We start from the raw sequence: 121,896 nt of genomic DNA, 5'->3' as shown, positions 1-121,896 counted from the left end.
TCTGTGTGTGAATTCTCTTCTAATCATATGTATTTTCTACCTGTTGCACCCAAGCTATGCAAACTTCCTTACCCTACAAACGATCAAATATGCCGATTGTTGTTACCATCCTAAATATCCATACTTTGCAATAGATTTGCATGGCAGGGGTGAAAAATAGGACAGATCTATACAGCTGTGGGCCCCCTCAGACACAAAAGTGCAGAAATTATACAAGATACTTACGTTATACATGTCCAAGACTTCTTTGCCCCTCCCTTCAGAAATTCTAATTCTCTACCGAGAACCCTGTGATCTTTTCACATCTCTCACCCCCCCACCCACCCCTTTATTGGTCACAAGTGCAACTGACAGAACCAGTGCTTTTATGAGGTAGAGTTTTGGTTACTAGGATACCTAGAGCTACAGTTAAACAAAAGGCCCAGGCCTGAGTTAGTGCAAGGGCCCATCTTGGGTGTGAGCAGTGCGAAGACCCCGATACAGCCTGGTGTGACAGTCCCAAAACAACAGCTGGGCAATCTTCAAAAAGAGGCTGAGTCTCCTCAGCCTCCGGTAATTGAGGGGGTAAATGGGGGCAGAATTCTCGAACCACTGCACTAATCCCCGGCAGCAAAGAGGCTGTTGGATTTGAGATCATTGTCGAGGATTATGGATAAATTGGCATTAAGGGAGACGAAGTGAGATGATAACAATTATTAATCTGTGGGTTGAGCTAATAGAGTACTGTGGGAGTGGGGTGGGCCAGTAATCAGAAACCTATGTTCATGGGGGTTGAGTGAATGGTGCTTACTAAACGTGCTTCCACTTCATGCAAATCCCCTGTTCGCACTAAAATCTTGTAATTTCTTTGAGTTCCTTTTTATTTCCAGATATTTCAGGCAGAGTGGGATGATGGCTATTACAAGCATTTCTCCATGCCCGTTTTTCTAGTCAGCTGATGCCAGGGTTTTTGGATTTATTATTATTAATTTTTTATCAACAGTAAATCGGTAGGTAAAAGTTGCAAAATAATGTGCCTTACAGAAATCCTGGTATTTGCATATTGCACTTAAGGAGGAGGACAAGTGTTTTCTTTAAACCCACCTACAAGCACTTTTCCTTATTCTCAGTCCCTGGGTGGAAGTGAGGCCATGACCTTTTCGTCCAGCAGCTAGAAAACCCTAGACTAATTTGAGGTGAGCCTAGTTTTCCATCCTTAAGGAAACCTGGGTTACAACTGAAATACTGAATCTGTCTTGTGACACAAAAAATGAGGTGTTTCACATCACAGCTAGTAATTATAATAGAAACTAAGCAATCATCATATTGGATGCAGCAGTTTTTTGTAATCCCCCCCCCCCCTGTAAATCTAGAAGTATCTCTTACAGAGTAAATCTAAAAGTATCCCATACATCATTTAAGACCAGTGAATCTCAAAGATTCTTCTACCCAATTCCTCTCATTGTTGTCTCACCTTAGAAACTTGTGGCCTTTTGGGCAGTATTAGCTGTCTGGATGAACACTATATTAATCTTTATTTAATATAATTTAAATGGGTAAAGGGTAGTAAGAGGGGGGTCTTTTGAGGGGCATTTGAAAAGTAGAATAAGGATTCAAGTATAAATTATGGTGATGTTAATTACCTTGATGCTAAATCTGCATATTAAAGTAAAATCTCACATAAACATGTATTGAAAGAAAACGAAAAACCTTTGCTTTCATCATATGCTAGAAGATGACTGGAGCCTATTATGGTTACCCATCAGTGTTAAGCGACCATAAAAGTAAGTCCAAAACATTTTGTGCTGGTGCAGCTTCCCCAGGAGGCAAGCGCTGGGGTTCAGCAGGGCAGGTCACAGGCAAAGTTGCAGACAGAATAATAATAATAATAATAATAATAATAATAATAATAATAATAATAATAATAATAATAATAAAATTTCATTTATACCCCGCCCTCCCCGCCTAGGCAGGCTCAGGGCGGCTAACAGGACATGGTAGAAACCATGATACAAATAAACAATAGATAATACAGTTAATAATTTAAAGAATAAAACAGTAAGACATTAAAATACAGTCGAATGGCATATAAGATGGCTCGGTATTATTGATCTTATCAAGAGTTCTGTCTTAAAAAGGGAAGAGGGCAGTTTTGCAGGCCCTACGGAACTGGTTAAGAAAAGGTCATGGCTGGTCGAAAAGGTTATGGCCTCACTTCCACCCAGGGACTGAGAATAAGGAAAAGTGCTTGTAGGTGGGTTTAAAGAAAACACTTGTCCTCCTCCTTAAGTGCAAAAGCAAACCTGTAAAGTAGCCAAACTGTGGCTCGGGAGCCGCATGTAGCTCTTTCACTCATATTGTGTGGCTCTTGAAGCCCCCACTGCCTAGTCAGCTGGCTTGGAGAAGACATTAGTGTCTTTCAATGCATTCTCCAAGCCAAGCCAGCTGGTGGCTTGGAGAATGCATTTACAATTAAAGTTGTTTTCTTTTCACCTCTCCATCCCTCCCCCATCTATTTGTCTTCCTTCCTTCCTTCCTTCCTTCCTTCCTTCCTTCCTTCCTTCCTTCCTTCCTTCCTTGTGGCTCTCAAATATCTGACGTTTATTCCATGTGGCTCTTATGTTAAGCAAGTTTGGCCACTTAGCACAGACTGACTTATGACAAGTGGGGATTCAAATTTACATTAATTCTAGAAGGAGAGCCATTGCATTAGGGACTGTTTAGTAAAGTGGTTCAAGCTATGTTATATGCAAATGTGTTCAGTATAGATAAATGTCCTTTGAAAAACTGCAGCGGGTGTGATTTGGAACAGGAAAGCAAACCTGTATGGAAAAGTCTAGCATATACATACATTTACCCAAACATACTCACTTAGCTTCTCGAGATTTAAAAAAGTTGCTGTGTTAGAGTAACATGCATCTGTGCAAAATGGGGTTGCCAAGTCCGACTCAGGAAAGACCTGGGGACTTTGGGGGTGGAGCCAGGAGCAAGGTTGTGACAAGCACGATTGAACTCTGAAGGGAGATCTAGCCATCACATTTAAAGGGGACATGCTCCTTTTAAATGCCTTCTCCTCTTCATTGGAAATAATGGAAGATGGGGGCACCTTTCTTTGGGGTTCATAGAATTGGACCCCTAAGTTCAATCATTTTGAAATGTGGGGGGGGGGAGGTGAGGAGAGCCACCAATTGCTATGCTGAAAATTTGATGCCTCTACCTCAAAAAAAAAAGGGGGGGGCCTTTTCAGAGCCCCAGATATCCACAGATCAATTCTCCATTATACCTTGGGGATCAGTCTCTATAGGGTATAATGGAATGCCCAGGAGACATCCCCTCTGCTTTCTGATAACCCTGAAATGGGGGCAAGGCCTCCAAACCAACTGCTCTCAACTGGGGATTGGAGAAAACAACGGTATACAGTGGTGGTTGTTTTCTGCTACAGACTGTGTTGCCACTTTTGTATGGTGTGGCCCAACTGGAGATTGGCAACCCTGACTAAGGGCTGATCTTTACTACTTCTGCATTCAGCCACATGTACTTTTAGTCATTCATTCAGGGTTTGATTTTACAACAGCAATAAAAGTGAAAGGAAATCAATGAGTAAACAAGTATTTTGAATCCTTCATATACAGGACAAACTCTTTTTATCAGTGTATACCTTTTAAGAGTTATGTTCTACTACATGAACAAATCACACATGATTAAACATATCCTTCTAAACCTACTGATTTCAAATGACTTAGAAAGGTAACTGCTTAGGATTATTCTGTAAGCCTTTGAAAGTCAAGCAGTTGTCCGGTGGAAAATCCCCCCCCCCGGTCCCTTAATATCTATGATTGCCAAGATACAAGGGTTACATAAAAATCTTTTCCAAAATATTGCTTGAAAAAAGCATTCAGTTCTTTCATTTGGTTATTTCTGGCACAGAAATAGACCCATTGATTGGAAAATAAAGAGGCTACCAATTGCAGCTGTAGACTGAACTTGTATCATGTAACTAAAAAATTACAATGATGCACAGCGTCTTAAAACCTTTTCATGGTGAGCTTTCCCAGTCAATGGAATAGAACTCACATTTTCAGATCAGAATCCTAGGGACCCTGAGAAATTGCTCCCAGCTCATTATCCCCCTCACCCAGGGCTGCCTGGCACCCTAGACAAGGCAAACTTCCGGCTCCCCCTCCCTGCACTGGTAACATCACTGAGTTACATGGGTCCTTCAATTTGATACCCCCAAAAGGCTGGTGCCCTAGGCAATAGTCTGGTTGGCCTAGTGGCAGAGTGGGCCCTACCCTCACCAGAAAATGGCAGACAAGCTGCTGGAAGATATTGTTATTCTCTCTTTGCAGTGTGTAGCTGCAGTTAAACACTGAATGTATTTTAGGACAGTGATCCTCCACCAGAGGTACACATACCACCAGTGGGATGCAGAAGTAGTCTAGGCGGAACACAGAATTTTCATATCAGTAACTCAAAATTTGCTCTCCCTGGAGCAAGAGTGATCGAACATCTCCTGCCAACTCTAACCGCTATGGGATATTTATCTGTGACCTTTTGTCATGCTTGTAGTAATAACAAGACACCTGTAAATATATAAATGTCCTTCTCAGAAAAAAGATGGGGGCACAAAAGCCATGAGTGCAGTGAACTTTGGGAACAAATGTCCATTATGAAACCTTGTTAGAATGGTAAAGGTCACATCTGGGAAACTTGCTTTCCCCTAAAAATGACAAGCTGAGTTTTCACTTCCCAGCACAAAGCATGTGCAAACGCCCTATGCTAATAATAAAAGAAATGGGAGTGGGGTGAAGGAGAGAATGGTACAAAATTATAAAATATAAATGAAGTTTTAATGTTAATTCTTCATTACCACTACCACCAAACTTGAATAAAGGGCCACACTTCGAATACAATAATGAAGCATGGACAACTGTCCCCAACAGTCACTGGATAATAAAATCTGCCCATCTTTTTCTCCCAAAAGTCAGTGAAAATCATGAGTATGCATTATTATTATTATTATTATTATTATTATTATTATTATTATTATTATTATTATTATTATTATTATTTTGGACAGGCAGAGTAATTATGCCACAGACAGACAAACAAATATGCATCCCTCCAGAGCTTCCAGATTTGCTGAAGCAATTTACAAAAGCTGCTATTCGGACTCAGCCTCCAGATCTGATACAATGGTCTTCTGAGTAAGTTCAGTATTTCCACAAAAATATTTCTGTTTAAATCCGATATAGTGAAAAGTGCTATCAAGAAGAGGAAGAAGATATTGGATTTATATCCCGCCCTCCACTCCAAAGAGTCTCAGAGCGGCTCACAATCTCCTTTATCTTCCTCCCCCACAACAGACACCCTGTGAGGTAGATGAAGATATTGGATTTATATCCCGCCCTCCACTCCGAAGAGTCTCAGAGCGGCTCACAATCTCCTTTCCCTTCCTCCCCCACAACAGACAACCTGTGAGGTAGATGAAGATATTGGATTTATATCCCGCCCTCCACTCCGAAGAGTCTCAGAGCGGCTCACAATCTCCTTTACCTTCCTCCCCCACAACAGACACCCTGTGAGGTGGGTGGGGCTGGAGAGGGCTCTCACAGCAGCTGCCTTTTCAAGGACAACCTCTGCCAGAGCAATGGCTGACCCGAGGCCGTTCCAGCAGCTGCAAGTGGAGGAGTGGGGAATCAAACCTGGTTCTCCCAGATAAGAGTCCGCACACTTCACCACTACACCAAACTGGCTCAAGTCACAGCTGACTTATGGAAACTCATTGCCCGCCTCCACATCATAGCCATGGCACTGCTTGGAAGTCTCCCATCCAAATACTGGCCAGGGCTGACCCTGCTTAGCTTCTGAGATCTGATGAGATCAGACTAGACTAAGCTATCCAGGTCAGGGCTAAAGCCAATATACTTAAAGGTTATTCAGGCATAATCTTGCTTATAGAATTCCATGTGTGTAGCCTCTTGCAATGTGATTTTGGTTTCTGCAAGATAGTTTTCAGACCACAATGGGGCCTTCCTTTTTCCTTACTCATTTCATTTATTTAATTTATACCCCACCCAAACACACAAATGGGCTTACAATATAAAAACCCATCAGCAATAAAACAAAGATGGCACAACAAAATAGAACAAAGATCTTTGCCTCATATCAGGCAGAAAACAGGAGTCCCAGGAGACTCCATGCCCAAGTAATATGAAGTGGCGTTTCCCATCAGCAGGGTCACGACCCGGCCCCGGGCCACCGACCTCTGGACATTGAGTCGCGGGGAGACAGTTAAGGCAACTCCCAGGCTCCCCTCCCCATTTAAACACCCGATGGGGTGTTTAAATGCGGGGGGAGGCAGATTGCTTGCCTTTGCCACACACCCCCGCCAGGCGGGGTGTTTATATGGGGAGGAGGCAGATCGCTTCCCTTTGCCATTTCCCCACCAGGTGGGAAGATGGCAAAGGCAGCTCCCAGGCTTCCCTCCTCGTTTAAACATCCCTGGCAAGGTGTTTAAATGGGGGGGGGGGAGCAGATCACCTGCCTTTGCAGTATCCCCGCCAGGTGAGGAGACATCATTTCCTGTCTCCCGGCTCCACCCCCAAAGTCTCCTGGCGCCACCCCCAAATTTTAGTTGTCCAAGAAGGAGCGGTGTGTAAAATAGCTGGGCAATGGGGGAGGGGGTTGTTTGGGAAACCCTGCAGGATAGCAGAGCACCAGAAGGGCCAAGAACACGGGAGGCCAGAATGGTTGAATGTCCGCTGCCTCAGCCAAATGCCTGGCAGAACAGCTCTGTTTTACAGGCCCCGCAGATTTGGAAGTAAATCCTGATCCCTAGTGGGAGACCTGATCTCTAGTGGGGGCATGTTCCACCAGCTTGATGCAACAGCTGAGAAAGCCCTTGCCCTGATTGTGGCTAAGCAGACATCCCTCAGGCCAGGAACTATCAGGAGGTAGTTTGCACAGCACCAGTTGAATACCTGCCTGCGGAGGCATCACCATTAGCTGGCATGTTGCTGCATTCTGCACTAGCTGCAACTTCTGGATCAGGCTCAAGGATAGCCCCACATACGGCGGGTTACGGTAACCCATGCTGGAAGTGACCATTGCATGGATCTCTGTAGCTAAGTTCCAAGGGATGAGATAGGGAACCAGTTGCCTGATTAGCCAGATAAAAGGCCAATCTGGCAACCAAAGTAACCTGGGCCTCCATAAAGAGCAAGGAACCCAGCGTCACCCTGAGACTCCTTACCCTCAGCGCTGGCACCAATGGTGCCCCACTGAAGACCAGAAGCCCAATTCCTGACCTCAGTCCCGCATGACTCAGGTACAGGAGCTGCATCCTTGTTGGATTCAGCTTCAGCCAGCTCTGCTGCAACCACCCACCCATGGCTTCCAATGCCCTGTCCAAAATATCTGGGGCGCAGTCTGTCTCTCCATCAACAGACAGAGCTGGGTTTCATCCACATATTGATGACAACTCTCATATATACTCATCAATATACCATATTCATACAGCTTTCATGACGTAGTCTAATCCAGTGCAGTGAACTTTTGGAACGAATATCCACTATGAAACCTTGTTAGAATGGTAAAGGTCACATCTGGGAAACTTGCTTTCCCCTAAAAATGACAAGCTGAGTTTTCACTTCCCAGCACAAAGCATGTACAAATGCCATATGCTAATAATAAAAGAAATGGGAGTGGGGTGAAGGAGAATATGGCACAAAATTATAAAATATAAACAGAGTTTTAATGTTAATTCTTCATTACCACTACCACCAAACCTGAATAAAGGGCCACACTTCGAATGCAATAATGAAGCATGGACAACTGTCCCCAACAGTCAATGGATAATAAAATCTGCCCAGCTTCTTTTTCTCCCAAAAGTCAGTGAAAATCATGAGTATGAATTATCTCAAGGTTCAGAGTTAGTCATCTGATAGAGCCTTTTTTGCTTTCTATGGTGCAGGAGACCTTTTGGATCTATACCCAGTGAATGGATCAAGTTTGCATTTTTGCTACATTTTCCACCACACTGCAGCACTTTATACCTCAGGACAGCTGCTCCTGAAGACTGGGGGAAGGATGAATCAGGAATGTGGGAGGGTTGCAATAAAAAGAGGAATTATCTGTTCTTGTGTAAGCTCTTCCTCAGAGTAAGAGTTCTTGGAAGTGGGGAAATTGCAGCCAATTCCCCTTTCTGCTGCATTGTGCCCCACAGTATTCTTAATGATCACCTGAACATTTCTGTTAACACCCTCTTAACTTCCAAAAATTCTTCGTTGGCTAGGATTCAAAGTGTTGAGCCCCGTGTTCCACTTGTACAAGGGGATGTCCAGCTGTCTCTTCCTATGGCAGCTCCCTATATTCCAATGGCATCCCAGATTCCACAATTCATGGAGCCTTCCAAAGCAGCACCATGAAGCGCAACAGGCTGCCATTGGACAAATACTGCTAATGGGTTCATAGAAGCAATTATCACTTGTGTATAGGGAAAGGAAACAGTCAGTCAGCCCAACCTTCATTTTTAAATTTTACTATATTCATATTTAAAGAACACACATAGAGCCAATGTAGCTTTGTGACCATCATAACCGCTGGGATACATTTAGCAGAAATTGTTTGGAAAATAAACACAAATTGACCCTTATCTCGAGTGTAAATGATGTCCCAAGGTTACGATAACATTTGTGACTGCTGACACTAAGATAGCCAGGTCCCCCCCGGGCTGCTGAGGAGGGGGGGGGGGAGCGTAGGGCTGCCGAATCCAGGCTGGGAAACTCCTGGATATTAGGGGATGGAGCAGGGTACAAGGCCAGATTCCACCCTCCAAAGCATCCATTTTTTCCAGGTGAACTGATATTTATTGTCTAGAGATGAGTTGTAATTCCAGAGATCCTCAGGTCCCCACCTGGAGGCTCATACTTTTTTTGGCGGGGGGGGGGGGGGGGCTGTCAAGTCACAGCTGACTTACGACAACCCCATGGAGTTTTCAAGGCCAGAGACGTTCATTACCTGCCATTGCACAGCAACCCTGGACTTTCTTAGTGGTCTCTTTTCCAAATTCTAACCAGGGCTGATCATGCTTAGCTTCAGAGCTACCAAGATCCGGCTAGCTTTGGTCATATGGGTCAGGACACAGCTGACTTATACAAGTACATAAATCACTACCTTCCTCCGCCTCCCATGAAACGTTCCTTTAAAGAAGACCTTTTTGGTTTTTTAAAACACCTGTTATTCTTATCTTTATCTCTTGTTATTTTATCTTTTACAGTTTGTTTTTTTCCAGGATGTGGTTTTAATTAGCATATTCCTATCATTCATATTTCTTTAAGGAGCTCAAGATTTCATGCATACAATTACCCCACTATGTTGTGCATTCTTATGAGTTTTATCATGGTCCACTTAAGAAGTCTGATTTGTGGTGACACATTTTGTAAGTAAAATAAACTCTACTCAAACCTTCCTGAGCCTTCCATGGGTGACCTCAAAGTAGCTGTTTTACTGCAAAGGAACTTCAAGGACAGGATGGAGAGAGAAATTGCTGAATTACAAATTATCGTGAAACTTGGAACAAACACCTCCCCAGGACTGAACAGGGATATTGGTTTTTTATCTCATTACATCAGCTAAACCAGCTCTCACTGAGTATCGCTGTGCATCCACAGTGTTCCAATGTATTTCTCTTTTAGAACAGTGTATCAGAATAATGTTTTTTTGTGTTGACATGCTCAAATGAGGGATGTGGGCTGTTTGTCTCATTACATATACTAAACTACCTTCCACTATACTTTAATGCACCCTGTTTTTCTAAGGGCTAACATATTATTTCTCTTTTAGAACAGTGTATTAGAATATTTGGGGTTTTTGTATTGACATACTCAAATGGGGGATATTGGCTGTTTGTCTTATTGCATATACCAACCCATCCTATGGCAAACTATATGGATGTTATAATCTCTTGAGAAACCATGCCCTCTATTTAAACTAACAAAGTCAGAATGTTACCGAGATTTATGGCACCCCTACGACAGCAGTCTGCTTTTTATCACCCTCGTGTTTTTTCAACCTGGTTTTGTTCTACACTAACAAACACAGATCCCTATCTGTGATTCTTTTAATCTGCTAAAAACATTCCCATGATTCCACACTGCCCACTTATATTAAGAATTGCTGCTTGCCATTCCCATTTTGTCTGATGAAGTCTGCTTAAGAGCGTATGAAAGCTTACATTCTAAATAAAACTTAGTTGGTCTTAAAGGTGCGCTTGTCTACTGCTTTGTTCTATTCAAATTGTTAAGCAATTGTGTCATCTTTACAGTTAAGAATCGTTGGTGCAAACACAAGAACATGTTTTGTCTTTCTGTCCAGTTATTTTGGTGCCATGGCCCGTGGAGAACTTCCTCCAGTAAGAGAGCGAACAGAAAGGGTCCCTTTATCAAACTGGGCAGAACTTACTCCAGAGCTCTTGAAGGTCTTACACCAGAGAGTAAGAAACATCTCCTTTCCATTTTGGGGCAAGTACATAAGGATGAGTGTTTTTATGCATAGCTAGCAATTATTTTATACCACGAATGAAGCTACAATAGCTACATTTTTGGACACGATTCATGCTTTTAGTTTCTTTATTCAGTGCTGTGATGAATACAGAGAGGATTCAATGATGTGAAGACACAGGGGGGGGGATGAGAAAAAAATCAGGATGGGGGGGGAGCAGTTTTTCCCATTTTTTCCTGATAATTCAGCAGAAAAATTGGAAAAATTTCAGGGAGCACTGGGTGGGTCTTATAATAAATATTCATTTTTGAAATGAGTAAAATGATTTTTAAAACAAGGTTTTACTCTCATAAAATATATAACATCCACTTTTTTCCAATGGAATAACTGGGGCATTTGGGGGAGCACTAACACACAACTTTCTGCCCCTCTTAGAATGACAGAAATGTGCTAAAGTAGCAGGGGGTGAAGCTTGCAACTCTGTTCTTTAGTATTAGGTATTTGTAATTTTGCTTGTCAAAAATGAAGGTGTTATACTTTTAAATATGCTAAGTTATTTTATTTGTTAGAATAGCAAAATAAATTTGGGCTTAATGTGAAACGTATACCCACCCCAATCTCTACATGCATTTCTGCAAGTTGGTTACTAGAAAAATGTCACAAGACTACTGACAAAGTATAACATAGTAAAAGCAAATGAAGCAAACTGAATGAATTGACTAGTCTAAAACATTTCCTTGGTTCATCAGTAGCTCTTTAGAATTGGAATATGCACAAAGAATTGCTTACCAACTTTAGAAAAGTGCAGCGGGGCTCAAAGGAAATACAGTCAAAGTCAAGTCAACCACTTCCTAAGGAACTTGTCACAGGGCACATGTAACCATATATGAGTTACCTCTCCCAGTCTCTCCCAGAAGAATATTATCCTGCCACCATCACTACCAATAAGAAATGTGGGGAAACAGAAATACAGACATTCTCCTAACTGTGTGGATAGATCCATCACCCTGCCCAAGTCTTCTAGGAATACTAATTTAGGAATACCAAGCAAGATGCGAAAACGTTTCAAATTGTACAGATAGCCAGAATGGACTCATAAACTTCATTTTAAAATAGCTGTCCTGAAGGTTTTATCACAAGAAGCTGTGATATACACCAAGTAATAATAATAATAATAATTTTTATTTATATCCCGCCCTCCCCGCCGAGGCAGGCTCAGGGCGGCTTATTTATTTTATTTTATTTTATTGTAGCGGGCACAGCTTTACAGCCTTTTAGATTCAAATTAGACATGACATTTTTTTAACAGGTCGGGCTAGGATCCAAAACTCATTTCCAAAATAGACATCAGCTGCAGGGAACTCATTTCCAAAGCATCACAGGGGCACGATTCAGAATGGGACCTCACTACAGAGGGAGAAGGGGCTTCCGACTTCTCTCCCACAACCATTTTCTCGATCTAAAATAGTCCCCAGGGGGTACCGCCCCCCAACAGGGCAAATAAGATCCTCTGGGGCCATTTCAGATTAAGAAAATGACACAGAGGAAAGTTGAACCCTCTAGTCTGCTTACATTATGATCACAATATGAACCGGGCCCTATGGCTCTTGGTAAATTAATCCCCCACAGCTGCCAGCTGATTGTGGGGAATGAGAATTGTAAGTCCAGCTGTTCCATTTTTAAAGTCCCATTTAGCTCAAGTGAAAGTGCTTAACAGTATCTTCAAAAAAACCCCCCACAGATTTTGTGTGAAACAACCAGGCAATCATATCCATACCAATATGTGCAAGTGTTGTTTACCGCACACGTGGGTGACACATGCTGAATTCACATTTAATCATTCAAATAAATTAATAATAGTTTTTTTTTTAAATACTAGCTGTACATTCTCCAGAATCAGAATTTGGATTAGAATCAGAGTACAACTTTGAAGTGCTAGAACATATTTTATTTATGACAACATTTACAATGCCTCCACTTCCCACCCCAAAAGCTGGTCTGGGTAAAGCATTTTCTTGTTCAGTAGGACAATGAAGAGGTCCCCCAAATATTTAGTTCAGGCCCCAAACAGAAAGATCCTGCTGTATCCATATGGAAGACACAATAAGAAGCAACGAAAAAACAAAGCCCTGGATCAGCTGCAGAGAGTACATGTGCCCTCAGTAAGGTTGCCAGATCTGACTCAAGAAATATCTGGGGACTTTGGGGATGGAACCAGGAGACATTGGGAGTGGAGTCAGGAGCAAGTGTGTGACAAGCACAATTGAACTCTGAAGGGCAATCACATTTAAATGGACTCTGGCAATCACATTTAAATGGACTGCACACCTTTTAAACGCCTTCCCTCCATTTGGAAATAATGAAAGATAGGGGCAACTTCTTTGGGGGCTCAAAGAATTGGATCCTTTATTCGAATCTTTTTCAAACTTGGGTGATATTTTGAGGAGAAGCACCGAATGCTATGCTGAAAAGTGAAGCAGGAACAAAGCCCAAAGACATCCACAAAAAACCAGCCTTGAATTCTGAAAAACTTTATACAAAGTACTTCCTACAAAAACAACAACACTTCTAATAAATACAATTACAAAATACCCCGGAACCAAAGTCCTTCCGTTCAATACCAAAGTTCATTTTTTGTGTAGTGGAAGTCCGGGGAAATCCTTGACAAGCTCCTGTTTAACTGTAAGTACTTCTTGAGGATTGTGGCTTCTGCTGCCATTTCTTCCTCAGATCTCCACTTGCCAGGGGAATCCTCTTTGTCATGATGCTGAAGAACAGCGGAGTTGGGGCAGAAGAAGGTGAAGTTTGTTTGGGAGATCACGTATATGAATCATGTTGAAGCCTCAATCCTCAAGAAGTACTTCCAATGAAACAGGAGCTTGTTAAAGTCTCAGGTGAAACAGGGCTATATGCGCTTCCCTGTTGCGAAATTGCGCTGTGCTGCCTGTGCGAAATTGCGCTGTGCTGCCTTTCATCTACACACCTACCTTGTTGAAAGGACTGTCGAAGCGTTGGACTCCTACTTCACGGCTTATCAAGGATAGCCCTAGACTTCCACTACACACAAAAAACGAACTTTGGCATTGAACGGAAGGACTTTGGTTCCGGAGTATTTTGTAATTGTATTTATTAGAAGTATTACTGTTTTTGTAGGAAGTACTTTGTATAAAGTTTTTCAGAATTCAAGGCTGGTTTTTCGGGGATGCCTTCGGGCTTTGTTCCTGCTGCCCAACTGGAGATTGGCAACCCTAGCCCTCAGCATCGTTAGTCTAGTGGAAGTCAAGTCAGTACAGCGGAGATCGTAGATGCCAACCTGGGGCTATGCATTTCAGAAGGTCTGAGTTAGGTTAGTGCTGTTTGGCCGCCTATCATCCAGGCTCCAGCCTCAGCATCAGACATTTACATCTGCCTGTGTTATGATGAGTTACCATATGCAATGATCTTCTATCCGTCCCTCCATTAAGAAAGCTCTAATTTTGACTGTCTTTTTTTTTAGACGTACTGAAAGAGAGGACATCATAGTTCAAAGATAATACGATCCGTAATGCTAACTCTGTACAACAGACCTTAAGACTATTAGAAAGTATATAATCTATACCTCATCTTTGCTTTGATTAAATGATAAACAGAGACCTAGAAATGAGCATGTTCCTTGCAAGAATATGTCTAGGATTGTAGCGGTATGCAAATCTGCTCAATGTATCAGTTATACGAGTGCTTTTCTGTTCTACAGAATTAATAAAATGTTTGCTGGCTCCCAACTCTTAAGATAGAAATTGAAGCTCATAAAAATAACCAGACCTGTAAAAAGACATAAAAATATACAATTACATCTTCTCATATAATGGATACTGTTATTCATTTTTTTTTTTAGGTGGGTGGAAGGTTGATAGTTCATGTAGATGAGCTAGCCCAGATGTGGAAAGTCCTCAATCTCCCTTCAGATTTGTTTGAGAGCGTTATGAATGTTGGGCGTTTTACTGAAGAAATTGAATGGCTCAAGTTTTTAGCTCTGGCCTGTAGTTCTCTTGGAGTTGTAAGTTTGCCATTTTTTTCAGTTTCAAGTACCCTTACATTCCTTAAATAAAATAACCTTAAATGTATGTGTCATTTTAACTCTGAAGAAGGACAACTTTGTATCTCGGACTGATTTGAAACATATCCTATAAACCAGGGGTCCCCAACCACCGGGCCGCGGACTGGTACCGGTCCATGGCCTGCTAGCAACTGGGCCATGGAACAAGGCAGAGGCACCGCACCACGCCACCCACCTTGGACCCGGACAGATGAAAGAGGCAGCACAGCTTAAATGGGAAGCGGAGGCAGACTGGCCTTCTGCTGCCTGGCCACCCACAAACAGCCCCAGTCCCCCCCCCCCCATTTAAATACTCCCCATGGTGGGGACAGGGACAGGGCATGGGCAGGGAGGCAGCCTGGGGCAGCAATAACCCCAGCGCCACCCCCCACCAGTCAGTGGAAAAATTGTCTTCCACGAAACCAGACCCTGGTGCCAAAAAGGTTGGGAGCCACTGCGTGTAAACCATACATTCTGGTATGTCATATTGTTAAATCACCTGTCCCCATCTTCAAACTGAAGGTTTCCTGAGCTCCTATAGAAAGGTACACCTAAGAGAAGAAAATACTTAATTTACTACCTGTGCTTTCTCTGGCTATACTTCACAATCTATAAACCCAACCCAGCACCGACATCTGCTGCTAATAGGATAAATACAATAATTCTTCAGATTTAATGTCAATGGCCAGCTTGTTACCACCAGCATTCATAAGCAAACCTTCCAAACTCACCTTTCCTCTACTTACTTTTTCTGCCTTTAAACCCTCCCTAATCCACATTATGTACAAACGGCATAGTTTCCCCAAGACAGCAGTCTCTCTTTGCAGATGGATTCACTGCTCTGCCTAGCAGTTGAGTGGCTACACTCTCTACTTCTTTGACTTGAGCAGTAGCACCGAACTGGTTTCTTCTTCCCTGGAGGCCACATTTCTCCCCTTTGGATTCCCTACATCTTGGAAGATTGCTATATTTGGCAGGTGGCCGGCAGTGAGTCATATTGTCCTCATACTTGGATTTAAGAGCCAAATGAATGCTTATGCACATTTTCATGTACTTTACCTGTACAGAGATCAATCAACTACAGGGGATGATGCTTCTTTACGCTTATAAAATGGACAGTTTATATCCTTTTTACAGTAATTGGAACATTTCAGAATGATACTAAAACTGTATCAGTAATTTAATATTTAGTAAAATGTTTTCAAAGCAAAACTTATGGGAACATATCCTATTATTTTAACATTTATGGCACAGACCTAACCCTATTTATTCTATAACCAATGCTACTAAATTATATTAAAAAGAAATCAGCATTAATAGTCAAGGGGCAGGGCTCTAAAGCTCCGGAGATCCCGCTGATTGACTTAACGGAATTGTCAACTCCACAAGAGGCCAGTGCTTGAACCACAAAGGGTGAGGAAAAAAATCAAAATTGCACCCTGATATTTTCAGAAAATGATCTGGATGCTATTAATGGAATTTAAAAAAAAATTCTTTTGAGGCTCTCTCTCTTGAAGAGCAGACTGATATTATCAAGAGGTTTGCACAATTACAAGACTAGGGTCCAACAAAGGAACACAACTAAACCTGCTAACAAATAAGAGTGCAGAACTCATTACATTGCAATTGCATAAACACCATCCCAGAGAGATAAGCAAACCACCAATGAGGAAATCAGAAGGCACACCCCACCCTTTGGAGAGCCATGGGAGAGATTATTCCCTTCCTTGTAAAGAAACATTCTTGCAATGTTCCATAATCTGACATTTCAGTCCCAATGCCTCTTGAACCCAAAATTCAGATATGCTCTGTAAATCTTATTGTTGCCTTCTCAGACAGCCCAACTGAAAATGCCACTCCCAACAGCCGGTGACAATGCCTTTATAGTAACATGAAAATAGTAAGATCCCAGGAGGCAGCTGTGTTGGTCTGAAGCAAAGCAGTAGACAAGTGTACCTTTAAGACCAACTAGGTTTTATTTAGAATGTAAGCTTTTGTATGCTCTTAAGCAGACTTCATCAGACAAATGGGAATGGCGAGCAGCAATTCTTAATATAAGTGGGCAGCGTGGAATCATGGGAATGTTTTTAGCAGATTAAAAGAATCACAAACAGGATCTGTGTTTGTTAGCGTAAGACAAAACTGGGCTGAAAAAACACTAGGTGATAAAAAACAGACTGTCGTAGGGGTGCCATAAATCTAGGTAACATTCTGGCTTTGTTAGTTTAAATATAGAGAATGGTTACTTAAAAGATTATAACATCCATATAGTTTGCCATAGGATGGTTTGGTATATGCAATAAGACAAACAGCCAATATCCCCTATTTGAGTATGTCAATAAAAAAAACCCCAAATATTCTGATACACTGTTCTAAAAGAGAAATAATATGTTAGCCCTTAGAAAAACGGTGCATTAAAGTATAGCGGCAGGTGGGTTAGTATATGTAATATATTAACATTTTTTGTTTTTTTGTACTGACATACTCAAATGGGGGGTATTGCATATACCAAACCATCTTATGGCAAACTATATGGACGTTATAATCTCTTGATTAAACATGCCCTCTATTTAAACTAACAAAGCCAGAATGTTACCTAGATTTATGGCACCCCTACGATAGCAGCCTGCTTTTTATCACCTAGGGCGTTTTCGCACTCACCTTCAGCCGGCGCGACTCCCCTCTTCACCGCGCAGGATCTGCGCGGATTTCGCACTAAATGCCACGGAGCAGCCGGAAGAGCCGGAAGCTCCCGGCGCAAAAGCCGCTCAAATGTAAACCGCCAAAAAGCAGTTTCCGTTTGCGCGGCTTTTGCCACGGAAGCTTCTGGCTCTTCCGGCTGCTCCGCGGCATTTAATGCGAAATCCGCACAGATCCTGCGCTGTGAAGAGGGGGGTCGCGCCGGCTGAAGGTGAGTGCGAAAACGCCCCTAGTGTTTTTTCAGCCCTGTTTTGTCCTACACTAACAAACACAGATCCTATTTGTGATTCTTTTAATCTGCTAAAAACATTCCCATGATTCCACACTGCACACTTATATTAAGAATTGCTGCATCCATTCCCATTTGTCTGGTGAAGTCTGCTTAAGAGGATACAAAAGCTTACATTCTAAATAAAACTTAGTTGGTCTTAAAGATGCACTTGTCTACTGCTTTGTCCTATGAAAATAGTAAGTTATCTGATCTTTATTGCAGGTGACCTCAATGCTAGAAGGCGATGAGTGGTTAAATCTTTCTCTATTTATAAAACAGATTTTCAAATGATAGGACAAGATTCTGCCGGCCTCAAACTGTTTGATTTTCCCATGTAAAGAGGGTTGGCCATCTTAAATGAATGAAAAGGAAATATAATTCCCCTGGCCATTGCTAATTTTTTTTTCTTATGTAATCAAATTCAATAGATAGTTAGACTTGGATAATCTAATATTTTAACTGTTATACGTGTATTTATTATCACTATTATCATTAGTGTTGTTGTTGCTACTATTTACTGTCATTAACATTGTTATTCCTTACTGCTGCTCTGCTGCTGAACTGTTATTGCTCAAGATTGTGGCCATAAGAGCAGAGAATAAGCATCTGAGTAGGTCTGCTGGTACCTGTCTGAATCAAAAAGGAATGATGGAAAATATTGGGGGGGGGGGGGGGGTTTGTCCTAAGGGGGTAGCAGATTATTTCAGTTTAGTTGAGAAAGTTAGCATGGAATAATATATGGGGGGGACTATCTTCTAGTTTCTCTTAGCTTCTGCGCCCCTGTGGATAGTCACTTGTACTCTAAGCACTTGAGCCATCCAATTCTTAAGTTAGCTGCATTCAATGGCCTTCTGCTACTGAGGAGGCATCAAATAAGATACCTGATTCCCACACATTTCTGGAAAGGTAGAAAAAACTCCTTTCGAGTAATGGGCAGCCCAATCTTTAGAACCGCCGTGTAGCTGTGCTCCAGCAGGCAGGCGGCTGCAGTCAGCTCCCAAAGGGGAGACGTTACACCAGGCAGGGAGGGGGAGAATGGGTGGACAAGTGAGAGAGAAGCCGTTGCCATGGTGATTCCACCCACGCCACGCCATTGGCCCACTGCTGAGGCAGGGGTTGGGGAGGGACAGGGTCATGCGGAGCCACGGGATTGGCCAGCCTGTTACATGTGACCGGGAGAGGGGGTGGAAAGCCTACGTCTGAGAGACCGTCAAGCCCCTCACACCTACTCACTGTCAGAGTCTCTGCCAATGGCAGGCAGACAGGCAGAGGCATGCACAGACATACAGGAAGCACAAAGTGCAGGATTTCGCTGCCATAGACAGTGGCTGGGATGTGTGTCTGGAAGTGAGCAGGCCACCAAGTCCAACAGACACCCCCCCCCCCACCCAGAGACCCCATGTGTTGCCCTGATGCCCCCTGCCATGTGTACGGAACACCTCCCCTGGGGACCGCAGAACTCAGAGCATGAATGCTGGGCATGCATCCACTTCATCAGCCCCCCCTTGTGTCCTGTGCACAACAACCCTGTAGGGTCGGGTACACCATCAGCTCCGCCAGGCTGAGGGGTAGCAACCCCCCCTATCCAGCCACATGGGGGCAGCATGGTGGCTCATAGCCCTCTCCCCACCCACCCCCAAGAACCAAGTGTGCCCACCCTCCCAGGCATTCCCTTGGAGAGATCACTGACAGAGTGGAGGGGGAGGTGCCCAGGGAACATGCAGCAGATGCCAAGCACAAGAGACAACAGAGGGCACAGCTCAGACTTAATTTTTCTGGAACAGAGTGCAACCGTTTCCCCGGAGCACGTTGGGCAGTCTCGCCAGGGGCAGGGCTCCATTCAGAGCAGCGAGCAGGAACAGCTGAGGGAGTGGAGGGGGGTGGGGTGCCACACACGGAAGCCTCTGTCTTGGATTCCCACCTGCAAAACAGAGACAGACACCAAGAGCACCTGCAGGGGCGGCAGCTGGAGGAGTGGGCTGAGTTTCACCCGGGCGTTCTCTTAAAGAGACAGTCTCCGACTCACCTCCCCATATCGGGGCAGCTGCCAGACACCCCCTCTCCCCCAATGCCCTCCCAGGGGTGGGAACGCGGCAGAGGACAGACCAAGGAAAGGGAGCAGACAGCAGCACAGGGGAGCGGGGCCAGCAAATGCCCCCTGCCCGAGTCCGCCACCTGGTTCAAGTGCCGGAGACACTTGCACACCACCTGGTCTTGAGTGAGGGAAGGGGGAGGACAGTGGGGGTGCACAGTTGCACTTACCCAGCCATGGGCAACAGTCTTCACATGCTGAGCCTCCATGAGCCGGGAACCTGTGGAGACCTGGAAACAAGAGCGGTTAGCCCCAGGAGACAGACTTCACTCTCCCTCTCACAAGTCAAAGATACTGTAAAAGCAATCGCACAGTGAAGAGCCCATCACCAACATGCCTGTCCCTCATTCTAAGTCCACATGGCACAGAGCTTACCGGTAGAGCCCCTCGCCGTGCACACCTGTCCCTAACAACTGAGTTGTGCAAGGCCAGAGTGGAAGTATTTCTAGGAGGGGGGGAACGGCAATTGGCTGCTGGGGAGGGGGCTCATCAGCCTGGGGCGTAAGGGGATTACACCGCTTCCTAAGGGGTTTGCAAGCTCCCACAGTGGCGGGGGCATCCTTTGTTTTCGGTTTCAATGAGTGCCTATAGGATACGCCGCTGTTTTTGCAGACGTAACTTCATGCCTCTTAGGGAGCCACCTAAGTCTGGCCACGCCCCTGACTCCTCCCCCTCTTGTGCTGGAGTGCCTTGCTCTGCCGCACTTCCACCAACGCTCAGGCACCGCTGCTCTCGGGCGGGGCGGTGCCCCAGCGGCCCCATGCCAACGTAAGCCCCCTACTTGCGCCAACATGGTGGATCGTCTGCTCCCAAAACACTTTCCACCACCCCCTTAGGATTGTGCTCTTAAATAACAATTTTGTTTATATTCCTTATTTAATATTTTTGAACCTCTATCTGTTAAGCCACACTTGGGCATTCAAGAAGTCAAAAGACCTAATAGTTGCTTTGACAGCAAGTATAGGTTCCTAAAGAAGGCAATGCATTGCAAACATTGCAAATTTAAAAGAAACAACACATTGGAAATTCTAAGGAAACTGTTGAACCTTTAAAGGCCATTATAGGAAAACACTAAATAACAGAGAAAGAGAGAGAGAACGTATAGGGTATGGGATCTTCTGATTTCTGCAATTAATAACAAAGACTCCAGTCTCTTTTGGTCATTGACCTCAGGGAATTTGTGTAGAACAGCAGAAATAACTGGTATGATTCTGACTGTAAGGCACTTAAAAGATCAATCAGGGGCCTTCATGGATAGTTTAAAAATCTGAGCAGAATAGAGGTATTGCCAGTATTCTGACAACTGGAAAAAGAATCCCCAAAATTATTGTAATTTAACCTCCCCCTTCCAAGTAAAAGAAGGTGCACCAGTAGCTTTAAGAAATGAATGCCATCTTAATGCTGTTGCTCGATAACCACAATAGTATTGCTAGCCTTCAAGCCTTGATTTCTATCAGTAAATGGTACGGGGAGGAGACAGGGCCCTTGAGTACCCAGCTTGCTGGGGGTAAAGTGTAGATGACTGGGGAAGGCAATGGCAAGCCATCCCGTAAAAAGTCTGCCAAGAAAACGTCATGATATGACATCACTCCCTGTGTGAGTAACAACTTGGTGCTTGCACAGGGAACTACCTTTATATTTTATAGCAGTTAGGGTTTCAGACTAGGGTCTGAGAGGCCTGGATGTGAATATCCACTCTGCCGTGATGCTCACTGGGTGGCCTTGGGGCCCATTACAAACATTCAGCTTAGCCTACCTCACAGAGTTGTTGTAAGGATACAGTGGTGGACAGGAGAATGATGTAAATTGCTTCGGGTTCCCATTGTGAAATAAGGCAGGGTATAAATGAAGTAAATAATTAATACAATATAGCCAAACATGGCGAGGGGCACCTAAAAGTTGTTTGGTTGGTGGGTGAGAAGATGAAAAGCAAGGATGTGAGGGCTGCCAAGAGGAAGAAAAAAGAAACTAGTATGGGGAGCAGGATTCAAGGGAAGGTTGGGTATCCCTCGCAAGTCCTTGAGATTCCCCACCATGTGGCTGGGGCCAACCTCCAGCACCACACAATTTGGCCAGTGTTTTCCTGGGGAGAGGGTTCCAAGGGAAGGAAGGAGGAAAACTTTAAGATGGATAAACAGATAAAAGTAGGTTGGCTGGAGGGTGGGAAGGAGAGAAGGAAACAGGAAAAAGAGAGAGATTTGTGGGGTTTCAGGGAAAGGAAAGAGGAAATATTGGTAGGAAAAATAAGATGCCCCCAAAAGTCAATGTGGGCTCCCTTCTTGTTTTAAATAAACCACATGTATCAGGACCTGAGCCCGCCTCGGTGGGGAAGGCCGGGATATAAATAGAATAAAAGGAAGGAAGGAAGGAAGGAAGGAAGGAAGGAAGGAAGGAAGGAAGGAAGGAAGGAAGGAAGGAAGGAAGGAAGGAAGGAAGGAAGGAAGGAAGGAAGGAAGGACAAAGTCGGAGCCCGGTAGCACCTTTAAGACCAACAAAGTTTTATTCAGAATGGAAGCTTTCGTGTGCATGATGCGCACTTCATCATGTACATGAAAGCTTAAATTCTGAATAAAACTTTGTTGGTCTTAAAGGTGCTACCGGGCTCCGACTTTGTTCTGTTGCTTCAGACCAACACGGCTGCCCCCCTGGATCTACCCACATGTATCAGAACCAGCTGTTTCTGTTATTAGCAACCTTTTTCATTAAGTGGAACCACTACATTTACTGTATGCTTGGTCCAGCATGGGTGTGGGGCGGGGGGTTTGCTATCAAGTCACAGCTAACTTGTGGTGACCCCGTAGGGTTTTCAGGGCAAGAGGTATTCAGAGGTAGTTTACCATTGCCTAAATCTGTGTATCGACCCTGGTGGGTTTTGGTGATCTCCCATCCAAATACTAAGTGCGGCAGACACGCCTTAGCTTCTGAGATCTGACAAGATTGGGTTATCCAGATTAGGGCGGTGTTATGTTAAACAGCATGAAAGAGGCCCCAAGGCTACTATACTTGGTTTGTGCTTAGAACATATGAACATATATATGGACATCTGAAGCTGCCTTATACTGAATCAGACCTTTGGTCCATCAAAGTCAGTATTGTCTTCTCAGACTGGCAGCGGCTCTCCAGGGTCTCAAGCTGAGGTTTTTCACACCTATTTGCCTGGACCCTTTTTTGGAGATGCCAGGGATTGAACCTGGGACCTTCTGCTTCCCAAGCAGATGCTCTACCACTGAGCCACCATCCCTCCCCAGTCACAGCTGTGACTTACAGAAGTACTTACAGAAGTGGGGAGGGATGGTGGCTCAGTGGTAGAGCATCTGCTTGGGAAGCAGAAGGTCCCAGGTTCAATCCCTGGCATCTCCAAAAAAGGGTCCAGGCAAATAGGCGTGAAAAACCTCAGCTTGAGACCCTGGAGAGCCGCTGCCAGTCTGAGTAGACAATACTGACTTTGATGGACCAAGGGCCTGATTCAGTAGAAGGCAGCTTCAGATGTTCATATGTTCAAGTACCAGTCCTACACGACCTTGACAACACTGTAATTTCTTTTCAAATGACCATTATATTAGAATTAATGTAGACAGGATTAGGTAAAGCATCTGAGTCCACTTGCGGAGAGGGCGGGATAGAAATCTAAAGGAATAAATAAATACACACATACATAAATCTGTCAAGTTACCTTGATCTGTTGTATTATCTGCACTCTACCACACTCCTCAGACTATTTTACTAAGGACAGCTTTTGTGAACCTGGCATGCTTGTGTTTGTGAATCCACCTGTTCCTGCAGTTTATTCCTCATCTGAAGTCATAATCTTGTATTTGTAACATTACAGTTAGCTGCTGTGGAGATAATTCTGATTTCACAGAAGATTTTGACTTCAGGTGAGCAAAAATAAATTTGAAAAGCAGATGGAGCTAATAGATTTTGATTTGTGGGGAAGGGAGGATTCCCTTTCATATACATATATACACAATAATATGTAACTTCCAAACTGGATGTCAGAATTTGCCCAATAAGCTTTGTAGTTTCTTGAGCCTTACATATTTACTGAAGCAACCAATTCTATATGCTTTCTCCTTCTTAACTTTTGTCTCCCTCCCACTGACCTCACCCCCTCCCATTCTACCACAGTATCTGAATTCTTGAGAGTAGAGAAACTATCCCCATCACAATACTTTTTTCAGGGGACATTTTGTAGAAAAATAGGTGGTGGAGCTCATCCAGGGATTGTTATGCAGCTGCAATACTATTCAATGGACAAGGAGGTGGAACTCTCAGAAAGGTTCAGGAGCTGTGCTCCTGTGAGCTCCCACTGAATCTGAGGCCTGTTTTTTTAAAACGTTTACAGTGCTTGTCTATTGTATTCTTAATATAGTATTTTTGTTTGCCAGTCAAAATCTTACAGAATTTTAAAAATGTTTTATATTCCTTGCACAGGCTAAGAACAAATCACAACTTCTATTGAGCAAAAAGAAAGAGGGAGGGAGTAGTAATTTCCTGGAATGAATCAACCCAGACCTAACTAATGCCACACTTGTCCAAGGTATGTCCACGGGTCAGATGACCAGATGTGGTCTGGGAGTTTCATGCTTCTGAAGAACACATAGGCTAGATTTGTATTGGAACTCAAGTGCTAAAGGAAAGGGGACTTAGACCTTCCCCTGTGATGTTTTCCCAATCTGAACTGGCCCTGGGGAGTCCAATTGGGAAAACTTAACTTGTAACTCATCAGTACATATTAATTTTCCCAAGAGGGCAAATAGTGGTTCCCCACTGCCATTCATGTCAGAAAAAATGACATTGGGAGGCTAAGTCCTATCTCCTCATGAATCAGGGTCCTGATCCAAATCAGTTCTATGTGCACCCAAGAAGCACAAAACTCCTGTCCCATGTCTGTTGATCCTGTGTGGAGACATACATATTCTTTATAAAACTGGATTTTATTTTATTGCCACAATGCAGCATACACTTAGGTATGCTCAAGCCCGTTTAAATCAATGGATTAAAACTCAATTTTAAAACTCCAGGTTTCATTCTCATCACATTATTAAAGGTAATTATAATTAAGCTACGTATCTGCCTTGCCATTTCAACTTAATACTCGTCATGGATTATGTAGGAACCAAATTTTTAGGAAGATTTAGGTTCAATCCCTAGTCCAGTCACAAAACAATGATCTCAGGACTCTTTGCAAGTAGCATGACCGGAACTTTATTATTATTATTATTATTTAACCATGACTTTGGCTGTTCATGTTTCTAGAAATATGGGGTTGGATCCAAAGATCCTTTTCAGCAAGCAGAAAGGTTTTTCTGCTCTTGCATGAGGAGTAGGGCAAGAGTTTTGCCAATTTTCCCTTTACAGTGCAGAACCCATACTGTACCTCACAATGTTCTTGAGAGTCCCACAGCCCCAAGGAATAACGTTTTGGGAGAGCATAGTGAACTTCAAAGAAGAAATGGCAGAAAAGGTCCATTCTACAAATCTGCTCTTGCAGTCCTTTGGATCCAACCCATACTAACTAGTTGCTCTTTTTAAAAGGCCAAACTTGATACTCTTTTTTTTAATAGACTATTGCAAAAACTCTGAAGATAATTTGCGAGGTTTTGTCCAATGAAAATGACAGTGGACCTGCACGCATTCCTTTCAGTACTTTCCAGTTTCTCTACACTTACATTGCTGAAGTTGATGGGGAGATTTCAGCATCTCATGTCAGCCGAATGTTGAATTACATTGAACAGGAGATGTAAGTAACTCTAATGTATCTTTTTAATATAGTTAAATCCACAGGGTGTATTTACCCCATAACAGCAAGTAGTAAAAGTACTCAGTGACTAGAGATAGTAAAGATATAGCCAAATCCCATCAGCAACACATTTATGAGAGTGTTCATGCAAAATTCACAAGACTGTCATGGCAAACCCCCAGTGTTTAATTTAACATGCATCTAAACATTTGATGCTGTCTTTTAGATTTTGGATTCAGTTGCTTAGAACAGAAATGTAAAATATTTTTCCACACTCATTACAATGTTTTTATTTTTCTCCTCAGAACACATAAATCCCATGGGTACAATGCAGTCAAAATTATGCAATTTTATGTCCCATTTAGTTAAATGGGAAAGAACTGAGGTACATGCTTACATAGCTAAGGTACAAAAATACCTTTTTTAGTTAGAAAGATGTTATCTCAGCGAGCTCTCTGCAACGTCCTCATGTCACAATATGGAGTCACTTGTGGGAACTTCCAGCAGCAAGAATTGTTTAGCTGTGTGTTTTTTTCAAAATCTCAATTATTCTGTCCCCTTTGGATCAGAGTAGGTAAAGTATCATGTGCGAAGATGGCCTCTATTCAGGATTTCTGTAACTGCTGCCACCTTGTGGCACTGACTATAGTACTAACTCATTACGAGATGTTATAAAAGCCAACAAAAAACTTCAAATATTACTCAGAGGCCCATCCTCCTTTTAAAAGGCCTATACAGCTTGATTTCCAATGTGGTTGGAACCATGAATGATATTTGGAAAGGTATAAGTTATTATAGTTGCGTACGACAGATGTTTAAAATGTTTAGATCAAGTTTTGATGACTGAGCAAACACATATTTTTATGTTCTCTACACAGCATTGGACCAGACGGCTTGATCAAAGTGAATGATTTTACCCAGAATCCTCGGGTCAGGCTGGAATAAGATCTCAGGACATCACAGACTAACTTGTTAGCAGAAGAAGCTGAAACAGAGGACAGAATAACAGTTACAAATAGGCCAGCCTCTCAGTCTCTTTTTTCCCTTACATCTGTTAATAAACAGTTTGGCAAAGCAACCAATAAGAAAGATGAAAACATAGATTGAGAGGGTGCTGGTACAGTATTGTACTGTCCGCTGTTAACTATCTGGTGTGATGATTTATAGAGGTTCACCCAAATAAATATCAGACTAGCAAGTAGTATACAATACTATTAAATTAAATATATTTGAGGTCCACCCTTCTCCCCTCTTTTTGCATTTCCAACTATCTGGTGTTACATAAATTCATGGGAACTTCATCTGTAGTAGCTAATTTGATACTCAGCACAGAATTAGGAAGAAAGATGTCAGTCCAGCTAACAACTACTTGTTGACGCCCTCAGGCCTTTCCTCCCCTTGGTGGGGACACACCTTCCCCATCTGTGCCACCAAAGCTGCATTTCCCTTTTCAGTGCTCTTCACTTAGCATCAACCCCGCAGAGAGAAGAAAGGCTTAGAAGTCTCCATGCTCTGGTACTTTCCTTTAGCTCCTCCTGGAAATTCTGAGAATGGTGGAACTATGAGGCAAGGCAGCTTAAATCCAGGACTGAATAAAAGTCCGATCTAGACCATTTGTAAAAGATCCTCAATGTATTTGTATAATTTTTACATTGAAACAAAATAAAAAAAAACACCACCATATTGTAGATCACAGTTTACAGGCAGCACCACAAAAATCATGCATTATGGAGCTTCATGATTTTTTTTATTGTTGTGACACCCCAGACTCAGCATAAAATGATGTATCATGTCCATAGCCACAGATTACCCCAGAAAATTCACAGATCCACCGCCTCATGTCATTGCTATGGCACAAAAACATGGTTCCAAAGCATGGATCCTCAAGATTTTTACAAGTCACACCAAACTCACCATTAAATCAGATATCATGCCCAAACCCACAGAATACACTACTAAAATCATGGACTTGCTGCTTTGTGGCACCAGAATAGCACAAAAATGTGGTCCTGAAGCACAGATCCTCAAGGATCCCCAGAAGTTGTACTTTTGGCCACCCAAGATTGATTATCCAATCACAAATCACGGCCATGGCCATAGCCTCCACCACAAGAATCATGGATCCACCATTTTGTGGCATTGGCATGACACAAAATGTGTTTCTGAAGCAGAGATCTTCAGGGATACTCAGGATTTAAGTACAGAGTCACCCTGAACTCACCATCAAATCATGTAATGTCCACAGCCACAGATTAAATAAGAAAAATCACAGATTCACTGCTTGAGAGCCAGTTTGGTGTAGTGGTTAAGTGTGCGGACTCTTATCTGGGAGAACCGGGTTTGATTCCCCACTCCTCCACTTGCACCTGCTGGAATGGCCTTGGGTCAGCCATAGCCCTGGCAGAGGTTGTCCTTGAAAGGGCAGCTGCTGTGAGAGCCCTCTCCAGCCCCACCCACCTCACAGGGTGTCTGTTGTGGGGGAGGAAGGTAGAGGAGATTGTGAGCCGCTCTGAGACTCTTCGGAGTGGAGGGCGGGATATAAATCCAATATCTTCTATCTTCTTCAATGCACCACCACAGTGCAAAAATGTGGTTCCTAGCCACATATCCTCATATGCCCTCAGGATTTCTGCATTAAGTCACCCCAAATGCAACATCACATCACATAACCTGTCCATAGCCACAGCTTGCACAGCAAATATAACATACCCACGTATTTGTGGAGCCCCCACACTGCAAAAATTGAGTTTCAAAGTATAGCTCCTCATGGATCCTCAGGATTTGTGCATTGGGTCATCCCAACTGACTATCCAAACACATATCATGTCCCTGGACACAAAGTACACGAGAAAAATTACAAATCCATTGCTTTGTGGCACCACCACAGTATGAAAACATGGTTCTGAAGCATGAATCTTCATGAATTCTCACAATTTTTACATTTGGTTACCCCAGATTTATCATCCAATCATATATCATGTCCACAGGCAATGCAAACATCACAAATCCATTGCTTAGTGGTAGCACCATGGTGCAAAAACATAGTTTCAAAGCATGGATCCTCATGGATCGTCAATATTTTTACATTAAGTCCAGGACTGGATCTACATGTATTTGGGGGGGCAAAATTAAAAAATGGCGCCCCCTTATGGGCCATTTTATCTTATGGTCCCATAGAATACAGTGGACTCCATACCAAATTTGGCGCCCCCCCCCCCGTCAGTGCCCGGGGCAAGCACTCCTCTCTGCCCCCCCTAGATCCGGCCCTGATTAAGTCTCCCCAAACCGCCCACCAAATCAACTTATCATATTTATGGCCACAGATTGCACTGGGGGGGGGAATCAATCTACCGCTTTGTGGCACAATCATGATGCAAAAATATTAATTCAAAGTATGGATCCTCATTCATCTTTTTTAAATGGGATTGCCCCAAACTCACCATCCAATCACTTATCACACCCATGGCTACAGACTGCACCACCAAATATATGGATCCATTACTTCATGGCACTGCCATGGCACAAAAACACGGATCCAAAGCATGGATCCTCATGAGTTTTATTTGGGATCACCAGAAAACCACATATCACATTCATGGCAATCTACTGCACCACCAAGGACGTGGGTCTATCTTTACATAGCACCACCATGGTTCAAAATCAGACCCAAAGCACTGGATCCTCAGGAATTCTATGAGTACTAACCCAAAACTCATTAAGATATCACCTTTCACATTCATGCCCACAGAATAAATCACAAAGAACACAAATCCTGGTCTTTGTGGCATTCCAATGGTGCAGACACTGCATCAAATATTTGGATCCTTATGATTGTGAAATGGACTTCTCATTTCATACCGCATTTTGGAATGTTCTACAGAGAAATTGTGAGGACCAGCAGCTTCTCTACAAATTTCTGTGTTATGATACCATAATGTTCTGGTTTTTTAAAATTTAATCTAATCTGTGGAAATGAGTATGATCTGTGATTTGATAGCGATTTTTTACGAACATTATGTAAAACCAGGCCTCATTTCCAGCCAGAGCGCCCTGGAGTGGCAGTCCAGAAGCTCTGGCATCCCCCCTGCATTGTCTCACACACACACTCATGTCCTCCCCACCTACCTCTGCCAGCCACCTCCCCCTCCACTCTGAAAGACTGGTGAGGGAGGGAGGGCAACCAGTCAGCAGCAGTTTAGGCCCACCCCCAGCAGCCCTATGTCAGGCCAGGACAAGCTGGGGCGTATCTGTTGCTGCCCTAATGCCCTTCAGCCTTGCAGGGGTGGGTGGGGGTGACCCGGAGAAGACATGGCATGGCCAGGCCTCTCCACCAGTGTGGTTGGTGAGCTTCTGGTGGCACCTGTCTGGCCTGGAGAAGCAGTGGCTTCTAGTTTGTTCCCTCCCTCCTCCTACTCCCTAGCACTCAGAGGCACTCAGTTCTGGGGAACTCTGAACCCTCACCTCACCTCTTGGCGCCTCTGAGGTGAGAGATGACACCAACCCTGCACCTGACCAACGTCTCCAAGCAGTGCCCAGACCCCTCCCTCATGGTGGGTAAGCACCTGACTTCTTGGCTGGGTGCTAAACCGGGGTGCTTTCAGCCCCAATTCCCCTGTACGTGAACTTCTCTCTGGGGGGCTTGGACCTGGGTGCCTTGCTTGGTCCAATACCGCCTTGCTGCTTTTTTGACACCCTTCCCTCTTCCTGCCTCCCCACTCGCCTGGATAGGCAACTTCCCCTCTTTTCAAGTCCGCCTCTTGTTTTTCATAATTATAAAATTTTATTTTTCCTCTTTATAGCCCACTCAGCACATTCTGGGGAGAGGGGTGGCTGGGCAACAGCTCAACTGCCTCCAAGTGACCAACCTCTCCCCGTTTTGGGTGGGTTGCCTGACAACACACAGCCTGATGGCACCAGAGCTAGAGCTGAGCAAGGCCTGGGAGCAGGACTAGAGGGCTGGGCGAGAGACTCCATCCAAATGCAGGTAACCAGGCTGAGAGAGGGAAGGAAGGCGGTGGGGTGGGGAGAGAGAAGGAAAGCAGGGTTGTGAGAGAAAAGTCACTGGGAGGGAGGGAGAAATGCTCTGCATGCATTCAGAGGCACATACTGGAGAGATGGAATGAGAGGACTGAGTGACCCTTCTCTGTGCTTTTTTTTTCGGGAACGGGGAAGAAAGAGCTGCTATGAGGGCCACAGCTGGTGCCTGGTTAAAGTTTGAGGAATGGTTTCCAAACCTAGATTATGAGTTTCCAAACCCAGATTGTCAATGAATTAAATTTGCCAGCCTCCAAGGTGCCTGGACATGTCCTGGCATTATAACTGATCACCTGGAGAAAGTGGCTGCTTTGGAGAGTGGACTGTACAGCATTATACCCTGCTGACAAATCCTTCCCCTCCCCAAGGCTCAACTATCCCCGAATTCCACCTCTAAATCTCCAGGAATTTCCCCGACTGGAGTTGGCAAACGCACCACGAATGGAGGCTGAGCTACTCCAGGGCCAGCCTCAAGTATGAATAGGCCTCATGTGTGAATAGGCTCATGTGTGAATAGGCTGCTTCACCCGGAACTGATGGCAACGCAACAGGTTGCAAACGAATAATGTGTCATAAAAAACGATGGTGTGTGCTTCTAACACAACAGGTCTGATGAAGTGTGCTTCTTGCACATGAAAGCTTCCATCCTGAATAAAACTTTGTTGATCTTAAAGGTGAACTTGACTCCTGCTTTGTATCATTAAAAGAAACGCTGTTGCTTTGAATGGCATCAATGATCTCACACTGGGAAGGGTTGCAATATACATAAAATTGAAGTTTGTGCTTCTCATAAATAACTTCCACATTATGAATTTGCACTTGGATACTACCGTGATCTGGGTATAGAGTGGAGTGCTCCCATGACATTTCTGACATATGCACATTTAATCTGGTATGAAGCAAAAAATAAGCAATAGCTATTGATAATATACTATCTCAAAGTAATCGTACACAGTTCAGCATTTACAGAAAATACATAGTCCTTCATAGACCCAAGAAGAATGGACAATTGCAGTCCCTTGTTTTAATTACTGATATAAATAACTGTGGCCTTAAATGTATTTTATTAAGGTATTTCACAATAGGGAGTGGTAAGCAAACCAGGCACTTTGGGCTGTCAATTTCTGGTGCTTTGGGATTAGAACTCTTCTAGTGCTCAAGTAGATGGATCACTGAGTGACCCAGCAGGGCTGCCTTATGTTGTTATACTTGGTGTGAAAGAGAATACTTGTGTGACCTGCAGATGTTTGGGGTGGAGCCTGAGTGGAGGGCATTGCCTTCTGACACATGTCCAATGATGTCAGGGGTGTTTGACACATGCAAATAAGTTATGCTAATGAGCTCCAGGACCTCTTTTTCTATAAAATGACCCCTGTGTAAAACTGACAGGCATCCATGTTTCATGGCCTCGGCTGGCACCATGGCAGCACTGGGGTGTGTGTGTGATGCACTCCATTAATGTTGATTTCATCTGTGATTCTATGGTCTACAGTGGAATGTTCTATGACGAAATCATGAAAGTGTGAGAGGATTTGCCTCTTGGATCCCTGTTTTTGCACCACTGCTATGCCACAGGACAGAGAATCCAAGTGTTTGTGGTTCAGTACGTGGTCATTGACATCACATGTGAATTTGCAGTTGATTTTTGTGGTGTCCATGTAAACATTGTGAGACTCAATGACAAGTTTTCAAAAGATTGCTTTGGCAATCACATAATGAACCATGTATCTGTTTTCTCTAGATCCCAGGAGGCAGCCGTGTTGGTCTGAAGCAACGGAACAAAGCAGTAAACAAGGGAACCTTTAAGACCAACTAAGTTTTATTCAGAATGTAAGCTTACATTCGGAATAAAGCTTACATTCTGAATAAAACTTAGTTGGTCTTAAAAGGTGCAGTTGTCTACTGCTTTGTTGTTTTCTCTAGTCACTTCCATGGACATTAATGTAATGTATGACAGCAGTGAATTTTAATGGGACTCCATGTAAAATTCATGCGGATCAATGAATTGCAATGCAGTTTTCACACTACTGGGGAACCATGAAAAGCTAGAACTGTTGTATTTGTGCATCATTCCATGAACAATGAGATATGTGATCTTACAATGTGTTTTGCCCATCAAGCAATGGATTTGTGATTTTTTGTGGTACATCCTGCAGCCATGGACATATATGACTGGATAATGTATCTGGTGTGACCAAACATAAAAATCCTGAGGATCCATGATTTGGACCCATATTTTTGCCCCTCAGCCGTGCCATGAAGCAATGGATGTGTGATTTTTGTCATGCAGATTGTAGTCATGAACACAATGTGTGAGTTTGGGGTTACCCAATGTAAAGATCCTAAGGATCCATGAGTTCTGTGCTATGGCATCACCATTTTGTGCTGTAGTGGCATGATGCAGCAGTGGATCCATGATTTTTCTTGTGTAATATTTGGCTATGGACATGCCATGTGATTTGATTATGCGTTTGGGGTGACTCAAAGAAAAAATTGTGAGGATCCATGATTCGGAACTACATTTTTGTGCCACCATGGCACCACAAAACTGAGGATGCATGATATTTGTGGTGTTGACTGTAGACTAAGTGATTTAATTTTGATTCAATGCAAAAAAATCATATGCGTTCCTGAGGATACATGCCTTGGATCCATGTTTTTGTGCCATTTCTGTGCTGCAAAGTACTGGATCCATGTTTTTCATTCTATAGGCCTGGATTTGTCATGTGATTTGATACTGGATTTGGGAGATTTCAGTTTTAAAACCCCCCTAGAGGATCCAGCGTTTACCCTTTCCCTTGAAACCCTATTGATGGATCAACTCTTTGCCACCTCGTGTTTCTGAAACTTCTGAGGCAGTATCCTGCAGCCCCCATTATTATTAATACTAACAACAAATCCCTCTTATTGCTCAGCAGTTTCATTTCTCCGAAGCATCTCAGTAAATACCACGCTCACCTTCACCTTGATGGTAATTATTTGAATGCCAAGCTGAAAGGAAAAGAAGCCAGGTCCAGTCTTTTTCTGCACCCAGCATCCTGTGATTTGAGGGTGCTTAGAGCAAACAGGACAACGGTGTCCGTAAAGCCACCATACTGGAGAAAAAGAAATGTTACTCTTGTTTTTGTAGCAGACCACTGAGCTATAGTAAAGAGCTTTACATTTATATGCTGGAAATATTATTATTATTATTATGCACAAAACACCTTAGTAATGCAGCTTTGAACCAAGTTGCAGTTGAGGAAGGCTCAGGAGAACCTGAAGAAAGTTCCTCCCCCCCCCCCCCCAAAGAGCATACTGTTATTATATTGCACCTCCCTTTTCTGCTGCTAGAAGCTATAGTTTCAAATTCTAGGTAAGTCCTAGAGTCCTCCAGGCATTAAAATGAAATTTGAGTCCAATGGCAGCTTTAAGACCAGCAAAGTTTACCTTTTGGGTCTAAGCTTCTGTGTGCATTTGTTTTGTTGCTTCAGACCAACATGGTTACCCATCTAAATGCAAGATCAGTTCCCCTGGAGACAAGTGCAGTTTTGGCAAGTGAGCTCTACGGCATTTATATCCTGCTGAGGGCCCTCCCCTCCCCAGGCTTCACCCTCAAATCTCCAGGAATGTTCTGACTTTTTCCTTATTTCTTGCTTTGGATGGACACTCCGTATGTCTGTTGAAGTGAATTGACTCACAAAAGCTTGCAGCGAAATGCATTTTAATAGTGTTTAAGGTGCTGCTGGACCCATTTAATTTTAAGGCATCAAAGGGGCTGACACCTAAAAAAGGGGGACCCAATAATGCATTTAAGTCTCACGTGCATAGTCCAGACTAGCTCAGTCTCTTCAAAGCTGGTCAGCATGGAAGGCTAGGAAGGACTCCCGAGCTTTTCTGGCCTTGAAAACTCCACCCGCTCCCCATAAAGCGGTTGTGACTTAGGGTTGCCAAGTCCAATTCAAGAAATATCTGGGAACTTTGGAGGTGGAGCCAGGAGACATTAGGGGTGGAGCCAAGATCAAGGCTGTGACAAGCATAATTGAACTCCAAGGGGAGATCTGGCCATCACATTTAAAGGGACGGCACACCTTTTCAATGCCTTCCTTCCATAGGAAATAATGAAGGATAGGAGCACCTTCTTTTGGGACTCATAGAATTGGACCCTCTGGTCCAATCTTTTTGAAACTTGGGGGGTATTTTGGGGAGAGGCACTAGATGCTATACTGAAAATTTGGTGCCTCTACCTCAAAAAACAGCCCCCCCAGAGCCCCAGATACCCGCGGATCAATTCTCCATGATTTTCTATGGGAATAAATCTCCATAGGGAGTAACAGAGTTCCCAGCAGACATTTCCCTCCCCCCCCCCCCCCGCTTTCTGACGACCCTGAAGCGGGGGGGGGGGGAGGGCCTCCAAACCGGGGGATCCCCTGCCCCCACCTGGGGATTGGCAACCCTATTGTGACTTGTCAGCAAAATAATACTTCTAAAAGCCGACTCATGCACTGGCACAAGCTCTCATGGTGCAAAACGCACAGCCTTGCTTAAGAAAGCTCATATATTAACAATAAAACTTGTTCGCTTGCAAAACCTGGTGGGGGTTTTTTGGTAACGGTCCGATGCAAAAAAAAACCAAAACGACTCCGGTTTCCGGAACGGCTTTTGCTGACAGCGCGCAATGACGAATTTAAACCAGCCGTCCCGCCCGCGCTGCATCCCACTTTCGCTTTGCAGCAACACAGGAATTCCGCTGCCGCCATCGGTTGACCAATAGGAGCCGTCCTGGGCGTGAGTCGACCCTCTTCCCGCTGCGGTTGGCGCCCGCATCGAGGGCGGGGTTGGCATCGCGCCTTCCAGGAGACGTTGGGCGCTGCGCTCGGGCGGGCGGGCAGAGGCGGCGTCCGCTTTCTGCTGGGCGATGATGGCGAAGAGGGCTTGCACGAGACGCCGGAAGGTCAGAGGCGTGCTGGGATTCCCCAGAAGGACCCCGGGGGTCTGGGAGTGCTGCGTGGTTTTAGCTTGGAAAGGAAAGGAAAGAGAAACAAGGCGGGGAAATAGATGCGCCTTGTAGGCTTGAGAGCCCGAGGTTGGGGGGGAAGGAGGGGGTGCAGAGACCCTGGGAACCAGTCAAACGTGTCATCAGCTTCCTTCTCCCTCTCTCTTGCTTCCTTCTGCACCGCAGCTTGCCTTGCGAGGCTTGCTCCATCACGCAGGAGTTACAGAGCCAGTTTTCTCCACTGGCTGAGGCTCCTCTCTTGGGGAGGAAGGCAAAGCTTGTTTTTCCAGGCTCTCTCAATCGCACAGCTGAGCTGCTGAGCCAAGCCTCTCTTCCTTCTATTGATTGAAGCTCCTCCCTCTCCTGGTCCCCTGGGGAAGGAAGGCAACAGCCAGAGCTTCCTTTGCCCAGTTCCCTGGATCCCGTAGGAGAGATACAAAGAAAGAAGAAGAAGAAGATATTGGATTTATATCCCGCCCTCCACTCCGAAGAGTCTCAGAGCGGCTCACAATCTCCTTTCCCTTCCTCCCCCACAACAGACACCCTGTGAGGTGGGTGGGGCTGGAGAGGGCTCTCACAGCAGCTGCCCTTTCAAGGACAGAGGCTCAGAGTGGCCTACAATCTCCTTTCCCTTCCTCCCCCACAACAGACACCCTGTGAGGTGGGTGGGGCTGGAGAGGGCTCTCACAGCAGCTGCCCTTTCAAGGACAGAGGCTCAGAGTGGCCTACAATCTCCTTTCCCTTCCTCCCCCACAACAGACACCCTGTGAGGTGGGTGGGGCTGGAGAGGGCTCTCACAGCAGCTGCCCTTTCAAGGACAGAGGCTCAGAGTGGCCTACAATCTCCTTTCCCTTCCTCCCCCACAACAGACACCCTGTGAGGTGGGTGGGGCTGGAGAGGGCTCTCACAGCAGCTGCCCTTTCAAGGACAGAGGCTCAGAGTGGCCTACAATCTCCTTTCCCTTCCTCCCCCACAACAGACACCCTGTGAGGCAGATGAAGATATTGGATTTATATCCCACCCTCCACTCTGAAGAGTCTCAGAGCGGCTCACAATCTACTTTCCCTTCCTCCCCCACAACAGACACCCTGTGAGGCAGATGAAGATATTGGATTTATATCCCGCCCTCCACTCCAAAGAGTCTCAGAGCGGCTCACAATCTCCTTTACCTTCCTCCCCCACAACAGACACCCTGTGAGGTGGGTGGGGCTGGAGAGGGCTCTCCCAGCAGCTGCCCTTTCAAGGACAACCTCTGCCAGAGCTATGGCTGACCCAAGGCCATTCCAGAAGGTGCAAGTGGAGGAGTGGGGAATCAAACCCGGTTCTCCCAGATAAGAGTCTGCACACTTAACCACTACACCAAACCTTTAAGACCAATAAGTGCTAATGTTTTAAGCATATTTTAAGGTTTTTTAAAAAAAATATTTAATCGTGTCTGTGTCCTTTATAAAGTTTATATCTCTGCTGCCTAATCTTAAATAAGAATGCACATGGCTCAGCCTAACCCAGCCTGACCTGGCTCGGCCCAACCTGACATGGCCCGGCCCAACAAGGTCTCATTTATGTCAGATCCGGCCCTCATAACAAATGAATTTGACACCCATGAACTAGAGCTTGCTTTTAATTACCTTTTCCAGGTAATTTCAGGTAATCCCTCTGAACTGTGAGAATGTGTGTGTGTGTTTTACTGATTTGTAAACCATAAGGAGGAATAAAACCATAATTAAATCCAGGGGTTTTTTGTAGCCAGAACTCCTTTGCATATTAGGCCGCACACCCTTGATGTAGCCAATCCCCCAGGAGCTTTTAGGGCTCTTAGTACAGGGCCTACTGTAAACGTCAGGAGGACTGGCTACATCAGGGGTGTGTGGCCTAATATGCAAAGGAGTTCCTGCTATAAAAAAAACCCTGATTAAATCTAATAATCCAAATAAAAAACCCTCAAGTCCTGATTTCATCTGATTGTCTGTGGCTGTGCAGTTAAAGTCAAAGTCAAAGCCAAAGTTTTTATTTGTCTCTTCTCATGTGCCAGAAAGGGTACTATAAACTGTTCTGATATGGAACTAACAAATAGCGCAAGTGATACTAAGGAGAGTGATGGTGAAACTGAGGTGCCCAAGTGACCTCTGTGAATGAGAGTTAAATTCCATTGTTATGTTTGAGTGGACAACTACCCACAGTGTATCATGCACAGGTCTTTGGGTATGCTGCAACTAGTTTTCAATGTCTTAATACAGTATAAGGGAAGCATACAATATGTTGCCTTCAGGTTTTTATCAGTCATGTTCCAGTAAAGTGACTTCCCTATAAATGAGTACCCAGCTTGCTGGGGGGGGCGAGGTAAGTGTAGATGACTGGGGAAGGCAATGGCAAACCACCCTGTAAAAAGACTGCCGTGAAAACGTGATGCGGTGTCACCCCAGAGTCAGAAACAACTGGTGCTTGCACAGGGACTACCTTTATCTTTTTAAATATAAAACTGTGAATAGGTTTGAACATTTAAAATACACTTTTTTTCCTAATCACATTTCAGTTCAAGTGAATCTGAATCAGTTCAAGTGTTTGTTGTATTGGGGTGCATAAAATTAACATGTGTTAAATCTGGCTTATATTCAAAAAAGAGAACATGTGTTAAGTCTGACTGTGCTCTGTTTTGGTTGCTGGACATTTTTTTTCCTGGAAGACCCACATTACTGGCATTTGCTGTGTACATGGAAAGGGGGCTGGGAGAACATAGGGACAAAAGACTGTAAAATGCAGGCTGTGATGGGCATTTTTGTAATATGTACGGATATACATTTTCCATCTGATGAGGTGGGTTCTCATCCATTAAAGCTTATACAGTCCTATTTCTCTTAATCTTTAAAATGCAACAAGACTTACTTTGCCCAGTAAGTACAGTTCTTGTTTATGGAAAGAACTGACAACTTGCAGCCTGTTGGTTTATTTGCAAAGAAGTCCCTCAGTGCTCAGACATAGAATTGCAACCTTAGCCGTCAAGGAAGTAACCTTGTTCTTCATCCTTGTATAGTACATATAATAGGGCACCTTTCTTTTTAAGCAAGTAAATAATCCAGTTGCAAACCAGTGGGCTGAATTCTCTGTCTCCAGCAGCTGCCTACGAAGCCTTTTAAAAGTACCACTTCGGTTTTGGAACCCATGAATGAAAAGGCATTTGACATGGGGGGGGGGGGGTTGTATTGAGGAGGAAAAGTAAATAAAATTGGCCTTCCCACCTTTTCTGTCAGGATTACTTCTTAGGGATTGTTGAGGCAGAGAGGAGCAATTTCACCCCCCCCCCCCCCCCGTCCCTTCCTGTGCATCTAGCCATGTTGCATAGCTGTCATCCATTCAGGTCTCCCAACTCTTAGCATTACCAGTTGGGGTGCGGGGAAATTCTGCTTCAACCAGCTTGTTATGCTGGTGCTGCACAGAATTCAACCTAGTATGTTTTAATTGTTACAGCCAGGTTGTTGGTATGCTTTGTTCAGGAAATAAATGGGTTTTACAATGTGAACTAGTTAAGAGTCAACAACTGAAGGCTTTTTTATTTTAAAAAAGAAAGGTTTAAATAACTAATTTTAATCAATTCACCTTGGATTAGGTGTTTCTTAAGCATACTTGTTGGTCAGAAGGCATGTTATATTGTTCCAGAGGATTGTGGTCATGCTTTGTGCTGTTGAAATAGATTGATGTTTTGGGCCAGTGTCACCTAGACATTTTAAAGCAGGGGTGGGGAACCTTTTTTCTGCCAAGGGCCATATGGATATTTATAACATCATTTGCGGGCCATAAAAATTTATCAACTTAAAAAACAGTGCTCTGCCAAGGGAGAACGATTCAGGCCAGCAAAATTAATGCAAATACTGTAATTGTTTTTCTATTTGAAGTCTTGTGGGGAGAGCCTAATCTGGCACACACACACTCGGCCCGCCACCCTAGGCAAATTCATAAGTCCAGGACTTTTTTGTAGGAAAAGCCCAGCAGGAACTCAGTAGCATATTAGACCACATTGCCTAATATTAGCATATTAGGTCGCACCATGTGGGTTAATCAAGTGCAAACTGAACTGTGACAGTAACTTTTCCAGGCCTTACAGCAATTCTGGCTAGCCGGACAGGCCCCAGGGAGGCTGCCGCGCAGTGTCATGGGTGATGGGGACCCCGCAGAAGAAGCTGAGCCTGCAGAAGAAACTGTGCCCCTGCCACCTGCACCAGTGCCCCTGCCTCCTGCTGGAGAAGATCCAAGCCCCCCTGCTTCGCCCTCTCGGGTGGCTCGGGTGCGTGACCGCCTTCTTCAGGACCTCAGGGATCGGAGGAGGGCGGCACGCTCACAAGCAAGACGCTCCCTGAGCCCTGAGTTTTGAAAGGATCCTGGCTCTTCTAGGAGTAAGGATGCTTGAGTCTCAGCAGGATCCTGGCTGCCCTCTGAGTCAGCAATTAGCCCAAATGGGCAACAGACAGCAGAGGGCTATATAGCTGTGGGCTTTGGGAGGAGGCTTTGTGGAAGCAACTAGTCAGTTACCTGATGTTCTAGCAGCCACTTTGGCGTCTGACTCTGGCTTCTGGACCCCCTGACTTTGGCTTTGACTTCTGGACCCCCCTGACTTCGGCCCCTGGACTCCTGACCTGCGATACTGGGACTGTGATTTGGTTTTGGTGCATCGGACCCTCTTTGCTCACCAGTTACAGATCTTGGACTGCCCCTGGACTTCGCCTGACCCGGCCCCAGCCCGTGACACACAGTATATCTGGGCCCTGTTATCCCTGCCGGGCCCTGGGGAGGCTGCTGCACAGTGCGGCTGGGCCCCACAATCCCCGAGGGCCACACTAAGTGACCTTGAGGGCTGCATACGGCCCTCGGGACAGAGGTTCCCCACCCCTGTTTTAAAGTAATGATTGAAACTACATGTCCGCATACCCTACGTTTTTCATGTACAAACAAGACAGTATGTGTTCAAAATCTGATTTATGGTAAGAAGTAGTTGTTTGCTCTTTAACAGTTCAGCTGCAAAATTGACACACATTTGTGCAATCAACAGATGCTGTCTTCTGGGAGGTTGACAGGAACAACTAAAATGACATGCAATGGAAAACAGTAAGAAAAGCTGTGAGCTGCTTATTAACATTGTTCTGATGATACATTGTGCTCTTCGTGGGTTTAACTGCCAGATTCTCCAGATTTCTCTTCAGTAATCATGGGGATGCCTCAGGAGAGTGAACATTTTAAGACAAGCTAATGAACAAGCGTCATAGCAACATCTGTCAGATCAAGTTGTGTTTCAGAAAGCAAAGATATTTGGGGGAATATTTGTTTTTGTATGAAGCATAGTCCAGTGCTTTTTCAGGTGTAATTCTCAGTACCTTCAAAGGGATTATTCTGGTGTAACTGCTTTGGGAATTTCTGCCATTGTGTATTTTATAGGGAATTAAAAAGGAATTATTCGGTGTTTACAGTTATCACGGACTTTCAGAAGTACAATGTATAATATACGGTAACTCAGACTATTAATCCAAGTTGAAAAGTAACTCAGAGACCAGTTAGTCTGTCTCTACAAATCTCTCTAAAATATATCTTGTTTTTGTTCAGACCACATTATAGCCAGATAATAGTCTCATTAACACATATTCAATTATAATCCGGGTCGATTTGAGTATCGATATTCAGTCTAATTCAAATTGTTGCCAGTGCTCAAAGTTGTTCTTTGTCTTTTCGAAGCCACATTCACTGGAAAGTGGGGGGGGGGGGATCCACCGCTTTCCCTTCCTTTGAACTGTCCTGTTTGATGGCAACAAATCTTGAATCAATTTATTTGGAATAATGCTGAGGATAAATTTTCAACGATGTGTAGACATATCAAGAAGGAAGGGGGTTCAAATACCCAATCTAAGATCTACTGTTACGCAGCTAACCTCGCCCAAACAATTAAAATGATTAGGACTAATCCGGTAGAAGCTTGGATCAGTATCGAACAAGAGTATGTTATCCCCTTCTCTTTGAGAGGAACTTTCTGGTTTAAACGCCAGAAGAGATCCTATTCTATACCAGCGAATCCCTTACTGGAAAATTCATTAAGAATATGAGGTAAGCTAAGGAAGTGGATTGTGCCAGGTATTTCCCTAGTTAGGTATCTTTTTCAACCAAGATTGGTTCCCACACTACATAAAGGCTAACTCCAGTCATCCTGTGAGGGATTAGGGGGTTGGATAAAATTGGGGAGTGGATTCAAGGAAATAATAATATTACTAAGGAACAAGCAGAAGAAAAATTAGGAGCTAGTATCAATAGGTACCAGTACTTTCAAGTTTGGAACTTGGTCCACTCTCTTCAGAGGAAAGAAACTATTAGATATGAATTTACACAATTTCAGGTCCTTCTTAAAGAGGAAGGCAAAGGTCAGAAAGGTTTGATTTCTAAAATACATCATTATTTAATTGACTCTCTTCACTCAAATCCGCCCTCTAATATTAAACGTTGGCATTTAATGCTACCTGTTAGCCAAAATGCCCTCAAAACGAGGTTGGGGAATTAGTTAGGTGGGCACCTGGCTCACTAGGAATCTTTTTACCAATATATACCAGGCTCAACCATCCAGAGGGTAATGCTCAATAAAGAGGACTCTAATTTAATAAAAACCAATTGTAATTTATTTAGAATAATATAGTTCGGCTTTCCTTACATACCTCAAAGGCTAGATGAAAGCGATTTGGAAAATAATCTGGAACTCTGCTTCCATCAAGGCTAAAAGCATTGGTATCCAACTCCAATTTTAAAAATGTTTTCATTTTTAACCCTGTCACAATGGGTAAAATCTCTAGGGTCTCAAGTCCAGATTGTTGGAGGAATTGTAAAACTAAAGGCTCCCAATAACTGTTATTATTCATTGAATTATACTGAGGGGGAGGATAGCGAGGCTGTGGCAAAATTTTTGGCTGACATCCTTAAATTTAAATCTGACCATGTATGAATGCATCTGTAAGCTCGGTTTCATTTTGATTTTATCTTCAGTGTTTAAATTTTTTTATTCTGTGTATTTTTTATTTGCAGCTGTTATGCCATTAAAGGTTTGGTATGGCTCCCGATATCATATGTGGTGGGAATGTCACATTTGAACAGTATCACATTTTTGGAACAAAGTGGTAGAGCAAATAAGTCTTATATTCAGCCTAACCATTCCAGTAGACTTTAGACTTCTTTTATTTGATATTTGGATGGATAATTGGTGACTAAAGATTAGAAATCTTTAATCTTGACGATGTTGGCGATAGCTGGCATGACCATTGCTAAAAATTGGGAAAAAACCCACACCGCCATGATTAAAATGTGGTACGATAAATTATGGGACCAGTATGTAATGGGAAAGACAATGAATAACCCTTTCTTTGATAATGATACGTATTTGGCTATACATTATGATTTATTTTGGGCCCCGGTTTTGGAATTCTTTGGGAAATTTTCTTTTCTGCCTAATAGAATGGATTATAGGCTATTTTTCAATTCTCAGTATCTAGCATATTATGTACTGTTTTTGTAAATTGTTCGTTCTATGCTCCCAATGGTCTAAATTAGGTCTTTGCATATTAGATTTATATTTTTATTATTTATTTTCCCTATGCTCCCTTAGTACTGGATTAGCACTTATATTGATTTTGTCTTTTCATTGTGCTCCCGAACCCCTCTTATTTTTTTTCCCTGTATAATCCTTTATGTATTTAATAAACTATTTTCAGAGTTAAAAAATATTAAGGCATACAACTAAGTTTTATTGTGTATGTATAATGAAGAGTTAAAATACCATTTCTGTGTTCAGGGTAGCTGTAAGAAAAACAGCACATTCTGATGTAGAATCTGGGTGTTCTCTCTATTCCAAAGACTCTGAAGATCAGGTAAGAAGATTCAACAAAATCCTAAATTGCTCATGCGTCGCTATTTTATTGAACTGACCTTTAAAGTGCAAATTATAAATAAAAGTATGATTAAATAAATATTATTCATGAAGGCTTTCAGATGTTTGTGTCACTGTGATAACAGCCTGGAGAAGGTGGATAAGTGCTGTTCTACTTTGTTCATTTCTTATGTTTCAGTTTCTTCAGAGATTCTGTATATAACACTTGGTTGGATCCTGCCACTTTGCTCTGCTGGGTATGCACTTTCTTTCTCCCGTGCAAGAAGCCTTTTCCATGGAGGGAGGTTCCATACTTAACTGACCAGAATGGGAGGATCTAACCCAATAAATTTATATTGATAGAATAGTCAGATTAAAATGAGTACACTACAAATGGATGTAAACAATTATTATTGCACTTTCATCTTTTCTTTTAGGTTGCTCAGGGTGACATGGCTCCTAACAGGAGTATATTTATAGGGCATATGTTTGCCTGCATTTTACATTTCCACTTTGTATTTTTAGACATGCACTTAAAACAGTGTCTGAACTTGCCCTCTGCTGACTTTATGAACCAGCCAGTTGAGATCAAATAATTAAAAGCTCAACAATGACTAGACTGTAATGAGGAATTAGACCTTAGCAGATTAGTAGGGGATGGAAAAAGAGGCATCGTTCATCTCCTGTGTAACATGTAATGCCATACCTCTGAATGGTATCAGATGTTAGTTAGATAGGAGGCACAACATGCCAAGAGAAGGGTCTGGAGAGAGATGAACTGCTCCCATTACCACCTTCAGAATCTCCTCACCTGAAATCAGTGAAACTCACAATGATTCTACACCCACCATAAGTCCTGCAGCCATGTCACGATGACCTCAAAGGAATAGATCCCAAATTTGTCCTATCAATCTCTGTGCAAAGATTGTTGCTGCCTCAAAAAACACCACAGCAAGTTACAATGGCATGGCTTCAGTGGTTTCTTTGGGTTGTTTTTGACCATGTCTTGATATCTGAAAGCAATTTCAGAAACTCTCTTTTAGTAGCATACAAACCATGTTGTGTATTTGCTACTCTTCTAGGTGTACACTGTATACATCCCTTAGTATTTGAAATGCTAAAGATCTCTGCTTTGGTTTTGTGTCTAGCGTGAACGGATTTTGTGCTAAATCTAAACACGCAGAGAAGTCTACAACAGAGGTGAACCCAGAGGTGGTTTGGCCAGGACCTGCAATAGTTCTTAGGCTGGAGTTTCTGCTTTGGCCAAACCCACCCACCTCAATCTCCAGCTGTACTACCTAACTATCAAACATTATGTTTGCTAGCACATCTAAAATCTGGCTTGCCTTCAGCTTCATCCTAGCAAAATGACTGAAGTTCTATAAAAGCTTGAATTCTGTTTGTGAAATAACTTCTGCATGTTCTTCATATACAGAATTGCTTCACTGGCATAATAGTTAAAGAAAACTCTTTTTATTCCCACGAGATTACACATAATTTGGACGTGCACAGGATACAACAGTTAAGATCTGTTTTCTGGTAAAGAAAACTGTCCACCTATTTATTCATATCTTTTTCCCAAACAGGTTGAAACTATTCATTATGGCCTTGATCACTGTGCAGCACTGCTCAAGGATATCTTGCAAAATGAGGTTGAACGTAAGCATTCTTTTGATTACTTCAGTTATCCTTTTAGGGATGGCTTATTTTGTCGCTAACTGGCATTTGTTTCAAACGATTTTAGGAATAGAAACCGTTCATCAAAAGACAGGAAAAGCAAGCAGTGTCAAAACAACATCTAGACCCCTACTTAATAAAGTGAAAAGGGGTGCAAAGAAAACTACTCTTTCTACGCATGTACATAAAGAAATTGGTAAGTGGTTGGTTTTTGCTTGTACAATTGTTGTAACAGTCTTTATCAATATTTAGCTTAGAACTCTATAAAATTCCCAACAAAATTCTATGCCAATTCTCTGCCTTTAATTTTTAAAGCTCTGGTAGGTGTGTTGTTTTTTTTAAAACAAAAATGGTACTTAACTGCCAATGCTTAACAGGTGCCACATATATTAGTAGACTGGATTTCTGTTTAGGAGATGTGTGTTCAGCCATTGATTGTGAATGTTATCTGTTGTGAATATTATTTATTTAATAGTCCTGTGCAAATTTTTAAAATCCGCAAATGAAACCACTCAGGGCTAAGGCCTGAAATGTCCCCACCCCACCCCACCCCAACACACACAGTGTAACAGTGTTATCTGTCCATATACAGATGGCACTGGGGGGAGGGCAGGAACGAATCTTTAGGTTAAATTTTGGGTGCTGAAAACAATACATAATGGCTGCCAGAAAGCTGGCAGTACATTTGAGGGGAAGATAAAGAGGTTAATGGAAAACATGGAGGATGAGAGAAAATCTGATGGGGGAGAAAGGATAAGAAAAGAGCAGGTGGGAATTTGTGTGCTAAACTCGGTTCTTTATGATCTTGTACCCTGCGTAGGTATTGTTAGTTCTATCAAACTACTTTGGTATACCGATGTAAGACTCAATAATATTTTCTATAAATTCACAGGATAAAGCTTTTGAGACTGCTTAAGAATATAGCATGCTGACTTTATGTAGTACAGTTGAGTAACATAAACGAAGTTCCAAATATCAAAAGTTTTTCAAGAATAGCATTACAAGAGCAAGATTCCACTAGACGAGCATTGCACCTGCTTTCATTAGCGTTGAAGGAAACCTAAACAAAAATTCCTTTTTTGTTTTTCATAGTGCCTGTATCAAATAGGAAACCAGCCTCTGTTAGTAAAACTGCTGTTGAAGAAGACAGAACCCCTTTAAACACTGAACAGCCCCTTGTTCAGCCAGTTCCAGCATCTTTCACGCAATGTTCTCCTGTAATCCACCAAAAGTTGTGTAAGCATGTGCAGACTCAAGTGTCTCTGCAGAATATCCAACCTCTACAAATATCCACTGGTATTCCAGAAGTTCCACTTTGCCTCATTCCTGAAAATGGTAAGTGAGAGTGTCTTGCTTCAACTGGATAGTTATTAGCTCTTTCGTTGCTTGCTGAAGTTGACCTTAGTATGCTGCTATCACCCAGCTGTATCACCCGCAGAATTTGTCAAGGGGTTTGGAGGCAGTGATGAGGTAGTTAAAAAAGAGGCCCAAATGATGCATATTGCCAGACTGGCCCAGAAGCTTCAGCTGATCCAGAACATGGCAGTGCAAGTCGTTATGGAAACATCAGACAGCACATGTACAACCTGTGCTTCATCAGCTGCACTGGCTTCCAGTGAAGTATCAAACCAAGTTCAAAGTTTTAGTGTTGGCCTTTAAGGGCTTAAGAGGTCAGGGACCAATGTATCTACAGGACTGTCTCTTCCGGTATGTCTCCAGGAGAGCGTTACCCTCACTGGATAGTAATCTGCTAGTGGTCCCTTTGCCCCAGAGACATTGGCTGTCTTCAACCAGGGCCTGGTAAAACTCTGCTGAACACCATCAAGGCCCTGTGGGACCTTGTACAATTCTGCAGGGCCTGTAAGGCAGAGATGTTCCTCCAGGCTTTCGGTTGAGGGCAACAACGGTTTCCAAAGTGGCTGGGGACCGCCCCCCCCTTTACTCTCCAAACTTACTTGTTTCTCTTCCCCCCATCTGTAAGGAGGTTGGCAGTCCAAAATGAGAAAGAACTATAAACTTTAAAAAAAAATGTTTTTATGACTTCAATGTTTTTATTATATGTTGTTTTATCACCCAGAGCCCTGCTGCAGCAGGGACTGGGCAATTCATAAATTTAATAAATACAAATTATTAGTACTAACAGTTTCTCTTTGCCCTGGCAGGATGTCAACCTGTTGCAGCATTCGGTTACCATAGACCTACTTCCACCCCAGCTCTGTCTCCACAGTATACAGCTAATCCGTCAGTTGTTCCGTCTGTAAGTAACCTACACAAGTCTTAAGGAAGCAGTTAAATTAGAACCACCATGTCTTATTCTCAAGTGTTGCTGCTAGTAAAAATTTGACTTGCTTAAATTCTTCCTGAAGACAGCTTTACGTACATGCTGTGGATATCTGTGTTCCAATGCAATTTAAGGGGCACTGGTGTAGGTGCAGATTGGTAGTCAAAGGTGAGCTTTCCATTTTACTTTGGGTTCTATAAGAGAGGGAGCATGGAATTAATTTTAGTTCCTACATGGTTTGGCAACAACTTGAACAAGCCCTACCTCTCTGTACTAATCCAGTTTCTAAAAACATTGTCATACCAGTGGTGATGGTGCAGGAAGGTAAATAATGCAAGCCCTTATTTAAGATCACTAGGTAGTAGAAGGGAAGAAGAGACTGGATATATATTCCACCCTTTACTATCCAAAGGAGTTTCAGAGCAGCTTACAATCACCTTTCCCTTCCCCTCCCCGCAACAGACACCCTGTGAGGTAGGTGGAGCTGAGAGAGCTCTGACAGAAACTGTTGTTGAGAGAACAGCTCTGAGAGAGTAATGACTGGCCAAAGGTCACTACAGCAGTTGCATGTGGAGGAGTGGGGAATCAAACTTGGTTCTCCTAGATAAGAATCCACACTCTTAACCACTACACCAAGCTGGCTCTCAAGTCCAGGAGAGATTAGAGTGAAACTTTTTAGTTCCCCAGTTTGTTCTTCCACCTACCAGCCCAGTCACTTTTACACCCAGTTATCTTTTGTCATCTTCTGCCGGGTCAGTCTTGCGGTGTTTCCAGCATACTCTTGTTGATGAGCACAATTACAAAACAATTTTGCCAGCCTGAAATAATGAGAAAATTCTGGTTTAGGAGAAGTATCAAATTTACAATCAATTTACAATCAATTTTTATGTTTTCTTTTGTGCCATAAGGAAAAGAGTTACTATTATAACCACCATGGCAGGGGCTAAGAGAGTTTTTAGTAAAAAAAAATCCATTATTTTCCAAAGCAGTATACTTTTTATACTATTTAAGGAACGTTCGCTCTGCTCAGTTATGGAATACCATGAAAAAATCATGGATGAGCTCTTGTGTTGGGACAGCTAGCAAAGCAGCATGATCCTGAGACTATAATTAAGCATTTGGGGACAGAATGTATCGACTGCTGTACTAATTTTAAGTGTGTTGAAGTAAAAATTGGGATGGAGCTTAGGAACTACTTGCAGAAGGTGCTTTTAGCTACAGATTGTTTTCTGCTTTCCCTGCAACCTCTTTTGCCTAAAGTATAATGCTCTGGGTTGGATGAGCATCATGGTCACATGGATTGAAGTGGGATGGAGAGTGAAACTACTCCCTTTCCTCCCAGCTGCTCTTTTGCTGGTGGATGAAGCAGTTGACAAAGATTTGCCAGTTTCTCCCTTGTCTCTAAAACCACCACCCCCTGTGATATTTTGACTACAAAGCTCCCCTATCCCCCAGTAATAACTTTTCAGTGAACAAGGTGACTCTAAGGGATACTAAGTACAATGTAAGTACAATGGCAGGGCATTGGATCCGACCCATCGATTGTTTTCACTTTAACTTACTCACGAGTGAATCTGTTTAGGACTGAGTAGAGTAAAAGTAAAGACTTTTTGTATTTACTTGATATAGGGCATTTCCATGGACAGCTGCAGCCAGTGTGCACCGCAGATGGAACCCGGTCTTGCTCCAGCAGGTTTCAGTGCTTCCGCTTCTGTTGCCAAAGTGCAGCCTGTTCCTATATGTTCTGCTCAGCCCCTTCTACTTCAAACCACTCTGAACAATCCTACAAAATCCACAGTCCTCGCAGCACCTGGTAACAGAGAGGCTATATCAGACCAAGGAAGCCAGGACCGAAAGCTAAAAGAGACTGACCTAATAAGGCGTATGCACCTGGCTCTGTTGCATGTACATGAAAAAGAAAACAAACGTGGCAAGGCTAATGGAAAGTGCCAGACTGTTGATCCTATACAAGCTCAGTCCTCAGATTCCCAAGGAGAAACTGCTGAGGAACATAGCGAGGATACCCTGAGTAAACAGGAGGGAGTGGATGGAGGTGACATGGCACCAGTGAGAGATACAGGTTGTCAGACTAGCTTCGACAAGGCAGATTTAAAGCCTCAACGAGGAAGCTTGCAAGAAACAGCAACAAAAATTAAAACAGTGAAGTATTTTTTGAGAGAGCTGAAGGCTCTGCTCATAGACCATGGTAAATTTGGGGTTCTGTGGGACAGTGGAAAAAGTTTTACATGCTTTCATGCAGTTGTAATTTTGTAGAGTTGACTAAAGTGTATACAAGTGTGGCAGCATAGCTTGTCTCCTTTCTGCTAAATTTATATATTTTGGTGTTAGCCTGAAAACTCATACCTGTGAATAATAGTACAGAGGGCATAATACACTGGGACTTTCTACACAATCCTTATGGAAATAAAATATGCCCAGTATTTGCATTCTGAATGTGTTTGCTTTTATATTTTCTTTTTAAAAATACAAAATGAAACAAAAAAATGACAATATGACATTAACTTTCCGTTTTCTGTGTTTCCTAACTGTTGCTGTTCTGTCTTCTGAAATGTCTTGATATTCCATGATTCACAATTCACTGCTTTCCTATTCTACCTCTATAATTGTATCAGCATAAAGGGAGAATAGGAAGGTGGCAAATTGTTTTAGCATGCAGTTTTATTATAAAAAACTGAAAAGACATACATAACATTGAGTAGTTCCATGATTATGTCCCAGATCAAGCCATAATTCTGGAGAACTTTGCAATATGTAATGTGTGTTGAATCTAAGACTTAAAGTTCATTAAAACCTTGATGAGGATGGCAAGGAGGTAATGAACAGCACCAAAGTATATTCTGAGAAAAAGTGCATGTTAATTAAGTTATGTACTTTGCTCCAAGCTAATCAAATAAATGATTGAGAAGAGCAGTCTGAAGGTATTTAAAGTACAATATACATTGATCACATGTTCACATGTTATCACATAATGAAGAGCCCATGGCTGAACACATTTTGTTGTACTAGTACCCTTGTGAAGTTTGCAAGTACTGTCTAGCCTGGGCTAGGTGAAAAGCAAGTACACTTGTGTGTGCGTGTACACATAAGTACTGTCCAGCCTGGCCTACATGAAAAGCAGGTAGGCTTGTGTGTGTGTGCACGCACGTGCACATGAAGTGCGTCAAGTCATTTCCCACTTATGGTGACCTATGAATTAATGTCCTCCGAAATGTCTTATTTGTAACAGTCTTGCTCAGGTATTGCAAATTAAGGGCCATGGCTTCCTTGAGTCAATCCTAGGGCTGGGCATGAATCCACAAATAAATCCCAGTTCAAGAATTTGACTTCACATTCCAGGATGTCTGCTCAAGATCAGCAATTTCACTGTCATGGTTGTAAAGGACATTGAGATCCTTCGTATAATTCTGCATATTTTGCCACCTCTTCCTAATCTCTTCTGCTTCTGTTAGGTTTCTACCGTTTTTGTCCTTTATCATGGCCATCTTTGCACAAAATATTCCCTTGATTTCTCCAATTTTCTTGAAAAGATCTTTGTCCTTCCCATTCTGTTGTTTTTTTCTGTTGCTTTGCATTGTTTCTTCAGGAAGGCTTCCTTATCTCTCCTTGCTGTTCTCTGGAAATCTGCATTGTACTGGTGGTACTGATTGCTTCTTTCTGTACAGTGTCACAAACCATCCATAGTCCGCAGCCTCACTGAACCGTGCAAGCCCTCTCGCCATGTCAAGGCAGCAATCCATGAGAGAGGCTGTAGGCTCAGATCCAATTAAATCCAATTTATTTCAACAATATTTGTTTCTAAATAAATGAGTGGAGGTACTGGTTTTACATTTCAGCATGCTGGGGATCAGATCTATGCAGCTAATGAGATTATCGATAGTCTGTTGCTAGGATTAGCAACAGACCTGGAGAAAAATGTCCTGTCATTCAATAGAGGCTTAATGTGTGTGTGGAAATGGAGAGATGATATTTTTTCATAGCATGGGGGTGAGTGATACCCATTTAAACCTCTATAAAAGCAGCAGAACATTTTTCTTCAGGGCAGTTGGCAACTGTATTTTGCTGCCACCTTCTGTTGTATGAATAGGCCCATTCTTAATCTTCCACAATAACATGGTCTCTGTACCCTTGTCAGTTATCTTTTTTTTCTTGTAGATGATTCAGAAATCTTGAGGCTGCTAAGAGAAGTGGAAGACTGTATATCTTTCTTGCCTGCTGCTGTTGACAGTTCAAATGCAGAAGCCGAAATAGCACTTGCTCTTCAACCTCTCAGAAGTGAAAATGCCCAGTTGCGCAGGTCAGTACTGTGAGTGGAAAAGAGCTGCTCCTTTAAGGATATGAGTTCAGTTCTGAGCAGGTATGAAAGGGTGATCTTCCAATTGAAGCAAAGAAACTTCCATAAGGTAGTTAAGCTTATCATCCTGTGTTTTCCAAGACTAAATATGTAACAACTGTAAATTAAATCATTTATTTCTCCCTTGCCATCCTGCAGAGTGGAAACTCAATGCATTTTGGATCTTTTAAAATGATTTTTTTTAAAACTTCGTTTCATCAAATGTGCTTCTAAAATGAGAGGCACATACAGGAGTTTCAGTAGTAGCAGTAAAAACTCCAGGAAAAAAAAGTCCTGTGAAGATTTATTTAAACATAAACTTAAACCAGATACATAAAATGGATTCTCCGTTAGCACAATACAGATAGGCAGTGCGAAAGAGAGAAACTATGAAACTCAGCACATGCACAGCTGAGAAGTATATAAGATAAATCCAGTTACCATTAACTCGAACCAAAAGAGAATTGAGTGTGCTGAGCATTGTTAGCTCCACTTGCCTAGTTACGAACTTGCTAGTCAGGTGGCATTTTGTATGCCATATAGACCAGTTCTCTGTGTATTAGTTATTAACTACACTGAGGCAATAGACCACTGCTCATAGGTATGACATAACCAAGTAACATCACTGGTGTTCAAATGACATAACTAATTCTTTCTGTTTACTGGGGTCAGATCAATACTGATAACATCCAACTGACTGCAGGTTTCTCACTGCAACTGGCCGAATGTGGCACCGAATGATAAATGCCAGAGTCAAAAGTGAGGGGGAAGAAAGTTTTTTAACTTCTGAATTACAATTAGTTGTAGATTTTCATTTAATTCTTTCTCTTTTTTTCTCCTAACTCACATATAGGCAACTAAGGATTTTGAACCAGCAGCTCAAAGAACAAAAGAGAGCTGCAAAAGATTGCAATCGGGATGGCGATATTGATTGTAAGTGTCAAGCGAGACTCAATATATTTATTTTTTTAAACGCTTTGATCCAGTAGACAGGATGAACCATGGTTCATCTAATGGAGGAGTTCTTTGGAGGTTCAGGGTTCAGGACAACCACAAACCTCCATTTTCCTAGTTAGTGCCCATTCCTAATAGTTTATTTTGACAGCTTGAGAGGGTGGTGCTAGGGGAGAGGGTCTCATCAAAGCACCCATTGGTGTGTGGAGTCCCTCGGGGGGATGATCCTCTCCCCAATTTTGTTTAACATCTATATGCACTGTCTCACCTGGCTAGTCAGGAGTTTTGGGATAGGGTGTCATCAATATGCAGATGACACCCAGCTATATCTGTTAATGGACTGCTAGCCAGATAGTGTCCCAGAAGACCTGGATAGTTGTTTGGAGGCTATTGTGGGATGGTTAAAGCAGAATCTTCTGAAGCTGAACCCACTGAAGACAGAGGTGTGATTTTAGATGCCTCCCTCTTGTTGGAGGCTCAGATCACAAACATGGCCAAGACAACATTTTTCCATCTTCGCCAAGCCCAGCAACTGATCTTTGACTTGTCCCATGCTGACCTTGCCACAGTGATCCATGCAACGGTCACCTCTAGACTAGACTACAATAGCTTGGTCTATGCAAGGCTGCCCTTGAACCTGCTCGAGAAATGTCAGTTGTCCAGAATGCGGTAGCACAGGTCCTTACTTGTACCCCATTGAGAACACATATATAGCTTGTGTTCTGCCAGCTGCGCTGGCTTCAGATTGAGTACCAAAACAGTTTCAAGGTTCTGGTCCATACCTAAATGGTCTGGGACCATTGTATTTATGGGCCCTCATCTCCCTATATATCTCTCAAAGAGCATTATGCTCATCTAGTAACAACCCATTGGTAATCCCTGGCCCCAAAGTGGTCTGGTTGTCCTGGACTAGGACCTTTTTGGCTTTGGTCCCAACCTGGTAGAACTCTGTTTAGTGAGACTCGGGCCCTGTGGTTCGGTTCCGTGGGGTCTGTGAGACAGATGTTCCACTGGGTTGAGAAAGTGATGGTTAGAGAGATCAGGTGGCCTCTGTCCTTCTCCCCTCCCCCCACTTTCTTATTCTCCATTTCCCCCCTTCCATTATTTATATCTTATTTCTCTTTAACCTGTTCCTTCCTCTCTTGATCTTATCCTCCTCCTTCTTCCTTTCTTTTTCTTCTTTGTTCTTTTTCTCTAGGGCTTGTTTTTCCATTTATTGTTGGGCTACAAATCTCTCTGTGCTGGCTACCTCCCTAGTTGCCCACCTGTGATGGATTGTTGGGGTGCCATGAAACATAGTAGACTGTTAGGTTTTTAATTTGTAATATGGGGATCTAAAAATTGTAATATGTTTGTTTTGTTGTACATTTAACTGTTGGAAGAGTGTTTTGTTAGTCAAAATCAACATCTTGGATTGGATCTAGAAGGCTCTATTTCAGAGGTGGGGAACCTTTTTTTTCTGCCAAAAGCCATTTGGATACTTATAACGTCATTTGCAGGCCATACAAAATTATCAATTTAAAAAACAGTGCTCTGCCGAGGGAGAACGATTCAGGCCAGCAAAATTAATGTAAATAATTGTTTTTCTATTTGAAGTCATGTGGGGAGAGCCTAATTTAATACACACACACACGGCCCACTGCCCTGGGCAAATGCCTAGGTCCGGGGGGAGAGGGGGTTGTAGAAAAAGCTAGAAGAGAGAGAAGAAGGGAAACAAAGGGCAAGAAAGGAATGGGGGGAAGAAAGAGAAATGAAATGGAGGGAAGAAAGGGTAATAAAGGAAAATAAAGAAATAGGGAGAAGAAAGGGAAATAAATGGAAATAAAGAAAGGGGGGAAGAAAGGGGCCAGCAATCCCTGAGGGCCAGAACAAGTGATAGAGTAGGGGTGGGGGCCGGATGTTCCCCACCCCTGCTCTATCTAGTGTAGAATAGTTGCTTTATGTTCCTTTAGAAGGCTGGATTGTCATATTATGTGACCTGGCTAAAATGGCCTCTAATGACAACCATTTTGTTGAATGTGTTGCAATAATCAGTACTAGATATTACAAGGATACTGTGCCATTTCTGTCTGGGTAATTATAAATACCATGTTTTGTTTTGGGGTTTTTTGTTCCATAGTTATCTCGCTTCAGTCCTTGAACAGGACACTGCAGAGTCAAATGAATGAATCCATGAAAAGTATTGAGTCACTGCAAAATAAAAATGAAGAACTAATTAAAATCCTAGAAAGCCAAAGGGAAGAAGAAAAAAGACTAACAAGAATAATCCACGAGAGAGAGCAAGAACTGCTAGAAAAGAAACAACAGAACGATGTTGAATTAACAAAGCTCAAAATGGGTGCGTTTCCTGGGGCTGCAGGCTTGGTCTTAAGGTGCCTGTAACATAAATGAGTCACATTTTGCCCATATATATTTTAGAAGCAGATGAGATGCTGGCCAACATGAAGAGTTTCCAGTATAAGGTAGAAGCAGCTGAGAAAGAGAACCGAATCATGAGTATTACATTGCGTCAGCGAGATGCAGAAGTGGGCAGACTGCGCGAATTGACAAGGTAATGTTTCCCCTGCAGTAGAAGCCAGTTTCCGCCCTACTTTAGTATTTGGGGTAGGTGAAAGCAATTTGTTCTTCAAACTTAGTTTCTGTAACTATGCAAAATGTTTTTGAAAAACATATGTAATTCAAATAATCTTGGACCTCGGTTGAAGTAAGTACACTGCACTATCACTTGACACTTGGTTTTGCTTTCAGGTTATATAACATGAGCCAGCATTTTCAGGTTTGCTTTGTTTAGTCGTCTGTAGAAAGCCTTCTAATAATTCCTTTGTAGGTATAGCAGGATGCAGTGCGTCAAAGAAGAATGAAGTTTAATTGATTTGTTCAACTTCTGGCTCAAGTCCATGAACAGGTTTTGTGAGTGCTGTCTAGTCACAATGTACCTCCTCTCCCTATAAAGTTTCTCTTTGTGCAAGGGCCCATCAGAAAGCACTGGCTTTGGATAAATGGAAGTTTTAAGAAGCATGTACCAGAGCAGAGACTATGTAGTGCTCCTGGAACTTGTTCGTCAGGCCTGAATAATTGATTTTGGGAGATCCCTCTTCATTATGTAACACAAGAAGATGACGCTTTAAATATAAGAAGCCGCATAGAAGATGGAAATATGTAGAAGCCAAGCTACTTCCATCTCCATACTCTTGAACCAGATTTCTGATTCAAATCTCCCCCAGTCTCACCTATGAAAAGGACACCGTTACTGAGTCGGCAGAGTTTGTCAGACATATATATATGAACTTTTCTCTTGTGACTGTAGTTCTTAGCCAACAGAGGGTGGTAGTGATTCATGTACTGAATTGAAAATTTGCTTTTTTTGGAAACTAGGCATGAACATTTTCAGTCAAGAAAAAGACGACCGCAGATTTATACCCCACCCTTCTCTCTGAATCAGAAACTCAGAGCGGCTTACAATCTCCTATATCTTCTCCCCCCACAACAGACACCCTGTTCAATTTCATTTTATCCCTAATTAAATTCCCTTTCAGGTCAGCATATTCATGACTAAATATAGCATTGTGTACTTTGGCGGAAAGTGTGGCGGTTCCATGTGGCCAAGTGCAAAGTAATGCACATTGGGGCCAAGAATCCCAGCTACAAATACAAGTTGATGGGGTGTGAACTGGCAGAGACTGACCAAGAGAGAGATCTTGGGGTCGTGGTAGATAACTCACTGAAAATGTCAAGACAGTGTGCGTTTGCAATAAAAAAGGCCAATGCCATGCTGGGAATTATTAGGAAGAGAATTGAAAACAAATCAGCCAGTATCATAATGCCCCTGTATAAATAGATGGTGCGGTCTCATTTGGAGTACTGTGTGCAGTTCTGGTCGCCGCACCTCAAAAAGGATATTATAGCATTGGAGAAAGTGCAGAAAAGGGCAACTAGAATGATTAAAGGGCTGGAACACTTTCCCTATGAAGAAAGGTTGAAACGCTTGGGGCTCTTTAGCTTGGAGAAACGTCGACTGCAGGGTGACAAGATAGAGGTTTACAAGATAATGCATGGAATGGAGAAAGTAGAGAAAGAAGTACTTTTCTCCCTTTCTCACAATACAAGAACTCGTGAGCATTCGATGAAATTGCTGAGCAGACAGGTTAAAACGGATAAAAGGAAGTACTTCTTCACCCAAAGGGTGATTAACATGTAGAATTCACTGCCACAGGAGGTGGTGGCGGCCACAAGTATAGCCACCTTCAAGAGGGGTTTAGATAAAAATATGGAGCACAGGTCCATCAGTGGCTATTAGCCGCAGTGTGTGTGTATATATAAATTTTTTTGCCACTGTGTGACACAGAGTGTTGGACTGGATGGGCCGTTGGCCTGATCCAACATGGCTTCTCTTATGTTCTTATGTGAACAGAGGCCTCAGAAATGTTGTCTATAAGAACTTAAACAGAACAATCCGAGATGTGTGATCTTGGGTTTGCCACACTTTTACTAATAATAATTCACTGTTTAATTTTACTTAACAGGGCTCTACAGGGCAGCATGTCCAAGCTTCTGTCAGACCTCACTATGGACACCAAGCCACCGAAACCAGGAAAGAGCCTATCAAAAGCTCTCCTGGAAATTCATGAAAAACAGCTTCAGGGTGACATGTACCCTCTTAGTGCTTTCGTAATGAGCTACCTCCAAAATGTAGAGATTGATCAGGTAAATACAGAGCCCCTCTCAAAGGGGGAAACGAAAGAAGCAGATCAAACGGATGACAGGGCAGCTGAACACTCCCCTCAAAAGTCTCCTCTTGTTCCACAAGCAGTGCCGGCTCCAGCAAACCCATTCGCCTTTCTAAAGCCTGATGTGGAGGCAGCCAGTGATTTGAGCACTCTAGTGGGGGGAGACAAGCTGGATGAGACGATTTATATTCCTTTGACTAGCAGTCCATCAAAGAGATTGGCGGTGGCAGCTGAAAGATGTGGCATGTCTCTCCAAGATCCGAAAAACCATGACTTTGGATTGGCTGATTCAAAACAGTTAAGCAGGTTTGGGGTGTTGGATGAGGCAAAAGTCTTTGATAAATTCAGTGGTAGCTGCACTCTAAAGAAGACTGTGGAAAATAAACCTGAAAATATGTGGAGGACAGCAACGCTGGAAAGCACGAGGCCTCAAACACAGCCAAAAGAAATAACAAACAGAGCTGCTAAAGAGATTTTGGATAATCCAGGCAGACTTCAGCCTGATAAATTCTTTTATACTCCCATTTCACATTGCAAAGGAAATGTGCAGAAAAAGGGCATTGGAATTTCTGCTCCCGACTCAAGTTTTTCAACCTTTGATTGCTTGTCAAAAAAATCAGAATGGACTATATCTTCCTTTTCAACATTCACTTCTCAGGATGAAGAGGACTTTAAAAATGGTCTTGCAGCCTTGGACGCTAACATAGCAAGACTGCAAAAGACATTGCAGAACAATTTGACAAAATGAGTTCTCATGGATGAAATGGAGGAAGAGGCATGCTTTTCTTAATCTCAAAGTGATTTTTTAAAAAAACCTTCGCACTGTTATTTTAATAGCCAGTTGTTTTCTGGATTGATACAAAATTCAGTGTCCTTGTCCTACTTCATTTACAGGAAAAAAATGATAAAATCAAGTAAATCTGATTCTAAATTTTGTAACTTAACCATCGTAAATAGACTGTTAATTATGAATATTTGTTTATCACATTAAAGCTTTTTAAGATAAGATACTATTTTGAGGTTTGTTTAAAGGAGAAGACATCTGATTTTTAAATCCGCATACCTTCATACTGCCTGGAACCTTTTTCCCAACAACGAGAGCGTGTGTGTGTGTGTGTGTGTGTGTGTGTGTATCTTCTTTGTTTTTCTTCCAGATTCTGAGAACCCTATCTCAGGACATTGCTGCCTGCGGCAGGAAAGATGTGCATCTGGAAAGTCCCTTCCATTTGAAGCTCAGTGATGGATCTGTCTGCTTAGTATACATGAGGTCCTGGGGATGCAACCCTTGATATCTAGCTAAAAGGACCAAGCCATAGGCAATGTGAATGACTGAGACCCAGGAGAGCTTCTCCTAGTCTTCAATAGACAGTGGTGACATCGATGGACCAATGGTCTGATTCAATATAAGGCAGCTTCATGTGTGTCTATTCACACTCCTGCTGGGGGAGATGGGGAGGATTCTTGTGGAAGGAAACACAGATTTCCAGTGAAACGTAAATGTATGTTGTTGGTGGAAAAGACACATGGGGCAGTCTCCTTTTGTAGACTCAACTGACCTGGCTGTGTCATGTTTTTGTAAACGTGTTGGATTATTGGGGTGCCCTAGAGGACAATTCAAACTATTGCTTCAAAATATGGCAGTCTAATGAACTGTTACTGTACCTATTTTAAAACAGGTTACAGGGGCTGCTAGTTTGTTTCCAAATTCAGTGCAAGTTGCTGGCCATCAGCCTTCACGGTCTAAGTTGCAATGATGGTGGTGGAAAGCGCCATTAAGCCACAGACCACTCGCAGTGCCACTATACAGTTTTCAAGGCAAGAGACTACAGAGATGGTTTGCCATTGCCTGCCTCCGTGTAACAACAACACAAGATTTCCTTGGTGGTCTCCCGTCCAAGTACTAACCATGGCTGACCCTGCTTAGCTTCCAGGATTGGGCTAGCCAAGGTCAAAGTAACCAGGTCAAGACAAGTTGCATTGAGCTCTGGGGAAAGGTGGGGCAGAAACAGTTTGATATAGGATACTGAACAGAAGAGTCCAACGTTCTGTGTCATGCAGTGGCCAAAATCTAGGTGCCATCAGGAGGTCCATCAACAGGGCCAGAAAACCTGCAGTTGCCCCCAACAAGTACCAAGAGTACAGAGCGTCACTGTCCCTGACATACTATTCCCTCTATATTTTGTAGTTAATAGTCACAGATCAACCTCTGCTCCATATGTTTATCCAATCCCCTCTTGAAGCGTTCTATGCTTGTAGCCACCACCACTTTCTGCAGCAGTGAATTCCACGCGTTAATGACTCTGGGTGAAGAAATACCTTCTAAACCTATTGCTCATTAATTTCATTAAGTGCCCATGAGTTCTTCTATTGTGAGAAAGGGAGAAAAGTATTTCTTTCTCTACCTTTTCTATCCCATGCATAGTAAACCTCTTATCATGGCACCCCTCAATTATCTTTCTCCAAGCTGAAGAGCCCTAATGTCTTTAACCTTTCTTCATAGGGAATGTGTTCCACTCCCATAATCAACTCTTTTTTGCACCTTTTCCAATGCTATAGCAGTCTTTGAGGTGCAGCATCCAGAACTGTGCACGATATTCCAAACGAAGCCACACCATAGATTTATACAGGGGTATTGCAATACTAGCTGATTTGTTTTCTCCTGCTTTCTTAATAATTCCCAGCATAGCTATTTGCCTTTTTCATTGCAGTCTCACACTAGTTGATGTTTTCAGGGAGGTATCTACTATAACTTCCAAGATCTCTTTCCTGGTCAGTTACTGCCAGTTCAGACCTCATCAATAGATATAGTATTTAAAGGTAGAATTTTTGGCTTGAATATGCCACATTGACGCCTGCTCACCCAGGCTCTATTCCTCTGGAATGCCTCACAGTTCTCCCTGGTTCTCACCGCCCTGAATAATTTAGTGTCATCCACAAACTTAGCTAGTTCACTTATTATTCCCAATTCCAAATCATTACTGAACAAGTTAAAAAGCACCAGACCTAGTAGTACTTTATTCACGGTCATCCGACCAGCTTAATACAAACAAAAACAAAATCATAAAAACAAACCCATCACCTCTTACACAAAATTCCTGACGCCAACTATTGCACATATTGTTAAAACTCATAACCAAGATTTACACTCTCAATTTCCCTCCTTTCCAACTGAGCAACATAACAGAAACGGGCAATCTTAGATGAAACATCAGAATGAGCGTCAGACAGGAGGAAGGCAATCTGTTCATCCTCCGGCCTGCCCGCCAGGACCCGAGAATTGGAGAGATTAATCTTGCCCTCAAGTCATTGTAATTAGGGCACCGCAAAACGATGTGGAGAGTTGTTTCGACCTCATTGCAATTACAGGGGCACAATCTTTCCAGATATGGGTACCCAGCATAACGTCCCAAAAGCACTGAAGAGAAAAGTGCGTTGAGTCGTGCTTTTGAGAAAGCTATCCGATATTTTGGGATAGTGACGTTGAAAAGATACCTGGCTGGGGACAGTACTTCAGCTTGCTTCCCGCCAGACCTAGTACTAAGCCCTGCAGTACCCCACTGCTTTCCACCTTCCACTGTGAAAACTGCCCATTTATACTTAGTTTCCTGCTAATCACGCCAGGCACTCAGCACTTCCCCCTCCTCAGCGCTTTCCCGAGTTTGGAGGGGACTGAGGATGGGAAGCGGCATTCTTTCTGGTCTCTGAGGGGCCAAGGGAGCTTCTCCAACCCCTCAGCACCCAGAAAGAATGTGTGGTGCTTCCCTTCCCCAATGCTTTCCAAGTTCGGAGGGCGCCGAGGATGGGAAGTGCTGATCTTTCCGGGCACTGATGAGCCGGGGAAGCTTCTCTGACCCCTCAGTACCCAGAAACAACACGTGGCACTTTGTTTCCTGCTAATCACTCCAGGCACTCAGCACTTCCCCCTCCCCAGCGCTTTCCCGAGTTTGGAGGGTACTGAGGATGGGAAGCGGCATTCTTTCTGGTCTCTGAGGGGCCAAGGGAGCTTCTCCAACCCCTCAACACCCAGAAAGAATGTGTGGTGCTTCCCCTCCCCAGTGCTTTCCAAGTTCAGAGGTCACTGAGGATGGGAAGCGCTGTTCTTTCTGGGCAATTAGGGGGCCGGGGGAGTTCCTCCAATCCCTCAGCACCCAGAAAGAACATTCGGCGCTTCCCTCTCCAGCGCTCTCCAAGTTTGGAGGGTGCTGAGGACAGGAAGCACTGTTCTTTCTGGGCAGTGAGGGGCCAGGGGAGCTCCTCTGACCCCTCAGAACTGAGTCGGAGACTTGGACAGTGTGAGCGGGGAGGGGGCACCCACCCCTGCTGGGAGCTGGCGCCCTAGGCAATCACCTAGTTTGCCAACTCCCACACGCCGGCCCTGCTTAGAAACCTTTAAGAACTTCATCAAAAGCTTGCTGGAAGTCTACGTAAACAACTTCTACTGGCTCAGTCTTGTCCACATGTTTGTTCACCCCCTCAAAGAATTCTAAGATGCTAGTGAAACAAGATCTTCCCTTGCAGAATACATGCTGGTTCTTCCTCAATAGCTTTTGTTCATCAATGTGCCTACTAATTCTATCTTTGATAACGGATTCCACCAATTTACCTGGTATTGATGTTAGACTGACCAGCCTGTAATTCCCCGGATGAACTCTGGAACCTTTTTAAAAGATGGGGGTTAGAGGAGACTTCCGGTATCCGGCGGAGCGACGCGGCAGGGTTTTCAGCTGCTAGCGAAGACCTGTCGATTTTCTGCCTTGCTGGGGGATCGAGGCGGGTCCGCACGACTCTGTTGTGGAGTTTAGGTGCATAGGAGGGGCGAGGGGAAGGGGTGAGAGTGCCCAGCTCCCCCAAGAAGCTGCCCTCAGCCCTCAAATCCCGGAGGCAGAAGGCGTCTTTGGGCGTTACAGCTCCAGCCACCGGACCACAGGGGGTGGGGAGTTGAAGACGGTGAGAGACAGTATCTTTAATCCAGCTTTTTTTCTGGGCACGGGACGTTGGCATACGTTTCTTTTTCTTTTTTCCTGGTTTTCTACGGACAGTTTGGACTTCTGGAGAGAGAGCCTCCCCCCCCCCCCCCCAGCGTACAGGGCGGGAGGAGGTGAAGAGAAGGAGAAGAGGAGCCGCAAACGGCACAGGCATTGTTAACGAGAAGTAGCTGCAGCGACGGGATAAGACTTTTTTTTCTTCTTTCTCTTGCTGGTATATGGATTGTGGGCTGCCGCTGAAGATTGAAGGCCGTCAAATATAAAATTGGGAGAAATACGAGCCTTTATCGGTCGGTGTGTATTAAGGACGGGTTATAGTGAAAGGGCGCGGTTTGGACGGTGGCCGGGAAGCCTCTCTGACCAGCCAGAAGTATCGCGGAAGGTGAAGGCGGATAGAGGGAAGTTTTGAAGGCTGATAAGTGCTCAGCTTTAAGGAAGACTCTGGAGGGTACTGTATGCTGTATAATGCTTGGAATTTAGGCTTGCTGAATTTGACTCAGCCTTTGGGAGTGACTTCAAACATTACCATAAACAAAGAAGTAGATGCGAGGACAATGGACTACTAGTCTTGTGGAAAGGGAAGATATTGTATGGAAAGTTAAAAGAGAGAGGCAAAGAGCTCTCTTGGAGTTCTGAACAGGTTAAAATTTAAAGTTAAAGGCTGTTTAAGTTGTGTTTGCTCCTTAAACTAGGAACATAATTCATTGTGGTGGGAAATATTTATCTTAAGATTTTGGTTTTTGGTTTAGTGTTAGATCTCATTATGTCTCAGCAAGCGAAATTTAGGGCGTCACCTGGACAACCTAAAACTGTAGCAGCTTCTATATCTCAAGATGGTGTTAAAGAATTACAGTCAAGTTTTATGGAAGCGTTAAATCAAATGAAGAGTGAACTTTCTAGCCAGATGGATGGTCTAGCGGCCAAATTAGAAAATGTAGATAATAAATTTAAAGATACTAGGAAGGACTTGACTGAAGTGGTAAAAATTAGTAAGTCAATAGAGGCTAAATTAAAATTGACTGAAAGAAAGGTTGATGAGATAGAACAAAAACAGGTGCAACAAAATGATAAAATAGCACAAATGGAAATGGAACAGGCTGATTATGTCCTCAGGTTTCTCAATATACCTGAGGAAAAGAATGAACCCTTATTGAAAACAATGGTGGTTGCTTTAAAAGATATTTTAGGATTGGAAACTGAAGAAATAGAAAAAGAAATTGATGGTATTTATAGGGTTAATACCCTGTATGCAAAGAAGAATGACCTTCCTAGGGAGGTACATGTAAAATTCGTACGGAGAGTAATGAAACAAAGGTTATGGATGGAAACTAGAGACAAACAATTAATAATTAGAGGTAATAGAATTAAGGTTGTGAAAGAAGTTCCATGGTCAATAAGGAGTAGAAGAAGAGAATATTCGAAATTGGCGGAGAAATTGCGGGAGAAGGGTATTTTATATAAATGGCTAATCCCTGAAGGAATGCTATTCACATAAGCGAATACCAAATATAGAATCGACTCAATGGTTAAATTAGATGACTTTATGAAGGCTTATGGGGAGAATTGGCAAAGAAAAGAGAGAGTAAAGAAGCCAGATCAGAGAGGAGATAAATCACCACAAATAGAGTTTAAGGGTTTAGTTGATCCTTCAAGATTAAGTGAACAAGAGGAGGAGGAATCATTGCAAGCTGAAGAGAATTTATACAGAGAAACAAGACTTCAGAAAAAAAAGAAAGCTCAGTTGGTAGAGTGATAGATAGATTGAGAAGGAAAGATGATAAATAAATTGAAGATTATTTCTTTAAACATTAACGGATTGAATTCTCCACAAAAAAGAAAACGGGCCTTCCTTCAACTTAAAAAATTAAGGGCAGACATTATCTGTATACAAGAAACCCACATGAGAAAGAGAGATGAACATCTTTTGGTTAATAAAGGTTTAGGAAGGGCCATAATAACGTCAGAAGAGAAAAAGAAAAAAAGGGGATTAGTAACATATATTAGAGAAGAGATCCAGGCAAAACTAATTTTTGAAGCCAAGGACGCACGATATCAGGGAATAGAAATTGTTAAAGAACAACAGAAAATTTTATTAGTGAATGTCTATGCTCCTAATGCTAACCAGGGAGTTTTCTATAAGGATTTATGTTGCAAGGTGACCAGCTATAAATATGAAAGTTTTTGCATAATCGGTGACTTCAGTGCAGTGAATCTTAAAGATCTAGATAGAAGTACTAAAGTTAATAATAAAAAAAATGGAAAAAAAATTACGGGAAGTAATGTGTTGCCGAAGATTTTTGGAGAAATGGTGGAAGAACTAGCTTTGGTGGATATATGGCGAATATTAAACCCAGGTAGTAGAGACTATACTTTTTTCTCCAGTCGGCATAAATCATGGTCAAGAATAGATATGATGTGGATATCGACTACTTTGATGAAGACAGTTCAGGAAGCAGATATTTTGCCATCAACTATAGCAGATCACTGCCCTATTTCTTTAGTATTGAAGTGTAGCAAGAAGAAACTAAGTTGGAGAATGTATCCGGGCTTGACTAAAAATAAGAAGTTTGTAGAGTACATAAATAAGGAGATGACTTTTTTTTTTCAAACTAACTTGCAAAAGGATACATCAATGATGACAGTATGGGAAACAAGTAAGGCCTATTTTAGAGGTTTAGTTATTAATTTTATGGCATATAAGAGGCGAGAGGATAATAAAATGATGACAGAATTAACGGATCTAATAAGACAAAAAGAAGCTCAATTAAAAAGAAACCCCTTACAAAGGGAAACTAAAGATGAACTTAGAAACTTACAGCATAAGCTACATTTAGTAGCATTGGAGGAAATGGAGAGGAAAATAGCCTACTCCAGACAGCATTACTTTGACCATGCTAACAAATCAGGAAAATGGTTAGCCTATAAAATTAGAAAGGAAAAAGAAAAAAAAATAATAAAGGTACTGAGAGATAATGAAGGGAATTATAAGTCACGAATTGAAGATTTAAAGAAAATTGTTAAAGATTTTTATACAAATTTGTATAGAAAAGAGGAGATAAATAAGGAGAAACAGGATGAGTATCTGGCCAATAAACTTTTGGCAAAATTAACAGAAGACAAGAAAAAGTTACTAAATGAACCGATTACGGCATTTGAAATAGAAGAAGCCTGGTCTAAATTAAAGAAAAATAAAGCGGCGGGTCCGGATGGCATACCGGCAGAATATTACATCACATTTAAGGACAATCTGATAGATTATTTTAAAAATTTACTGGAAGAAGTTTGGAATACCGCTAGGTTGCCGGATTCCTGGAGATACAGTAATATCAGTCTTATCCCCAAAGTAGGTGCGGAAATGGAGGATATTAGATCTTACCGCCCAATATCTCTACTAAATGTTGACTACAAAATATATTCTTTAATTTTGTCTAATAGATTAAAAAAAATATTATCTACCTTGATACACACAGATCAAGCCGGCTTCTTACCTAAGAGATTTATGAGAACTAATATACGTATGCTCTTAAATGCCATGGAATATTATGAAAGCAATCGAGATAAGCAAGTAGCCTTCGTATTTATAGATGCAGAGAAGGCATTTGACAACGTAGACTGGAATTTTATGTTTCAAATTTTGGAGAAAATGGATTTTGGGCAGGATTTTATTAAAAATATCCAGGCAATTTATGACAGACAAGTTGCCAAGATAATAGTAAATGGAGAACAAACGGATGTTATAGTATTAGCCAAAGGTACTAGACAGGGCTGTCCACTCTCCCCTTTACTATTTATTTTATATTTAGAAGTCCTGAATAATGTTATACGTAATAACAAGAAAATAACTGGCCTTAAAACAAGAGGAGAAGAATATAAAATATTGTCCTACGCGGATGATATGGTGTTAATTTTACAAGACCCATCGCAAGCAATAGAAGAGGTTTTAAAAGAATTAAGTGATTACGGTGAGTTGTCAGGCCTAAAAGTCAATAAACAAAAAACAAAAATTTTAACGAAAAATATGACTCAACAAGAAACTTTAGATATAGGAAGAAGAACGGGCTTTAAAGTTGAAAAAAAAGTTAAGTACCTAGGCATAACAATGACTAATAGATGCAGCTCCATTTATGAAAATAATTATATTCCTTTACTTAAAGAGGTGGAGTTGTTGGTTAAAAAATGGGGTAATTTAGGCTTGTCCTTCATGGGGAGGGCAGCATTAATTAAAATGGGGTTGTTGCCAAAGGCTTTATTTCTTTTACAAATGGTTGGTTTTGCGATGAAGAAACCCTTTTCTATTAAACTTAATCAACAATTTAGAGATTTTCTCTGGCGGGGGAAAAAACCCAGAATTAAGTGGAAAATATTAACTGATGAAAAACAGAACGGTGGCCTAGCCTTGCCTGATATAGAAGTTTATCATTTGGCATGTTTGACTGTATGGATAAAGGATTGGGTAACCTTAGAAGACAGACGTATTCTAGCACTGGAAGGATTTGACCTACAAACGGGTTGGCATTCCAATCTATGGTATGTTAAAAAGCCACAAACATATTTTAAAAATCATCTGATTAGAAAGGCCCTGTATGAAGGCTGGAATAAGATTAAGAATAAGATATATGGGGATAAGACACCAAGATGGATTATACCTGAGGAGGCTGTAATCTTACCACAACTTTGGCAACCAGCAAAAGTGACGAGATACAGTGATTTACTGGATGACAAGGATAAATTGAGGAAAAAAGAGGAATTAGAGACCCGGGGGGTCAAGATAGATTGGTGGAGCATGCTTCAGATCACATCTAAATATAATAAAGATAAAGTATTAGGCTTCACGAAACAGAATTTTGATTTTGACAAAATTTTAATGGGCGGAAAACATAAAATAATTAGGAAGGTATATAATTATTTTTTGCAAATTAAATTAGAAGATGAAATAATTAAAGAAACAATGTTAAAATGGGCAAAGAATTTGAAGAGATCTGTCACGTTAGAGCAATGGGATCTATTCTGGAGAAACAATTATAAGGTCATCAAACCGATAAATTTCAGAGAAAATGTTTTTAAACTTTTTCATAGATGGTATGTTACACCGATACAATTGAATAAAATAAACCCTTCCATCCCTCCAGAATGTTGGAAATGTAATTCAGGGATAGGTTCCTTCTTTCATCTGTGGTGGAGTTGTGAGCAGGCCAGAAGATATTGGATTGAGGTACATAAATTGTTAATAGAAGTTTTAAAGAAGAATATTAGATTTAAACCAGAGATAATGTTACTTTCGATGGTTCGAAATGAAGTACCATACGAGGACGAATATATTGTAATATATATGGTGACGGCGGCGAGAATTCTTTATGCCTCAGTTTGGAGACAAAAAATAATCCCACGGCGAGATGAGTTAATACAAAAGATTATGAATGTAGCAGAAATGGATATCCTCTCGAATATGGTAAGAGGGATATCAAAATGTGAGGCCATTAAGATCTGGGAAAAATTTTATTTAAGGACAGGAAACATGGCTGCTTTTGAAGATAAATAGTTGATTATATAGAATTATTGATTAAATATAATAGATTTTGAAGAATGGTTGAATCATGTAACTCTAATCACTCTCTAACTAGATATATGTCTATTTTGTCTTTATTTGTGTGTTTTCTTTTATGTAATAAGTCCTAAAATCCATAATAAATAAATTATAAAAAAATAAAAATAAAAGATGGGGGTTACATTACCTACCTTCCAGTCCTTGGGAATGGAGGCGGATTTTAGTGATAGATTGCGTATTTTTGACAGGAGATCCACAAGTTCACATTTAAGTTCTTTCAGAACCCTTGGTGATTGGTCAGTTTTTAATTTGTCCATCAGTTGTAGGACCTCTTTGTCCATTGGTTGTAGGACCTCTCATCACCGCAATCTGACTCAAGTCTTTCAACATTCCTCCTGAAATTGGCAATTCTGAAGTGGGCAAGTACTTCCCATCTTCCACAGTGAAAACAGGCAAAAAATGCATTTCGCTTCTCTACAGATTTTCCTGTAATCCTTTTACCCATTGGTCATCCAATGGCCCCACTGCCTCCCTGACTGGTTTTCTGCTCCCAATATATTTGAATAATTTTTTATTGTTGATCTTTATGTATTTTTCAGTATGTTCCTTGTTTCTTTTTTCCTATGTAATCACTGACTTGCATTTATTTGCCAAAGCCTGTGCTCCCTTTTATTTACCTCACCTTGACTAGCCTTCCACTACTTAAAGGAATCTTTCTTACACTTTATTACTTCCATTACCTTATCTGTTAACTATGCAGGGCTATTTTTACACCTATTAGTACCTTTCCTAACCTGCAGTATACATTTTATCTGAGTTTCCAAGATTGTAGTTTAAAATAGTCTCCAAACTTTCCAATACGATTTTACTTGCCTTTAACTTTTGTTTCAGTTTCTTCATCACAATCCCCTCATTTGACAGAAAGTACTCTTTCTGAAGTTAAATGTTCTGAAGTTAAATGCTGGTCTTTTTGGCAACTGCCTTTTTCTATAAATGTTAAACTTAATAGCATTGTAGTCACTGTTCCCAACCTGTGCTGTCACACGATTGCCTCCCCCCGGCACAATCTTTAAGCGTATCTAGAAACCCAATCTCTTTCTCCTGATGTGAACACATATTGACCCAATCACTATGTGGGTAGTTAAATCATCTATTATGATACAGTTATTTCCTCTAGCTGCTTTCCTTAATTCTTTTTCTGTTTTTTAAATTCTCCTCTAACATTTGATCTGTTGGACAATAATGAACTCCCAGAGTTAAGCTTTCTTTTGGGCACATTGTTTCCACCCATAGCATTTCTTATAAGCAAATCTATATCTTACATTCTCAGTTTTACTGGACTGCATACCCTGTCTGACGTACAGAGCCACTCCACCTCTGACCCTTCCCTCCCTATCCGATATAATTTATATCCAGAAATCACTATTTTCCTCATCACCGCTTTTCCTCATCCCACCAAGTTTCTGAAATACCCACAATGCCTACGTTCTCCTCTGACATTAAGCGTTCCAACTCCCCTTTTACCTTGGACGCTTCTAGCATTTGTATATAAATATCAATAAATTTCCAGACATTTTAGGCCTGCAACCTTTCCTCCTGTGGCTTCTAGACCTTGACAGGCGGTCAATATTGTTTGTCACTCTCAGAGGCCGGTCCTAATCCATTTCCCTTGAGAACAATAACAGCTACCCCTTCATCTCTTAGAGATGCAGATGAGCCTTCCTGAAGCAGAGACATTTCATCTCCTGTCAGCTTCCCCCAAGGTTTAGTTTAAAAACTCCTCTGCCATCTTCCCCCCCTTTCAATACACTTCATTATTATTATTAATAGTTTATTTATATTCCGCCCATTCCCCCATAGGGGCTCAGGGCGGAGCACAACATAGATAAAATCACAATAAAATAATATATTAATAAAAAGCAATAAAAGGGCAATTTATTGCTGTTTTTCAATACCAAACATACAATACATAATGCCATTTGGGGTTATGAAAAAGACAAGTTAAGCCTGCTGATTTCCACAATTTGTGGAATCAGTCAGAGTGTAATCAATCAGGCAAGTCCCCCATTCAAAAATAACGATCAGGAGTGTAAGCAATAATTAACCCAGTGATTCTTTCTAAAATTGCTTCCCCAAAACTTCGTATTGTAGGGCAAAAGGCCCAGCAATGAAGGTAATTACCTTGTATACCACATTTTTTTCCAACGTAAGGGTTTAACTAAATGTACCATATGTGTTAGTTTTTGTGGAGTACCACAACGAAAGAGCTTTGAATGATTGTAATTTTATTTCAGCCCTCCTTAATTTGAAGAGAAGAATTCAACACATAATCCCATTGGTCATCAGAGATTGTGTTCCCGCAGTACTTGTTCCAAATGTTTTGGTAGGTGAGCAAGCATAATTTGTAGCAGGTTTTAAGAGCTGAGTATATAGAAGAAATCAAATGTTTCTTGGAACTTTGAACATGCTTAAATACCAATTCAAAATCCAAAAAGTTGTTTGACTATATTAATAAGATTAATTTGAGTACACATATGGCTAATTTGGAGATATTTCCACTAGGAAATTGAGGCATTCAATTTAAATTCAAGAGCAGATTTTTGCATTCATTAACAAAGTGTTGGACATAAGGTCCTGAAGTGTAGTTAAGCCTGCTGATTTCCACAAGTTGAATTGGGTGTTGCTAAAGGCTGGTTGAAACCATGGTTGATTTATGAAGATTTGATATCTAGAAATGAATGGTAGCATTTTGGGTCTGCAGCAATCCCATACAGACAACAAGGAAGCTAGAAATTGTTAGAAATTGTTTTAGTTCTGCTGTTCTCTGCCATATGAGTTCTTGTCCACTGTATATGTGTCGCATATGGATCCAGTCAGATTGAGAATATGAACTTCTTTAATTAATTAATTAATTACCCAGTATATATCCCCTGATCAGGTAGGCTATATGCCTGTGATCTGACTGACATTACCTATAAGCAGTGTTCCCTCTAGGCTGAGTTAGTGTGAGCTAGCTCACAGATTTTTAGCCTCCAGCTCACACATTTTTGTCTTCGCTCAAGAAGGATGACCCCAGAGCACACTAATTTATGCAGGAGCTCACAATTTTAATGCCAGGAGCTCACAAAATAGAATTTTTGCTCACAAGACTCTGCAGCTTAGAAGGAACATTACCTATAAGGTACTACACTACAGTATTGCTCCCTGAATCATGAAAAAGCTACTTTATTATCATTGGATGTAGGAAAATCCTTTGATTCAATTTAAATACCATCTCTTAAAACACTGCTAAGAAAACATGGGCTTTGAACGCTGATTCCTGACAACCATCACAGCCCTATATGGAAACCCAACTGCAAATCTCAAAACCTATACCTATAAATTATGGAACATGCCAGGCGTATCCTCTCACCCCCATTGTTTGCCAGTTTGGTGCAGTGGTTAAGTGTGCGGACTCTTATCTGGGAGAACCAGGTTTGATTCCCCACTCCTCCACTTGCACCTGCTGGAATGGCCTTGGGTCTGCCATAGCTCTGGCAGAGGTTGTCCTTGAAAGGGCAGCTGCTGTGAGAGCCCTCTCCAGCCCCACCCACCTCACAGGGTGTCTGTTGTGGGGGAGGAAGGTAAAGGAGATTGTGAGCCGCTCAGACTCTTCGGAGTGGAGGGCGGGATATAAATCCAATATCTTCTTCTGCAATAGCCTCAGGGCTTTTGGCCACCTAAGTTAGATAAGGCAACTCAATTGAAAATTGAAACTCAATTGAAAATGTGGTATACCAGGTAATTACCTTCATTGCTCAGCCATTTGCCCTACAATATGAAGTTTTGGGGAAGCAATTTTAGAAAGAATCACTGGGATAATTATTGCTTACACAATTGGAAACAAAACCCACATATTATCTCTCTTTGCAGACAACATGCTGCTAACATTAACTCAACTTTTATCTTCTTCTTTTTTTAAGCAAAGACGTTTCAAGCAGTTCTAGTTTACATCCTTCTGACTGGAGTTTCTAGTAAGATTTTTGTTCCCTGTGTTTTTATGCTTAGCTTCCAGTGTACATATAGATGGTAATAATTCTGATCTCTTAAATTGGTTTTTTTTCTTCAGGTATGAGGCCTTGGATATAAGGCATCCCAAAGTATTGCCAGGGAAGACCATAAATGCTACCATGCTACCGTAAATGTGGGTCTGGAACCTGGGGAAATTGAATATATTCAACTGCTGCGCATAACCAGGAAGTGCCGCGGCTTTTGCGTCGCAGATGTAAACCGCTAAAAACCAGTTTACATCTGCGACGCAAAAGCCACGGCTCTTCCTGGTTATGTGCAGCAGTTGGTGGGAAATCCGTGCAGACGCTGCGCAGTGAAGAGGGACGTCGCTCCGGAGTAAGGTCAGTGGGAAAACAGCCTTTATGTATTAGTGGGGTTATCTAATCTTTCAGCTGGAGTTCTGCAGATAGCCAACAAAGCAAGGAAAACAGTGAGTTCTGCATTTTCTGTTGTCAGGAAACCCCCATAGCCTCATATTAAACTGTTTGGATTCAAATTCTAGTTTCAGAATTTGGTGTTTTATATCGCTTTCTCCGGATCATATTGCCTGAACATCGTTTTTAAGAGCATGGCCTAGTATCCAAGGCACTGTCAGCCTTCAGATTCACTTCCTGCTGTCCTGTGATGGACAGAGGCAGTGCTGCGTGGGAGAGAGTGAGTGTGATTGACAGCTCATGGAACGCACTATGATTGGAGGACTACAGTTAACTGTTGAGGATAAGGTGACAAGCAGTTGTAGAGTTGGTTGGAGAACAGTGGTGGCCTGGGAGATTCTAGTATGAGAGTAGGCTGAAAAGTAGAATCTGTTTCTGAGCCATTGTACAGTGGCTTTGGAAAATGAAGAGATTCTGGAGGAGACTGTTCAAATAGTTTAATCAGTCTGTGTGTGTAAAACAAAGATTATGCTTGTAGCCGGTCTGTTTTTTTAAAATACTCTACTATTTTGAAACATTCTACTATTTGGCAGTAAAGCTCTGTGCACCAGTTCCCCAACCACCTTCGACCATGCTACTGTAGGAGGAGAGTTCCAAAAATGAGGAAGGCACACAATTGGTAAGGGTACCAATCCTCCAGGGTTCTCCCAAAGAAGGAGTTTGTGGTCTCTGTTGGCAACCAGGTGCTGGGTTGGCAGAGGACCTTGAGGCCAGACCTCAGAACTAGACAGGGGGATTGAGAGTCCTGTTTCTCTCAGTCAGGAACCCCTAAATTGAGCAGGAGTTGGCAACCCAAGAGGGAGTTGACAGGACTGGGTCTGGAAGACAAATTGGGCTGGTTCTGTCACATCCTATATGCTTATGCAGCATGTAGAACTTGTAAGACGATTAAAGAGAAACAGTAACAGGGGAAGCTAATGGTTAATGCTACCCATCCTTGGAGGATACTACATATGAGAGATGCCCTTGAATTGATGTTGCATTGGTCTTCTGCTGCCTGGCCACCTATCAGGGAGAGGCAGAAACAGCCCCAGTCTCCCCCCATTTAAAGACCCCCATGGCGGGAAGGGATGGAGCATGGGAGGCAACCTGGGGCAGCAAAAACCCCAGCACTGCCCCCCCCCGGGTCGGTCCCTGGAAAAATTGTCTTCCAGGAAATTGATGCCTGGTGCAAAAAAGGTTCGGAGCCCCTGCTCTAGAATACTAGAAGATGCTGTTTGATAAGTACGAGGTCCTTAAGGTTATAAAAAAAATAACCAGCACTTTTTCATCCCACCCAGAAGCAAATAGGTAGCCAGCTGACACAGCACTGGGAGTTATGCTTTCTGGCCAGTTGATTCCAGGCAAGAGACTTGCTGAGACTTCTAAGATGTTTTCAGAGACGGCCCCTACACAGACCACTTTACAGTAGCCAGTCTGGATTATGGTGGTGTGAATCAGCATGGCTAGGTTGGCAGAGGCTAAGTAAGGAGACAGTTTACAAGCTAGATATAATTCACAAGTAGTGCTCCTAGAAACAGCACTGCCCTTTTTGAACATCAGGAAAGCTACGTTCAAGAGCACACACACACACCACTCTTAATTATTTACCAGAGAAAGGTTAACCCTGTCTAAGGCTGGAAGATTAACACGAGGCAAGCATTTTGCCTTACCACCACCCCTTTCAGGATTAAAATTCAGTTTGTTCACACTCAAACCTGTTGTCCATAACTTCAAGACATTGGCCCAGGACTTTTCATAGCTGCGTCCAGATGCTTTTGGAAGTGTTTTCTGCATATTGGTTGACAAACCACTTAGAAGATCCAAAACAGGGGTGGCCAAACTGTGGCTCAGGAGCCACATGTGGCTCTTTCACACATTTTATGTGGCTGTCAAAGACCCCACTGCCCTGTTGGCCAACTTGGAGAAGACATTTATCTCTTTAAATAACTTCTCCAAACTGGCAACTTAGAAAATGCATTTAAAGTTAAAGTTGCTTTCTTTCCACCTCTCCCGCCCCCCATCTATTTGCTTTCTTTCCTGTCTTGCATCTCTCAAACATTCAATGTTCATTTCTTGGGGCTCTCAAACTTCTGACATTTATTCTATGTGGCTCTTAGGTTAAGCAAGTTTGGCCACCTCTGATCCAGATGATCTTGGAGAAAGGTTTTATGTACAAATTAAAGAGCTTTAGGGGTAAAATGAACCCTTGTGATACCCTATGCAGCAGCTCCTAACTAGCTGATTCTTCTCCTATGGAAATACTTTTCCTACTGACAAGAAAGTAACAAAATCAGTGGAAGACAGCAATTGAATGCTGTCAAACAAAATCCAATAGTACCATATGATGTAGTCAACCAAGAGGTCTAACTACCAATAACAATAGATTGCCCTTATCCAAATTTAGCAAGAGGTTATCAACCTCAGCCAACAATGCTGTTTGATACCTAAAACCTGGCTTGAAGCTATACTAAGACTGTGATCAGACGTGCTGTTTGATTTGACGTTGCTGTTTCCCTCCAGATTTAAAATGCATGATCAGACAGCATCATCTCTATCCCTCCCGCAGTCATCAGCCTCCCATTTTCATCCCTCTCTGATCAGGGGGTTGGGGGGTGGTTACACTGATGAAAGTCCAGTGTTATGGATTTATCTGGTTTCACCACGTATTTTTGGATGTTTGAACTCTGTTGTGGTATCAAGCTGTTTAGGAAATCTGAACCTTCCCTTTTGTTTTCACTCTTTTACAAAAATATCAGTGATACGTGCATAAGTGGATCTCCACTGCAGGCTGATGAGGCACCACTTGTTTGTTTTATGCGCCACGATGTTTTGTTGGTATCAGGAGTCCCGGGGAGGTTGTTTTTGAGCAACAAATTCAAGTAAAGATGCCCCTTTCTGCTATTTCTTGCGATGGGACAGCAATGGAAATAGCTCCCATTTAGGTTCCCATATCAGTGGCCAGTATTCCACCCTGAGAAATTTACATCAAGCCAGTTTGTAATATTACTCTGTCAGGAAAGCTGTATGCAGAGAGAAAAAGGGGGGAACATCACTATGGGTGGTACAGGAACCACTGATCACAGTACTTGGTGGAGGGATTGCAGAGCTGTCAAAAAAGTGCCAGAGCTTCAGGATACATGCTTATGTACATGTGGGGGGGGGGAATGCCACCTCCCCCCTATGATTACCACACAGCAATAATCTGACCAGTCATCCACAGGGTGACTGTGTAGGGCAGCGGGTTAAGGGATGTTTAGACAGAATTGTCCAGCACAAAAAAAAAAAATAAGATCAAACTTGAGGTGTGACCAAACCGCACTAAGACTGTTGTCTGACTGCACCCTGACATGGGTCAAGTATGGTAGACTGGAGACGCATGGATTCAAATTCCTATTCAGACATAAAGACCATTGGATGTCCACCTCACAAGGTTGGAGGGGAGAATCATGGATGTTATGATGAGCTTTTTAGAGGAAGATCCAGTTTAAAATGGGACTCACAGGCACAATTCTCTGGTTTTCAGCTTCTATGATCATTCATTGTGGTGATGTAAACATTTTTGTAAGCTATAAAAATTCCAGCTATAAAATTCCTATCAGCTTCTGAAATTTATTGAATACTTTCATAGTTCTCTTTCAGCATTCTCAGCAGCATATAGCAAAGTAGGATCCCAGTGAGCTGACCAGAGAGAGAAAGAGAGAGAGAGAGAGACAGAACACAAAAGATGTTAGGTTTGGCGGCACGTCTCATTTTGTCCCAGTGTGTGTGTATGTTGCATTATGATATCCTAATTGCACTTAAGTCAATCATAACTCTCTGTTGAAGGCTGGGATTCAAACTGGTGCCTGCAGTGAAGCCCCCAACTGTGTAAGACAGGGCTCATTATTTCTGAAATTCATCATTTAAATCCAAACACATCCAGCCATTTCCAGGGCCTCAAAATCTAGACGTGAAATCCCACATTTGTCTACCCTATTAAATAACAATATGCATTATATGTTGCTTTTGGCACATGTTGATCGAGTAGAAGGGGAGTTCCTTCATTTGTACCTCTTCCCCTTTCAGCAGTCAGAATTTGAGTAAACTCCACTTACTCAAGGCAATATGACACAGGTACAATGTAAGAAGCAACCACAAGCAATCTTTCCCTATGAATGTTACCAGAGCAAAAAGTCATGTAAGACCATAGACTACACAAAACTGCCCTGTTTATATCTGGTGGCCCTGAGGTCAGTTTTGAGACACATGAGCATAAAAAAGTATAACATTCTAATTTCACACAAGTGTTCTTGTATGTATTGTGCCCCGGTGCAAGTAGTGAAGGTTTTGAACTGCCTTAAAAGAGTTTCACCCTAACAAACCATAGTTAAATGGCTCACAGAAGGGAGAAATTACTGTGGCAGGATGAAAAATTAAAAACAATTTGCATCATCAGAATATTGATAACATGGCAGACATTCCCTGATCAAATCTTTCAGATGATTCATACAAATGTTAAATCACAGGGATAGGGCAGGGTAAAGTGATCTCCATTTCCCCTCAGGATTAATCTCCAGACAGAAGAAGCAAAATGACAGGCTTCAGCCAAGAAGAATAAACCCACCACAATGCTGCCCCTTCCATCAAATTCTACAGCTGTGATCCATCATTATGGTGGCCTGATCCCTCCTGGCAACCATCAGGGGATGTGGGGACTTGCCAGGGGCATCAGGGGGCCCCATCCCATGTGCAGCACTGAGTCTATGTCACTGACTAAGTCACTCAGGAGTGCCAGCATCACTTCCAAGACATTGGGTGACGTTCTGGTATTTGCGCAAAGTCTCTATGGTAAATTTGACTTTTATCATAGAGTTTTTGCCCAAATACTACAGCGCCGCTTCAACAACCCAGACATGATGTCACTTCTGGGTCATGTGGGCAAGTGATAGATATGTCATTACATGTCAGTTGGATGTCCCTCTTTCACCAACTATCCAGTTGATTGGCGGCAGAGCAGTGAAGTGTGGCAGCAGGGGACCCCCACGTGGGGGTCTGGCAACCCTATCCATCATACAGCTATCGATAAACATAGAAGCATTTTGTCTAGTGTATCACAGTATGCATCTGGAACCTGCCATTAAAGAGAACTGACATGAAATATTGTCTCCTTCACCTGGCTGTTTTCAAATGGTTATCACCCACTTAGGATTGTAATAACAATGATGCAGTAACTCTAGAAGTCACAACTCAATACATTTCCCAGACAACCATTAAATGCCAACAATACCCTTCAGTTCTCTACACAGGGCAAACAGGACAAACCCTATGCCAAAGGATAAATGGACACAAATCTGACACGAGGAATGACAAAACTGAGAAATCTGTAGGAGAACACTTCAGCCTTCCAAAACATTCAGTGGGTGACCTCAAAGTAGCTGTTTTACTGCAAAGCAGCTTCAAGAACAGAATGGAAAGGGAAACTGCTGAATTATCAATTATTATGAAACTTGGAACAAACACCTCCCCAGGACTGAACAGGGATATTGGTTTCTTATCTCCTTACATATGCTAAACCCATTCTTACCAAGTTGAGGTATACATCCACTTTATCCCAATGTATTTCTCTTTAAAATAGTGTATCAGGATAATGTTTTTTGTATTGACAAACTGGAATAAGGGATATTGGTTGTTTTTTTCATTACATATGCTAAACCCATCTTCCAATGTATTCTATCTAATGTATTCTTTTTTTGTATTGGGAAACTGAAATCACATTTATAATGGTATGCTACATGTTAAAAAGTAAATTAGGTGGGCAGAAACACTTCTGAGAAAAAAATATTCTCAGTTTAACCTATGCTTGAGGAGAAATAGAGCAATTAACAGATTCCACTTTTACTGCCTTCTAATGGTGGGTTCTCACAATCATTCTCCAATTCTGGCATGTTTACTGCCTTTGCTGTTTTCTCATGCAACTAATACTATCCTGACCAAACTTACTATTCTTTCAATTTGTTAATTCCACTATTTTGCCACTGGATTCTAACTTTTAACTATTTTGCATGCTTAACCATTACCCACAAACTATGTAGAACTGCTCACCGTACCCCTTTTCATTGTCTGATGAAGTGTGCATGCACACAAAAGCTTGCATTCTCAATAAAACTTAGATGGTCTTAAAGGTGCTACTGGATTCCAACTTTGTTCTACTGTTTCAGATCAACATGGCTGCCCACCTGGATCTATCTACATTGAATCTGCTCTGTAAGAGCCAGCTCACTTAGAGACAATAATTATCATGTTTACATGTGGAAGTTAATGCATGTGTGCTTGCAGAGGTAAAAGCCTGTATGCAAGGAACAAAGTCCAGCTTAGTTTAATAGGGAAGGGAGAAAGCTTAAGTTTACATTTAGTGGACATAGGCTTGCCAGTCCCCAGGTCCCAGTGGGGGTTCTTCCGCTTTCCCAGTCTCCTTCCCGCCCCCAGTCAGCTGGCCGGTGGGGGAAGCCCCGCCCCCAGAGGCCCATGTGCCATTCCACCTCCGGAGGCTTCAGTCTCCGATTGAAAGGCTTCCTCTTGGGATGGTGTGTCTGTGTTACTTTGAAGAAGTTGGCAGAAACTCATGAGTAGAGATGCCAATCCCTCGCTTCAGAGTTGCCAGAAACTGGGGGGGGGGGAGGGAAACATCTGCTGGGCACTTCATTATTCCCTATGTGGAGATCAATTTTCATAGGGTGTAATGGGGAATTGATCTGGAGGTTCTGGGGGAGCTGTTTTTTGAGGTAGAGGCATCAAATTTTCAGTATGGTATTTAGTGCCTCTCCCCAAAGTACCCCCCAAGTTTCAAAATGATTGGACCAGGGGGTCCAATTCTATGAGCCTCAAAAGAAGGTGCCCCTATCCTTCATTATTTCCTATGGAAGGAAGACATTTAAAAAGGTGTGCTGTCCCTATAAATGTGATGGCCAGAACTCCCTTGGAGTTCAATTATGCTTGTCACACCTTTGCTCCTGGCTCCGCCCCAATGTCTCCTGGCTCCACCCCCAAAGTCCCCAGATATTTCTTGAATTGACTTGGCAACCCTAAGTAGACAAGACAAACATCTCTTCTTACCTGTGTAAGTCCAATGAAAAGTCCAGTCCCTCCAAATATAATAATGTGTTCTTCAACCCAAATGTTCAGTTTAAGAACACATCCCTGCAAGACAGAGAGTTTAAGGAAAAAAATATGCCACCAAAAAGAAATGGGGTATGTGAAACAGAGACTGTAAATATTTCTTCAAGCTGACATGAGGAGGGGCAGTATAGCCACAGTTGCAAAGGCTCCTATATCTTTAATTGTTGTATGATGGAAAAATATCAAGAGCATAATTTTTTAAAATTTTGAACAACTTTCTCTGAGTGACCAGCAAAGGTTATTTGCTACATTTAAATATTCCAATTTCAATTATTGCAGAATTCAGCACTGAAATCAAGATGAGAGAAGCTAATATTTTTACCATAATAAGATACAGTTTGCAGCCGTCTAGACCAAAGCCAGACACTGCTTCATACTGGTCTGAGACAGTTGGGAGAACACTGCTGGACTTCTCATCTCATTGCTCTTAGCTTCAACACATTTCTCATCTGCTTTGTCTCCAACTAACTGCTAGATCGAGCAAGGTTAGATCAGTAGTTCCAGCATCAGAATTTTCAATGCCATTATTAAATCTAAAAAATACTCTAACAAATGCTACCAAGCAATCAGCCTGAACTTTCTTTAAAAGAAGAGGTGGCAAGATTTGCCTCCTTATGACAATATGGCAAATACCTGCTGGTTAATGTTGGTCCCCTCTTCATTTAGATCCATAACACAGCTTTTCACATTTAGTTTACAGCAGCTTGTTGGGATAGATGGAGAGAGAGATCCAAATGGAGTGTTCAGCCAGTCTGTATAATTCGCAGCACCACAACATTGAAACTACAGTAGAAGGATTTTTAAAAAGAGAAGAAAAACTGTTTTCAGCAAGAAGTTTAATAGAGAGAGAGCTGTTCTTAATGCAAAGCATGTGAAACTTCACTTTCTAAACACCTTTTGTCCTGCTGCCCAAGGTTGGTGAGCTCAAAGAGGTAAGACAAAACCGTGAGTTGTGACTGTCCAAGAATGTATGCATACCTTCAATCTCAGTTTCATATCTTCTCAGACAAGTTTTGCAGAACTACAAAGTTTTTCAATCCAGATAAGATGTTGGGGTGGAGGGAGAGAGACAGTGATTATGACTGTATAAAGTAACCTCCTGGAAGGGTGGAAACTTTAATATTGATATTTAGACTGGAAACAAGAATAGTTTGATTCTTCTTCTGCCAGCCAATAGCGGAAAACAAAATTACTCAGCAGCACAAAAAGTGGACCTGGCACGTGTGACCGAGAACTGGGGGAGGATAAGAGCACCCTGAAACCACCACCACCCCAGCTTCTCAGTCTTCCATCAGTCCCAGACTAAAGGTCGGGGAGGCAATACTCATGAGAATCTTTCTCCTTTAGGTTACTCCCCATGCCAAAGATTACTGGCATTGATTGTGCAGGTCTAGCATGGGACACTGAAGAAAGTTTGGCTATCTGGCTGGTGTATTGAGTGCCTAGCACAAAAGCAGATACCCTGCTGAACCTGATGAAAGTGGTATTGGGCTGGACCTTGGAGGTCCCCAGACTGTTAGTTCTGGGGGTTTTCAGTGTCCATACTTGATGAGACTGCCTCATAGGCTACAGACCTAATGTCCATGTCAACACTGGGACTCTCAGATTGTATCAGATCCCACGAATCAACCAAGCCATCTTTGGCACGGGGATGAATGTGGATCTGGATGCAATTGATGCAGTGCCATGGTCAGACCACTTTGTCCTGAAGGGTCATCTGAGTATTCCAGCTCCTCTTGTCTAGGCAACCAGCACCATCAGAGACTGATGAGTACAGTTAGCCCCAGAAAGCTCCATGGGACCCAACACCCCCTGGCAACAATTTAGATGCACTGGTAGAGGACTGGCATGGCCATTTCTGAAGCCATCAACAAAATTGCTCCCCGATGCCCTTTTTCACTCCCATTCTGAAGTAGCTCCTTGTTACACCATGGACCTAAGGAGGATGAAATGAGTGACTGGACTTGTGATGGAGCTGCAAGAACATCTTATAGGATGTTTATGAAATCCTATGAGATGGCAGTGAAGCTGCAAAGAAGGAATTCTATGCAATTTCCATTGTGTCTGCTAGTTCTTGCCCAGCTCAATTCAGAATAAGAATAATCAGATCATTGATCTCCCTCTCACAGGGAACTCAAAAAGGTAATAATTTGGCAATTAGCCGTGTGGCCTTTGTTAGCTATTATACAGATAAAATCTTGTTGCTCAAAGAAAGCCTGCTGGCCACTATTGATACAGTATATGAACTGGAGGCCCCTTGGCCATCTTCAGGGCCAGTAATGGACCGCTTCAATTGACTCTCCCAGGACAAGGTTGACAGGATCCTGGGTGCTGTGAAGCCCACCATTTGTCTCTTGGACCCATGCCTGTCATGGCTGGTGAAAGCAGTGGTGATGGAATTCAGATCCCCTTGGCTGATATTATCAACTTGTCCCTGAACTCAGGGACTAACCTGGGGACTTTAAAAGAAGCAGGGGTGAGGCTGCTTTTTTAGAAACCATTCCTGGATCTGACTGATCCAGCCAACTACTGCCCAGTTTTAATTTTATCATTTCTGGATAAGGTAGTTGAGAGACTGGCAGCAGAACAGTTCCATGTTTTCCTGGAAGATCCCTCTATCATGGATCCATTCTGGTCCAGCTTCCGCCCTGGCTATGGAATGGAGATGGCATTAGTTGCCCTCGCAGATGACTTCTGCAGATTAGGCAGGTCAGTGCTGCTGTTACTGCTTGACTTGACCAGCTGTAGGCAGTTCGTTAAATCAGAGCCAACTGAAATTTAATTCATCAAAGACTGAGGTCCTGTGCCTGAGCTGAGGGGGGTGGGATTAAGGATCCAACTCTCAACAGAGTGTTATTGACACCACAGCTGGTTCCCTACTTCTCTCCCCATGACTTAGCCACACTGATCCATGTGACAGAGGTCCATCAGTGGCTATTAGCCACAGTGTGTGTGTGTGTGTATATATATATATATTGGCCACTGTGTGACACAGAGGCCGTTTTCCCACTCACGTTTTACTGGCGCCACGACCATCCTGACGCCGGCGAATCTGCCTGGATTTCGCATCAGAAGCTCCGGCGCTCCCAGAAGCGCCGGCTACTTCCGTCGCTAAGCCAGCGCAAACGGAAATCGCAAAGATGCAGGAAAACGTTTGCGCTGGCTTAGCGACGGAAAGCGCCGGCGCTTCTGGGAGCGCCAGCGCTTCTGTTGCGAAATCCAGGCAGATTCGCCGGCGTCAGGATGGTCGTGGCGCCAGTAAAACGTGAGTGGGAAAACGGCCAGAGTGTTGGACTGGATGGGCCATTGGCCTGATCTAACATGGCTTCTCTTATGTTCTTATGACAGTCACCTCTAGGTGACTACTAATTTGCTTTATGGAGTACTACCCTTAAGACTGATCTGGAAACTCCAGCTGGTTCAGAATGCACTGGCATGTGTCTTCACGAGTACACCTTTAAGAGCCTCTATACAACCTGGGCTCCACCAGCTGCACTGGCTCCCAGTTGAATACCAGATCAAGTTTAAGGTTTTGGTCTTAACTTGTGAAGCCCTACGCAGTCTGGAACCAACATATCTTCAGCAGCGACTCTCTCAGTATGTCTCTCAAAGAGCTTTACACTCTGTGGATCAACATCTTCTTACAATCCCCGGTCAAAGGAACATCCAGTTAGCTTTAACCACAGCTAGAGTTTTTTAGCTCTAGTGCTGGCCTGGTAAAATGGTCCTGAAATGCAGCTCCTCAGGACCTGTAAAACTGAGATGTTCCACCAGGCCTGTGGTTGAGGCGGCAGTGGTCCATCAGTATTGGTCTTCCCTTGCTCTGCCCTTTTCTGCTTGCTCTCTGGTCCACCCACTTGTTCCAGTATTTAATTAGCATCTACTGGAGCACATATGTGGAGCTTTCTAGCAGGAGCAGATGTGTTTATTGTTAACTTGTGCCATTAATTCCCATCTGACTGTTAGTATTGCTTGATGTTGTTTATAGGTCTTAATTATTTTATAGTTCTGCTTCATTGTTCTTTATTTTTTATCTGTACTGTTGTAACCTGTCCTGAGCCTTGCAATGCAGGGGGGAAAGGAAAGGAAAGGTCCCCTGTGCAAGCACCAGTCGTTTCCGACTCTGGGGTGACGTTGCTTTCACAACGTTTTCACGGCAGACTTTTTACAGGGTGGTTTGCCATTGTCTTCCCCAGTCTTTTACACTTTCCCACCAGCAAGCTGGATACTCATTTTACCGACCTCGGAAGGATGGAAGGCTGAGTCAACCTTGGGCCGGCTACCTGAATCCAGTTTCTGCCAGAATCGAACTCAGGTCATGAGCAGAGAGTTCAGACCATAGTACTGTAGTACTGCTGCTTTACCACTCTGCACCATGGGGCAGGGGAGGGAGGGCAAAAAATCAAATGTAATAAATAAATCAATTTTATGGTACTTCCACCTAGGGAATTTTCCCCACCACATGGAAAACAGGAAGCCCATAGATTGAAGGGGAACTTTCATAGTACAATGTACTTATTCTGTAGACAATTTGTGACATTTCTGGGACTTTCCTCTTTAAACTGGAAAGAAACAGGTTTTTGTTTTTCTCCAGGTTAAAGGGGTGGCTATCTGAAAGATATTCCACCTGAGGATACAGAGAGGGGGAGAGAAGAGAACTGAACTCCACTTTCAGAATTGCGTGGAGCAGCTTGCTTGCTATGTGCCTTTTCCAATTCCTTTGCTGAAATGTTCTGTAGTGCTACACAATGGGGGGCGGGGAGATGCTTTCAGGGCTGCAGAGACATCCTTGTGCCTGCACTTTTGGGTAGTCATGATGGGAAGTGGTGGCAGCAGTGTGTGGAATAGGGTGAGCAATAGGGTTGCCAAGTCCAATTCAAGAAATATCCGGGGACTTTGGGGGTGGAGCCAGGAGACTTTGGGGGTGGAGCCAGGAGACATTGGGGGGCAGAGCCAGGAGCAAGGGTGTGACAAGCATAATTGAACTCCAAGGGAGTTCTGGCCATCACATGTAAAGGGACAGCACACCTTTTAGAATGCCTTCCTTCCATAGAAAATAATGAAGGATAGGGGCACCTTCTTTTGGGGCTCATAGAATTGGACCCCCTGGTCCAATCCTTTTGAAACTTGGGAGGTATTTTGGGGAGAGGCACTAGATGCTATATGGAAAATCTGGGACCTCGGCCTCAAAAAAACAGCCCCCCCCCAGAGCCCCTGACACCCGTGGATCAATTCCCCATCATTCCCTATGGGAATCGTTCCTGGTGGAGCTTCCCCCGCCAGCCAGCTGGCTGGGGGAGGGGGGAAGCCTGTAAAACCAGGGGATCCCCCGCTGGGACCTGGGGACTGGGAAGCCTAGTGAGCAAGCTGCCAGTCCCATCCATTCCTAAACTGCCTGCTGCTTCAGGGGCATATTTTTGTACCTTGCAGCCCCAGTTAAATTGCCAATAACCTGTCCAAAGGTCAAACCAGACATATGGGATTTTAAAGAGTTGAATCCAAATTCCCTATGTCAGCTGTACAAGCTGGCTCAAAATACTCCACATGGAGCAGCAAAAAACAGAAACAATCCCCGCCAGCACTGTTTCAGCATGGGTAGGTGACTGGCGGGAAGCCAAAGCCTTTCTTTCCCCACCACAACAATGATCCAAGCCCAAACGGACTCTTCTTTATTTTTAACAGCCATTCCCTGTAGCTGCAAGGAGCCCCGACCCACTCTTTAAAAATATGCATATTTAGTTTGCCACTTTTAAAAACAGCAGAATAACTGAAGATATCCTTCTTAACAATTCTCTCTTTTGATTATAATGATGAAAATGTTGGATTCACTACCGCTCTTAATACTTACTAGAGCAGGGGTGGCCAAACTGCAGCTCAGGAGCCACATGTGTGATTCTCAAGGCCCCCCCCCCCCACCCCATCAGCTGGCTTTGAGAAGGCACTTTGAGAGCCAGTTTGGTGCAGTGGTTAAGTGTGCGGACTCTTATCTGGGAGAACCGGGTTTGATTCCCCACTCCTCCACTTGCAGCTGCTGGAATGGCCTTGGGTCAGCCAGAGCTCTGGCAGAGGTTGTCCTTGAAGGGGCTGCTGCTGTGAGCACCCTCTCAGCCCCACCCACCTCACAGGGTGTCTGTTGTGGGGCAGAGAAGATAAAGGAGATTGTAAGCCGCTCTGAGTCTCTGATTCAGAGAGAAGGGCAGTATATAAATCTGCAGTTCTTTTTTCTTTAAATCACTTCTCCGAGCCAAGCCAACAGGTGGCATGGAGAATGCATTGTTAAAGTTGCTTTCTTTCCACCTCTCTCCCCCTCTTCCCTCTCGCCATCTATCTTCCTTCCTTCCAGTTCTCAAACATTTGACATTTATTCTATGTGGCTCTCATGTTAAGCAAGTTTGACCATCCCTGTACAGGAGGAAAGATAGTTTACCTGTCTCTGTAGTTCATCCACTGCTTTAGTGATTGATGGATCAATATTATACTTGTCCATAGACTCTAAGAAGCTCTTCAATAACGTCTGGCGCAACTGCATTAAAACACATTTTGCTTAATATGCCGTGTTGCACATATTGCTTGCTGAAGTCAGAAGAAAGTAATTGAGGAAAATGAAGGAAGATAACAATTTCTAAATACAAAGGGATTACAAAACTCAAAATTGATCTATCTAGTACTACTCTTATAGCTATTGCCTTGAGCAGAAAATAAAATGATAAAAGCCTTACTTAATATTATCTCCCTGATATTCAATTATTGCTCCTATCAATCTTGCCACAGAAAGAATACCTGAAATCTTTGTATCTGATAGTAGCCACATCACCTGAGCTCTCCTATTAGGCTGTTTCATATTTTTAGGTAGAGGGGTAATTAAACTAGCCCTCAACTCATTAAATATGGGACATTCTGCAATCGTGTTCAATGGTTTCAACCTTATCTTGTGAACATCTGCATATTCTATTGGTGTGTGTTACTTCTTTTTTTTAATCTGCCCTCCAAAACTGCCAAGGGAAGGGCATTCATTCTTGCCAAAGTAAAACTGCATCCAAGGATACTAAAAGAACTTGCAGATGTAATTTCTGAGTCTCTGGCCATTATTTTTGAAAATTATTGGAAAACAGGTGAAGTGCTGGAAGATTGGAGGCACACAAATGTTGCCCCCATCTTCAAGAAGCAGAAAAAGGAGGATCTGGGTAAGTACTGGCCCGTCAGCTTGACATCTATACCTGGAAAAATTTTAGAACAAATCATCAAACACTCAGTCCTAGAACATTAGAAAGGATGGCTGTGACTACTAAGAACCAGCATAGGTTTCTCAAGAACAAGGCATGTCAGACTGATCTTATCTCTTTTTTTGAGAAAGTGACTACCTGCTGGATTAGGGGAATGCTGTAGACATAGTTTATCTTGATTTTGGTAAGGCTATTGATAAGGTTTCATATACTATCCTTGTTGACAAAATGGTAATATGTGGTTTGGATTCTGTTATTGTTAGGTGGATTTGTAACTGGCTGACAGATCACACCCAAAGAGTGCTCATGAATGGTTCCTCATTCTCCTGGAGAGGAGTGACAAGTGGAGTGCCTCAAGGATCTGTCCTGGGGCCTGTTTTGTTCAACATCTTTATAAATGATTTGGATGAAGGAATAGAGGGATTGCTTATTAAATATGCAGATGATACTAAATTGGGAGGGGTTGCAAATACAGCAGAAGACAGAAACAGGATACAGGATGACCTTGACAGGCTGGAAAACTGGGCTAAAACCAATAAAATACATTTATCCCTGTTAAAATTCAAAGTTCTCCACCTAGGTAGGAAAAATCCAATGCATAGTTATAGGATGCAGAAGACTTGTCTTGGCAGTAGTATGTGCGAAAAGGATCTAGGGGTCTTAGTGGACCATATGCTGAACATGAGTCAACAGTGTGATGCAGTGGCTAAAAGGCAAATGCAATTTTGGGCTGCAGTAACAGAAGTATAGTTTCCAGATCACATGAAGTGATGGTATTGCTTTACTCTGCTCTGGTTAGATCTCACTTGGAATATTGTGTTCAGTTTTGGGCACCACATTTTAAGAAGGATATAGACAAGCTGGAAAGGGTCCAGAGGAGGGTGACAAAGATGGTGAGGGGTCTGGAGACCAAGTCCTATGAGGAAAGGCTGAAGGAGCTGGGCATGTTTAGCCTGGAGAGGAGGTGGCTGAGAGGCGATATGAACACTATCTTCAAGTACTTGAAGGGCTGTCATACAGAAGAAGGTGCAGAATTGTTTTCTGTTGTCCCAGAAGGAAAGACCAGAACCAACGGGTTGAAATTAAATCAGAAGAGTTTCTGACTTAGCATTAGGAAGAACTTCCTAACAGTTAGAGCGGTTCCTCAGTGGAGCAGGCTTCTTTGGGAGGTTGTGGCCTCTCCTTCCTTTAAGTTTCTTAAGCAGAGGCTAGATTACCATCTGACAGCAATGCTGATCCTGTGAACTTAGGGGGAAGTCTTTGTGAATTTCCTGCATTGTGCAGGGAGTTGGAACAGATGGCCCTGGAGGTCCTTTCCAATTCTATGATTCTACGATTCAAGTGGGCCATGGGCAAATTGTTCCTCAGCCAAGTCTGTCTTTCCGAGTTATTACAAGAATAATATTTTATATAGAAATGAAATAGAAATAATTTGAAGAGAAGGGGATAAAAGATTCTATGTTTCTAAACAGCTGGGAAACTCAAATATCTCAGACAATAAGGAACAAACAAGATGTTACCATTAAAAATTTAACTCTTAAGAAGTGTTAGAGTTTCTTCTTTACTAATAAGGCAGGTGTGATGGATTGCACATGACAAACAGATTTTAAATGCTGCTTGTTTTAGAGAAGCTGGGAGTTTAGGAGTTAATCTTCCCCAGGAGTGGAGAGCTTATTTGATAGGTTGCTCTACATGTTCTCTGATAGGTCAGGATCACCTGTTCTGGAGAGGAAAGAGGCCAGTTGTCAGTAATTTGTGGCGCAGAGTGTTAAAGCTGCAGTACTGCAATCCTAAACTCTGCTCACGACCTGAGTTCAATCCCCGACGGAAGCTGGGTTTTCAGGTAGCCGGCCCGAGGTTGACTCGGCCTTCCATCCTTCCTAGGTCAGTAAAATAAGTACCCAGCTTGCTGGGGGGGGGGATGTAGATGACTGGGGAAGGCAATGGCAAACCCCTCCTTAAAAAGTCTGCTGTAAAAACGTTGTGAAAGCAATGTCACCTCAGAGTTGGAAACAACTGGTGCTTGCACAGGGGAGCTTTCCTTTCCATAACAGAAGTCAGTGTTCTGACAGGGTCAGTCAGAAAGGTTCTTCTACAGAGGGACCAGAAGAGACTCCCTTGCCCTGATTAGAACTACTGAGAGAGAATTGTGGTTCTTAGCCCAGAAAGCTACAAGGTTCTTTATTCAAACAACAGTACTGGAAGTTAGATTTGGCAAGAGTGACTGGGCTGTCAGTCAGTAAGTCCCAATCAGGCCAAGTAGAAAAGGGTTATTGCTTCTTAGGGGAAAGAAGAATAATTCCTGCCAGTAAAAGGGGTTGTGTGCTGAGGAGAACCTAGGATCTGTATTAGAAGGAATAAGCTGTGGACACCTCAGGAGTTAGTAGAAATCTGGTATTTCTGAAGGGAGAAACCAGATTTCTAAGGGGAGAAACCTACAAACTCAAAGAAGAATTGTACTACAGGAAGCTCTATGATAGGGTTGCCAAGTCTAACTCAGAAAATACTTGGGGACTGGGGGTGGGGCCAGAAGACTTTCCCCAATTCCTAAAATAAATAAATAAAAATACAGCAGTGTAGTTCCCCCCAGCAGCTGGCTGCACTTCCCCTTCCATCTCTCTCTCTCTCTCACACACACACACACACAAAGCAGCCAAAATAAGCACAGTTTGGAAGCACACACTTTGTGGTCTCACTGGGGCAATGGACTCACTATGGGAGTTGTTGAATGCTGTATACTCAACCAAGTTCTTCAGACTAACACAGGGAAACCAGAGGTTCTACTTTACTACTTACTCTCTATTTTAATGTGCAAATGATTTCTGAAGGGACTGTAAAACAAATGGAGGGACTGGGGGGCTTCCCTTTCCCTTCTCACAACAGCCGTGTTGTTCTGCAGGCTCACCCTACTGCCATTCAGCCTGGCTCTGGAGATTTAAAGGCACATACACCTTTCAAAAAGCAAGCTGTTCCCAAGTGTCTTCTAAGCCCTCCGAGGTGGAAAGGCACATGGTGGCTGTAGGGCGGGCTTCCCCCCATCGACAAGCTGGCTGGGGGCAGGAAGGAGCCTGCAAAACCGGGAGATCCCCTGCTGGAACCTGGGGATTGGCAAAACCTACTCTATGAAGAAGCTGTGTCATTGCCACTATATACAAAGCCAAGTATCTCTCATTGAAAAGAACTAGAAAACTCTGAAACTAAGCTACTACTATACTCTCTAATACAGGGGTGTCAAACTCATTTGCTTTGAGGGCCAGATTTGACATAAATGAGACCTTGCCGGGCCAGGCCATGTATATCATAAAATGTAAAGCCAGGTAGCGGACATATAAACTTTATAAAGGGCACAGGCACACAATTAAAGATTTTTTAAAACTTAAAATAAAACATGCTTAAAATACCAGCACGCTTGCAATATTTTGTTTTACAGTCTCTGATAAATGTCACCTCTTGCTATGAATTATGGCATCAAAAACTGCAGACAATGTCTGTGCTGTACCAGTCTTGAATATGTGCTGTTCAGGTGTGCAAATCTGTCAGTTGCAAACCTACTTTTGATTCATTGACATTCATTACAGACATCTCATGGCCAATGCTTTGAGCCTAGGACCCAGAGGAACATGAAGCAGCTGAGCATTGTGACCTTTTGTACAGAACTACAAGAACAGAGGGACAGCCATGTACAATGGTCAGTGTCAGCCTACTATCTGGGAAATCTAAATTCAAGACCCTCAATCAAAGGAAAATGTGAAAGAAAAAATAAGGAAAATTTGCTGGGTAAACCTGGGGTGGAACACACACTCAGCCTAATGCTGCTATTTCTCCTCTCAATAGTTCACATGCTTTCCTATTGAGAAAGACTGGAGGGATGGTTATTCTAAAGGAGGAATTGGAGAAATTTGGTAAGGTAGCAGGGTTGAGAGTTAACATAGAAAAGATGAAGATTTTGGTCAAAAACATTTCTAAAAATCAATTTATAGAATTACAATAAATATCTAGCTTCCAAGTAGTATAAAAAGTAAAATATCTGGGGATATATCTAACCAATAGATGTAGTACGATATATGAAGACAATTATGTAAAGCTACTAAAAGAAATTGAGCAAGATATGAGTAAATGGGGTAATCTCCAACTGTCACTTCTTGGTAGAATTGCAGCCCTGAAAATGTCTATCTTATCTAAAATAATGTTTCTATTTCAAGCCATCCTAATCCAGCTAAACAAGACTTTCTTCCATGCTTTGAACAAATTAACTAGTAATTTTGTCTGGCAAGGCAAAAAAGCGAGAATAAATCATAAACTTATGCAGGACTCTAGAGATAGAGGAGGATTATCACTACCCAACTAGGAAATTTATTACCAAGCTAATATCCTCACCTGGCTAAAAGAGTGCGTAAAGCTAGAAAATAAGAGGATATTGAGGATCGAAGGCCACGATCTGAGAATTGGTTGGCACGCATTCCTGTGGTATAATATAGAGGGCCACAAATATTTCAAGAACTATTTAATTCAGAAATCTCTGATTATTACCTGGGGAAAAATATGGAAATCTTTATATAGTAAAACCCCTGGGTGATGCCATTAGAGGCATGTATGCAACCTCATCTATCAATACACGGAACTCCTCTAAAATATGGAATCTTATTGAACAAGGATGGGACCCTAAAAACAAGTTCTCAGCTGGCAGAAAAGAATATATCCCTGAATTGGTGGAGAATGGCACAGATAAAGTCTAAATATAATAAAGACAAAGAAATAAGATTCCATCTGGAAGAAAGTTTATTTGAAAAGATTTTTTAAAAAATTGATTCAAAACAGATTAGTAAAATATATAGTTATATCCTTCAACTAAATATGCAGGATGAGGTTTTCAAAGTTGTAATGATCAAATGGGCGAGAAAAGTAGGCCATACAATTAGTGTGGAACAGTGGTCACAGATTTGGCAAACCAACATAAAAACTACTAAATCAACATCCTTCAAAGAAAATATCTACAAAATGATATACAGGTGGTACATGACCCTAGCAAAATTAGCAAAAACGTGTCAGGGATTATCAAACAAATGTTGGAAATGTCAGAACACCTTAGGAAGTTTCTTTCATGTTTGGTGGTCCTTTAAAAGGGTTAAGGAATTTTGGGTGAGAGTACATGAAATGTTACAAAAAATGTTGAAAGTTGCAATTTCATTCAAGCCAGAACTCTTTCTATTAAATCTAATATCAGATAAAATAGGTAAAGCTGAAGAACAGTTGATAGTGCATATTAACACAGCAGCAAGGATGTTGCTAGTGCAATATTGGAAAAGAAGTGAGCTGCCAACAATGGACGAGCTAATTGTTAAAATAATAGTCACAACAGAGATGGATAAGTTCTCAAATATGTTAAGAACTAAACCCAACAAATATGTCGATAAAAACTGGCACCTATTTTACGAATGGTTAATAAAGGGGTGAAAAGGTTATCAAAATGAGAGAAATAAATACATTCTGCCAGATACAGGAAAGTCGCTGGTTTTTACTAAAAAGAGAGTTAGTAATTCTGTTTTGATGTTATAAGGGTATTTGTAAGGTTATGTGGTTGATGGTTATGTATCAAATGGAGAGGGTTTTTCTTATACGTATCCTCAATCCCCATTTTATGTATGTCAATGTTGTGTTAAATGTTGTGTATGTTTGTCGTGGTTGAGTGTTGTAATCGATAATAAAGTTTGTAAGGAGAAAGACTGGAGGGCATGAATACAGTGAAAAAGAGGAGGGGAACGCAGTTACACCCATAACAAGCCCAACAAAACACTCTCTCTCTCCCTCTCTCTCTCTGTAGCAAGGCAAAAAGCTCATACCTTCACTAAAACATTGCTAGTCTTAAAAGCACTCTTTGTAGCTCTCCTGATGGTGGGGTTTATGCAAAGGAAGCTCTGGCTTTTTTTTCCCTTCCCTGGGCATGAGGAGGGGGAGGATCCTCAGCCATGAATTAGAAGGAAGAGAGGCTTGTCTCAGTAGTTCTGCAGGGTGATTAATTGAGCCTGGCAAACTTAATCACCCAGCAGAGCTATACAGCCAAGCTCCCTCATTGGCTGAGGCTGTTCCTCCCTCCTCTTCCCTTTGGGAGAGGGAAAGGCTGCTTTGCTGCCTGGCTTATCCGGGGAGAAATACAAAATGGCGACCGAAGAAAAGCAGGCAAGGGAAAATGAAGCAGATATCGGCCAGCTGCTGGAGGGCCTGATTGGAGCCCTCTGCGGGCCATCTGTTTGACACTCATGCTCTAATATGTTCTAAGTTCTCAAGTTAGTATATATTAATAAAGTTGTTCTTCACTATATCTCTAAAAATTCTCTCCTATATGTAAATGCTTCTTAGCAGGTAATTTAAATGCTTCTTAGCAGGCCTGAAGTCAGAAAATTTTGGGTTGAGGGGCCCAGGAGATAAAAAAAAAATTGGTGGTGGGGGTGTGTGCAGCTTGGTTGCTTCTTCCCAGTTTTGCTTTCAGCCTCCCCCCCAGGTGACAGTCACTTCCCCCTACTACTATGAGAAAGCCCCTGCCTGCCCGAGCAGCTTGCAGCAGGACATCGAGTCTGACCGTGGGGGTGGGGGGCAGGGAATCCTGTCAGGGCACCACTCAGGCTCACCCCCTCTTCCCCAGCTCTCTCTCCCGCTCTCTTTCTTGCTGTTACTCTCTTTCTCTATTGTGCTCTCTTTCGTTGTTTCTCCCTCTCACTCTCTTGCTCTTCCCTCGCTCTCTCTCTTCCCTCTCTCTCTAGCTCGCTCTCTTGCTGTTGCCCTCTCTCCCCCCCCCTTGATGTCACTCTCTCACTCTTTCCCTCTCTCTCTCACTCTTATTGCTCTCTCTTGTGCTTGCTCTCTCTCTCTCCTTCCCTTTCTTCCAGTCCTGGACTGACCCTTTCGCCATCGGGCACGCCTGGGCCATCCGGGGCAGCCTGGAAGATGTGGGCAATGGGGGGGGGCAGAGTCTCACAGTCAGCAAAGCCCACCATGGCAGCGCCGATGCCTGAAGCTGCGCAGCTGGTCAGTTTCACTTCCCTGGAACCCCACACACTTCCATTTCACATCGCTCGATCGAACATGTAGGAACCCCAACCGAGCCAAGGGAAGACCTCCCATTGCCCCTCGTCTCACCACTGCGACCCCCTCCCCTCCTCTGAAATCTCAGATGAGTTCACCTCCAAAGTGGCCACCGGGGACTGGAGCTGGTGAGGAGGGGAAAAGGGAAACGCAGCTTGGGGCTTTTAGGGCAGCTCTCTGAGCAGTAGCAGCCCTGGAGGTCCTCCAATGAAGGGGCCCTACAGAGGAAAGGGGGTGCTAATAGAGCAGCTTCCCCCCCCCCCATATCTACGGGCCTGCTTCTTAGATCCCCTTTTTAGGTTGCCTAGATAAAAGTGTCCTGTCCCTTGAACAGAAGCTTAATGCGTGGAAATGGGCATCTGAAGCTTGTCATGGTATGGAGTTTGTTTTCCCTCCAGGAAGTTAATAATAATAAAATTTTATTTATATCCTGCCCTCTCCGCCGGAGCGGGCTCAGGGCGGCTAACAACATTTTTATATCGTTATACAAAGGTTTAAAATCGCATTAATTTTAAAACATTCCAGTTAGCCAAATACAATACAATAAAATTCAGGTGCTAATTCTATTCATAAGATAGTGGTGACAGAGGTCACCCAACATCAGTCGCTCAGCCGGCAGCCGACGCGGGGATTCAGGGGTTGGCCTTACAGTGGCTTTCCTCTTTCCTGGAAGGTTGGGGACAAAGGGTCGCAATTGGGGGGGAGCTATTCTGGAGGCGCACACTCGATTGTGGGGTGCCCCAAGGGGCGGTTCTCTCCCCGATGTTATTTAACATCTACATGTGGCCTCTTGCCCAGATTGCCCGAAGGTATGGGCTGGGGTGTCACCAGTACGCTGATGACACCCAGCTCTATCTACTGATGGACGACCGGCCGGTCTGCGCCATGGAAAATCTTGACCGGGCATTACGGGCCGTGGCTGAGTGGCTCAGACTGAGTGGGCTGAAGCTAAATCCTACGAAGACAGAGGTCCTTTGCTTGGGTTGCTGTGGCCCGGGGGGGGGGATCCCCCTGCCAGCTTTTGATGGTGCGCCGCTGACGGCGGCGGACAGGGTCAGGACCTTAGGGGTGCTGTTGGAGCCTTCCTTAAAGATGGAGGCTCAGATAGCCGCTGCCAAGTCCGCATTTTTTCATCTTAGGCGGGCAAGGCAGCTGGCCCCCTTCCTGGAGCGCGACGACCTAGCAACAGTGATCCATGCTACGGTCACCTCGAGGTTGGACTACTGCAATGCCCTCTACATGGGGCTGCCCCTGTCCCGGACTCGGAAACTGCAGCTGGTGCAGAATGCCGCGGCCCGGCTGTTATTGGGTCTCCCAAAGTGGGGACACATTTGGCCGGGTCTTTGGACTCTGCACTGGCTTCCAGTGATATACCGAGTCCGGTACAAGGTGCTGGTTATTACTTTTAAAGCCCTATATGGCCTGGGACCTGCCTACCTGAAGGACCGTCTCTCCCCACATGTTCCCCAGAGAGCACTGAGGTCAGGAACACAAAATCTCCTCACTATCCCCGGGCCAAAAGAAGCTCGCTTGAAATCCACCAGAGAAAGGGCTTTCTCCGTTATGGCTCCCACATGGTGGAATCAGCTGCTGGAGGAGGTGAGGGCCCTGCGGGACCTGGTTCAGTTCCGCAGGGCCTGTAAGACGACCCTCTTCCGGCTAGCTTACGCTTAGCTAGGATGAAAACTTGATGTTACTTGGCCAGCCATCTGTTTATATGTAATTGAAATGTTATTGGTTTTTAAGGTTTTAATTGCTTAAATATTTAATTGTTTTTATACTTAAAATTGTTTAATTTTCATGTTTGATCAATTTTGGAAGCCGCCCTGAGCCACTTGTGGGAAGGGCGGGATATAAATCTCGAATAAATAAAAAATAAAAATAAAAAGGCCATCCTGAAAAGGGTGGTCTTGCAGGCCCTGCGGAACTGGTCAAGGCTCCGCAGGGCTCGCACTTCTTCTGGGAGCTGGTTCCATGGAGCTGTGATAGAGAAGGCCCGTGTGCGAGTATTTTGTAATTTGGCCTCCTTGGGTCCAGGGATAGTCAGCTGGTTCTTCCCTGCTAACTTCAGTGTTCTCTGGGGTTCGTATGGGGAAAGTCGGTCCCTCAGGTAGGCAGGTCCTCAGCCATATAGGGCTTTAAAGGTAATAACCAGCACTTTGTAACGAACCCGGTAGGTAACTAGCTGTCAACCCTATGCCTTCTGAGTTGATCCTGAACTAGCAATGCAGTTTTTCTACAGACTCTCAGCTATATACAAGGATACACACCTTAAGTGAAGGAAACAGTCTTTGCATTAAATGTGGAGAGAAAATAGGCACCAGATGTAACAGTCAAACATCACACAAAAGTGTATATATATATCTCTACTCCATAACCCTGATTTGGCTGCAACACCTGGTAAGACGTGGCTGGCTGCTGTGTTCCTTGCAGAGCTTCTGGTTTTACTCATTTGTTTTGTGAAGTCTGGCTGTTTGACTGACTGGAAAAAACAGCCAAAGTATATATTTCCATACTGTCTCCTCCTAGATTTTATTCTACATTTATGAGCAAACAGCAGGTGGTTTCTGACTTAGAATTTCAGCATTTAATTGGGTTGTTATTTTAGAAGAAGGTTTAAACTGAGCAGGGAATATTGTTTCAGGAGGTCAGATTAATAGGTCCAGAGTTCAACATCTGGAAACATATCATCCCACACAAATGCCTGATGCAGACAGTCTACCTGGCTGGGGCACAATGGATTCTGAGATCCAGAGTAAAGCACCACAGTGTGTTTAATCCTAGCATTCTTTAGCAGAATGAGAACAAACACATTTTCCTTACCTTCTTCTGGCATTCCCCTCTGCACCCTAAAAAGCCTCTGCTCAGAATCAGGTGATCCTCTGGAGCAAAATGCCACATTGTTTCGGAAGGTGTAATGAGGAAGATGAGTTAGGCAAAACTGCATCCTGTTGCACTAATGGAAGAAGCCTGGTTCAGAGGTTTGCTAAAGCAAATGTGGCAATTTTGTTCAATGCCCCCAACTTACAGCAGCCAAGTTGCACCATGTGGCATTTTGCTTTTGAAGGATCATCTTCATGGTCTCTGTGCGTCACACCCATGGGATGAAGCTTCAGCGCTGATCCCCGATCGGTAGTACCCAAGACTGGGATTTTAATGCGCCAACCTCCCGTGAGCATGTGCAAAGCCCCTACCATGCATGCTCCCGGGACGGCGCAGAGATTCCGCCAGTTCCTTTTTGACCTCCGAGTTAGACAGTCACGTTTCGGCTTCTCTGGTTGGTATTTACCTTTTCTGCCCTTACCGGGTACCTTTCTTGTAGTTAACAGTTTAACAAAAATATTGTTATTGTAGATAGTTGGGGTTTCTGACCCTTCGGGGTCTCCCTTTCCCCCCCCCCCTTTTCTTGTTGCTTCTATGGAAAAGCGCTGTCATAAGTGCGGGAGTAAAATTCCGCCTCCGGATGGACATTCTCTGTGTCTTCTGAGTTTGGGTTAAAACAATTTTTTTATTGGTAACATATGGCAGTTATATCTAATACTAATAAAATATTAATAATCACTTAATACATTCTCCATACATTACCCTTTTCCCTCCCCCCTCCCCCCCAGACATTGGGTTGAGTCCTGTCACCACTGCTCCAAGTTTTCAAGGCAAACCAGAAAGAACAGAGCGGCCAGACTTTCGGCGGCCTTACTGAAGTCAGCCTTGACCCCGCAAATGGCAGCTTCAACATAGACAGCGAACGCTGCTTCGGCTTTGACACCAACGTCACCATCGATGACGAGTCAATAGAATCAACTTTTCCGCACCGACCGCCCCCCCAAGCATGCGGGCTCGGTGTCAGCTTCCGATTCCTCCACTCCAGCCAAGAAGGCTAAGGGAAGCAGGGAGCGCTCCTTGCAGGAGCCAAAGAAGGCGAAGGAGAAGCGTTGGCATACTGATCGGCATACTCCTTCTCCACCACCGAAGAGGCACTCAGACCCAATGGCCGTGCAACCAACGCCACCAAAACGAATCCTGGCTTCCCCGGCACGATCGAAAAGCCCCTTGGGACCAAACGACCTGAAGCCAACTTCCTGCTCCGGCTTTGAACCAGAGATCAATCTAACCCATCAATCGATTTCACCGAAAACTACGTCACACGGCAGCACGGACTCCACTTCGCCATTGGAGGTCGACGCCCCTTGAAGGAGGATCACATCGACGCCGGTGACCAAACCTGATGAGTGGGAACAGCCCGATTCTTTCCAGTGCCTGACTCCGCTACCGAACTGGGACCCTCGTCTATGGTCGTACCCATTCGGGGGATTTCCATACCAGGCATCTTACCCTTGGTACCCTCCGCAGAACCCCTACTGGGATCAACGTTCGGAGGCTTCCCATCACTCCAGGGTATCGTATCGATTGGCTCTGGTCAAGCCTTCGACCTCGCTGCTGGAATCGTGACCAAGGACCAGTGCTTCCCAGTCTCGCACGCCAGAACATGCCCCAGAAGCGCCGCATTTAACTGAATGTATGGAGCGTAATGACTCCTCCTCTGCATCGGCACCAGAGTCAGATAATGAACATCGTTCTGAGCAATCTCCGGAGCAGAGAACACAGAGGATCTTCCTATTTCTCCTTCAGAGGATCTCAAGTCCTATGGGGAGCTTATTAAGAGACTGGCTCAAACTCTGTCATTGCCCATGGTGCAGCCTCAGCCTGTGATCGATGACACGGTGTTTGACATCATTCAAAGAGACACATCCACACCTATAGCACTACCTGTGACCCAGGTCATACAGCAGGCTATTAAGGAGCCATGGGCGAAGCCGGCTTCAACCCCCATCTCCTAAAGGAGGTTGGACCACATGTATAGGGTTCAAGAGCAAGGGACTGTGTATTTATTTTGTCACCCTCGCCCCAACTCAGTCATTGTTGTGTCCTCATCTAAGGCCAAGAAAACCCATTCTGCACTTCCCAACAATGAGAGTAAAAGACTGGACAATTTTGGTAGATATTTCTACATGGCGGGTGTCTTAGCCATTAAGATCTCCAGTTATTTGGCATGCATGGCCAGGTACCATTACTCCCTTTGGGAGCAGCTCACACCACTTCTAACCTCCCTGCCGGATGAAAAACAAGCCTCTGCAAGGAAGCTACTGAAGGAGGGCTTGCTCCTTTCAAAACAGCAACTGACAGCGTCCAAACATATGGTCTATACTGCAGCCAAAACTTTGACATCAGCAATGACCCTGAGATGTCACTCCTGAGTTCGTTCTACGGCACTACACTTGGATACGAGGTCGTGGGTTGAGGATCTCCCATTTGAGGGGGAAGGACTTATTAGTTCTACCACAGACTCTGTCCTCCAAGAAATGGATAAGAGCATCAAGACATCCAGAAATCTTGGAGTTCCATCTACGTCTCGCCCAATCGACCTTGCCCAAATCCTAGACAATGGTCCGAGAAACCATATCCTCTCAAGTCACCAGAGAGGTCATGGAAACCTCATACTCCACAACAGTACAACAAGAGCCTTTATTCTGGAGGCAAATAAAAAACTTTTTCGCCATTCTCACATTCAGCCAAAACTAAAGGTTCTCGAAACCCTAAGCAGGGTCTTTGACTTTGGCCTTCGTACCATCTACCCTTCTTCTCCCTCCTCAGGCCTGACACGCCTCTACAATTTTCTACCAGCATGGAGGCTTATTACCACTGACAAATGGGTCTTGTCCATCATAGAGGAGGGTTATGCAATAGAATTTGTTCAGCTTCCCCCATGTTCAAAATTGGTGATTGCTCACCCTACGCCGGTCCTGCTGGAAGAAGTTCAGAACCTCTTGACCAAGCAAGCAATAGAACTGGTTCCACCTCCCCTCAGGGGGCAAGGATTCTATTCGAGGTACTTCGCTGTTCCCAAAAAGGACGGTGGGCTCTGCCCAATTATGGACTTGCGGGACTTGAACATCTTCATATCCTACCAGAAATTCTGGATGCTCACGTTGCAGAACATCCTACCACTGATCAAGGAAGGGGATTGGTTGGCCACGTTGGACTTGAAGGATGCCTACTTTCATATCGGCATCCGGCTGAGCCACAGGGCTTTTCTCAGGTTTGCCACAGGACCAGACCATTACCAATACAAGGCTTTCCCATTCGGACTCTCTACAGCACCCAGAGTGTTTACAAAGACGATGGTGGTTGTAGCAGCCCACCTGCGTCTGCAGGGTGTAGTGGTCTTCCCTTATATAGACGATTGGTTGGTCATGGCCACTTCCAAGCCTCAGCTTATCATTCACCTCAGACTAACCCTCAGTCTCCTTCAGGACTTAGGCCTCCAGGTGAATTTCGCAAAGTCACATGTGACACCTTCAAGAAAGGTGCAATTCATTGGTGCGATTCTGGACACCACGCGTCACTTAGCCATCCTTCCAGAGGGCAGAGCATCGGATATTATTGCTCTGGTCTCTCATCTGCAATTCCAAAAGAGGGGGACATTGCTGCAGTTCCAGCATCTCCTGGGGTTGATGGCAGCCACCACGAATGTTCTCTGCTTCGCGAAGTTTCGCATGAGGACACTACAGCTGTGGTTCCTAAGGTGCTTCAATCCGTTGCTGTACTCTCGGCAAAGGTCCTTGTCCATTCCCGCTTTGGTTCTCTGCTCTCTGGACTGGTGGAAGGTGAGAGCCAACCTTTCCAAGGAGCTCAATTCCAACTTCCATCCCCATCAGAGACGATATTGACAGATGACTCTCTATGGGCTTGGGGGGCTCATCTGGGCGACCTGAATGTCGGTGGTCCATGGACCTGTTCTTTTGCGCAGCACCACATCAATTATCTGGAGCTGACTGCTATCAGATTAGCCCTCACTTCCTTCAAGCCCCTGTTGGAAAACAAGGCTGTAGCTATTCTGACGGACAATACTACTGCTATGGCCTATGTCAATGGACGGGGGGGCACGGTCTCCAGAAAGCTGTGCGCTTTAGCAATGAGCCTGTGGGAAGATTGCATCCAAGCAAACATCTTTGCATTTGCCGGGAGAGCTCAATGTGAGGGCGGACTCTCTGAGCAGAGGGGCAGAGACCCCTCATGAGTGGGAAATGAACTGACGGGTTCTGACTCCCATATTCAAACTTTGGAGACAGTCAGAGATAGATGCTTTCGCGACAGTGCAGAATCGCAAGTGTCCTTGCTACTGCTCCAGAGGGGGGAAAGGGCCAGGGTCCCTGAGGGACGGCCTTCTGGTTTCGTGGAGGAGCAAGTTCCTCTATCTTTTCCCCCCATTACCTCTCCTCATTACCTCTCCTCACCAGAGTACTCCACAAGCTGATGCGGGAGAGACTGGCGTGCATTCTGATCGCTCCCTGGTGGCCCAGGCAGAACTGGTTTCCGATCCTCCTGGCTTGGGGGGGGGGTGGTATCAGTATCACATGCTTCCTCCAGAACCAGACCTCCTACTAGCTCGGGGGGGGGGGGGTCCCTGTTTCATCACAATGTCCCTCATCTGAAGTTAACTGCTTGGAGGATCAGCTTCCAGCATTCTCTGGCAGGATTAGACATGTCCTGCTGAATAGTATGAAGCTTTCGACTCGCTGCTCTTATAGCAGCAAGTGGGCGAGATTTACTAAATTTGTCCAGGAGCAGGGTGTGCTAGCCCAGCGTGCTGGACTTGAACTGGTTTTTGAGTTTCTTTTATCCCTGGTGGATGCTGGCCTTAACCACTCTTCTCTTAGGGTTTATTTGGCTGCGATTTCAGCTCGCCATGCCTTGGTGGAAGGGAAGTCTGTGTTCACGCACGGGCACACTAAACATTTCCTGCAGGGTTTACTTCGGTTATACTCACCTTCCAGAGTGCCCTCTTCCTGGGACCTTCCTTTGGTGTTGAGTAGGCTTACAGGGAAACAGTTTGAGTCCTTAGCCCCCTGTCCCTTGCATTTGCTATCATGGAAGACTGCTCTTCTGGTTGCTATCACCTCGGCTAGACAAGGTGGTGAACTGGTGGCTTTGCACTCTGACCCTCCTTACATCACCTTCCATGCTGATGGGGTGTCCTTAGCACCGGATGTTGCTTTCCTGCCTAAGGTGGTGTCCAGTTTCCATCTGAACTTGGAGGTCACTCTACCGGTGTTCTATCCTTTGCCCTCCTCGGCCGAGGAGAGGAGGCTGCACTCACTGGATGTTAAGCGAACCTTACTTTTTTTATCTGCATTACACTAAGAGCTTTCGCAGGGACCCTCATTTGTTTGTTTCTTATGCGCCCCCTAATTTGGGCCATAAAATTTCAGCTCAGGGACTGTCTAAATGGATCTCGGAGGCTATTAGACTGTGCTACTTGTTGGCGAAGAGGTCTCTGCCGGGTCCCATCCGTGCCCATTCTACTAGGGCACTGACTACTTCCACTGCATTCCTCAAGGATGCTTTCTTAGCCGACATCTGTAAGGCAGCTACCTGGGCATCTCCTCAGGCTTTCATGAGACACTACGCCCTGGACGTCAGGAGGCATCATAGAGCGCAGCTGGGTAACCTGGTTCTTCAATCTGTTAATTCAAATTGACCACCAGCTCCCTCCTCCAGGTAAGCCTGGCTTGCTAATCTCCCATGGGTGTGAAGCACAGAGACCACGAAGAAGATAAACAGGTTAATTACCTGTAACTTATGATCTTTGAGTGGTCATCTGTGCATTCACACCACCCGCCCTCCTTCCCCTCTGCTGTTAGTCATTCTTGTGACTGACTGAGGTCAGAAGGAACTGGCGGGATATTCGCGCTATCCCGGGAGCATGCGTGGTGGGGGCTTTGCGCATGCTCCCAGGAGGTTGGCGCATTAAAATCACGGTCTTGGGTACTACCGATCGGGGATCGGCGCTGAAGCTTCATCCCATGGGTGTGAATGCACAGATGACCACTCGAAGATCATCACTTACAGGTAAGCAACCTGTTTTTCCCCAAACGTCTACAGAGGCTGTTGAGTGGTACACAGGATAGTGCGATATACGGAGGAATCCAATCACACAACAATCATCTTCTGTGTTAACAGATGCAACTACAAGTTACCATGCTATAATAATTTACAGGAGACTTCTCACCCGCTTGCATTTCCTCAGAATTAATAGTTTTGGTTTTGGGGTGAGTGGGAGGGAAGAATTACCATATTTTTCAGACCATAAGACGCACTTCCCCCCCCCCAAAAAAAGTGGGGGGAAGTGTGTGCGTCTTATGGAGCGAAGGGACGATAGGACGTACCTTCCTCTGGGGGGGGGATCCGCTGCCTCCGCCTCCAATCCCGGCGCTTCCCCCGCGCCTGCCTGCCTGGCTCCAGCTCTGCTTCCAGCAAGCGCTGGGATCGCTCCACGCTGCCCCCACCGCAAACCCAGTGCTTCGCGAGTGCCGGCTGCGGAGGGGACAGCGTGCTTCCTCCATGCCTGTCTGCCTGGCTCCAGCTCTGATGCTTAAAGCAAGCACCAGGATCGCTCCCTCCACCCTCCGATCCCGGCGCTTGCTTTAAGCATCAGAGCTTGAGCCAGACAGACAGGCACGGAGGAAGCACCCGCCCCCTCCACAAACCCAGCGCTTCATGAGCGCCAGCTGTGGAGGGGGCAGCATGCTTCCTCCGTGCCTGTCTGCCTGGCTCCAGCTCTGATGCTTAAAGCAAGCGCCGGGATCGGAGGGCGGAGGAAGCGATCCTGGTGCTTGCTGTAAGCGTCAGAGCTGGAGCCAGGCAGACAGGCACGGAGGAAGCACGCTGTCCCCTCCGCAGCCGGCGCTCGTGAAGCGCTGGGTTTGCGGTGGGGGCAGTGTGGAGCGATCCCAGCGCTTGCTGGAAGCAGAGCTGGAGCCAGGCAGGCAGGCGCGGGGGAAGCGCCGGGATCAGAGGCGGAGGCAGCGTATTGCACCCCCAGGAGGAAGGTGCGTCCTATGGTCCGGAGCGTCTTATGGACCGAAAAATACGGTACTCCTTTCTGGGAAAGCACAATGAGCACTGGACAAGGGTTTAGAAGGAAGACCTCATCCTTCTTACATCAGCTGCTTACACCTCCTGGAAGACATTTGCTTTCAAGATAAGACTGTTTCTGGCAAGACCACAAATCTGGAAAAGCAGAGTAGTGTGCACATGTACACACTTACCTTCTTTCTGTAGGAGTACGCAGAAACTACAACTATGGTTTCAACAAGCAAGACTGCCAGCAGCATACCTATGAACTGATAATGGAAAGTCGGATGTTACTTTAAATAGTCAACCACTACAAATTACTCGACTACATCCTGATAAGTGTTAAGAAGCTCACAGAAAATACTGGCACCCTCACTTTCTGAGACTTCCCTGCCGTCCTTGCCTCCCTTACTCATCTAATTTTAATTAATGTAAAAAGCCAAGCTTACTTTCAAAAGACCCACAAAGCCAAATTCAACATTCATCTATTACCTTTAGCACCCAAATCTTTTTAAGGAATGAGGTAATGATTAGAAATAGTAAAAAAGTCAAGTGGCCTATATATGGTTAAAAAACACTTTTGGCTGGGGAGCGTTTAGATACATTTTTAGAACATCAAGTGCAGGGATACTCTGTATTCCTGGTGCTTGAGGGACAACAGTGGGAGATCTTCTGAGGTTCTAGCCCCACTGGTGGACCTCCTGATAGCACCTGGGGTTTGACCACCGTGTGACACAGAGTGTTGGACTGGATGGGCCATAGAACTGATCCAACATGGCTTCTCTTATGTTCTTAACATCTTATTTATTGGGAAGTTCTTAGAGATTTGTGGGAGGAGGGAGTTCAGCAAGGATATGATGTAATGGAGTCTACTCTCCAAAGCTGCCATGTTCTCCAGCGGAATTTATCGCTGTAGTATGGAGATTAGCTGGAATTTTAAGATATATTTGTGTCCCACCTATTGGCTGGCAACCCTACGCAGGAGACTGGTATTTATGGTAGAAAGCAGATCTTTACACAACACTAGCTGTGGATGAGTAGTACTGGCTATGGGCATGTAGTACTGCAGCCCATTGCCAGCCGGATAAGAGTATAGAATCTATTGGTCCCATTCCCACAAGCATGTGCAGAATTCCCCTGTCAGTTCAGACAGACATTTAGACCTACAGTGTGAGGAGGTGGTTGACAGCACTCTTCCTACCTCATGGCTCAGGAGTTCCCCCTTGCTATTCTGTCTGCCATCCCTCCCAGTAAATCTCTCTCCACCTTAACACTGGCTTGGCTGACCTCCTTCCCCACCTATTCCCAGCTGCTGCTAATAGCTGTCCGCTCTGCTGTCTCTGAGGATTGTTAGCCCTCACCGTTTCCAGCTGGGGTTTGTCTTACTTTTTCTGAGCAAACTTCTCAGAATTGCTGTTTTGCTTCCAGCCATGCCTCAGGGAATTTCTCATGAGCAGCACCTCCTGGTTTCCGATGAGTTCCCTCTCTAGCTTTTCCCTGTCACAGCTAGTCATCCAGCTTTTCATTGCCACTATGAGAAGTTAATGTGATGCCCTTGGAAGATATTTCTTCTTTTCTTGAGACCAGATACTTGAGCAGGTTTCAGATTGATGAAGACTATTTCCATAGTTGCTCGGTAATGGGAGCCGCAAGAAGGTAGCTGTTCAAGATAAATTGCTCTCATATGATACAGACTGATGTGTTGCTTAATTAAATAAAAATAAATATATAATTCTTTATACTGAGTTATTGCATTCTTACAACTGTCCTCTCTAAGCACCTCATTACAAACAACTGGAGGAAGAGGGTGACCAAATAGTCCTGGAAGACTAGCTCTCCCAGCACAAGCACATCATTTCTTGATATCCCAGTTCACACAACTTCTTGATGTAAGAGGCAGCTAGTCCTTCGCTTGAATTTCTGGCAGATTCAGTAGCAAGTGCTGGAATAGCCTCCATCTGCCTGAGAGTTTGAAGAGCCATTGCCAGCCCAAGTAGACTACATGGCCTTGTGGTCTGGCTCAGCGCAAAGCAATTTCATATATTTCATAGACTAACCTAGTTTCAACCTGCAGTTTTAAGGCTAAACTCATGTGCTGCTCAAAGCATTTTTCAGCCTTTTAAGAAAAGTTTTAAGTGACCTTGGTACGTTTCTGAGTCAGCTGAGGACTGCGTAGGTAGATTGACTTAACCCCTCCTGTATATATGCAGTTTTGCTTTAAGAAGACTCTGCTGCACCTTCTCCCAAATTAATTCTCTTGCATCCATGCATAAAGAAAAATCCAGCCAGAACCAAGAGCTGTTCCTGGATACATTTGAAGGTTGTTGTTTTTTAAATAGATGTTTATAAAGGCATATTCACTCACCAGCTTGATCATCTTTGAGTTGTGCTTTTGCAGGGCAACTGCCCCAAAAGTAGATACAAGGATTATCATTGTGCCGACAGTCATGATGATCACAGGAACTCCTGAAGCGCTTGCATTTACCACCACAAAAGTGTCGTGGATTTTCACTTGAACAGATACACCTATGCACATTAGCACAACTCCAGAAATCTGGAATAGTTAAGAGCGGACAGTCACTAACAGAAGCTGTGAAATACTGCTCTTGGTAACAGCAGAGACACACCAAGTCAAACATTTTCAATAAAAAAAAAAATCTTCGGAAAGAAAACCAAGTACACCATATTGGGACGCCTCCTCCTAAAGGCCCTTGATCCTCCAGGTTCAGCGCTAGGTTACCAACAGGCCTGAAGACAAGCGTCTTGTTCCAAAAAGTACATCAAATCAGATGAAGTGTCCCTCTCCACTAATACTTAACATTTTGAAAGAAAGGAACATTGTACGCAACTACCAAATCTACCAAGAGTAAAGATCAAGTCTGGAAGACAGACCAAAAAAATACAGCAAGAAGAGAATCTTGATTTCCAAGTGTTAAAAGTTAGTCTAGAGTTCATTTAGGTCATTATGTTTTAACACAGATACAGAGAGAAAGTGCTAAGTTCTAGCACACACATACTGAACCTAAAAACGTGTGTACTGCCCCTTTCAGCTAAAAAGGTGACAGCATGTATTGGGAGGATGTGTTCTCTTCATGTGCATGGTAAAATATAATGACTGGAAAGGGTTTAGGATAAGACATAATGGATTAAGAACCACCTACCCTCTACAGGGGTAGAAGAGATCTCTTGTTGGGGATTTTCAACCTCCCCTGTGCCCCCCCCCCCCAGGTTCTTCTATTTTAACACCTTCATTACAGGCATTTACTAGCTTAAACTTTCCTCAGTTTGGAAATACAGTGAAAGAGCTTCAACTCACATATGTAACTAATCATAGTAGAATTAAAGTACAGAAAAATGTCATATATGATTCTCTCTCATCAATTTGGCTTCATGAGGTAGAGTATTTGACAGAGATTGAAATTGGATTTATACCCTGCCATTTACTACCTGAAGGAGTCTCAGAGCGGCTTGCAATCTCCTTTCCCTTCTCCTCTCCACAACAGACACCCTGTGAGGTAGATGGGGCTGAGAGAGCTCTCCCATAATTGCTCTTGAGCAGAACAGCTCTGAGAGAATTTGTGACTGACTCAAGGTCACATCAGCAGGTGCATGTGGAGGAATGTGGAATCAAACCTGGTTCTCCCAGATAAGATTCTGTGTGCTTAATCACATTTGGTGGCACCTTCAAGACCAATGAAGTTCAATTTGCTCTAGTGGAAGACTAGTTTCCCCCTCCAGGTATGCTATCAAAGAGTAGGGTGGGGTGGAGGGGAGGTCATCCTAAATTCCAATACTCTTGGTGGAACCTGGAGATTTCCCACCGTTACAACTGATCTCCAGAGGACCAAGTTAAATTCCTCTGGAGAAAATGGCTGTGTTTGGAGGGTGGCCCTATAGCAGGGGTGGCCAAAGGTAGCTCTCCAGATGTTTTTTGCCTACAACTCCCATCAGCCCCAGCCATTAGCCATGCTGGCTGGGGCTGATGGGAGTTGTAGGCAAAAAAAAAAATCTGGAGAGCTACCATTGGTCACCCCTGCCCATAGCATTCTACCTTGCTGAGGTCCTTCCTCAAACTCCACCCACCGCATGCTCCACCCCAAAATCTTCAGGTATTTCTCAACTCAGAGCTGGCAACCCTACATACAAAACGTTTTTTTGCATAACATTTTAAAGGAGAGTCACCTTCCCTTTGAGTAGATGAGGTAAATCAGACTGAGCAATCCAAGCTCAAGTCTCCCTGGTTCTACACTACCTTTTCTAAAAAGGCATTATATTTAAGAGGCATAATGGTCTTCTCCTGTAAGCAGGGGTCATTTTGTAAAAAAAGAGGTGCCAGAGCTCATTAACACAACACATTTGCATAACTCATTTGCATATACCACACACCCCTGACATCACCGGAAGGTGTACTAAATTTATATCAGCTCACCATCTACCTTAAAATGCTTCTTGAATTCTAACTGTCATAATAAAACCTTATTCCCATAATACTTCTAAAATTATTTTCTCCAATGTGGCCACAATGGCATGGTGAAGATTTCCATCTGTCTGCTTGATATGTTTTGGTTAGTTTCCCATTTTTTTGTGGGGGAAAATATTAGAAAGTTTGTCAAATCTTAAAATTCAGCAAAATTCTCACAATGGAGCCCAGAAGCAAGAATGTGTGTGTTTGGTTGGGGGGGGGGGTTAAGAAAGAAAGAGCACAATAGCTTCTGAGACCAACAAAGTTTAATTCAAGGTGTAAGCTTTTGTGTTGCAGAAGCTTACACTTCTTCAGATGCAGTGAAACAGAAATTCCTCAACCATTACATATAGGAAGAGAAAAGGGGAGGTGGGGTTAGTTGCCTGGAAGGGCTAGTCAGAATCAATATGCATAAGCAACTGGGTGATTATAGCTGAGATCAGATCAAGGTGGTTGGTAAGATCTGTAAATGTGAGTAAATTATCATACAAATATGAAAATGAAGTTTGAGTCCAGTGGTTACTTCAAGACCAGCAAAGTTCATTTCTGGGTATAAATGGGAACTAAGAGACTTAGCATATGGAGATGCACATTCCTTCCGATACACTGAAACAGATGTCCTCAACTATTACAGCTCTATTTTGTTAAACTGAAAGCAAACTTTAAGACCATTTGAATTTAAAAAAACTTACCCAGTAAAGTAATATAATCAGCCATAAACCAAGTTTAATTAACCACTCTTTATTACTACTCTCTGTTTTCTTCATCTTGTCCTGTGCTTCCTGCAGCCACCAATGAGACCAAATATAGCTAGTTACCACTTCTAATAGTCACTCTAATTACCACTTCTAATTATCATACTCGTTACCAGTTTTAAGCAAATAATCCTTTTTATAGCAAAGGAATACATTTGAGTTCAAAACTTATTCTGTTGTAGTTTTTCTGCAATAGGAAATTACTCCAGATTAAACTAATGCTTTGTTCTCCCAAGAACTCATTTTTAAGTAGGTCCTATTGAACCACTAGTGACCAGCTCCACTTCCCTGGTAAATGCTGAGATTCGTATAGGGATACCATTCTTTGGGGGACTGTAACTTGGACCCCATGAATCCAATCCTCACCAGACTTGTAGGACAGGCAGAGGAGCGTCAGCTGGGGATTCCTGGCAAGGGCCTGCTCTATCACGTCACAAACTGAACCAGTTCATCTCACGCAAAAAAGTTTGTGATGGTCCATGATTCTGAAACTGCACTGCATTTTCCTGGTCCATGTCCATCCCTATAAATAAATGAGGGCGGGATCAAGAAGACAGACACACACTCACTACTGTGAAGCACTTTGGCATTCAGGTTATCTGATATGAGATGATGGACCTGAGGCCTCTTCGACTACCTGTGCTTAGCTTGCATATTTATGAGGTGAAAATTACCCCAAACATCCATAAGTCACCTGTGCACTCTTCTCCAAAGGACAGCAGCTCAGGTAAGCACTCCACCTGGAACGTCTTGCCACTCAAAGAAGTGGGGAGTAAGTAATAATATTTTAGTGACAGGTAAACTTGGACTGCTTTCTGGAACAGGAACAGCAGCCATATTTTGAATAATTATTCTTAAACCCAGGTAAGACCTAAGATTGACCAGTGTGGGTTTTTTTGCTTCATGTACTACTTTAAAAGAGGTGCAATATATATAAATTTAGCTGTTCTCTTTCCCCACTCAACAGGTGATGTTGGAGCTGCTTCAAAGCTGATTATAACAGGATCATAAGCACCTGAAGGGAAGAATAAGATTGTTTTTCCAGTGTGAATTAACATCAACGGCCTCTGTGCCCCACCCCCAAGAATGGATTAACTCCCAGTATTTTACCAATACAAGGCTTTGCCTTTACATAGATGAACAAAACAAGAATAGCCATCAGACCCTGGCAGGTCTGTTTGTCAGGAAGGAAGATGTCGAGATTTTTAAAATACACATATTGAAGCTTTGAGCATTCCAGCCAGTGCAAATTCAGAGCTTTGTGACTGGCAAGCGCCAGAAAGCTGGACAATCCTTGTTGCAATAACTTGTGGCCCTCTCCCAGGTGTAGGGCTCAACAGAAGACTCAGTTGCCAGCTGCCTGGAGAAAAGATGTCCTGCCCCTTTAATGGAGACTTAATGGGATGTTATTTAATAATGCCATGACAAGTTTCAGCTGCCCATTCCTACACATTAAACCTTTATTAAGGGGACACGGAAATTTTCTTCAGACCTGTTGATAGGGTTGCCAACTCAACCTTGAGTTGGAAAGTTTCTGGAGGTTGGGGGGGTATAGCTTGGGAAGGGCAAGGAATGGGGGGAAGAGCACCATGGCAGTATATAATGTCATAGCATTCACCCTTTAAAATAGCCATTTTCAACAAGGGAACTGGCTCACTGTAGTCTGGAGACCAGTTATAATTCTGAGATCTCCAGTCCCCACAGAAAATATCTGGGAGATTCCATGGGAAGATATCTCAAACTGCCTATCTGTAAGCAATGTGTGACTTAGGGAGCGCATCTAAGCAGGTCTACATGGAAGTAAGTCCTTTTTAGTCAGTGGGCCTTACTCTGGGAAAAGTTATTATAAGATTGCAGCTTTAGTTCTCAGTGTTTCTATGAACACCAGCGTTGTTGGTCTGATTTTTACTGTATTAATTGAAGAAAGACTTTTGTGAAGCTTTGAGCATTCCAGCAACTTGAGCACTCAAGTTCTTGGAACGTGACCATTGATGCTGTCTATTTCCAGTTAAGCATATTACATGCAAATCCAGGAATGTCACCGTTCCATTATTCATATTTCCAACTCCAGCTGCTTAGATAATTGGGTTTATTTAAGATTAAAGTGTTTCCACAATAAATAAAAGATTGTGCATGTGGTGCCATTGCAAAGTTTTTCTTTTGCCAGTTAAGTGAGAGAAAAAGGCACTCTGGATTTCCAGACTATCTTAATATATTTTTGAATTTGTGGTGCAAAAATTGCTAGGTGCATTAATTCCAGTGTCTATTCCAGTAAACTGTACAACAAGGAGCCAACGTGGGTCTAAAAATATAGATCAGATTTGTACATTTATGTCACGAACCAGTGAAATTTAAGTACACTGCAATCACATTTATTAAACTGGGAGTAAGCATGAAAAGGATAATATATATAATACATACAAAATGCAATACAACACGGGGCAACATAGATGTATTTCACAGAGTTGTTTGTGTCCTGCATTGCGACTTCATGGTGTCATACAATGTACTGTTTTATCTGGGCTTCACTTATGAACATAAAGAATTCCTTTAAGAAATGGCTAGTTTCTATGAACCATCAATGCTAAAGTAGATCGTTCACAACAGCCCCTTGTGACCTCCAAAAAGGCATTAGTGGTGTCATGGGGCCTCCATAGGCAAAAGGCACCAGGCAGAGAAGGCTGCAGTGACAAGGGGGAACTGGGCAAAAATGCCATTCCTGTCTCTTCTGCCAGGTGCGATCTGGTAGCGAGAAGCTCCACTAATGGAAAAGGGTCAGTGATTTCAAAGCTCTTTTAGCCCCTCCAACAGCCAGCACACTGTCATGGCTGGATTACTGAACTAGGATTGAGAAGACAAAGGTTCCGTTGCAGCTCTGCCGCAGAAGCTTGCTGAGTGACCTTAGACCAGAGAGCCAGTTTGGTGTAGTGGTTAAGTGTGCGGACTCTTATCTGGGAGAACCGGGTTTGATTCCCCACTCCTCCACTTGCACCTGCTGGAATGGCCTTGGGTCAGCCATAGCTCTGGCAGAGGTTGTCCTTGAAAGGGCAGCTGCTGTGAGAGCCCTCTCCAGCCCCACCCACCTCACAGGGTGTTTGTTGTGGGGGAGGAAGGGAAAGGAGATTGTGAGCCGCTCTGAGACTCTTCGGAGTGGAGGGCGGGATATAAATCCAATATCTTCATCTACCTCACAGGGTGTCTGTTGTAGGGGAGGAAGATAAAGGCGATTGTGAGCCGCTCTGAGACTCTTCAGAGTGGAGGGTGGGATATAAATCCAATATCTTCTTCTACCTCACAGGGTGTCTGTTGTGGGGGAGGAAGGGAAAGGAGATTGTGAGCCACTCTGAGACTCTTCGGAGTGGAGGGCGGGATATAAATCCAATATCTTCATCTACCTCGCAGGGTGTCTGTTGTGGGGGAGGAAGGGAAAAGAGATTGTGAGCCGCTCTGAGACTCTTCGGAGTGGAGGGCGGGATATAAATCCAATATCTTCTTCTACCTCACAGGGGGTCTGTTGTGGGGGAGGAAGGTAAAGAAGATTGTGAGCCGCTCTGAGACTCTTCGGAGTGGAGGGCGGGATATAAATCCAATATCTTCTTCTTCTTCTACCAGTCATTCTCTGTCAGCCTAACCTACTCAGAGAGTGATTGTTAGGATAAAATGGAGGAAGGGGACAACAATGTTTTAAGTCACTTTAGGTCCCCGTTTGGGGGGGGAAACCACATATTATCTAATTCTTATCATCTGTGAATACTTAAATATATGGACTGGGGCAATAAAGAGATAAACAAAATTTTCCTACAAACTGGGGGAGGGGGAATTGGCTTAGGTTTGCAGAAAAATCCTTTAAAAGGTCAAAAGCAAACAGAACAATAATTTGGGCAAGCACATACAACTCTTCTTTAGAGGCAGGAGGCATGTGAAGAAAGGCAGGGTGGGGGAGAAAGAGAGAGGCAGAAGATGAGGCACGCAACCCGGCAGCCCTTTCCTCTCAGCAGTGCCAAAACTGGAGGCAGACAGAGAAGGAAGTGGAACGCCCACTGGCTCTTCCTCCCATGCCAAAGCAGGGACACTTGAGATGAGTGGGAGAGTATTTGTGGGACTCCCCAGCCATCTCTGCCTCTAAGGTAATCTCCCTTTTAAATGTGGATTATAAAATCTTGGTTGCAATATTGGCTCCACGTCTGAAGAAAGTCTTACAGTCTATAATACACCAAGATCAAGCTGGGTTCCTCCCAAAAAGATATTTGAAAGACAAGGTTAGAGCAGTTTGTAATATTTTGGAATATTATGAACCTCATCCAGAGAAACAATTGGCTTTAATCTGTTGGGATGCAGAGAAGGCCTTCGAAAATGTTCGTTGGCAATTTATATTACAGCAAGTTGCTGGAATGCTCAAAGCTTCACAAAAGTCTTTCTTCAATTAATACAGTAAAAATCTGACCAACAACGCTGGTGTTCATAGAAACACTGAGAACTAAAGCTGCAATCTTATAATAACTTTTCCCAGAGTAAAGCCCACTGACTAAAAAGGACTTACTTCCATGTAGACCTGCTTAGATGCGCTCCCTAAGTCACACATTGCTTACAGATAGGCAGTTTGAGATATCTTCCCATGGAAACTCCCAGATATTTTCTGTGGGGATTGGAGATCTCAGAATTATAACTGGTCTCCAGACTACAGTACGGAGTGTGGTGAAAACTTCCTGAGAGCAGTAGAAGCAATACGCTCACCTCAAAGAGCAAGGGTGACAGTGAACGGTGAATTAACAGAAGCAATTAATATTCAAAAAGGTACAAGACAAGGCTGTCCGCTGTCGCCACTACTTTTCATTCTATCCCTAGAGATATGAAATAATCAGATAAGAGAAGATACAAGTATCAAGGGAGCAGTGATAAAAGGCGAACAATACAAATTGAGAGCTTTCGCAGACGACTTGGTTTTTATATTAGAGCAACCAACAGACTCAATAGACTGTCTTATAAACAAGATCACACAGCTTGGGCACTGGGCAGGACTGAAGATTAGTTATCATAAAACTAAGTTATTGACAAAGAATATGACGTTGGATCAAATGCAAATTCTTCAGCAAAAATCAGGGTTTTTGTATGAGAAAAGAATTAAATATTTAGGTGTACTATCTCAAATAAGTGTAGCAACCTAAAGATAGACAATTATGACAAACTACTTAAAGAAATTAAAAAAAGATTTGGAAAAATGGCATGATTTGAGCTTATCCCTAATGGGAAGAATAGCCTCAATAAAAATGAATATCCTTCCAAGGTTATTGTTTTTATACCAAACTATTCCAGTATTCTTAAATAGTGGGTTTTTTTCAAGAATTGAATAAGATGATTTCCAAATATGTTTGGCAAGGCAAGAAACCAAGAATTAAACTAGACAATGCAAGATTCCAAATCAAGAGCCAGCAAGGGCCTACTGTCACGGGCTGGGGCCGGGTCAGGCAAAGTTCAGGGGCAGTCTAAGGTCTGTAGCTGGTGAGCAAAGAGGATCCAAGGCGCCAAAACCAAATCACAGTCCAGGTATCGCAGGTCAGAGGTTCAGAAGCCGAAGCCAGGGGGTCCAGAAGTCAATGCCAGAGTCAGGGGGTCCAGAAGCCGAAGTGGATGCTAGAACGTCAGGTAAGTGACTAGTTGCTTCCACAAAGCCTCCTCCCAAAGCCCACAGCTATATAGCCCTCTGCTGTCTGTTGCCCATTTGGGCTAATTGTTGGCTCAGAGAGGCAGCCAGGATCCTGCTGAGACTCAAGCAGCCTCACTCCTAGAAGGGCCAGAATCCTTTCAAAACTCAGGGCTCAGGGAGCGACTTGCTCGTGAGCGTACCGCCCTCCTCCGATCCCTGAGGTCCTGACAAAGGCAGTCACGCACATGAGCCACCCGAGAGGGCGAGGCAGGGGGGCTTGGATCTTCTCCAGCAGGAGGCAGGGGCACTGGTGCAGGTGGCAGGGGCACAGTTTCTTCTGCAGGCTCAGCTTCTTCAGCAGGGTCCCCAGTACCCATGACACCTACCTGATTGGCAATTGTACTATAAGGCTTCTGTGCTCCTGTGGGTAAGAGACTGGATATTATTGAGCAATAAGAGACAACTGTTGTTAGAGGGACATGACCTTACTATGGGGTGGCATACATACCTATGGTATCAAAGACTTGAGGGACATTCTTACTTTAAAAAACATTGGTTTCGAAAATCTTTGTATTGTACATGTTCATGGTTAAAAACAAGAATTTACCAAAAAATTCCAAGATGGGTCTCCCCAGTGGAAGCATTTACTCATCCAAATCTATTAAAATCTAATCAGAGTTATAGATATGATGATCTGTTAGGAAAAGACAATCAATTGAAAACTAAAGAAGATTTGAAAAGTATGGACATTAAAATGAACTGGTGGTTGAGAATGCAAGTTGAATCTAGATATACTAAAGACAAAATGACAGGTTTTAATGCTGAGCAGTATCCATTCGATATTTTTTTTGAGTCCTCAAGAAAAATTAATCTCTAAACTATATGCATATCTATTGCAGATGAAGACACAAGATGAAGTTGTAAAAGACTGCATGGTTCAATGGGCGAAGGATTTGGGTCATAGCATTACACTAGAAGAATGGGAAAGATTGTGGAAGTTTAATGTTAAATTAATTAGGTCAGTAACTTTCAAAGAAAATTTGTATAAGATGTTTTACAGGTGGTACCTGACCCCACAGAGACTGTCTAAGATTTATGCTAATATGTCTAACAAATGTTGGAAATGTACTAAACAAGTTGGTTCTTTTTACCATATGTGGTGGACATGTGAGATGGTGAAGAACTATTGGATAATGGTTCACAAACTACTTCAGAAAATTATGCAGATGCAGATTCAATTCAAACCAGAATTGTTTTTATTGAATATTTTTCCTGGGGATTATTAATCCAAAGAAATGAGACATTTGTTGGCACATTTCAACACAGCAGACAGGAGGCTCGTGGTGCAGAGATGGAAATCTCAGGAAACGCCCACGAGAAAGGACTTGATGGGGGAAATTCTGGAAACAGCTGAGCTGGATTTTTTGTCCCAGCTGATGACTGGGAAATCTAAGGAAGAAGCAAGAAAACATTGGATTAAATTTTATGCCTGGCTAGATACTCAAGACTCTTAAGATTCTTTGGTGTGAACTTAGATCTCCCTTTTTTCTATACGTTGTATTACAAGATTGCCTTTATTGGATTTGTTAAAATTTAATAGATATTTTAACTAAAGGATTTATAATATAAAATACTATAATATTGATGACATATATTATAGAGACTTATAACATAAAATATTATAATGTTGATGATATATAGTCTAGAGATAATAAGAATTGATAATGTATGTATTCTAAGAAAACATTGCAGACGCAGACTTGTATTTTTTGAAAGTATTTTTTATATACTTTATTTATATATATATGTATATTCGGCTGGCCTACAACAACTAACTGACACTGAGAATTTCTGGATGGAGCTAGAATGCATTTGACAGACCGCTGGTTTTTACGTTCTATGTTTTATTAATTTATTGTTTTAACTGTTACTATGTAATTGTTTTTAAGCTAAACTTATGTAAGTTTATATGCTGTGAGCCGCCCTGAGCCACTTCGGTGGGAAGGGCGGGATATAAGTCGAAATATAAATAAATAAATAAATAAAATATATAGAAAAAGAATAATATGTACTTTCATTTTCTATCCCCCTTTATTCCCCTATTCCCTATTTCCAATTCTCTGAAACCAATGCAACTTTTTGAAACATAATCATTGCTAGATTTTACTGTAGTTCATTTTTAGGCAGTTCTGTTTCCAATCTCCTGATAATCATCTCTGAACAGCACTATTTACAGTTCTGTTTCAATCTCCTGTTTCCCTAAACACACCCACTTGGTAACTTTATCTTGTTTTTTTGTTTCTTACAGAAGCTGTTTCAAAAACTCTCCAAAGGGTTTGTAATCTTTAAGCTTTGAAAGCTGTAAGTATAAATGCTAGGCCAAGAATGTGTCCTAACAAGGCTTAAGCCCATCCAGATCCTGCTTTTTTAACATGAGCCTGTAGTAGCTGCCTGAAATATGTTTACCATTTGAAAAACATTGAGTGAACAGTTAAGAGTAACATCATATCTTATTATCCATAGCTGATCCTCCTTCCACATCCTGTGGTTTCCACATTTCTGTAACAAAATACAATAATATGCCTCTCATCCATACACAAATGTACCCCAAACTACAATTCAGCCTAGATTGCCATAGTCCTCAACTATGTTACTGTGTTGTGTGAACAGTCCAACAAAAATTATATGCTGAACAAGGTATTATTTACTAAACTATCTGAAAACAAAATACTGTATCAACCCGATGGCAAAGCATTCTTTATTACGAGTGTCTATTTTCAAGCCTAGCTCCTCCAGTGTTTCCAAGATAAAATAGCACCTGGCTACATACTAAAATCAGTCCAAATGAGAAAGGCAGACTATAAATGACATATTTTTTTTAAAAAAAGAAATAACTATATCTCCTTGAATGCATTACAGTGCTGTAAAACTGTAATAAAATATACTGCTGGAAATTGCAGTAAGGCACAACATACCCCATTTTCACATTGTATTTTTGGGTTCGGAATAGTGACAGGCATGAACCAAACCACAAATCATGATTCATGCTAAAAATGGCTAATTTGTGCTTTGTTCTGAACTGGTACATCTGATCCCACTGCATTCAAAAACAAAACAAACCAGCCTTTTTTCATGGCATGTAATTTGATTTGTGTTTGCTTCAGTTTTCCAGACAGCCTGGTGCTGGCATGATTCCCCAGCCCCTGAGCTTCTGGTCAGGTTCCAGTGAAACTGTCGAGAAACAGCAGCTCCACTCTCCCCAGCGGCCTGGAGCTTCTAGTCAGTTTCACTGGAAACTGAACAGAAGCATAGGTGCTGGAAGAGCAGAGTTGCAGCATCTAGTCAGTTTCCAAGCTTCTTGGTGGTGAAACTGACTGTAAGCTACAGAGAAGTTTCTCTTTCTTTTCTCAGTATGACATACTCACTGAGAGCAGTTTACTTGTGGTACCTGCTTTGGGAGACTGTAACTTGGCCCCTTATAATCCAATTTGGCAACATACTTGGAGAGCTGGTAGAGGAGAGTCCGCTGAAAAGTTTGCCACAAGTTTGGCATCTTTAGCCCATTTGGAGGCCGTTCTACACCTTCTTGAACTGAACAAACCACAAATTGTTCAGGAAATTGGAAAAAACACACAACGAACTGAACTACCGATTCAGGCTTCCCAATGAACTATGAACCAAAGTGAACCACCATTTTCACATTCCCTGCCCATTCTTAGTTCAGAGTTATTCTTCCACAGCCATGGCTATAACGTGACTACAGTGCATGGCGCAATAATGTTCTTTATCTAGAAATGGATGTATATCTTGTATTTTGATAACCTATATTCAGGGCTCTTTTTCTAGCAGGAGCGTCTCTGCATATCAGGCTATGCCTCCCCGATGTAGCCAATCCTCCAAGAGCTTAGAGGGCTCTTAGTACAAGGGCTACTGTAAGCTCCAGGAGGATTGGCTACATCAGGGACATGGCCTAATATGCAGAGGCGTTCCTGCTAGAAAAAGAGCCCTGCGCTATATTCAAGTGGATTTAAAGTACAAATTATATCCATAAAACACTAAATTAGAATCGGCATAATAAGAATTGTTTTTACAACGAGAGGAGCAGTTCTAAAACATAGAGATGCCAGCAGAATTAAGAATGAACCGCCTGACAACGAAAACATCTTGCTGACTAAAAACAATGTGCTTATTCTGAAACTTCTGACTGAGTTACTTACATGTAAGAACTCACAAATAAATGTGCATAGACTGCAGCCGTGACGTCAGTCTTGAATTGTGGGACAAATATGCTGGTAAGAATGGGCTTTTACCTAAAGCGTCTCCAAATACTAGCACTTTCAGCAGAAACTTCTGTCCATAGTGTGGTGGGTGCAACACATTGGATGGGTACCAGAGAGGGTTGCCAACCGCCTGGAGAGAGAAAAAAATGTCCATTTGAGAAAGGTTTAATGGATGTTATCTACCAGGTGATGTCATTACCTTAATTCACTGAAAAATTTTGCAGCCTGCTCATTTGCAGATGTTAAACCTCTATGAAAGGGACAGGGCATTTTTCTGCAGGCTTTTGACAAACCTAGTGCCACGTCAGCAGAAGAGAACAGACAGATTCAGCGGTGATGGAAGTGGAGGAACAAGGGCAGCTATTGAGCACAGTGGTAGCAGAAGGTGACCCTGGTGGAGGATCTTTCATGGACAATGGCAGTGCCACATCAGCTAACCTGGTTAGTACTGTGCAGAAGAAGGCAATGGGGACTTCCGGTTTTGGTGACCTGGCATTAGGAGTGGTTCGTATTGGCGCGTCCAGAGCCGCTCCTAAATCAGGCAGTGGAGGGGTCTCCCTGGCTTGGGAGACTCGATTCTGGGACCCAGGAGGGGTCCTGAAAAGCAGATGGCTTGAGCTGTGGGACGGGGGTGACAGCGGCAGCTGCTTCCCATCCTGGCTTGCCATAAGGCTCACTGTCCCGATCGCCGTTTTTAAATGGCACAGGGGTTGACTGACGGACTTCTACTTTCCTTCCTTTCAAGTAGCGATTCTGCATGAATTGGACAAGCTGCATCATTCTTATGAAGATTGTAAGTGCTTTTTCTTTCTAATATCGAATCCTGCCTAATCTGGTGATGTTTATAACCGTTGCATGAGAAGTATGAAGCACACCAGTTTCTAATATAGAAAAGACTTGATGGCTGAATTGAACTGACTTGTTTTAAACCTCTTTCTGGAGAAAGACTTGGCTTTGGGGAAATTGTTTGCAAAGATATATGGATAAGAAGGACAGCTGGCATAAGAAGCAATCTGAAGGTTATGCTGAAGTGCTCTGAACTAAATTGTGTAAGCTTCAAACAGACATCTAAACCTTTGTGGGCTGTGTATATTGGACTATAAAATATAATTAGATTGTTGGCTGAAGGAAGAATACCTGTGCAAAACTTTAAAGTGGATTATAAACCTCTGATGGTAGATGTTATGGATATAACCTTTTAAGTCTGGTCCTATATTCCATATGGTTTGAACATTTTTGGCTTTTTCATTTTTATACTCATTTTTCCTATTTTTTCCTTGTTTTCATATCATATTTGGAGTTTTTTCTTTTTGCTTTTTTTTTGTTCTGGAAATATCTGGATTATTTTGCTCTGGTTTATTCTATTTTTTTTCCTTTTTCCTTTTTTCTCTTGGACTGTTTGTTTAATTTTTGATTTCACCTGTGGATTACAAATGGGGCATCCAGCCTTGGATTACAATTTATGACCTGGAGCAGTTGGATGAGTTTGATAAGACTTGGATTTTATTGAACTACCATTGTTAGAAGAGACGTCATAGTGAACTGTTATTGTTTCAGTGAGTTGAACTGTTTTGGCTAGGTGGCATTAAGGATGTTGTGCTAAAAAGGTCTTGTTTATTATAAGTTTTATCATTGTTTTGGATCTGGTGAATTGTTGATAGTAGCTAGAAGGCTGTTTTCCTAAAGTCATTGTATAATACTGCTATTGTTTGGCAAATACTAGCTTATCTAATATACACAAGAATATTGAGTTCCAAAATAAATCTTCAAGAGGCAGTATAAGGACCTTGTGGTTGTGAGTGCAAATATATTAATAAGGATGGAAAATAAAGCTGCGATTGGCTTTAAAGAAACAATTTTTTAAAAAGACAATTGAGAAGGTAAACCACCAATCCCGTCACCCAGCTCTGTATCTGGTCCAGGGAAATTTACGACCATGCAGGGAGATATGAAAGAGATGCAAATGCTCTACTAACTGCCATAGCACAGCTGACTGGTAAAGTAGATAATATAGGGGAGCAGATGGCAGAGATCAGACAAGAGCTTCTAGAGAACAGAAAACGGACAGCAGAGACCAACAAAGCCTTAAAGGTACTAGATGCCCAGGTGACAGACAATACACAAAAAGTGGAACAACTGGGAAAAGAACAGAATATACATGATACCAGACTCTTACAACTGGAAATAGATAAGAGCTGCCTATGTGCTGAGGTTTCAAAATGTACCAAAAGAGAAAAATGATTTACAGAAAATACTAAGTGAGGCCTTGGCTGAAATTCTACAGGTGACTCCCCAAAGAAGAGTTTGATCAAGTCAAGAGAGTACTATCAATCTTTATAAGAGGGAATAAATTGCCTAGCGAAATTCATTTGAAACTTACAAGAAAGAGGACCAGATATGATATTTTGAAGCAAGCAAGAGACAAACCAATGATGATAGCAGGAAATACGGTGAAAATCTTGTGAGAAGTACCATGGCTAGTGAGACAAAAGAGGAGAGAATACCAAACTTTGACAAGCTTCCTGAAGGACAGAGAAATACTCTATACATGGCTAATGCCGGAAGGCCTCCTTTTTACTTATGAAGAGAACAGATATAAGATAAATTCTATTTTCAAAGCTCAGAGTTTTCTGGAGAGAGTGAAGGAAAAAGAGGAGAAGGAAAAGAAGGATGATGAAGAGGAAGAAGAAAGCTCTGGTGAAGAGGACCCAAATGAACCACGGAAATATCCGACAAGATTACAGACCAAAAAAGATAAAAAAGATAGTAATAAGAAAAATTCATAATGGCATCAATAATTTCTATTAACGTGAATGAACTCAATTCTCCTGATAAAAGGAGGAAGACTTTTAGATAACTGACAAAATTGGAAATTGACATAATTTGCTTACAAGAAACCCATATTTTAGCTAAAGATCAACAGCTTTTGAAAAATAAGAAACTTGGCAGTTTGTTTATAGCAACAGACATGAATAAAAAGAAAAGGGGAGTTTATGTTAAGGATACATTTAACCCACAACTACTTATGCTTTGGAAGATGGAAAAATTCTTTTAGTGGAAGTCACGGTGGACAACAAAAAAATTCTACTGGCAAATATTTATGTTCCAAATGATCACCAAGACAAATTTTTTCAAGATT

General features: G+C 43.1%; 3 protein-coding genes across 3 annotated transcripts; 2 read left to right on the top strand and 1 right to left on the bottom strand.

Annotated features, from left to right (window-relative positions):
- Nucleotides 1-411: 411 nt before the first annotated feature.
- LOC132589452 (ropporin-1) lies at nucleotides 412-26,441 on the top strand. The gene is made up of 6 exons (XM_060262180.1): nucleotides 412-552; nucleotides 5,060-5,186; nucleotides 10,357-10,474; nucleotides 14,357-14,518; nucleotides 25,188-25,363; nucleotides 26,242-26,441. The coding sequence occupies exons 2-6, from the start codon at nucleotides 5,071-5,073 to the stop codon at nucleotides 26,306-26,308; spliced, it is 639 nt and encodes a 212-aa protein (XP_060118163.1). The 5' UTR covers nucleotides 412-552; nucleotides 5,060-5,070; the 3' UTR covers nucleotides 26,309-26,441.
- Nucleotides 26,442-35,131: 8,690 nt separating this feature from the next.
- On the top strand, nucleotides 35,132-58,253 carry CCDC14 (coiled-coil domain containing 14). Its single transcript, XM_060262174.1, has 13 exons — nucleotides 35,132-35,330; nucleotides 40,414-40,469; nucleotides 43,183-43,258; nucleotides 44,844-44,916; nucleotides 45,002-45,130; nucleotides 46,027-46,269; nucleotides 47,097-47,191; nucleotides 48,845-49,421; nucleotides 51,389-51,530; nucleotides 52,420-52,499; nucleotides 54,640-54,858; nucleotides 54,939-55,071; nucleotides 57,044-58,253. Exons 1-13 carry the CDS (start codon nucleotides 35,295-35,297, stop codon nucleotides 57,993-57,995), a joined length of 2,811 nt encoding a protein of 936 aa, XP_060118157.1. The 5' UTR covers nucleotides 35,132-35,294; the 3' UTR covers nucleotides 57,996-58,253.
- Nucleotides 58,254-75,832: 17,579 nt separating this feature from the next.
- Nucleotides 75,833-109,458, bottom strand: LOC132590147 (CD63 antigen-like). The gene is made up of 7 exons (XM_060263055.1): nucleotides 108,771-109,458; nucleotides 105,982-106,170; nucleotides 103,811-103,885; nucleotides 85,826-85,921; nucleotides 80,032-80,181; nucleotides 79,336-79,419; nucleotides 75,833-75,921 (listed from the first exon to the last, which is right to left on the bottom strand). The coding sequence occupies exons 1-7, from the start codon at nucleotides 108,843-108,845 to the stop codon at nucleotides 75,853-75,855; spliced, it is 738 nt and encodes a 245-aa protein (XP_060119038.1). The 5' UTR covers nucleotides 108,846-109,458; the 3' UTR covers nucleotides 75,833-75,852.
- Between the last annotated feature and the right edge of the window lie 12,438 nt (nucleotides 109,459-121,896).

Source organism: Heteronotia binoei, chromosome 21 (assembly GCF_032191835.1).
Source record: "Heteronotia binoei isolate CCM8104 ecotype False Entrance Well chromosome 21, APGP_CSIRO_Hbin_v1, whole genome shotgun sequence".
NCBI classification, from domain to species: domain Eukaryota; kingdom Metazoa; phylum Chordata; class Lepidosauria; order Squamata; family Gekkonidae; genus Heteronotia; species Heteronotia binoei.
The sequence above is the reverse complement of the archived record's forward strand: the minus strand, read 5'-3'. Positions and strand labels throughout refer to the sequence as shown.

Bases quoted from the DNA above. Each gene is read 5' to 3' on its own strand.
- LOC132589452 (XM_060262180.1), top strand. From the start codon at position 5,071: ATGCCACAGACAGACAAACAAATATGCATCCCTCCAGAGCTTCCAGAT. The intron at 10,475-14,356 runs GTAAGAAACATC...TTTTTTTTTTAG, and splicing joins TGAAGGTCTTACACCAGAGA to GTGGGTGGAAGGTTGATAGT. The intron at 14,519-25,187 runs GTAAGTTTGCCA...TTTTTTTAATAG, and splicing joins CCTGTAGTTCTCTTGGAGTT to ACTATTGCAAAAACTCTGAA.
- CCDC14 (XM_060262174.1), top strand. From the start codon at position 35,295: ATGATGGCGAAGAGGGCTTGCACGAGACGCCGGAAG. The intron at 45,131-46,026 runs GTAAGTGGTTGG...TGTTTTTCATAG, and splicing joins GCATGTACATAAAGAAATTG to TGCCTGTATCAAATAGGAAA. The intron at 52,500-54,639 runs GTAAGTGTCAAG...TTTGTTCCATAG, and splicing joins TCGGGATGGCGATATTGATT to TTATCTCGCTTCAGTCCTTG.
- LOC132590147 (XM_060263055.1), bottom strand. From the start codon at position 108,845: ATGAAGAAAACAGAGAGTAGTAATAAAGAGTGGTTAATTAAACTTGGT. The intron at 85,922-103,810 runs GTAAGTGTGTAC...GTTTTAATGCAG, and splicing joins CGTACTCCTACAGAAAGAAG to TTGCGCCAGACGTTATTGAA. The intron at 80,182-85,825 runs GTAAACTATCTT...CTTCTACTGTAG, and splicing joins TGGATGAACTACAGAGACAG to TTTCAATGTTGTGGTGCTGC.